Below are 144,179 nucleotides of genomic sequence, written 5' to 3' on the forward strand. Positions count from 1 at the left end.
TGACAATGTGGGGAGTATGATGGGGATTAAAGAAAAATGACAAAGTTTTGTAGAGCTCATGATATCTTACTCTAGCTTCTGGAAATTTTCTGGCAGAGTTTCATATGCTGCCTCAGCACACACAAGGTACTTTGGTTGGTGCTATATAGATGAGTGACTTCCAACATTGCACAGTTCTCAAAATGGGCTATGGCTCATGGTAGGACATCCAGCAAAGACTTTTGTTACTGGAGTCTCCTCAGAGAATTGCAGTGCTCTGGAGCAAGTTCCCATATAGGTGGGTCTCCAATCCCGCTCCTTAGCACGTACACATACAATCTAGCCACTCTAGGAGTGCAAGTTGATCATAGTTCCAACATCAGAGACAGATGCAACTATCTTCTCACCTTCAGATTTTCACTGAAGAGTGCAAGACACCAGTCCCCATGCTGTTGAAAGACCAAGGGACTCAGATAAGGACCAAGTAAGTCTCTTGAAATCAGTTGACTTGAACAGGTTGTGGGCAAGAGGAGTGGAAGAAGCACAGCACATAGACAACTCCCTTAAAATAATTCTCTAATATTTCCCTCCTCACATTGGTCTCCTGCTTTTCCCTATATATCACCCTGTGTGGAAATAAACTAAATTTCCATTCCTGCAGCAAGGTTTGTGTTTGACATTCGGGGAATATTTGTAACTTCTTCTTAAGTTTGGATTCTCATCCAAATGTAGACAATAGGAAGTTTATTTAACATCCAATTATAGTTCTAAGGATCATTTCTTAGGCATTTAAATCAGGAAGTGGTGAGGATGACAAAGTATGAGGTATTTAAAAAGCAGAATCTACGGATATGTGTGGTTTAAGAGTGGCATAAAAGTGAATCAGATGGAAGGATTATTGTTTTCAGGTAAAATTAACTGATTTAATTATTGACAGACAACCTGAAAATTCAGAGGCATATTTAATTTTAATTGATTTATTGGAAGAAAAATGCTTTATGAACTACAATTTTAAAAAGACAGGGAAGAGACTATTAAATTTCAACAGAGCATTCACTTTGAATATTTGTGCTTAATATTTAATATTAACAGAGCTCGTTACCAAATAGTGTTATTAAAATAAGTGGCTATATACATTGTTCAAATATTTGGTATTAATAACATTGTCCTTCTTAGTGGTGTTTAAGAAATAAAATATCCTTAAAACTCTATGAAACAATGGTTCTAATTAAAATGTCCTTTGTATGCAAGAAAATAATGTGCTCTTTCAAAGACAGAACGTTGGCATTTAACAACCAGTGAAACTGTATAAGATACTGTATTTCTGATACCCAATAACATGCACAGCTTGATATTTTAGAAGTGGCACAGCATCAGTTCATCATCCAGCAAAAACTATTCATGATATCTTACTCTAGCTTCTGGAAATTTTCTGGCAGAGTATTTAAGTATTTCATGTTTCATGCTTTGGAAAACTGTATCTTTGGTAGCTAATGGCACTGTGTAATGAGAGCTCCATTTCACCTTCAAATCTAGATTATCTCATTTATAGTAAAAAGTAGAAATTTTACTCTACAAATATGTCCAAATCAGAAGTGAAATAAGAAGAAATATGGGGACAAGTGATCTAGTGCAGCTTAAATACAGTCTAATAATAACACAGCAGAATTAAAAGGAAAGATAAATATAATTATGGAGAAAACCCAAAACCTCATTTAAATTCTCTTTTTAAAAGTATTATACACATGTGTTCCTTAAAACTTTATCACATGCAAAGTGAAAGAGCAAATGAGGTTACCTGGGTAATATATAGGAAATATAAGTATTCTCAAAAAGAAGCATTATCAATATTATCTATAATAGGCAACACCAAAACCATTCATGACTAGTTTTTATTTTATCTTATTTTATTTTTCACAGCTATAGATTAACTTACTAATTTTTGATGGAACCATTCATCATTTACAAAGTAGACAAATAATTCCGAGACTGCCAGTTTTTAGATTGCTAAGCAATTGCCTTTAGGCTTAATTTCCAAGTTTGTGAGAGGGAAAGGAGGAAAAATGTTTAAAAATATTTTTAGGGACTTGGAAATTTCTGAAGGGTTAATTTAAATTGATCATTGATTTTTATATATTTTTTATATTCATAAGACTATGCCAGATCTTATGGATTAGGAGGAAGATATTTGACTTGATGACCTCAGAATATTTCCAGTCTTTGCATTGTTAGTTGTATCAGTATCTGGTCTCACCCATGATCACTAAATCATCTTCAATTGTAAATCCCTGATATTTGATAGGCAGCTGTATTCTCATCACTTTATCTCATGGAGGGATGTGCTTATTGCAGATAATAGTCTAGTCTGATATATACTTAATTGAAAATTAAGCTCTGGACCTCAAATTTCCTTTATATATCCTTCAGTACTGCACTAAACTGGGCAAAAACATGCGTTTCTAGCAATGATTATCAACACTTATCCCAAGAGCTCAATAAAACAGGCCTAAGAATATTTCTCCATTTTTGATCAGGGCCCTGTCCTTATCTTGATCCTGTTTGACTTTTCCAAGTTTTAGGGAATAAATTGCCTCCCAAATTAGAGTCTCCATTCCAAGAAGGATACAAGAGAAATAATACAAATAAGATAAATAGATGATGTCCTGTTCAGTTGTTTTGCAGATTAAAATTCCAGTACCTAGGACAGTGGACTAACTACATGTCACAGAAGACATCATTTTGTTGCTGATTCATAGCAGAAGGCTTCCCCTAGCATTGGGATAGGACAGGGGGGTCTGTGAGATTTCTATAGAGCACTGATTCTTATACTTCTTTTGGATAACATTCTGTTCTAATGAAAACCACAAACTCACTCTGATGTAAAAGCCAAGAACACAATCTCTGTAAAAAGTCACAAATACGTATATCCATACAACAGAATTCTACTTAATAATAAACAGGAAATAATTATTGATACGATATAACTGAATCTCAGAAACTTTATGCTGAGTAAAAGAAGCTAGATATAAAAGAATACATAGTGTATGATTCTATTTCCATGCAAAAGGCAAAACTAAGCTATAATGACAGATTGTGATGACTACAAGGAAGTGAAGGAAACTTTCTGGAGTGATGAAAATGTTCTATATTTTGTTCATGGTGATAATTACACAGGTGTACTTCTTGTTTGGTCTAACCTCACATTAATATATGTGAATTAAAACTCAATAAATTTATTATAAAAATAGTCACATACCCCAAAATGGTGCACTCAGATATAGGGACTTCACAGACCCTATGGACTCCTTCAACAAATCTCCTAAATATCTTTGAATTCAAGTCTGGTTAATAAAATATAGTAAAAAGTAAAGTAATAAACAAATGGAACTAGATTTTGAAGGGCCACAGTAAGTTAATAATTGTTCTGAAAGAGAGTGAAGAGGCATAAACACTTCACACCCAATCCAAAATTTTTGTGCTTATTGCGTGTGTTGACTTGGGTCCAAATAAAAATAATTGTGGAGCTCCAAAAATTATAAGCTTAAAATGAGCAACAGATCTTTTGCATATATTCCCTAGTATTCTGATAAATCCTGAAAACTATATATGACATACACACATGCACATACAAACACATTTAAATAAATGAAAGCTGGGAGCAAACAAGTAGATTTAGATGTGTTCTTAAGAAATGTTGGAGTTGAGGGAAATAATCAGATCCACTGCTTTGCTCTGGAAACAAAGAGCTGGTGAACTCTATTGTTCAAGGAAGCAAACAGGGCAGAGTATAGAGAATGAGCTTGAGGAGATTGATAGAGGTTCACAGTAGGTGCTCCGGGAATTGGAGGAGAATGTTGGAAACAAATAAACAAACAAGTGAAGGAATGGTGTGCAGAGTGGCAAAGACAAGGCATTATTGGCTGGAAATCATGGATTTATGTTAGTATTAATCGAATAGGTTACATGTTTTTTTCTCTCCCAATGGGCTCAGTGGTCTAGATGGCGAGAAGACCTACAGCTGGATTGAGACAGAGAGGGTCAGTGTGTTAGAAGGATGAGAAGCTAGCACTGCTTTGGGAGTGGAATCAAGGCCTTGGACCTTGGGATCCATACTGAACAGGAAATGAGAGAACTCAGAAGAAGGGCATTGATAAACCATGGGAAAAAGAGATTGATCAAGGTGCAGGTGTCCTGAGGAGGCAAAAGCAGGTATGTAAGAGCTCTGGGGAGGAGAGGATGTTGCAGGCAAAGGGTGGTACAATTGGTCTTTAAAATTTCAGAGGTACACCAATATGCTCTTAGAGAGCTGGGCTTTATCTTCTTCCGATGCACAGAGTGAGCCTTGGGGCTTTCAACTGAATCAGAAATGGAATTGGAGGAAGTGACCTACTTACTAACTCACCAGGCAGAGATATGGAACTTGATAGAAAAAAAAAACAAAAAAAACCTCACCTAGAGAATTGTTTTTCAAGATTAACTAAGAATAGAGCATAAGAGATCAAAAAGGCAGGGAAAGTAGTGGAGAAAGCACCAGAGTGAGCAAAGATTCATTGTGCTTTGCTTTGGGGGACATCTAATTTACAATCTCTTTGTCATTTCTATTCAAAATTCTAACTACTTCCGTCTCTATCACACAGTGCAAGGAAAGTGGGCCTGCTCCCAACTGGCTGATTAATTCACTGCCTTAAGTAAAGTTATTTTGCTGCCTAAATCCACATACTGGTTGTGATATAGGGATTTTCTCAGTGAAAACTCTGAGCAGATTTCCCACCACTTTGTGATTCAGGAGTGAAGGTGTGTGATTTTTTTTAATAACTGAAGAGAATCTGCTCATTGTAGTACTGATTCACCTGGTTAGGTTTATCTCATGAACACCAGTATTGGCCAAAGAAAAGGAGAAAACAGGCTAGAGGTACTTCTTCACAGCCAGTTTCCTGGAGGTTCAAGGATTTTATTTTTGTGTTACACAACTTACAATCCCCAAATAAAATGTTTTTATGGATGTAAGTATCTAGTTCAAAGAGTTTTCATTTGAGTTATTAAAAATAAATAAATAAATCATTAATGAAATGCACTCAGCCTGCAAAGTGCATTTTCATATATATCAATCAAACTCTGCTCACAATTCCAGGGAAAGTTCAGTGTGGGACATACAATACACAAACTATTATAACACAAGTTTTCACAGTAGTTTACCCAAAAAGTGCTTTCTAGCTCCTGAGTTGATCCTAGCTAAATCTTCTGAGGTAAGTATAATAGTATCATTTTCATTTTATCAGTAAAATAGAGAAAACTCAGTTTGTGTTATATGACATGTTAAAAGTCACAAAGGCACTAAATTTTGGAGAATGGATTATACACTAAAGTATGGTATTTTTTGGGAAAATTTCTGAACCCAAGTTGACAAAAACCAAGTTGTGAAGGACAAGAACCTAGTTATGGAAAAATGTATTTTGTCCCTTAAACATTTCGCTATTGAACATCTGTGGGGTGTAGGGACTGCTTGAAGAACCGGGATTGCAAAGTCAATAAGACAGCTTTTGCCTTCATAAAGCTCTCATTGCAGTAATATTTACATATTAAAGCAGTCTGAGTTATATAAATACATTTTAAAGGGAAATTAGAAAAAGATAAGCAGAGTAAGTTGTGAAGTAAATGATTTGGACTTCAGAAGAGATGTGTCCATTTTAGACAGGAATGGTCATATAGGATATATGGCAAAGGTGATTCTGAGCAGTCATCCCAATGAACAGGAGAGGCAGAGCCAAGTGAGCCCTAGAGTTTGATGGTGATTTTCCCTGGTTACTTCCTAGAAGTCAGGAGAATTAAAAGACAGAGTATGACAAGGAAATTGACAAAGCTGAGGCATGAGGTTAGGTCTCTGAGGGGCAATACAGTCTAATGCAGGATCTAAAACTGTAGGACCCCACAGCATCCAGATAGATCTGACTGTATCTGAAGGCTGGTCAAAGGAACTTATGGCACATTGGAAAGCATGTAAGCTACCTAGATAAATGATCACTACTAAGCCTGATTTTTAATATCTGAGAGGGTGAGTATTCTCATATATTTAATTATTCAAGAGTACATTGGAGGAAGCCATGGAGAGGACATGACCACCCACTGATCTGGGCAGTAGAAGGCTTCTCACCCCCTTCCTTGTCGTTGGGATATATGTTCTGCCCACAGTTTCCATAGCCAAGCCATTATCAATCTTGAGAGAACCCATCTGAACTGGGTGAGGAGGGAGACCTACTCATCTGTGGTCACCCAAGATAAGCCTCTTGCTTATTAAACCTGCCACCTACCAGTCTGTAATGATCTGCCTCTTTCTTCCATCTCTCCTTATCCTCTGTGTTCAGGGGCTAATTTCAGATTTTGTCAGTGGAACTCCCAAACTTTTAAACCAACAGAGAGGCATGTAATTAAAATTTTAAGTGAAATCTGTGAATTGGTAAATGTGTCACATAATTTAAAAGTGTGGACTAAAGCTGTGTGAGCCAGAGAAATGCCTGCAGGCCAGATAACAGCCTAAAGGTGTCTGGTTTGTGTTCTCTAGTCTGAAGGAAAGCACAGTCACTGGATTAGGTATTTGAAGGCTCAGGACCTCCCCTGGTTGCCTCTGTCCTGCTATGTAATGTAAAGCAATAACTTCAAAGCTATTTGCTTCTGTTGTCAAACCCAAATTTGTGTGCCTGATACACAATGAGGCCAAACAAACTGAAATTTTGGAGTTTGGAAAGGAGAAAACTTTATTGTGAGGCCAAGCAAGGAAAAAGGGTGGCTTACGCTCAAAAGAGTCAAACTCCTGGATGGGTTTCATGGAAGAGTTTTTAAAGACAAATTTGGGGGCAAAGCTGCCTGGTGTGTGACTTTCTTCTGATTGGCTGGTGGTGGGGTAAGGAAGCCTAATCCAGCTTCTGTGCCCTGGCACCAAATTAAATCTCGGAGAAAGAGTTTTTGGTGAAGTAGAAAAGGATAGTTTTATTGCTTTGTTAGGCAAAGGGGGCCACAGCAGGCTAGTGTCCTCAAAACCATGTGTCCCAAACTGGATGGGGTAGTGAGGAGTCTTATATTCATGGTTCAAAGAAGGCGTGTTCAGCTCATGGACATTCTTCTGATTGGTTGGTGGGGAGGTAAGAGGGAGTTGGCATCATCAATCTTCTGGTTCCAACTGCTCTGGGGTCTACATGCCTGTGGGCAGCATACTGTTAATTTATCCCACTTGATGGGGGTTTCAGTATCTGCAAAACAGCTTAAAGACATTGTTATGTGTATCCCTTGAGAAGGAACCAGGATCCTGCCCCAAGGCTGCACTATTGTTTCTTGACTGTCCCTCCTTTGTCTCTGTATCCTCCCCTTCCCTAATTAACAACTGTTTGAACCTGCTCATTAGAACTCAGGTCATGGAAGTTGAATGAAACATATTTCCTGTAATCAAGAAATGGAGGACACACAAAGGCTTTTGTGCCCAGGAGCCCCACAGGGTCCTCTTTGGTTTCAGTAACGGAGCGGTGTTCCTAAACTCTCAATCTTCAGCCTTCTGATTCCAACCAGTCTGGGGTCCACCTGCTTATGCTCATCCTGAAGTTACCATCATCCACATGGGTGGGGACCTTAGTTTCTGCAGAAGAACTCAGAGGTATTGTTATGTATATTCCTTCAGGAGGAATTAGGACCCTGCTTAATGGCTGCACTATTGTTTCCTGACGGCTCCTCCCTTGTTTCTTCATTCCCTTCTTTCCTTGATTAGCAACTGTTTGAATCGACCCTTTGGAACTCAGGGAAGATCTAGGAGGCTTAAGCCTTTTTCTTACAAACAGGAGAGACAGAAAGGCTTTGGTACCCAGGAGGGCCCCACAGGGTCCTTCTTGGTTTCACTTTCATTTACTCAACAAAACAATGGGATGATATCTGACATCTTCTATCTTAGGTCTGCTAATATGGCCAAGTGAGATAATGTAGAATGGGATATGAAAGTTTCAAAATGTTATTGAGAAATACTTTTATTATTGACAAGGATGATTTATAAATCATTACAAAGATCTATTACTAGTCAACAAATAATCTATTGTTCCTGTGTTGTCAATTCTCTGTTCAGCCTGGGATATTTTTTGTTTACTGTCTTCAGAAGAAACTATTATCACTTTAAAATGTGTAAAATATCACCAGAAAGCACAATTTATCACTTGGTCAGACTCAGTAAGAAGTAGGTTAATGCATTTCTTTAACAAGTGTTATTTAGGCTCTAAAATTTGAAGGGATGTGGGTCCTCTGAGATTGGGGGTAATTTTGATATGACTGATTCTTTACTGGTCCTCTTCATTGTGACTTGTAACTAAACTGATTTTTTTTTGAAAATATCTTAATCACACCACAGTGCTATTAAATAAATGGACTTAGAAATGTGAGATGTTTAGACAATTTATATACCACCTAAGATCTTAATTTCATACCTTCTTGAAGAATTAAAATATCTGGGTATACTTACCTTTTTATAGCAATAATTAGTTGAACTGAGTAATGATTTTTCATTTAGGTAGATTATGTGCCTTCCAATTTGTGATGGGCCCATTAACCAGCCTTTCCCCCTTTCCTCAGTGGAATTTAAATTATCTAAACAATTTAAATGTGGAGAGGGGATGAAATTGGGACCAATGAATATGAATGTTGCCAAAACTGACTAGACTGTACCTGGTTCCCATGGGCAGCTGGAAATTTCAAACTCTGTGTCCAAAAAGATGTAGTAAACTTGAGCTTGGTTTGGGAAGTTGTATCAAATGGTAAACGTCCATAAGTAGCATCTGGGTGCAGAGAGAGTAGATTCTAAAAGCAGTGCCTATAAGTGACTAGAATGGAATCAGTTCAATGATTTCATTGTGACGCCGAAAACTCAGCCTCTGTACACCAGTGCTGAATCGAATCTCAGACACAGAGTTTTGGGTGAAATAAAAAATAGCTTTATTGCTTTACCAGGCAAAGGGGGACACAGAGAGCTCCTGTCCTCAAAAACTGTGTGTCTCAACTCAGGAGGATGTGATGAGGGGTTTTATAGCAATAGTTCAAGGGTGGGTTTGCTGACAAGATTAGGGTGTGTTCAGGGTCTCAGGTGGTCTCCTAATTTTGATGAGCTTCTCTGATCCCTTTAATCTTGCCTCAGGTAGTTTCTTGGCTGCTCCTCCCCTGATTAGCAAAGGTTTGAATCTGCCCTTTGGAACTCAGGGAATGTCATGGAGGCTGGAGTCTTGTCTACAAGAAACAGGGCACAAAAATTCTTCCGTGCCCAGGAGACCCACAGTGTCCTTCTTGGTTTCATATTCACATTGTTCAACATATCAAGAGTGCATTCCTTTCCATGGCAATGGTCTTCTCCCTCTTTCTTGATTGTTCAAAATTTTCATCAAAAATATGTGAAGTACAGCTTTATTGATTTTTTCTATTGTTAGTATTCTATTGTATTGATTTATTCTATCTTTATTATTTTCTTTCTTCTATTTATTTTGGATTGTATTAGAGAAAAAACAGAGCTGGACAGTAGTTAAAGTGGTAGAGATAGATCTTATTCAGGAATTATTGCAATAGAGGAAAATGACCTCAGTGTAGAATTGGGTTCAATCTCAATTTCCAAGACAGCATGGGCACATGGAGATTTATAGTCAAGGAGCAGGGCAGGGCCGGTGGATGGAGAAGTACTAAGAGGTAACATCTGGGATAAGGGGGGATTTTGGCTAAATTGCCTTCTCAGGATTCTTGCTGAAGGCAGGCCAGAGTGATCTGACCTCACCTGGGGGAATGTGGGGGAAGAGGAATTTCATATCAAGGTGAGATCATGCAGGTGGAGGATTTTCCATAAAATGACTTAGAAAAATTCGTAATAAATTGGGCAATGTAGGCCCAACAAGGATGAACAGGAAAGCCCAAGGTTGAAGCCTAGTTGAGAAGCAGCCTTAGAGCAGCCAGACTAAAGTTCGGTCAAGAAAACAGTCTTTGTCAGTTGAACTCACTATAATATTTGTTTCTTAAGATGTAAGTCCAAGTAATTTATTTTACAATTTCTTCTTTGCTAGTGTAACCATTTCAAGCCATAAATTTCCTTACTTTGGCAGCATTCCGCAAATTTTAATATGCTGTGTTTTCATTATCATTCAGTTTGAAATATTTTCTAACCTTCCTGGTGATGCCTTTTGTCTTCATGGGTTGTTTAGAAGTGTATTGATTTATTTTCAAATGTTTAGGGGAACTTCTCAGGTATTTTAAAAATTGATTTTCAGTTTAATACTATTGGGGTCCGATAAAGTGATTTGCATGATTTTAGTATTTTAGAGTGTGTTGAGATATATTTGTGATGTAGTATATAGTCTGTCATGGTTACTGTTGATATTCCCTGGTAATTAATGTGTATTTTGCAGTTATTGGCTATAGTGTTCCATAAAAATTAGATCAAGTTGGTTGATACTATTGTTCATTTATGTTATAGCCTTACTAATATTTGACTGATGTTTCAATCATAAAGATTGGTGTGCTAAAATTTCTGAATATGATTGTGGATTTGCCTATTTCTCTTGTTCTATCAATTTTTGCTTCCTGTATTTTGGATCAGTCTTATGAAATGAACACACATTAATTCACGCAGGATCAATCAATGCTTTTGTCATTAAGAAGAGCTCCTCTTTATCCTGGTAATACATTTTTTAAAGTCTACTATGACATTAACATGGTCATACCAGCTTTCTTATATTTAGGCTTTACCTGGTGTATTGTTTGCTCTGTCTGTTTACTTTAACTTGTCTATGTCTTTGTATTTAAAATCTATCTCTTATAAAATGCATCAAGTTGGACCTTGCTGTTGTATTAATCTGACAATCTTTGCCTTTTAATTCAAGCGTGTAGTCAATTTTAATTTCATGTAAGGATGGACATGCTGTTTGCCCCCTGTGTTTCTTCATTTCCTGTCTTGTTATAAATTATTTTTTACTATTCTATTTTTGTTTTCTATTGGACTACATGTTGGGGATGGTGTGTGTGTGTGTGTGTGTGTGTGTGTTTGTGTGTGTGTGTGTACCTTCTATTCAAATGCATCCTGAGCCTGCTTGACCATTTTTCTTCCTCCCAGCTCCAAGCAACCGTTCTCTCTGTTCTTCCACAGAATAATTGTATCTGTAGTAAATATCACTCTTATTGTAGGGAAAATAGTACATTTTGAGAGATCTTTGTTTTAGTTCAATTTTTAAACTTTTTTAATAGTCAATTGTTTAATGCAGCTAAATTATTCCTTACTTCTGTGGTTATATGTACTACAGCTGCTTATTAATGCCCGCAGGTCTATTTATTTTTCTATACTGCAGCTTTGAGACAGACTTACGTTTTTGGAAGGCAAACTATTTTTCATTTCTTAAAAGTCTTTTACTACATAGTTTCTTTGTGTCCCATTATAAACTAAAGCACAGGTGGTTTAAAATATATTTTGCTGCACCTTTGTGTTGTGTTATTTGTCAAATTCTAAGAGGATTCCAATATTTTTTTCTTCCTTCTTCCTGGTGTAGAATGAAGAATGAATTATAATCTAGAGCAAATAAAATGGTTCACTAGGAAGAGGGTTATTATCAGAGTTAAAAATATATTGTATGGACCATTCTTTCTACATGTACACATTTTAAAGTGTAATTATCTCCATTCTCATACATTTAATTTATTTGCTTCTGAGTCAGAAGGCTACAAGCTCCATTAGTCTCTAGCTCCTCATATTCCCCTTTCCACCCACTACTCTTCATAAAAACACTCCTTTGTTGGATTGTGTGTCTAACGGTCCTTTTTTTTTTTCTTTCTTTCTTCCTTCATTTCTCTTTCTTTCTTCCTCCCTTCCTTCCTACCTTCCTTCCTTCCTTTCTTCCTTCCTTCCTTCCTTTCTTTCTTCCTTCCTTCCTTCCTTCCTTCCTTCCTTCCTTCCTTCCTTCCTTCCTCCCTTTCTCTCTCTCTCTCTTTCTTTCTTCTGTTTTCAGTAGCAAATCTGTATTGAAGATTCATGTGACAGGGGAGGGACATAAACAAATATGCTCAGCTCCAAAAGATGAGTCATGATTACTCTAACCCAACTGGGGAAATCTCATTCCTTTATGCCAGTTTATGAGAGGCTATGATCCAAATCCAACCAACTAAATGTAAAAGGAAGCTTGCTGGGGGAGGCAGAGATGGAGAAGTTCTCCATCTCTAGTAAAAACAAGCACAAAAAGGAAAGGTTCCTTTTGCATCCATCATCTTTCTTGCTCCTTGGGGACTGATTCTATGAGGATGTGATGCTTCACATTGTGGGTACTACTATGATAAATATGCCCCAAACTTTAAAGAAAGAGGGAAGACCTTTGGTCTTTGATGACATAATTAAACCAATGATCCAAATATGGAATCAAATTTTTCAAGACTTTTTGTAGTGTAAGAAATAATATGACTTTCTAGATTATGACATTATTGTAAGGTTTCATAGAGAAGAGGGCATTCTAATTGAAAGAGTCCATAAGAAAGGCTAGGGTCAGCTCATTTATAAGAATTTTATAGAATACTATCTTTCTGTCTCTATTTCCTTGGGGTTAATGACCTTGACTTCATATCACTGAGGTAGTAAGCTTTCAGTTTTCAAAGTGGATTTAGGAAAAATAGCAGATATTGGCTTGGTTCAATTTGGGGAGTTAGACTGTCCCTAACCTAGTTAAATACACAGGCCTTATGGTCCATAGAGTCCAGATAAGTAGAGTACGATACTGAGGTTCTGAAAATTGGGTTCAGAGAGAAGCTTTGAGAGTTGACAATTACTCCTTTAAAATTGATTTTTATGTAAGTATGTATGTATTATATGTATGCATGTATGTAGTATCTGCCTATATCTATCTATCTAGCTGTCATCTATCTATCTATCTATCATCTACTTATCTATCTAATTTATCTATCCATCACTTGGAAATATAACTGAGATTGAGTTAGAGTTGGTTGTACTATTCCAGAAATAGAGTATTTCTAGGTCTCCTGAATAAATACCATCCTAACTCCTATACCTGTTTACAAATATTGGCATATACCAGTAATATAAATATAAGATATTCAACTTTATAACTCAAATTAAAAATAGTCCAGAGCATTACAGCCCAAATTGCAAACCTGTTTCAAATTTATTTTACTTTTTAAAGTGATTCAGTTATACATATACATATATCCATTCTTTTTCAGATTCTTTTCTCATATAGGTAACCATAAAATATGGAGTGGAGTTCCCTGTGCTATACAGTAAGTCATTGTTGATTATCTATTTTATATATACTATGTGTATATGTTAACCCCAAACTCCTAATTTATCCCTCACCCTCACTTTTCCCCTTTGGTAACACTAAGTTTCTTTTTGAAGTCTGTGAGTCTGTTTCTGTTTTGTACATAAGTTCATTTGTATCATTATTTTTCAGATTCCACATATAAGTGATATCATATTTGTCTTTGTCTGACTTACTTCACTTAGTATGATAATTTCTAGGTCCATCCATATTGCTGCAAATGGCATTATTTCATTCTTTTTTATGGCTGAGTAATATGCCATTGTATATATGTACCACATCTTCTTTATCTATATCTCTGTCAGTGAACATTTAGGTTGCTTCCATGTCTTGGCCATTGTAAATAGTGCTGTTTGAACATTGGGATGCATATATTTTTTTCAAATTACGATTTCCTCCAGATATATGCTCAGGAGTGGGATTGTTGTATCATATGGTAGTTCTATTTTTAATTTTTTAAGGAAGCTCCATACTGTTCTCCATAATGGTTGTACCAATTTATATTCCCACCAATAATGTAGGATGGTTCCCTTTTCTCCACAACGTCTCCAACATTTATTGTTTGTAGACTTTTTGATGATGGCCATTCTGACTACTCTGAGATAATACCTCATTGTAATTTTGATTTGCATTTCTCTAATGATTAGAAATGTTGAGCATATTTTCATGTGCTTTTTGGCCCCCTGTATGTCTTCTTGGGAGAAATGTTTATTTAGATCTTCTGCTCATTTTCTGACTGGGTTGTTTGTTTTTTATATATTGAACTTCATGTGCTGTTTATATATTTTGGAGGTTAATCCCTTGTCAGTTGCTTCACTTGGAGATATTTTCTCCCATCCTGAGGGTTGTCTTTTCATTTTGTTTATGGCTTCTTTTGTTGTGCAAAAGCTTTTAAGTTTAATTAGTTCTCATTTGTTTATTGTTGTTTTTATTTTCATTACTCTAGGAGGTGGATTCAAAAAGATATTGCTGTGATTTATGTCAAAGAGTGTTCTGCCATTTTTTTTTCTCTGAGAGTTTTATAGTGTCAAGTCTTACATTTAGGTCTTTAATCTATTTAGAGTTTATTTTTGTGTATAGTGTTAGAGGATGTTCTAATTTTATTCTTTTACATGTGTCTCTCTAGTTTTTCCAGCAAAACTTATTATTGAAGAAACTGTCTTTTCTCTATTGTATATTCTTGCACACTTTGTCATAGATTAGATGACCATAGGAGTGTGGATTTATTTCTGGACTTTCTATCTGGTTCCATTGATCGATAATTCTGTTTTTGTTCTAGTATGATACTCTTTTGATGACTGTAGCTTTGTAGTATAGTCTGAAGTCAGGGAGCCTGATTCCTCCAGCTCCGTTTTTCCTTTTTTCAGGATTGCTTTGGTTATTTTGGGTCTTTTGTGTTTCCATACACATTTTAAAATATTTTGCTCTAATCCTGTGAGAAATGCCTTTGGTAATTTGATAGGGATTGCATTGAATCTGTAGATTGCCTTGTGTAGTATAGACATTTTGACAATTCTGATTCTTCCAGTCCAAGAACATGATGTATCTTTCCATCTGTTTGTGTCATCTTTGATTTCTTTCATCAGTGTCTTATAGTTTTCTGCATACTGGTCTTTTGTCTCCTTAGGTAGGATTATTCCTAGGTATTTTATTCTTTTTGATGCAATGGTAAATTAGATTGTTTCCTTAATTTCTCTTTCTGATCTTTTGTTTTTAGTGTATAGAAATTCAACAGATTTCTGTGTATTAATTTTGTATCCCCCAACTTTATCAAATTCATTGATGGGCTCTAGTAGTTTTCTAGTGGCATCTTTAGGATTTTATATGTATAGTGTCATGTCATCTGCAGATAGTGACAGTTTTACTTCTTCTTTTCCAATTTGGATTCCTTTCATTTCTTTTTCTTCTCTGATTGCTGTGGCTAGGTCTTCAAATCTATGTTGAATAAAATTGGCAAGAGTGGACATCCTTGTCCTTTTCCTGATCTTAGAGGAAATGTTCTCAACTTTTCACCATTGAGTATGATGTTAGCTGTGGGTTTTGTCTTATATGGCCTCTATTATGTTGAGGTAGGTTCCATCTATGCCCACTTCCTGGAGAGTTTTTATTATAAATGGGTGTTGAATTTTGTCAAAAGCTTTTTCTGCTTCTGTTGGGGGTGATCATATGGTTTTTACTCTTCAATTTATTGTTGTGGTACATCACATTGATTGACTTGTGGATGTTGAAGAATCCTTGTATCCCTGGGATAAATCCCACTTGATCATTGCATATGGTCCTTTTAATGTATTGTTGGGTTCAGTTTGCTAGTATTTTGTTAAGGATTTTTGTGTCTATGCTCATCTGTGATATTGATCTTTAATTTTCTTTTTTGGTGGTATCATTGTCTTGTTTTGGTATCAGGGTGATAATGACTGCATAGAATGAGTTTGGGAGTGTTCTTTCCTCTGCAATTTTTTGGAATATTTTCAGAAGTGTAGGTGTTAACTCTTCTCTAAATGCTTGATAGAATTTGCCTGTGAAGCCATCTGGTCCTGCACTTTTGTTTGTTGGAAGTTTTTAAGTCACAGTTTCAATTTCAGTACTTGTGATTAGTCTGTTCATATTTTCTATTTCTTCCTGCTTAAGTCTCAGAAGATTATACCTTTCTAAGATTTTGAATTTTAAAGTTATTATGATTCTGCCAAGAAAGAACTCAATCTCTCTCTACAGAGGAACTCTCCATTCCTGTTCCCATTCTTAAACTACCTGAAAGGTTTAAGATTATTGCAGAGTGGTTCTGGGAACTTTATAGTGATAATGAAGATTGATAGTGATATGAAATTTGAACAGAGCTGAAAAACATTTGAGCAGAATAATAGTGATGAAACCTGGAATTGAATAAGATGGAAGGTGGTCCTTTTAAGAGCTCCTTTGTTTACCATAGAATCTGATAATGTTAAAATGACTTGGACAGAGAGAGGTGAGGTGGCAATACCAGAGAGATGAAACTTATTACTGCAAAGTTCTAGAATTTCTATATTTTAATATAAAACATGTATGCTCATTAAGTGACAACATTTATTTTTAAACATATTTCTAATAAAGATAGAAATTTGATGACATATTTCCATGCAACTAGTTACTAAGGTGTTTTAACATGACATTATTCCAGAAAAGCTGTTGATTACCTAAAAGCATAAATTATTTATTGATAGTAAATCCAAATAATTTAGTGTTGTCATCAGTACCATACCATATTCTATCAGTGTTTAAAATCTAAATTAAAAGATACTATAGCAGGCAATACATGAATTTTATTTCTTACTACCCAAAGTGATTTCTTTTCAAATTCTGACTTTTCCTTAGAGTAGGAACTTACTTTTCAATCTTTTTATTTTTTTTAAGTAAACTTCCCTTTGGTCTGTATGTTTTAGGAAAAGCAGAGGCACAATTAATGCCTGTGAATGCCTCAAGACACACACCATGTCCTATTTTTTGGCTAGATTTATGTCTTATTTAGGAAACAAATTGTTTTCCTTAAACTAGTAGCCTTTGGCATCTTAGGTTAATTGGAGCTTTCTGTCATGTCCTAATCACCCATCTGGGAAAATCCTGAGCTACCCTGGATAGAACTCTCTCTAAAACTGTACCCTGGCATCACAAGAAGAGGTCAATCTTTTCTTGCTTCTGGAACTAGGGAAAAGACATGTGAGAGACAACAGTCTTTCTTGAATCCCCCTGTTCTTTGCCAAGTGATGTTTGGACACTGATCTGGTCAGTCCTGCATGAATAAAAATTCTACTTCTACTCTTTTATGAAATATACATTCTAATACATTACATATGTTTAAAATAATATATTATTTTTCTTATGCATAAATTAAAAATGATTGGCCCTCATTGGAAAAGTCAAATAGATTCTAAAATATTGTAGAACTATTTTCTTTATAGAATAAAAGCTTTCAAGTTGAAAAAATTTAGTTATAAAACATTTCCTTATTAAGACATAGGGAAAAGTAGAGATACAGTTATTGTTCTAATCATTTAAAAATTTGCATTCTGCAAATAAGCAAATAAATTAATGCCCTCTATTTCCAGTATGCACCAAAAGATGAGTTTTAATATATAGAGGGTTGTCTTTATTTTTGTTTTTTTATGCCAATGAAAATATCATTATTAACAAATAATATATTTTAAAAGCTGTAACTAAAACTACCGCTTACTGTATATAAATTGGTTTGCCTTTTACATGGCTGAAGAATTGTAAATGGAGATAGGATTTAAATACCATCTTCTTCTAACTTCATTTGACTGAGAGAGGAATTAAATTGGCCCTGAGTAATGCTGATCATCTGGTATCTTTGACGTTTCCACATATCCTGCTTAGAGGAAGGGGAGAAGAAAAAAATGGAACAGGTAATGGGAACTGGCATACTATGACATTTGGTGTCTAAGTGAAGCACTATATTAAAAATAGTTTGATTTTAATTAAAAACAAAATAACTTACTATGATATCTCTTGTTACCAGATAAATAAGAATGTTATGTGTCTAACATACCTTTTAACTATATTTGGTGACTAGTCTTGCTTTATAAGATGTAATACACTGTACAGATAGTAAATTATTATACAAATCCTGTCACCACCACCCTCACCCTCTGTCTAGCACTCACAAGCCAAAATCTAATTCTGTGCCAATGAGTGGCATCAGCAACTTCTGGCTCTGTGCACCACAGATGTGGCCAGAGGACACCCATCAGATGAGAAAATAGATGATAGACCAGAGGACTAAACTTGAGGTAAAAAGAACCCTAAAACACCAAAGCCTGCATTGATGAAAAAGCTGCCTCACATAGAACCTGGAGGAGAACCTGCCTTTGCAAACCTAGTTTTATGGAATCCATTGATTTTTGTTTAGCCAGGGAGTGTCTTTTTCCCTTAATCTCATAATAGAACTACTTTTTCCAAATGAGAACTCATTTGCTCAATAAGAGGAGGCTTGAAATTGTGTCATTATAAACATGGGTCCTTGTCAGATTTGTGAATAAACTGGCCAAGACCTGGCTAATCAGGTCACTTTATGTTCCTGGCTGAAGTAATTGGTCCAGAGATGGGCACATGATTCAAACCAAGCCATGAGTGTCTTCCATATAACCTTAGAGTTGGGCTTCTCAGAGAGACAGTGTCTTCATACAGAAGTTGTGAAACAGAATGTGAGTTTGGATTTGGCTGAGACCATTTTTCCAGTGATAGGGAGAGCATGCCTGCCATCTAGACCAGGTATTGAAGTCATCTGGGTTACTCAGAACTTCAGGTAGTATTTGTGTTGAAGAACTTTTACTTTGTCAATGACTTTTGTGAATTATTATTGATATTATTGATTATATAACTAAGTGTAAAATTATATTCTCTCCACTCAGTTTAGTTCATGTTTACTACACTAGTAAACACATTGAGCAAACTTACTTCATACCACACTAAGGAGCTTCAATAAATCTGTTCAAAGTTATGGAAACAAGGAGCACAGGTAGATTACAGGGCAGGTTTCTGAGAATCCCACATCTACATAGATGTTTGAAAGTTTAATGTCTGGATTAATGAAATGTAGTTAATTTACATCATGGCTTTTATGTAATATTGAAAAATATATTACTCTTATTTTCAGCTTCTTCATTGTACATTACAGATAATAATGGTTTTGACCTTAATAGCAAGTATTAAGTGAAATGACATATGAAAAGCACTTAGCATCCTGTCTAAGCTATAGGAAGCACTCAATAAACATTACATTTTATAATCTTCTATTCTTTCTCCTTCTTCTCTTTCTAAGCCATCACAATTATCATCGGCAATAATGTTACACTGAAAATCATAATACAAATAATAGCATGTCTGTCACTTGCATTTGGTTGAGCATTACTGTCCTTATTCGCCTTTTCAGCATTCTATTTTCTATGACATATTTACTGCTTTCAGTTTGGGAGAGGTGCATATGGAAATATAAGGAAGAAAGAAGGGACAGTGGGGCTGATGTCTTTCATTCATCACAGCTCAAGAGAAAGCATTCTTATGAGCAGTGATGCACATGGCAGAGGACACACCAGCTCAGCCGACTGTATACTCTGATCTTAAAAAATTGAGGGCTTTCTAAGATAAATTTAAAAGTGTTAGAGTTTATATAAAAGATGTAGTGTGTGTGTCTGTTTGTCTGTCTGTCTGTCTGTCTGCTGGAATAGGAAAGTAATCCAGGCAGTATTATTTTAAATATTGCAGGCTTCTATAGCTGTGACTTCTTTACCATTGGATAACATTGTATGGCACCTTTATAATGCTTGCTTCCTATTTCCAGTCTATTCTGAAGTCAGATATTGTGAGAATGAACACTGATTATAGAGAGTTGGGAAAAAATTTCTGAGCCATTGAATCAGTAGCACAACTCCAGAGGTAAGGGATGAGGAAATTTAGAAACTGAGGTCAGGAAAATGTGAAGTATGTTGCCTTCTTCATCTTTTATTGTCCCTTTTACTACTTTAATATTTTATTTATTTCACCTTTTTAATTTTCTTATCTTCTTCTCCTTAGTTTCTCATAATATTCTTTTCTTTTGCAGTATTTATCTCCCCAACATTCGTCATTATTTTTCTTCTAATTCACTATCATTTCTGTCCTCTAATTTAATTTTTCGAGGAAAAATCAGAAAATTGAGTAAATTGTATAATCTAAAGTAAAAATGCATAGTATAGGCAGAGACCTCATGGTTTATTTTATTTTACTTTAGTTTTAGCATGTTATTTATCTGTAGGTTGTGTAAGATAGATCAGCAGTTAACAAATTATACTTTTGCTTAATGTCACTTACTTCCAATCTATTTGTAAGAAAACAAAAACCTATTTCATTTCATAGGTATCTGGAATGAACAAATAGGATATGCATATGTGTGTTCGTATGCAGAGAGAGAGAGAGATTTATTTTACAAAGTTAACTCAAATGATTCTGTGATTATGGGGCTGGCAAGTGTGAAATTTGAGGGAAGGCAGGTAGAATAGAGACCCAGGGAAGAGTTGAAATTGTAGTCCAAAAGACATATGGGGACAGAATTCCTTTTTTCTAGGGGAATCTATCTTTTTCTCTTAAGGCATTCAGTTGATTGGATGGAGCCCACCTTCGTCATGGAGGGTAATCTGCTATACTCAAAGTCTACTGATTTAAATGCTAATTACATGTAACAAAATACTTTCACAGCCACATTCTGACTGGCGTTTGATAAAACATTTGGGCCCCATAGCCTAGCCAAGCTGACACTTAAAATTAACCTCTACCCCTTGTCAAGTTGGCCCCCATACACGTCTTCTTAAACCAGACTTCAAATAAAGACAATAGTTAGGCAATCATTCTGCCCAACATAGTAAACCTATCTTGCATTCACTGAAAATACATTAATCCTTTTCCTGGAGGAAGATGCAAAGTGCTTGGATGATGTTCACTCTTCTACTTGATATCTTGTAACTGAACTACTACCATGTAAAATTAATAATATTTAAATATTATGAGGAGAAGTCATTTCATTTTATGTTTTTTGATAAGGGGATAAGAGAGAGAGAGAAAAACGTTTGATACACACATATATTCATAACAAAATTAAAAATAAATACTCATAACAGTAACCATACTCCTTTCTGTACTTTACAACATGTTCACAGCTGTTATATTTACCTTCTCCCACTACCCATTCCATATTTCCTTTGCTCTCTGCAAACACCTCAGCTGGTCATGGTGTTTCACCCTTTGGGGTGACCCAACCTTCATTCCTGAAGTGTCCGAATTTTTGTAGCCCTTCCTGAATTGAATTGTTATAGTTTTCCACTGATTTTCTTCACAGGACATAGTAACACTAAGAGGGATCCCCTGTATTCTAAATATACTCTTCTTTATATTTATTGTGAAGAATTGGTCCAACACTCTCTATAATCAGTGTTCATTCTCACAATACCTGACTTCTTGATCACGGTAATCAATATCAATCATCCTAGCCCCACAGTAACTCCCTTCTTTATTCATTCAGGGGAATAATTAGACCACAGTGGCAGGGTAGCAGTTTTACCTTCTAATTCAATGGAGTCATTGATATGTGTCTTGGTGGAAATATTCCTCATGTTTGAATTAAGACAAATATTAGATCAGCAGGACATAAGTTTGAAGTAACCAGATAACCTTTCTTTTTCCTTTTTTTTTTTTTTTTTTTTCTAGTGGATCACTAGCAGTAACAGTGAGTTGTGAGTGGTGCTTCTCCATTTTCCAACCTTTGATTCCCAGACCTGTCAGTCTGCCAGTGGAAGAAAGAGCACCACACATTTTATGATAATTTAGAGCATATACAGCCTCCTGGAGAAACTTGACCCATACATACATATTTGATTACGAGTATCTATTAGTTGTAATTTGCATATCTTTATTGTTACATAACGTCATGAACTATCAGTGTTTTCTTTACTACTAGAAATAGTCATTAGTGTCTTTAAATCTGATCAGAGTAGAGAACCCATTTCAGAAACCCGAGAACCAATTCAGAAAACTCATCCTTATGATTCTGTTCCTCTAGAACAGAATGGTACTTTGGTACAACTCTTGGTACCGAAGTCTGTATTAGTTAGGGTTCTCCAGAGCAACAGAACCAATAAGATAAATAAAAATGAAAGAAAGAAAGAAAGAAAGAAAGAAAGAAAGAAAGAAAGAAAGAAAGAAAGAAAGTTGATCCTTGAAAAATACAGGGGTTAAGGGTGTAAACACTCCATAGAGTCAAAAATTCACATATAACTTTTGATTTCCCCAAAAACTCAATAATTAATAGCCTGGCCCACAGACCAGAAGCCTTACTGATAACATAAACAGTCAATTAATAAATGTTTTGTGTGTTACATGTATTATATACTGTATTCTTACAATAAAGTAAGCTAGAGAGAAGAAAATGGTATTAAGAATATCATAAGGAAGAGAAAATACATTTACAGTGCTGTACTGTATTTATCAATACTGTAAATTTATGTTATCTATTTATAAGATGAATTGTCTATCAGTACCTACAACAGTATTGTCTAGTGTCAAACAAAACACTGTAGATGTTACATATATCACTAACACCTAGACACCGAAAATGAGAGGATGTGAAAAAGAAATTGTATTTATTTACAGTACACTAATTCATACATTTATAACAAAGAGGCAACAATATGATTGCTTTATGGTAGCCTATGGTAATTGATACTATTGCCTTATGGTAGCCTAGCCTATACAGCAATGAATAAATTGTTATAAAAATTTTATAGCATACTGTTTTATGGTCATATTCATAATACAGTATTGGAAAAATTGTTACAACTTACCTGTGATATTAGGCTGTTACTTAGTTTCTCCAATTATAAGAGAAAGGGGCATACCATACAATAAAGTAATTATTTGAAAGCAAAGTTAGAAAACTAACACACTATTAATTTTATATTAAATATAACTCACTTTATGCTTATGTAAAGGTAGGCTATCCATTTTGATACAAGTCTTGCACATGTTGTTCTACATGATGAATATTTAGGTCATGATGATAACACAAAAATGTCTATACAGTTCTTGCCATAGAGTTGCTAGACTTTCACACAGAGGCTCTCACACACATACAACAAATAAGTTTATCAACTGTACAGTATGATGATTATGTACTATCCATTAAGTTCTTCATCCTCCTTGTCTTCATGTTGAGTGGGATGAGGAGGGGGAGGGAGAGGAGGGGCTGGTCCTGCTGTCTCAGGGGTGGCACAGTGGGAGGAGCTGGGGAGGAGGAAGGGAAGGCAGGAGAGGCAGGCACACTCAGTGTAACTTTACTGAAATACATCATCAATTCTATCTGACTTTTTTGCTTTTTACTTTCTCTAATTTTTTTTCAATATGGTAGTATAAATCCTTCTTTCACCATTTGCTTTGCGCTCAGTGCCCATATCAGTGAAGGGTCCACATTGTAAAAGAAGTCAAAAGCAGTCTTGAATAAACAGAACCCTTCTGCCAGATTGTCTGATGTCACTTTGTTTTCTGGCACTGCTTCTTCTATGTCTTCCTCCTAATCGTCTGGAATTGGTTTAGAAACACTTTCCTCTGTCAGGTCATCTTCTGTTCATTCCTCTGATGTGGTGTCTATTAGCTCTTGAACTCCTCCAGGGTCCATGTCCTGGAACTCTGCACCCTCCACCTTTTTTTTTTTTTTGCCATAACCACAGTTTCTTACATAATTTCCTTGATTGGCTCTGTTCTAAATTCTGTGAAGTCACATACAACATCTGGACAGTTTTCTTCACAGGAATTTATTTTGGTGGGCTTGATGGCTTTCCCAGCTTTTTCTATAACAATAATAACATCTTCAATGGTATAGCTCTCCCAGACTTTCATGATGTTCTCTCTATCCGGGTTCTCTTGCATAACATTGGCAATGTTTTCTATAGAGCACCATGTGCAAGGACCCTTAAAGGTCTTTATGCCCCCCTGATCCAGAGGCTGAATTAGAGACATTGCATTTGGGGGCAAGTAGACCTACAGCATTAAACTCATGGAGTTCTGGGTCGCCAAGGGCTTTGCCCAATATCAAAGTAACTTTAAAATGCAGTCCCTTACTGGCAAGGTACTTTCTGACTTCAAGAACAAAGCGTCGATGGAACTAATCTAGAAAAAATGTTCTCCTTTTTCAAGCCTTCTTGTTGTACAACCAAAAGACTGGCAGCTGGTGTTTATATTTTCCCTCAAGGCTCAGGGTTGAGCAGCTTTATAGATAAGGGCAGTCCTGAACATAAACCAGGCAACATTTGCAAAAAACAGTAGAATTAGCCTATACCTTCCTGCCTTAAACCCTGGTGCTTGTTTCTCTTCCTTTCCTTGTCATAAAGGAAAAATGTCCCTTATGACACTTTTTCCCAGAATAGGGCACTTTCGTCTGTATTAAAAACTTATTCAAGCAGATGTCCTTTCTCCTCAATAAATTTTTCATGCTGTCTGGGAACTCATCTGCTGTCTGTTGGTCTGCAGAAGCTGCTTCTCCTATTCTCTTGACATTTTTTTTGGCCAAACCTCTTCCTAAAATTATCAAACCATCCTTTGCTGGCATTAAATTGCCTAGCTTAATATCCTTCACCTCCCTTTGGCTTTAAGTTGTTATATAATGACTTAAACTTTTTCTTGAATCATATTAGACCCTGTAGGAATGTTTTTGTTATAGCAATCCTCTACCAACATAAAAGGTGCATTTTCAATATGAGATAAAAAGGTATTTCCCAAAAAAGTGCAAGGTTTTCTCACCTGCTGGTATAGCTGCTGTGAGGGCTTCACGGACTGCCTTTTCTTTTTTACACTGGTCCTTATGCTTGGATTCATTTATCTTGAAAGGTGGGCAACTGCAGCTACAGACCTTAATCTATGGTAGATATCAAGCTATTCAACTTTTTCTTGTAATGTCATGACTTTGCTTCTTGAGAGCTCTTCCAGTATAACAGTGCCACTTCATATGGGTCCCATGGTGATATTTAAGGTTTACAGTATTGCACTAAATATGATGAAAATATGGGAGAGCTGTAGGAGATCACTTTTTGCTGTGATACACAATTTACTGGAGAAATATACTGCTTACACAGAGATAATTTGTGGCACAGGTCCTTTTAGTGTGTATGTGCAACATGAGCTCACCACGATAGCAACAGGAAGTGGCTATGAATTATTATAGTAGTATAGTGTGAACTACAGTAAATTTTATGCACTTATGATTTAATACTCCATCTTTACATTTGTTTATGTTTCTCTCAATTGTGAGTGGTACCATGCACAGTCTGTGTTTGTGTGTGTGAGTTTTGATAAATTTTAACTTTTTGTTATAGATTTGCGCACATTGTGTGGTCTTAAATGATAAAATAGACTAGTGTCTACATATAACTTATGGATTCATTACATACCTACATTTTTCTTAAGTTTTTTCAATACTTAAAGGCTGCATGGTTCATCTGTGAGTTTTTTTCAAATTGTTGCAAATCTCAAAAATTTTTTTCAGTGTATTTATTAAAAACAATCTCTGTATAAGTGGACCTGTGAAGTTTAAACCTGTGTTGCACAAAGGTCAATTGTGTGTGTGTGCATGTGTGTGTGTGTGTGTGTGTGTGTGTGTATATATATATATATATATATATATGAGAGAGAGAGAGATTTTAAGGAATTGACTCACACCATGGCCTAAAAATGGATGATCTACTGATTTAGCATGTTGGAAAATACATCATTAAAAAACTGCTTTGAACCTTGATAAAATGTTACTTGAAAGGTATTGTTAACTATCACTCAAACACTTAAATTAGCAATTAATACTTGGTTCCATATTTCACAATTAAAGTGAACTCACCTATCCAATAAGAATTGGAAAGAAGTGGAAATCTCTAGGTCTTTAACTTGGTCTCCAAAGAGGTCCTCCAGTTGGTTCATGGAGTTTTACTGCTTACCTGGAGGCTTAAAACAAGCAGACAACCATATGAAGTAGGCAGCTTCTACTTCTACTTTGGAACATAATTATTTTAGATGCTACAAACTAATTTACATAACTCTTGTTTGTTGTAATTTTGCTGGGCTTTTTATTCTTACTGGACTTCTTTTTATATTTACTGGTTTTATTTTTACTTTTTTATATTTATGGCTTACATATATTTGGCTTACATTAGTTTATCATGTCCATTTACCAATAATAAAGTGTTAGTCTATTCAAGACTTCCTAGAAGCAATCATTTTTTCTACCTATTTAATTGAGTTCTCCCAGCTATTAGTGGTGCAATTAATTTGAAAGTCTGTTGTGTATATCATATCTTGTCATATCCTGGTAAGTGCAAATAATAGCTGTACCTGAAATTAATGCTACTGAAGTGAATTTTGATTTTTGATATTCTAATGAATAAGTAAATAGCTTATGTGATATCAGAATGGTATTCATAATGAATATTTTTTTTAAACAGTATTGGATATTCTTAGTGGAATTTATTTATTTATTTGGCTGTGTCAGGTCTTAGTTGTGCTGTGTGGGCTTCTCTCTAGTTGTGCCTTTGGGCTCCAGAACATGTGGGTTAAGTAGTTGCAGCATGGAAGCTCTCTAGTTGTGGCATGAGGGCTCCAGGGCACGCAGGATCTAGAGTGCGTGGGCTTAACTGCTCCGCGACATGTGGGATCCTATTTCCCCCATCAGGGATCACATCCACATTCCCTGCATTGGAAGGCAGATTCTTAACAACTGGACCACCAGGGAAGTCCCATAATGAACGTTTAGGGCAAGGATGATACAACTATACTTACGTAACAATTGATGAACATCATCATATGCATTGGTTCATTTTGCAACCATACTTCCTATGTATCATTTGTACATGCAGCTTCTTTTAGTAATAATTCAAATCAAATACCAAAACGTTTTAAAAGACTAAACATTTAAAATGAGTTATTTCTGTAATTGAAATATATATATATATATACATACACATGTGTATATATATATGTATATATATACACGTGTATATATATACACACATGTATATATATGTACACGTGTGTGTGTGTGTGTGTGTGTATATATATATATGTGTATATATATATATATATATATATATATATATATATATATATATATATATATATATTAGGGGTTTACTAGTGCCTATTTTTTATTACAACCCCCAGAGACAATATATGGCTCCACTAAGTTTGCTTGATCACCTCTTCTATGGTTTTCGTTTGCTTCCTATGCAGGAAATCAGATTCTTCTACTCAGGGCTAATTGTTCTATGGAGATATTAGACCATTCCAAGTATATAAAATACCCACAATAGATAACTTTTCCTTTCAAACTTCCCAAGTGTATACATACAAACTGACAGAGCTGGCTTCTAGGGATATTGATAACATCAGTATGAGTTGGAGAAGTTTAGCTGACATCAAAATTCTGACATAATACATTGTATAGGCTGAGTACTGGGAGCACAACAAATTCCTTAGTACAAGTAGTTATAGACAATAGATCAACCTTACATTTAATTTTGGCAAACTGGGGAGGTGAGGATTTGCCTGATTGTTAACACTTCATGCTGTGCCTGATTCAACACTAGAGTTATGATATAATAATCTATTTTGAAGCTCAAAACTGAGTGATGTGTCTATCTAGAAGGACTTGGGGAGACTTTGGGACCCCTTTACTTATTCAAGCCTGGGAAATACTGACCATGTTTCCAGACTATTTTTCAGTCCCTTCTTATTATACTTCTAGGAATGCTTGTTGGTCTCATAGTTGCTCAGTGTCTGTGAATCAGAATTTTAAATGCTTCTGTATAGCACATCTTGATAGTAAAAAAAAAAAAAAAAAAATTAAAAGACAAAAATAAAATGGAATAATTACGATGGACACTGAAACAAAAAATTGAATTATTACAAATAAAACATGTTAAAGGAGAATCAACAAATATGATGAAGATATGGACAATCCTTAATAATATTTCTTGCAGTGTTTGTTGAGGGAAAAAAGGAACCAATAATAATAAAATAATACAAGTAATAAATCTCATACTCTTAAAGAAGAAATAGATTATTTTGTAGCCATGATAACAACTCTCACCAGACTTCTTTTAAATTCACAGAATGAATCAAGAAAAACGTCTCAGGAGAAATATTTCTCTAGTGAATCAATCAATATCAGCTCTTCATTTCTGAGACTAGGACAATCAGGAACATGCCCATTCCAGTACACATACTTCTGAGTGTTAATCAATCAGCAACAGTCTTACACAAATAAGCACACATTTACAAATGATGTCAAACCATGTACATCTTTGAAAGTCGGCCAAACCTATACTCTCCAAAATACTCATATTATATCAGCAGTCTACTCTTATTGTAGACACTGTACATGATCATCCTAACTCTCCCTAAAAATTAATTTCACTTTGCTATTTATTTTAATTTTTTCTTCAGATATTGAGGGTGACTTCACCATCTCCTGAAATTAGGGGAAAAAATCGAGGGGTGTGTGTGTGTACTCAAATATGCAAACTGGATCTTTGATAACTTAAATAACTTAAGTTTGATAACTTAACTTCTTTAAAAGTTATTTCCTTCGTTAATAAAATAAAGATGTTTAACTATATTATTTTTGTTTTATTAGATCTCAAGATCCTATACTCTTGTACATGCATATGCCATTGAATTTCAGGGTAATGAATAATTTAGAAATCAATGTCTTGCAATTTGCATATTAAATAAATTTAAATGAGTCATGTTTGTAGTTCAATTTACAGATTGGTATTAAAGAGAGGGGCCAACTTGAAGGACAGGATATTGACTGACAGCATTTATGAAAATTATTATTCTGGTAAGTATTTCATTTCCAAATTACTTAATAGTTTACTTTCCGGAAACTCTATTTGATGATATTAAAAAAATTACAAGCAGTATGAAAGAAGACTGAAGACTTTATGTGCATGTTTCAATCTCTATCATTACACCAGATAGTAGTCAAGAGAGCTGGAGTAGTATAAGGTTCAGATACATCTCTTTGAATCTTAGTTTTTACATTAATAAAAAAATGAAATGAAAATACTTCAAGTTATTTGGAGATTAAATGGGAGTACATATCTGTCTACAGACAGTACTTAAAAATATCTACTTCTGTCATTTTTTCTATAATCTCAAGATATGGATTTACACATTTGATATTCTCATTTTAGTTTATGTGTTTTCATCCATTCTTCAAATAGACCTTTCATCCAAATACCATGTTTATTTTTTCAATTCATTACAGGCCTAAACCAAGGAGGAACATGTTTGTTAAAGCCACTTTATTGAAATGAATCCACCCTGTGGGCAGTGAGGGCAGAAGGGCAGGAGCTGACTCACCCTCTTTGACTGACTGACCCCACAGCAAGGGGGGGTCACCTCCCCAGTGGTCCCACTTCCTGTGATCCTGACCTTCACATCCCTGTGTGGTCCTGTTACCTGGAGCTTGCAATACCTGCTTCAAAGAGTAAGTTCAAGATGGTAGCACAGGAAAATCCTGAACTTACATCTTCCCATGGACACAATAAATCTATAACAGTATATAGAACAATTCTCTCTGAAAGAGACTGCAAAACTGGATGAACAGAGCCTCCACAAAAAACAAACAAACAAAAAAAAAAAAAAGGTGAAAGGACAGCATTAACACAAATAGAAGAAACAGAGATATGGTTATGCCAAGGATAAAACTCCTTCTATTCTAAATGTTAATCTTACTGGGTAGACTATCATAGGTTGCAGGTTTTTCCCTTTCAGGACTTTGAATATATCATGCCACTCCCTACTGGCCCATAAAGTTTTTGCAGAGAAATCAGCTGATAGCCTTATGGAGGTTTCCCTTATGACTGACACTTTGTTTTTCTCTTGCTGCCTTTAGAATCCTCTATTTTTAACTTTTACCATTTTAATTATGATATGTCTTAGTGTGGGTCTGCTTGGCTTGATCTTGTTTTGGACTGTCTGTGCTTCCTGTACCTAGATATCTGTTTCCTTCTTTAGGTTTGGGACGTCCCTTAGGTTTGGGAGGTTTTCAGCCATAATTTCTTCAAATACATTTTTGATCTCTTTGTCTCTCTCTTCTCCTTCTGGAACACCTGTTGTGCATAGGTTGGCACACCTATTTGTAGAAATACAAATTTCTATGTGTTTAACTGTCTGCTGTTCCGATTGGGTGATTTCCATTATTCTATCTTCCAGACCACTTGTTTATTCTTCTGTGTCATTCAGTCTGCTAGTCATTGTTTCTAGATTGATTTTTATCTCAGCAATCAAATTCTCTATTTTTGATTGGTTCATCTTTATAGTTTCTAGCTCCCTGTTACAGTGATCTGCATTTCTATTGACAATCTTTCTTAAATTTGTTAGCATTTTTATTACCTCCTTTTTGAACTCAAGGTCTAGTAGACCAGCAAGGTCTCTTACATTATTTGTTCTTTCAGGGGACTTATCTTGTTCATTTATTTGGGAGTTGTTCCTCTGCCTTTGCATTTTACTTAACTTTCCTTGCTTCTAAATTTAGGAGAAACAGTTGTCTACTTTGGTCTTAAAGGTGCGTTTTTTTGTTTGTTTGTTTGTTTGTTTTTTATGTGGGAGTGTCCCTGTGTAGACTATGTGTCTAATATTTTTTGGTGTGAGGGCTGATTTTGGTATGGAAGCCAGCCACATCTTTCCTCAGGATGTGCTGGCCATTGTCCCCTTGATAGGCGTTGTGGTTGTTGTTATAGTATCTAGAACCTGTGCTGGATGTGAGGTGGGGACTCCTCTTTGTGTCTGGCACCACCCTGCGGGGACAGGGTCTGCTCCCCAGCTGTTGGAGTAGAAGCCCTGAGGTTCAGGTTTGGTCAGGCTCTATTGCCCTTGAGAGTGTGCCCTGCCCCAGTGGAGGTGATGATGGAAGCAAGTGAGGCCTGTGGTCACAGAACTTATGCACCACCTGTGTAGGTGTCTGCTGTTCCACTCAGAAGCAGCCCAGGGTCTCAGCCCTTTCTCTCTTATGTTCATCCAAGTTCTAGTGTAAGGCTGTGGTGTGGGTTAGGCTGCGCCTGGGCGTCAGGTCATTGTGGCTGCTGGAACTGAAGTAGCTGTGCTGCCACCTGAGATTTAGGCTGCCTTGTGGCTGACTTCTCCCAGGACATGTCAGCCCCATATTCAGATCTAAGCTGAAGTTGGAGTGGGTAGAACTGGGGTGCTCTTACTGGGAAATGAACCCCTGCATACTCTTACCCTGGGCCTGCCTGCCTCAGATTCAAAATGGCCTCTGCAGTTCCACCTGGATCACACACCAGGCACTTCTGTCTGTATCCGTGTATTCAGACCAAATCTTTGCCAAGATCTCGAGCCAGGATGTGGTGTAGATTGAGTGGGGTTAGGATGTCCATCCATTCAGATTGGGAAGTGAGGCAAGGCGGCAGCCACCAGTGCAAGGCTCTCTCTGCCCTGACTGTTTGCACACCAGTACATGCACACACTCCTCATGAGTGGAGTCTAGTCTTCTCCAGCCCTTCTCTCTGTCTCAGTAGGTTTCCCAGAAGTCATGGGGGCTCATCTCCTTTGTACAGTATCCCAGGACTGGGATGCCCAGACTGGCAAGACCCACTCACTCCCCTTTTCTTCTTTACAGATCCCTCCCAGGGACCAGGTCCTGAATCGATGCCTTTTTTTTTAATCAAACCTGCCTGCTTATTTGGAGATCTTTCTTGCAGCTTTGGTTGTATAGGAGGTTTACTTAGGTTATGTTAAGTTAGATTGTATAGGTTCTAGTTAGTTTTCTGTGAGAATTGTTCTGTGAAAATATGTTGTTGTTGTTGTGTTTGTGGGGGTAGGTGAGCTCCATGTCCTCTTATTCTGCCACCTTTTTTTTTTTTTTTTTTTGGTATGTGGGCCTCTCACTGTTGTGACCTCTCCCGTTGCAGAGCACAAGCTCCGGACACGCAGGCTCAGCGGTCATGGCTCACAGGCCCAGCCGCTCTGCGGCATGTGGGATCTTCCCGAACAGGGGCACAAACCTGTGTCCCCTGCAATCGGCAGGTGGACTCTCAACCAATGTGACACCAGGGAAGCCCTTATTCTGCCATCTTGATTCCCCTCTTCAAAAGTAATGTATCTTTGGTGGGGGGGCTTTCCTGGTGGTGCAGTGGTTGAGAGTCCGCCTGCCGATGCAGGGGACACGGGTTCGTGCCCCGGTCTGGGAAGATCCCACATTCCACGGAGCGGCTGGGCCCGTGAGCCATGGCCGCTGGGCCTGTGCATCCGGAGCCTGTGCTCCGCAACGGGAGAGGCCACAACAGTGAGAGGCCCACATACCGTAAAAAAAAAAAAAAAGAAAAAAAAAAGTAATGTATCTTTAACAAATGGTATTGCAAATTGAATAATCATTTGGAAAAGTAAGGGACTGTAACACACCAAACCATAGAATTATATTAACTTGAGAGAGATGACAGACCTAAGTGTAAAAACTAAAAATATGCAACTTCTAGAATAAAACATAAGAAAATATCTTTGTAATATTTGTTGGGAAAAGATTTCCTAGATCAAATGCAAAATCAGTAACAATAAAAGAAATTAATAATATGAACTTTATCAAAATTAAAAGCCCATCTCAAATCACCTAAAAAAAGGAAACTTTAGAAATGGCAAGAAAGCCACAGAATGAGAGAAATTATTTGCAAAAACAAATACTGAACAAGGAACTTATTTCCTGAATATTTTCAAAACATTAATGACACTTTAATAAAAAAAATTAAAAAAAAAAATAAACATGTAACCCAGTTTTAAAAAGAAATTTCACTCACTTCTGGCTTTGCCTCTGACATGTAAAGGATTGGAAATCATCATTCCTGTTCTTACAATAAAGTAAAAGCTAAAATAACTGAAAAATCAATAAATTCTTCTGGGACTTTTCAGAAACTTAAAGTCACAGGGCAAGTTGCCACCACCAAATCTGGAGAGATAGGTGTATATAGAGAAGCACAGCTGAAATGTGCTTCCCTGTAGGAGAAGCCACTGCAGCCATAAGCTGGTGGCATAAATGATGGAGGATGCCATTAGTCAATGCTGGAGCTGAAATGTAAATTAATGTGATTGTGAAACTCTTTGGTTCTCACAGTCTTGGGGAGCTCCCACACTTCTCTGTGTGTTGACTCCAAGAACCCCAGAAGTTTCTCACTGAGAAGAGTCAGAAAAACCCTATATGTTCCTATCAGGGGGTGGGGATAGATGACCATTTTGAAATATGTCCAAAGAGTTCTCCTTACAAGGGCCTCCTAAGCAAGGGAAAGAGCTTTCTGGATCCTTATCCTACAGGAGGAAGGGGAAATAACCTAACTCTATACACTCCTAGCTTTCCTGTTTCACCCAAGGGGGAAAAAAAAAGGCTGAGAAACACTCATGAAGTTCACAGCTAAAGGACACAGTCCCAAAAAAGGACTGAGATACAATCATAGGATTATATATTACTTCCACATCAGCAGAGCACGAATAGAATAACAGTGTATTATAGCTGAAAAATTTTAAGGCTCAGACTCTATTTAAGAAGATGTTTTCAGAGAAATTCAGACAAAAGGAAAAGGGAAAACAATAGAGGAAATTGAAGCCTCTGACATCTACAACTACGCAAACACTAAACACAGACCAATTCCTAGCCAGATTAAAATAAAAGCTCACACTAAAGGCCTATTTATGTGAGTTCCTATTATTTGACACATCATAACCAGTTTTCCAAAAAAATTACAAGGCATAATGGAAGGCAAGTAAAAACACAACCTGAAGAGATAAAGCAATCACAAAACCACACTCATAGATAGCAGAGCTTTTGAAATTACCAGACTAGGATAAAAAAAAAAAAAAAAAAAAAAAAAAAAAAACTACAAATAATATGTTAAAAGCTTTATTGGGAAAATTAGACAACATGTGCTAATAGATGGCTAATGCAAGTGAAGAGAAACTCAAAGGAAAAGTTAAACTAAAATGTTATAAATTAAATACTCTTTAATAGAAATAAAGAATGTCTTTGATTTATTCATCAGTATACTGGACATGTCAAAGGATAGTGTCAGGGAGCTTGAAAATGTATCAATAGAGATTTCACAAACTGAAACACAAAAAGAAAAAAAAAAGAATTTAACAACAGAACAGAATATGTAAAAATTGTGTGACAAGTGCAAAGATGTGATACATGCATTGTTGGAATATCAGAAGAGACAGGGAGCATAAGAAATGTCTGAAATAACAACAAACAAGAAATTTTCATAATTAATGACAGACACTATGCCTCAGATCCAGGAAGCTCAAAGAACACCAGGCAGGTTAAATACCAAAAACAAAACAAAACAAAAAAAGAAAAACAAAAAAAAAAAATCCAACAAAAAACTGCACATAATCATATCATATTCAAATGGTGGAATTCTAAGGATAAAGGGAAAATCTTGAAATCAGCTACAGAGAATGAAGAATGCTTTACTCATAGAGAAACAAGGATAAGGACTACATTGGTTCTACTCACCAGAAACCATGCAAGAAAGAGAGTGAGTGAAATACTTAAAGTATTAAAAAAAAATCATATTAGCTAGCAACACTGTAAAAGCATCCATTTGCTTATTAATTCAAATGCTGTACAATAATTAATTTGAAAAATCCCTGTTCATGAAAAAAAAGAAATGGAGAGCTCTTGCATTATCATCCAGTCACGAAGTAATGCATACTGTATGTTTTCTTTCATATAAAGTTAAAAACCGCTATGTTGTTAAAAATCAAGGTAGTGATTATAATTGGGAAGAAAGAGTGATTACTAAACGGAGGGTGGGGGGGTCTTCTGGGATGTTGGCAGTATTCTATTTCTTGACTTTGGTGGTTTTCATTGGTGTATTCACTTTTTGGTAACTCTTAGAGTTGCATATTTACTATTTGTAAATTTTTCTGAAAGCGTGTCATACGACAATTTAAAAACTTAAAGTTCTGAAAGTCATTTAAACAACCCAGCCATATATTCAGGCAAAATAAAATACATTCTGCCCTCACCCCCAATTGTGGCTTAGGACTTGTGGTCGAGCCAAAGTCATGTAAGTGAACTTGACCAGCCCGTATAACAGACGGTCTCCGGGTGCTGCTTCTCTGAAGATCTTGCAGGATTAGTTGGTGTTCACGCTGCTAAAGAATTATCCTCAAATCTCTAAATCAACATAAAGAATATTATAAAAATTATAGGAAGCTCTAGGTCCTAATAAACTACAATTTTATACCATGTTAATATTCCATTAGATATAACAGTATGGAGTCTTTCTTTTGAAATATAAGAATACTTTTTGATTTACATAAATATACAATAATTAGAACTTTCAGAGTTTAATTAAATATTCCAATTTTCTTCCATCTTCCATCATCCACTGTCAGTCGTGAACCAAGTGTGTAATTTTTGGATATTCATTAATGTTTAAACGTTGTTTCTTTAATAAGATTTTGACCTGAATGATCCATTCAACTCTGTAAACTATAATCAGTCGTGTAACAAAACAATTTTAATTATGACTCATTTAGCTCTATAAAAGGCCTTAACATTTGCAAATTCAAGGTGAATAGTCCATTTAAACCCTTTTTATTTCAGAGTCATTCTAATTTTCAACTCTGGAGTTTGATCTCTAGGTATGTCTATAGCTTCAAATGATACTTAGATTAAAAATCATGAGACACTGTAGCATTTATTGAATTCAAAAGATTAATCTTTCTGTTTCTTTGATATTTTTGCTCTTATGTTCAAGAAGATATTAACATATAAATTCTGGTTTATTTATCTATAGTAGCCTATGTGGTAAATGAGAGAAAATCTATAAGTTCAGTGGGTATATCTTTTTTTAAATATGTCAATATGTATAATATTCCTTCCTCCGTTTTTAATGTTTTTACAAAGCTGGGAAAGAATACTGCCAATCAAATTTCTTGAGATTTACATTCTTTGGACTAAGTTTGGGTTTCTGCTTTGGAGTACCCCTAACTGCATATTAAAAGTGAGTTTATTTTTGTTTTTTAAATCCTAAAATGAATTATTCTGCTTGAACAGGCCAAGCTGTTCTGAGTAGTCTACAGCTGACAGTGCTTAACTAAAATCAAGAAAGAGAAGATAAGGCTTCCTGGTATTGTTTGTTGAAATATTAATACCAATTTCAGCTGTAAAAATGATAAGTACTTTAATATAGATAGCTTGTTCCTCACCAAACTTTGCAGTACTCTTTATTCTATCCATGTAGGAATATTCCCAGCAGAGAGATTTAATCTCACAAAAGATATGGGTTACTAAAATGTGGCTATCTTATAAATGCCTCCAAAGATTTTACAGCCAAAGTTTGTAAGCTGCATTTCACATCCTTTAAAATCCCACATATCTTTTCCTAATAAGTAATAATTTTTAAAAGAAGTATATTGGGGTTTTAAGTTGTACTTCACATGTGTACCTTTTAGATCCTTATTTGTACATCATTTGTGTAGAAATTTTTTGTTTGTTTTGTTTCTGTTGTGTGTGTGTGTCCGTGCTTTTTTTTTTTTTTAATACATTCAAAAGAACTGCACAGAGTCAAGCAGCATAAATTATAGAGGATTACAGAGTTAAACTGTTGAACTGAACTTGGATGGGAGAAATATCTGGTGCTAATTTTTTTGGCAGAGAGTCTCTGTGCCATGTGCTGTGTGTATGCTGACAATAAAGCATTATATGGGGCCAATGCCACTTCAGTTTCATGATCTTTTTATGTGATATGGCACATCAAATCTGGAAGCACAAGCACAGGACCATCTGGAAAGTGTACCAGTCAGGAATTTGATTTTATTTGAAATAAAATAATGTAGGTCAATATTAGTTGTAATTAAAGGTCAAACAAAGATCCACAATGGAAACATATACAAATGCAATGTTTCCATGTATGGATCATAATTTGAATAGATCTATGTATTACTATTAATAATACAAATAACATGAATGAATTATATGGAAGCAAAATATAAGCACACTTGGAAAATCACTGAAGACAATTTTTAAGCCCCTAGTGATTCTGGGTCACCAATTAGTGGAAGGAAAAATTACTCAATAAATGATATTAAAGCAATTTTGAAAAAAGAAAGTAGAATTTTAGTTCATTTCAAACCAAAATAAACTGTGGATGTACTTAAAACTTAGAAAAATAAATCTTATAAGGTCTACATCATTTTATAGTAGGTAAATGTAGACAGTATTTTCACTGCCCTAAAAAATGCTATGCACTCTTCCTGTTTACCTTCTCCCCCAAACCCCACGAAACCACTGATGTTTTTATATCTCCATAGTTTTGCATTTTCCAGAATGTCGTATAGTTCGAATCATACAGTATGTAGCATTTCAGATTGGCTTCTTTCACTTTAGTGATACGTATTTAAGTCTCCTCCACGTCATGGCTTGGTAGCTCATTTCTTTTTAAAACTGCATAATATTCTTTTGTCTGGATGTAGCACAGTTCATCCATTCACCCATCAAAGGACATCTTAGTTGCTTCTAAGTTTTGGCATTTATAAGTAAAGCTGTTATAAACATTGTGTGTAAGTTTTTGTGTGAATGTAAGCTTTTAACTCCTTTGGGTAACTATCAAAAAGTGCCATGGCTGGATCGTAAGGTAAGAGTATGCTTATATGGTAAGAAACCACCAAACTATCTTTTAGAATGTTATAACATTTGTCTTGCCACCTTGCTTTTTGTTTTAGTGTCTTGGCAACCTTGCTATACAGAGTGTTTGTGTTTTCTAAATAAAACCCCTGTATTTGTCCACTAACAATCTCCCTTTTCTTAAGATAGTTGAAAGGATTTCTGTATGTCACTTTAAAATATTATTGATTACTTAGGAAATGCTTTACAGTATACATGCTTTGTGTTTTTTTTCTGTAGAATGATTAAACAGTATTTATATTCAATGTAAGTATTTTTTTAATGTACAACTGATTCATTTTGCAGAATTTTTATGGCATAGTTTTCTATGCTGTAGAGTGATGCTGGCTTAAAATTATATAAAAAAAGTATTGTGATTCTGGCTATTTGTAGAGTAAACTGTTGCTTTTTAAATCCTCACTGCTTTATCCGTCTTCTTCTTTGGCACCACAAAAGGAAATTATAGAATTTATCTGACTTGGAGGATTGATAAACACTAGCAGAGCCTTACCGAAAGAAGAGAGTGAAAATGACCAACATGTCCCAAACTTTAAGGATCCTAAGTATGTATTATTAACTAGAATTTCTTGGAATCTTACTGTAACCATAATTTATCTCATTCCTTTTGGCCTATTTTAGAAATAACAGACCATGTGATCTAATGTGTTCCAGAGAGGTTACATGACTGACACAGGGTCCTGGAGCTAGTAAGTGATAGAATATGGAGACCTGGTTTCCTGTGTAACTGCATGGGTTTATGGAAAGTAGAACTTCTAAGTTTTCACTGTGTCTTCCTTCAACTCAAAGCATAGTGGGGACATGGTGACAAATGGAAGTCAACACCTGGTTTATCTATGCAGCTAAGGATATATTCCCAGCTATTTCCAAATAACTCTTTCTGCAGTTAGAGTTCTTTGAGCCTTGCCTGAGGTTGCATCTTCTAACAGTAGATCTTATATTTCTTTCTTTTGATTTTCTCACTGCTCAGGTTTATGTTAATAAAATCTTTTCATCTTACATTAGCTCTGCACTAAGTGTAAATCTCTTGCATCAATATAATAGAATAGAATTCATTAATTTTAAAATGGATTAAAGTCATTTTAGACACTCTGGCCCGGAATTCATTCATACTTGTCAGACAATTGAGATAAAACTGATGATTCTTATCAAGAAAATGCTCTATGAGTAGTAGTACTTAAGGTTCAAATTATCTCAATCACACCATTTAATATATTGGTATTAATTCATTCATTAATACATGAAACAATAAATTGATATAATCACCCAAAACTTCACGGGATATTCATCAATATAGGTAGTTGTAATGTAAAATATGTCTGCTTTGGAGAAAAAGGTTGATGTATTTCTTACAAAGTAGAATTTGTCATATTGGTGTGTGGCATTATTTCAGCAAGCCTATTTCCATCTTGTTCTTAGCTCTGTAACTTCGGAAGATTTATTTTTTCAGTGATGATTAGGTAGAAATGGTAATATTTCCACAGAAAATGTAAAAGAGTATATTAGCTTATGTAAAGTAAGAGTTTGACAGAAAATTAGAGTTGCTTAAGAGAATGCCACTTCATTTTTCCAGGTTATTAAGGAAAGAAAAGTAAAGCAGTATGATTATTAGGTGATACAATCCTTTAGTATATGTATAATTTGGGGGGAGATCTATACCCTATTCTTTACATTTCATGTAAATGCTTCATAGCACATTAATTTTAGATGCATAAAAACAGCATGTTCTATTATAATGTTTCAGAAGTGTGAGCAGAACAGCAGTGTGACTCTCCCATGTGAAATTATGTTTGATGATAGAATGTAAATATGTTTTGAATATTGAAGTTTGTGTTGATAAAATGTATAACAGTATAGTGAAATCAAAATATCTTTCCTCCAGTGAGAAGTAAGTTCTTGTGTAAATTCCTTTTCTATGGAAAATAATGCAATAAAATGATGTTCAGAATATATTAAATGCATACAAATTTATAATATGCCATAAATAATTTGCCTTATACCTCTGGATAAGACATATGAGTCCTAAAGAAAATTAAAAGAAAATCTCATGTACTTTTTAAATTAACAAGTCATCATGATATTTGGTTTTCTAAATTCTTATCAGATTTTAGGCTACCATTTTGCTACTTAGAATGAGGCACATATATCTCAAATTTGAGAGTCCTTCAAAAATAACCAACGAATAGAATAAAGAATCAATAATGATAGGGAAATTAACATACTGAAACACACAATTGGGACCTTAATATATGTACATTTCTTACGCAGAGATGTACTGTGTAGTCAAATTTTGGTTATTTAGTTTTCTGTTAAAAATCTATAAAATGTTGATTTTCTTGTTGCTCTATTCAAAAGGTAGGGTATGAGAAGTAGGGTGTGTGTGCATGTGCATGTGTGTATGAATAAATAAATAAATAAATAAAATTATGTATCTATATAATTTTGTTAACATTATATTATAAAAAGCCCATGATGGTCTTCAAATCAATACCATGCTGAAAATGTGAGAAGAAGAAATATTCCTTTGTGAACAAAGACTTATTTGTATGTGTGATGGTTAATTCTATTCAGGGTGTATTTCTCAGGATGTTTTTGGATGAAATTAACATTTGAGTCTTTAGAGTAAGTAAAGCAGATTTTTCTCTAGGAGATTGCGGTGGCCCCCATATGATCAACTGGAAGTCTGAATACAATGAAAATGTCAACCCTCTCCTATGACTAAGGGAATTTCTTCTGTCTGATTATTTGAGCTAGGAAGTCAGCTTCTTCCTGTCTTTGGATTTGAATTAAATCATTTGTTCTTCTTGGTTGTCAAGCCTGCTGGCTTTCAGACTGGAACTACACCATCATCTCTCCTGGTCTCCAATCTCTCAACTGCTAATCTTGAGAATTCTCAACCTACATAAACTTAGGAAAAAATTCCTTATAATAAATCTCTCAATAGATAGATTGATTGATAGATAGACAGATATTGTTTGTTCTGTTTCTCTGAGAACCCTGACTAATAAACGATGAAATGGCAATATTTGTATAGATCCCCTTTTGCCAAGATGAGGTGTTGGAGAATGTTCACCTCTCTTAAAAATTTTCAAGAGTAAAAAGCAATCTACAGGTCTCATCTATCATACACATCATATATGGCCCATATTACTTCTCTCACAAAATAATTTCAAACTGAAAGAGGATGTAAAAGTAGGGAAGTGACTTATGAAGAAAGTAGTAAGGACATTCTGGGGAACTGATATACAAATTCTTCACCCTAGCCCTAGGTTGGCTGCTTAAATGAGTCTGAAAACCGGAGTCAAGGAGTTAGGGTAAAACCATGAGAGTGTGGCAGCACCAGCCCAATAAGGAAGGTTTCAAACATTAGTGCAACCAACTGTATGTGCTGAGTCTATGGGTACCTTACTGTTTTATAGGCATCCATTCATACAACAAGATATTGACTGAACATGTATTGTGTGTTAGGCAGGCACTGCTGTAAGTTTTGTGGGTAAACTTCCAAGAAGAAAAGACACAAATTCCTGCTCTTATGCAGCTTATCTTTCAAGAAGGAACACTGTCAATGAATAAAAAAAAAAAAAAAAAAAAAAAAACACTTTTACAAAAAACACCTCAAAATAAAAGGTAAGAACTGGAACTGTGACTTAAACACCCACTGTGATGTCATGGAACGTTGTGAGTGAAAGAATAGCTGGTACAGATGTCATTAGGCAGAACAATGATCCATGTGTATCCAGGCAAAAGAAGGCATGTGATTAAGCACGGGAGAGTGAGTGCCGTAGTTTGGGTTCCTGGGTGCAGTTTTTTTGCAAGATTTTTTGAGGAAGTTAAAAATAACTTCTAAAGGCAATGGTGAAGTAGAATAGGGAAGGGGAAACTCTGAGAAAGGATGTGGGCTCTGGAGCATGAACAGCAGGTGCAGGTTCATATCCCCTTGGAGCAACATGGCTAGTCAATTATGTCCAGTTTCAATTAGTCACTGATTGGGGGAACCATCCATCAGGAGGGCCTAACTTTCCTTCCCAGAAGGCTCCTGTCACCTGAGGGCAATTATATGAAGGAAGGGGGATCTGTAAATCCATAGCAGTGAACACTAACATGAGCTGGGGGAGAAGTGCACCAGCTGGGGAAAAGGGATCTGGGTGGGACACACAGCTTTGATTTTGGTGGGAGGAATTCATGAGGAAAGTGGAAAGGTGAAAGATATGTACAGCTTTAACGCAGAGTAAATAATTTAGGTCTTACTCCAAGAGCAGTAGAAACCTTTGGAGAGTATTAAATTTAAAAAAGGGCATGATCTGGTTTACATTTTTAAAAGTTCACAATGAATGGTGAGTGGAAAATGGGATTGGTAAGAATAAATGCATAGCTATAAATTATGAAGTAACTGCAGGATTCTTGTCAAGTGATGGTGTTGGCTTGAGTGATTGGTATTAGTGGAAATGGGAAAACATGTGCATAAGTTTCCTGTGATGAAGAACAGAGAAATGAGTCAATAAATGGATATGTGAAATCAAAGGATTTAAAAAAAATAATTGAATTATCAGAACATATTTATTTATGGTAATAGTCCAGATGTGAAGGATTTCTTTCTAGAGAAAGAAGGAATTATTTTGGAAGTCACTTCCTTGATAAGGCAAGAAAAAATGAAATGCAGAATACAAGTGGAAGTCATGAAATTTCAAATAGATCAGAGTTCTGTGCAGGTGAGTGATATAATAGACTTCTGAGTATGATTTCAAGGTCCAAAAAGTATTGTTCTTTTTTCATTCACACATAAAGTGCCATTTAAGTTCAGTTAATGGGTGAATGGATGGAAGAATGTCACATATTTATATATTTTTTAAAAATATTAAATGTAATTTATTGGAAACTAAGTTATCAATTATTTTACTTTGCTTGAAAGACGAACATCCCAAGTGCAAGTTTTAACCACAAAAAGATAAGATAACCATTTACTGATCACACCATTAGAAAACCAGGATTTGGAACTATAGAAACCAAAAGGACAACTTTGCTTTTAAGAGCTCTCAGTATAGAAGAAGAGAAAGACCAACATGATGGGGATTGCAATGGAGCAAGTACCATATTGGTGATAATATAGAACTCATTTGAAAGTTCTGTAATATGACCTAAGCATTAATGGTAAAGCCCAAGAAATAACATGAAGGTTTATGCTTAGAACTATAATTAGTTTGGTTTTGCCAGAACATGTAGTAGGCAATGAGGTGACAAAAGGTGGAGATAGAGAGGTAGGCAGGGACCAGGTCACAGTGAGCCCCATAAGCCATGCTTCGAGGTCTGACTTTAATGTGCCCAAGGAGAGTTTCTAATTGGAGAAAGCCATGGAAAAATGCCAGTAAATACCAAGAGATGGATTAAAGTGTGAAAATGTGGCACATTAGCTTTACCTAGGAGCTTCATAGTTTTGTTTATCCTACCAAAGGCGTTACCTTGCAAGGAGTGATGAATGGCTCTATTATTCCATGGGGAACATAGAAGAGTAGATGAAGGAAAGGAGGGCAGCCAATCCATAGCTGTAAGTATTTAACAATGAGCCTAGAGAGAAGATACTGAACAATACACATAAGGGCTATTGTGAAACCAGGGTTTCTTGTTTGCTAGTTCTTTTTATTACCTCAACTGCCTTCAGAACTATATTTCTCACTGTAAGTCATTACTTACAGCTATACAAAACCACTCTTTTCAATAAACTAATGAGTCAGAAAGATACAAAAACTTAACGAGATTCTTTATACATTTGGTGATTGAGAGAAAATTATAAAACTGATGTTTTGCATTAAGATGCATAATAAAAGGTGATCTAACATAACCTTTAAGATTTTACTATGAAAACAACAGCAATTTATTTACCAACCAAGCAAAGTATAGGCAGCAGACCAACACCTGGGAAAGAGGCTATAGCGAAGGAACGATTCTATACTCTAAACAGTACTAACCCAACTCATCCTAAATGTATTTATTTAGACAAGGTAGCTTTAATTCTCTAGGTGAAAGAAGATTGGCATTTGGAACCCTAAGAGGAACAAATGCTCTGCTAATGTGTACATCCAACATAATTGCTGGGCAAAGGCAAGTTAGATTAGAATTCAAAAGTTACACATGGTGGGAGAAGTGGTTTTGCAGTCCTCAGTGATCTATAAAATCAAATGCAGCAATAGATAAAGCAGAATCAAGGTTGCCTGAGAAATCTCAGCACAAGTACAAGTCATTACAAACCCTATTGAAAATCCCATTGGCGTGATGACTAGGCCTAAGCCCAGATTGAAAATTTAAAAATAATTGGCTCTGAGGGAGATGGGTGATCAACTGTGCACAAATTTTATATAAAACTCTTGCTGATGCAACAGTAGTTTACATGGGAACACTGGAGTGGAATTGTTTTCTAAAAGGGAGAGGATGTACTTTTCTGTTACCATGATACAAGAATTATATAATTTATATTTCAAATATGACTAGAAAATGTGGAGTGTCAAACATAGTAGGCCTTTGGCATTTCACATTCCATAAAAAGTTTTTCAATAATAAATGGAAATTAAATAGGAAAATCCCAATACCCCTTATATGTATACACAAACTACACACATTTTAGTTTATCCAAAATACTTTTACACCATGTATGTAGACCTTGAGTTTACATAAATTGCATGCATTCTAAGATAATCATCTAGTCATTCATGCATCTTCTTTCCTAGTTTAGCCAAAATATTTTTTTTATCTATCTATCTATCTGTCTATCTATTATCTATCCTCTTTAAAATGTAAGCTTCTTTAGGCAAAAATTGTTTCATTTTTCTTGCTTTTTTTTTTCTTTTGAAAGCCTTCAGTCATTTTACATTTTGACAACAATGAAAATGTTTGTGGGCTTAATGTTTGCTAGGTCAAAGCAAAAATGTAAGATCAAGATTACAGAGATATGATGAAAGAACAGAACTTGATTGAATGTATTACACACCTAAAGAAAAACATGAAACGTGCCAGTGACAAGATGGGTTAGGCAGTTTTAGGAAAATATAAAATTGAGGGTATGAAAGGCAAAACTTTGAGAGATCCACCAAAATTATTTAAATTAGGTTAAATTTAAATTACTTAAATTATTTAAATGTGATTACAGAAGATCACCCAACCTAAAGTGATTGTATTTTGAATCACAAAACTAGCACCTAGCACAGTTCCTGGCCCCTAGTTAACTAAATGAATTCAATGAATTTTCTGTTCTGCTTTGATGCTTATTTGATGAGTGTACCCTTAAGGGAGGGAATAAAGTGTGTATTCCAACATATTATTTTCCAATTAAACTCTAGTTATATTTTATTTTGAAGATTGAGAGGAGTTGAGTTTTTGGTTTTCTTCACTCAGACCCATGTTTCTGAGTGTTGTGATCTTAAAAGTTGCTACGCACAAACACCAAGCACAACCTCATTAATGGTTCACAGTATATTTGCTAATATTATAGTATTTAAGAGAGTAGTTTTCATAATTTTGAGAAACATTCTACATGAGAAAAACGATGTTGGAAAATTGTCATTTAAACAAAGCATCCCATAAGATTTCTCAGAGTCTTTAATGCACTTGTCGATACTTTGAATCTACAAGAGAAGGATGCAGTATATATACTGGAAAATGATGACTTGTAAACTGTAGTGGTGAAAAACAAGGAAAAGTCCTTAAGCCTGTAAATGTGTAATTTAAATGAAAAATAAGCACTCCTATAAGTAGAAATTGATAAATCAATCAAATCAGTATCATTAAATCTGTGCAGTACGACAAAGGGTCTTCCTACTGTTCCCTCTACTCAGAATTTACACTTATATTTAAGTAAAAGAACTTTAGTTTCAGAAAGAAGTGATGATTTTTTCCCTTTTCTAGTAAAATACGTTACTTATAACTAATATACATTCTTTCCAACAACACAATATATGTTACTTAATTTGGTATAAAAGAATTAGGAAAAAAATCCAAAAAGGTTATTACTGAATATGAGACATTCATATAATGAAAGGCTTGCCAGCATAAAATAATGTAATAGACATTTCAGTCATATTTTACATTATAAAAGACACTCATGGAAAGTGTTAATGACTCAAAATATTTCTAAGAGCTTTTTTTTTTAATTGGGGGAAATTTACATTAATACAAATTTCTAGACTATAGTAATGAATCATAAACTCTTCATATGCAGGAATTATCTACTAAACCTAAACCATATATCACATAGCTAGAAATAAACATGGTGTTTTAAATACTACATATGCACACTACTATATATAAACCAGATAACCAGCAAGGACCTACCATATAGCACAAGGAACTGTACTCAAAACTATACTCAGGCTTCCCTGGTGGAGCAGTGGTTGAGAGTCCGCCTGCTGATGCAGGGGACATGGGTTCGTGCCCTGGTCTGGGAAGATCCCACATGCCGCAGAGCGGCTAGGCCCATGAGCCATGGCCACTGGGCTTGTGCATCCAGAGCCTGTGCTCCAGAAAGGGAGAGGTCACAACAGTGAGAGGCCCGTGTACTGCAAAAAAACAAACAAACAAACAAAAGAAAACAAACAAACAAAAAGAAAACTATACTCAATGTTTTGTAATAACCTATAAGAGAAAAGAATCCATTAACTCATATATGTAGAATCTAGAAAAATGGTACAGATGAACCTATTTTCAGGGCAGTAATAGAGACGCAGACGTAGAGAACAGACTTGTGGACACGGTGGGGAGGGGCAGGGGGGTGGGAAAAATTGAGATATTGGGATTGACATATATACAATGTCATGTGTAAAACAGTCAGCTACTGGGAACCCGCTGTACAGCACAGGGAGCTCAGCTCTGTGCTCTGTGATGACCTGGATGGGTGCGATGTGGGGGGAGGAGGGAAGTCCAAGAGGGAGGGGATATACGTACACATATAGCTGATTTACTTTGTTCCCTTTGTCGTACAGCACAAACTAACATAACATTGTAAAGCAACTATACCCCAATTAAAAAAAAAATAAAAGAATCTTATATATATATATATATATATATATATATGTATATATATAACTGAATCACTGTGCTGTACACCTGAAACTAACATGGCATTGTAAATCAGCTATACATCAATAAATGTATGTATGTATGTATGTGTATATATATATATATATATATATATATATATATATATATATGCCAATTAGATTAGATTCTCATATCTGTTCTTCTGTTAAAAAAGTAAATAAGTAAATACTACTGGTATATATGTGGAAAGTGTATAAAACAATATCTTTTTAAAGATACAAGGAAATAATATTTTGATAAATAATTTAGAAAGTATTAAAATTATAAGATTAAATTGAGCAGATTTAGTTACATTATAACCGATTCTATTGTGCTGTATGTGTCTATTGCACATTAATTCTATTGCACTGTCTTCTTCCTACATAGTATACAGCACAGCGTTCAAATAAACTTGACATCATTTTTATACAGGTAGATAAGGTAGGTCAAGGTAACTATTTCACCAAAATTGATGCAAAATTACACATTTGAAAGTATTCCACAACTATTTTTCTGCATTCAGCCAGAGCACTTTTCACTGCATGTTTAGACTAAGCAACAAGAAAGGTTTATTTAAAACTGCTCTTTCAGGTGTTGTCATTGTCACATATATCAGTAAAATATGCAGTAAAATAATTTAAGATAATTATAATGCCTTATTTTCTTGTCTTAAAAGCCTGCAAAAGATTACCATTTTCAAAGGTGGGATGACCATTATCACTAAAGCCTACAAAACAACATCACTGAAGGAAATGTGATGCGGCCTCTCACCACTATTATTCATTTATCGACAACTGTGTTTGGTGTGTCAGAACCTGTGCCATCACTAGTTTCCAAAGAATAAATGATCCTCAATGACATAAAATGCTTTAGAGACCTGGAGAAATACATGATACATGTCATGTGGAGGACGATGCTATGGACTACCAGCACTTCAGAGGAAGCAGTGACTCGGGCTCTGCAGTTGGATGGAGGTGTAGATGAAGCCTGTGTCCACATTTCTGTATGTGCTTTGTTTGTCACAGGAGTTACTCTACCACCCGTCTCCCTGCATACCAGCCAGACAGGAGGACTGGGATTGTGAGGCCCAGGGCTCTTGTGCCCAAACCCAAGGTTGTGTTGATACGCTGAATGGCAAGTAGGTTAATGATGAGAGTGTACAGATATCTATCTGCAATATGGACGCATTGAACACAACTTTAATCAGAAAATGTTGTCCCGTGTTAACAATTGTTCAGTTTCAATCACGAAAACAAAAAAAGTTTCCTTTGGCCTTGTATATAAATGTTATGTCAATATATGTGTTATTGTTTTACCTCCGGTCTATTCTCTTCTATTAATGTACATTATATTACGTGAATCCATGGTGAGTTCCAAATGATGAGATGATATTTTGTGCAATATATTTCCTTGGACACAGCTGTATTTCATGCAGCTTCAGGACAGTTTAAATGACTCGACTCTACTAAAGTTTATCAGTTTCTAGAAGAGATATCCTTTAATCTTCTTTCTTCCCCACCTAATATTTTGCTGATTTATCCTTTTCAATTTTTAAACTCTAGCTTCAAATCTGTCATCATCTTTGCTGGTACTACTTTCTATTTTTGAAACCAAATAAACTTGGTTCAATAGTAACTCATTGAGAGCTTGCTTCAAGTGTGCACGTTGCTAACTGTTGGGGGCACATATGTAATACAGGAAGTAGTTTGTGGAGTAAAGTGCCAATAGTGCAGAAGATTAGCCTTCTTCAAGACAAAGGATAGCTTTTCCCTGAAGTCAGAGATAAGGAAATACAATAGGAAGTAGAAGGACAGAACAACAGAGAATTCATGCTTAAGGTTCTCTCCTTGCTCTATTAAGTCATGGAAACATCAGGTGCTGAAAATAAAAGGGTAGGGACTTTGAAGGAAATTTGAATAGAGTGAAAAAGTCATAGTTTGATTTGTTCATAGCCTTAGTCCTATTTTTACATCTAAAAGAAATTATTTTTGCTCCAATGTATAATTTTAATTTTTCAAATCAAAGTTCTCCCATGAATATCTTATGTAGATCAATATACATTTTAAATATAAATAGATTTCCTTAAAACCATCTATTTCAACTTCTCCTTTGAAAGCTTTCTTCTTGACTTCCTTTTTTTTTTATATATATTTGTCCAATTCCTGGGTGGCAATAGAATAAGAATGAGAAATAGATATTCCACTCTTTAATCATCTCCTATTATCTTAATTTTATATTTCTTACTACTCAAACAGGAATTTGCTAATCCTCCAAATGCTTCTGAAAATTTTCCCAGTTTTTGATACATTCATTTCTGCTATTATCATAACAAGAAAAGAAAGAATACAATCTTCATGTTAGATATGAACATTCAAATTTACGTTTGCTTTAGCCGAGTTGACAAGATATCCCTAAAGAAAGTCATTTTGCATTAAAACCCTGGCTTGGAGATTTTATTAGTATACATCATGCAAATTCGAATTTCAGATCTGCAGTGGGGCAGTGCAGTGGTGTGAATACCCAGAAGAGCCTGGCAGAGATGAACATCGTTTCTTACATGGCCCTGTATTGGTGGGCAGATTTTTTTCTAGGCCTATTTTTCACCCAATGTGTACCTTTTCTGGTCGAAGCCTTATGTGATGACTCATATTCCAATATCATTCTTCTGGTTCGCATGTGGCAATTAATATGCAATACTCTACTTCAGGTCAGTGCATGAGAGAAGACAGTTCACAATCACATTTACTTTCATCCCTTCAATGTTGGTGGCATCTTTTATTTTGGGGGTGCTCAGATTTGTTCTAAGCTAATTACCTATTGCCTGGAATTTCCAGGGGTTTTGTAGCAAGAAAATATAAACTAATTTGATCCAAGTCATATTCATTTCATAACTAAAGAAGAATCTGCACTCTATTGAATCATTGTTTTTTGAGATATTTCCCATCTACATTAAAAAATAAAAAAATATTATTATTGTTCTCATTCATGTACATACACCACCTCCCCTTACTCCACTTTAATTCCAACATACAAAAAATAACATTATTTATGGTTTATAGACCTATGCATTTGTTTCTTTTATAAAAAAGCAGGATTATACAAGAATGTTTATTCTCTGCTTTGCTTTTCTTTCCTAAAAGATGTATACTAGACAACTATTCAGCTCCATAGATATATATTAAACTCAACATTTTCCATGCCTGCAAAATATCACATAGCGTACACATGCCCAAATTATTTAACTATTTCCCTATTCCTGAACATTTAGATTGTTTCTGGCTTTTGCCACTATAGGCATGTGAGAATTAATATCTTGTTCACTCATTATTTTATAATCGTGCTTTTATGTGAATATATGAATTGAATAGCTAATACAGTAGTTTTGAAAGTAGTGTTTAATCTTATGACAAAGGAATGCCAGATTGCTTTCAAAAAAGTGCGTGCAACGTCTCACATTCCCACTAGTAATGTGTGATAATTTCTATTTTCTTACATTTTTATAAAGTTTGGATGGTGTTTAAATGTTTGCCAATCATAAAACTAAATATAAACTAAATGTCATTATAACTATAAACTAAATGTCATTTTTTGCTTCAGCTCACAGATACCTGACAACTACCAAAATTGAGCACCTGTCTTATGTTACTGTGGCACATTTCCTTTTTCGTGGCTTGCCTATTTTTAATATGTATTTTTGTGTTTGTTTTTATTATTAATAAGTTATATATTATCTATATAAGGAATATTCACATTTGTCTGAAGTAACTATTCCTCTTTTAAAAAACTATGTCTTTTCCTTGTTTTAAATTTATTGTCTTACTTATCAGTTTGGTGTTTAGATTAGATAATCTCTGTTCCAAAATTCTGTGGTTTAAATTATAAATTTCTGAATCAACCAAAAAAAAAAAAAAAACACTTTGGCCTGGTAATAACAGCTGTACTGATTGGGAGTGCATCGAGTGACTGGCAGGAATTCTCACAGAGCTGAGTAACAAGAAGTCCAGAAGGCCTCATCCTGAAAATTCCATCTCATTTTAAAGTTTCATAACAGCAATTCATTTCCTAGATGTTTTCAGGAATTATGATGAATTACCCTTTGCTTATGTTCCTTGATGATCATATTGTGGATTATAGTAGTAACTATAAAATTGAATTAGAAATACCATATTGATATTATTTAAATTATATCATCTAAAACAACTGATTTTTTTTTACATTTTAATTTCTCACACAATTTTTATACACACATACTCACACATATTTCATAAGCACCAGTACTCTGTCTATATAAAAAAGCAATTGAAGTGCAGTTATGTAAAATTGTCAAAATCTCACTTAATTTTCCCTAAGTTGCATGCATTACTATTCCATGATTTTGTTAATCAATTATCAATCTAATTAATAATAGTTATGGATATTTTTAAATTTGGTGGAAATTTTCTGATGTTAATAAATAAGTCATACTATAATAGTGAAATTGTTTCATTAGAGTTGTTTTAGATATTATAGAACATTTTAGCTAGAGGTTTTCTATAGGAAATGGTTGCATATAAGTTAAATGAATGTAAATGTTACCATCTTTATTATTTGCCATATCAAAGACAATTTTTCAATCAGATAAAAATAGAAAAAAGTATATAGCATTTTTTTCTATTCTATTTTTATATATGGATTTAAAATCTGCTTCAGGTTCTTAAAGTAAGGAAAAATTGAACACTGTTACAGAAATTTGGTAATATTTTAATGCTTGTATTTTATTTTGGCATTATGGCATATCTAGACATATAACAATTTTCATGCTTTCTTATTATTTTCTCTGCCCAGATGAAAGTAAACATAAAGAAATGTACTCTAGGACTTCCCTGGTGGTTCAGTGGTTAAGAATCCACCTGTCACTGCAGGGGACACAGGTTTGAGCCCTGGTCTGGGAAGATCACACATGCTGTGGAGCAACTAAGCCCACGAGCCACAACTACTGAAGTCCGTACACCACAACTACTGAAGTAAGTAACACTTACTTACTTCACGCCTAGAGCCCATGCTCCACAACAAGAGAAGCCACCACAATGAAAAGCCCACGCACCGAAACGAAGAGTAGCCCCTGCTCGCAGTAACTAGAGGAAGCCCACATGCAGCAACGAAGACTCAATGCAGCCAAGAATAAATGAAATAAATGAAATAAATAAATAAATAAAACTACATTGTTAAAAAAAGAAATGAACTCTAGCTTATAGTTTAGTGATATAAATTATTCTCTAAAAGATAGTTTTATATGCCTTTTTACTCTTCTGCTCTTTGTCTATAGAATAAGTTTGTTGAAAAATAATTGCTGAATCCAAGGTGAGAGGTTTATTTTTCAACGCTTTCGATACATATTTCTAAATTGTCATTCAAAATATCTACATCATTTTACAATTCCATCAGCAAATATGACTGTGTCTTTTCTGACTCACAGCACTGACTATTATCATTACCAAAATGAACCAAAAAAACACCTTATTGCCTATCAACATGTTACTTACTTTAGAAGCAATGAAAACACCCCATGGGAAAGTAACTAAATAATTTTGCAAACAGAATTTGACATATTTTACAAATAAAATATACAAATTTCCATTTACTGTCAATATGTTTAAAAAATGTTGACTTACATAAAGTTTCAAAACCATACATATATGTGATTTCACTTTTGTCTAGCATATACGTTTTTCTCATTTATATATGAGGCTCCAGTTTTATACAGCATAATCTAAGTGGAGGTTAATGACGGGTGATAAGCAGTGAGATTATAGGTAGCTTGTACTTAAAAGCTATATATTACTAATCTGTTCACTAATTTTTCCAACATGTTTATATATGATTTTGTAAGGACAGTAATAAAGGTGAAAAGAAAAAGAAATCCCTATTTGTAATGACACAATTGAAAAGCAACACAAACACATAAGCTGTTCATCATCCTGCCCTTGCATTCTAATAAGATTTGGAATAAGGGTCAATTCAATCTCTTAGTGCTTTAGTGGCAAGGTCATTGTGATGCACAGGGTAACCTCTAAGGCCTGGGAGAATTCAGGCTGGTCTTGGCTGCTAGGGAGGATTTTGGAATTTCATAGAAGGCACTGGCCACTGAGACCAAAGCAGGTCAAGATCTGCTTCTCAGTACAGAACTTCTCTTTGCTGATACTGCCAGTTCCAGTTGGTCTAAGCCACCAGAGGAGGCTGAGAAAATTTTGAGCAAGACACTCTAAAGCACTGGAAGACTTATCTTGAGGAGCCCTGAGAAGGACCTTGCTCATTCAGGTCTAAGGGGATTATGACATCATGTTCAGATATGCCTTCCCCGTTTTGTGCCCACTGAGTGGTTCTCAGAATAAGAGAGCTATGAAAAACTAATTGGTAAATTAAGAGGTTTTATTATACCATTATTGTTAGTCAAGATAGCATTTCTTTTCTAATTGTTATTATGTGAACTGTAACAGATTTCATCGAGCAGGATTTGTAGTAAATGGCATAAGAAAATCTGGTGTTTGTTAAGAATCTATTATGTGACAGATACTGTGGTGAATATGTTTTCCAGTTAAATCTCTCTTTCTCTCTCTCTTTCTCTCGCATCTGTAAAATTCGCTTCATTATGCAGACAAGGATGCTCTAAGTTTATAGAAGTCACATATCTCCCATAGCCTTAGAGTTTAATGGTCTCTATCTTAGTCTGTTTGGCATGATGTTACAAAATCCAATAGACTGTGTGACTTATAAACAACAGAAAATTATTTCTCACAGTTCTGGAGGCTGGGAAGTCCAAGATCTATGTGACAGCAGATTCGATGTCTGGTGAGAGGCTACTTCCCCGTTTATAGCTGTCTTCTCACCATGACCTTACAGGGCAGAAGGCACCAGGGAGTTTTTCAGGCCCCTTTTATAAGGGACTAATCTCATTCATCTCCATCTTGATCCCCTAAGCCCTCCCAAAGTCTCCACCCCCTAATAACATCACCTGGGAGACTAGGATTTCAACATGTGAATTGGGGGGAAGATAAACATTCAGACCATAGCAGTCTCATAGGTAGAAGTGAAAAATATATGATTATAATGCAGTTCTGTCTTTCCCTATACCAGTGGTTCTCCAAATTATGTGCACATCAAAATTACCTCGAGGACGTGTTAAAGCAGAGAAAGGTGGATCCAGAACCCAGAGATTCTTCCAGTAAGTCTAGGGTGAGGCCCAAAATTTACATTTCTAACAAGCTTCAAAATGATGCTTATACTGCTGGTATAAGAACAAGATTTTGAGAACCGTGGCTATATAGCTATAACCTTTTCCACATCTAACCTCACCCCAATCAACTTTTATTCTAGTTGGGAGTAAATGTTTTTGGAGATAAGAAGGCTTAAGTCAGGAACCATATAATATGTCATTTTTACCTCATATTGCATGATTGTATTTATTAGATTAGATGCAATGTGTATGTTGTACATATGGAATATCATGAGAGCATTAGAATTTGCAGTGGCAATACCTTATTACAGATAGAAAGAAGTGATAGTTATGCTATTAGATATAAGATTAAAAGAAGGTTGATTTTAATAAGTAGGATTTCACCAGGGATTAGTAGCATAAAATAAATGTCACTGGTTTATTTAAGATAGCAGTGTGTTCTATTAATAAAAGTGGATACAGAGTAATAGAACCCAAAGAGGAATGCTAGAAAATTAAAGAAGACATTAGCGAAAGAGAGAAATGGTATCTATTGCTGAAGTACCTGACTTTTGTCATTAATATAGTTGGTATGTACAATTTTCCAAACAAGAACTCAGGTGTAACTTTTAATGCTGCTTTAAACATAGAATCAAAACCGAGAAAATTAGCACATTTCAGAATACAGTAAAACAAATACAGAGACTTGAAGCTGCAGATAAAAATGAACTAGTTGGCTTTTGATCTTCATTCTCAGAGACCTATTTGTCAGTTGACTTTTGTGATTTTCCTCCATCACAAACTATTGTGTCTAAATCAAATCCCTAGCCACAGTGAAAACATTTGGATGCATTTATATGAAGTCAAAATTTTAAAAGTTTTCTCCAACTGCAAGAAAACTTATAGCCATAATATGTATTATAGAATTGATTAGAAATAAACCTACTTTGAACTGATGTATGACATACAGTACAGTCTCCAATTTTAATGACTTAACTTGGAATTTATAAGCAAAAAAAAAAAGGAGTAGGACTATTTATTATAATTCACACCCAATGTTTGACTGATGAGTGAAATGAGCCAGATCTCATTTAATTGAAATTAAAATTCTTTATTTTTTCTTTATTTTTTAAATACATCTTTATTGGAGTAAAATTGCTTCACAATACTGTGTTACTTTCTGTTGTACAACGAAGTGAATCAGCCATATGCATACATATACCCCCATATCCCCGCCCTGTTGAGCCTCCCTCCCACCCTCCCTACCCCACCCCTCTAGGTCTTTGCAAAGCACTGAGATGATCTCCCTGTGCTATGCTGCTTCTTCCCACTAGGGATCTATTTTACATTTGGTAGTGTATATATGTTGATGCCACTTTCACTTCTCCCCAGCTTCCACCAGCCCCCCACCGTGCCCTCCAGTCCATTCTCTAAGTCTACATCTTTATTCTTGCCCTGCTACTAGGTTCATCATTACCGTTTTTTTGTTGTTGTTGTTTGCTTGTTTGTTTTTGTTGTTTTGTTTTTTAGATTCCATATATATATGTTAGCATACAGTATTTGTTTTCTCTTACTAACTTACTTCACTCTGTATGATAGACTCTAGTTCCATCCACTTCACTACAAATAACTCAATTTTGTTTCTTTTTAAGGCTGAGCAATATTCCATTGTATATATGTGCCAAATCTTCTTTATCCACTCATCTGTTGATGGACATTTAGGTTGCTTCCATGTCCTGGTTATTGTAAATAGTGCTGCAACGAACACTGTGGTACATGTCTCTTTCTGAATTATAGTTTTCTCAGGGTATATACCCAGTAGTGAGATTGCTGGGTCATATGGTAGTTCTATTCTTAGTTTTTAAGGAACCTCCATACTGTTCTCTATAGTGGTTGTATCAATTTTCATTCCCACCAACAGTACCAGAGGGTTCCCTTCTCACCACACCCTTTCCAACATTAATTGTTTGTAGATGTTTTGATAATGGCCATTCTGACCAGTGTGAGGAGGTACCTCATTGTAGTTTTGATTTGCATTTCTCTAATAATTAGTGATGTTAAGCAGCTTTTGATGTGCTTCTTGGCCATCTGTATGTCTTCTTTGGTGAAATGTCTATTTAGGTCTTCTGCCCATTTTTTAATTTGCTTGTTTGTTTTTTTGATACTGAGCTCCATGAGCTGTTTGTATATTTTGGAGATTAATCCTTTGTCCATTGTTTCATTTGAAAATATTTTCTCCCATTCCAAGGGTTGTATTTTCATCTTGTTTATGGTTTCCTTTGTTTTGCAAAGCTTTTAAGTTTCATTGTGTCATTTTTTTAATTTTTGTTTCTATTTTCATTACTCTAGGAGGTGGGTCCAAAAAGATCTTTCTGTGGTTTATCTCAAAGAGTGGTCTTCCTATGTTTTCCTCTAAGAGCTTTATAGTGTCCTGTCTTATATTTTGGTCTCTAATCCATTTTGAGTTTATTTTTGTGTATGGTGTTAGGGAGTGTTCTAATTTCATTCTTTTACATGTAGCTGTCCAGTTTTCCCAGCACCAATTATTGAAAGGTTGTCTTTTCTCCATTGTATGTTCTTACCACCTTTGTTGTAAATTAGGTGATGATATGTGTGTGGGTTTATCTCTAGGCTTTCTATCCTATTCCACTGATCTATATTTCTGTTTTTGTTACAGTACCACACTGTCTTGATAAATGTAGCTTTGTAGTATAGTTTGAAGTCAGGGAGACATTTTCCTCCATCTCTGTTTTTCTTTCTCAAGATTGCTTTGGTTATTTGGAGTATTTTGTGTTTCCATATGAATAGTAATTTTTTTTGTTCTAGTTCTGTGACAAATGTCATTGGTAGTTTGATAGGGATTACATTAAATCTGTAGATTGCTTTGGGTAGTATAGTCATTTTCACAATATTGATTCTTCCAACCCAAGAACATGTTATATCTTGCCATCTGTTGGTATCATCTTTAATTTTTTCAACAGTGTCTTATAGTTTTCTGCATACAGGTCTTTTGTCCCCTTAGGTAGGTTTGTTCCTAGATATTGTATTCTTTTTGTTGCAATGGTAAATGGGAGTGTTTCCTTAATTTCTCTTTCAGGTTTTTCATCATTAGTGAATAGGAATGTAAGAGATTTCTGTGCATTAATTTTGTATCCTACAACTTTACCAAAATCATTGATTAGCTCTAGTAGTTTTCTGGTGACCTCTTTAGGATTCTCTGTGTATAGTATCATGTCATCTGCAAACAGTGACAGTTTTACTTCTTCTTTTCCAATTTGTATTCCTTTTATTTCTTTTTCTTCTCTGATTGCCATGACTAGACTTCCAAAACTATGTTGAATAACAGTGGTGAGAATGGACATCCTTGTCTTTTTCCTGATCTTAGAGGAAATGATTTCAGTTTTTCACCACTGAGAATGATGTTTGCTGTGGATTTGTCACATATGGTCTTTATTATGTTGAGGTAGGTTCCCTTTATGCCCATTTTCTGGAGAGTTTTTTATCATAAATCGGGGTTGAATGTTGTTAAATTTTTTTCTGCATCTATTGAGATGCTCATATGGTTTTTATTCCTTAGTTTGTTAATACGGTGTATCACATTGATTGATTTGCATATATTGAAAAATTTTTGCATCTCTGGGATATATCCCACTTGATCATGGTGTATGATATTTTTACTGTGTTGTTGGAATATGCTTGCTAGTATTTTGTTGAGGATTTTTGCATCTATGTTCATCAGTGATATTGATCTATAATTTTCTTTTTCTGTGTTATCTTTTTCTGGTTTTGGTATCAGGGTGATGGTGGCTTCATAGAATGAATTTGGGAGTGCTCCTCCCTCTGCAATTTTTTCGAAGAGTTTGAGAAGGGTTGGTGTTAACTCTTCTCTAAATGTTTGATAGAATTCACCTGTGAAGCTATCTGGTCCTGGACTTTTGTTTGTTGGAAGATTTTTAGTTACAGTTTCAATTTCATTACTTGTGATAGGTCTGTTTATATTTTCTAATTCTTCCTGGTTCAGTCTTGGAAAATTGTACCTTTCCAAGAATCTGCCCATTTCTTCATGGTTGTCCATTTTATTGGCATATAGTCATTTCTAGTAGCCTCTTATAATCCTTTGTGTTTCTGCAGTGTCAGTTGTGATTTCTCCTTTTTCATTTCTAATTTTATTGATTTGTGTCCTCTTCCTTCTTTTCTTGAACAATCTGGCTAAAGGTTTATCAATTTTGTTTATCTTCTCAAAAAAACATCTTTTATTTTTATTGATCTTTGCTATTGTTTTCCTAATTTCTATTTCATTTATTTCTGCTCTGATTTTATGATTTCTTTCTTTCTACTGCCTTTGGGTTTTCTTTGTTCTTTCTCTAGTTGCTTTAGGTGTAATGTTAGACTGTTTATTTGAGATTTTTCTTGTTTCTTGAGGTGAGATTGAATTGCTAAAAACATCCCTCTTAAAACTGCTTTTGCTGTAACCCATAGGTTTTGGGTAGTCATGTTTTTGTTGTCTTTTGTTTCTATGTATTTTTTTTTAAATTTCTTCTTTGATTTCTTCAGTGATCTCTTGCTTATTTAGTAGCACAGTTTAGCCTCCATGTATTTGAGTTTTTTACAGTCTTTTTCCTGTAATTGATTTCCAATCTCATAGTGTTGTGTTCAGCAAAGATGCTTGATATGATTTCAGTTTTCTTAAATCTTCTGAGGCTTGATTTGTGATGCAAGATGTGATCTATCCTGGAGAATGTTCCATGTGCACTTGAGAAGAAAGTATATTCTGCCACTTTTCAGTGGAATGTTCTATAATATCAATTGTCCATCTTGTTTAATGTATCATTTAAAGCTTGTGTTTCCTTACTTATTTTCTGTTAGGGTGATCTGTCCATTGGTGTAAGTGGGGTTTTAAAGTCTCCTACTACTATTTTGTTACTGTCAATTAACCCTTTCATAGTTGTTAGCATTTGCCTTATGAATTGAGGTGCCCCTATTTTGGGTGCATAAACATTTATAATTTTTGTATCTTCTTCTTGGATTGATCCCTTGATCATTATGTAGTGTCCTTCCTTATCTCTCTCTCTTTTTTTTTTTTTTTTTTTTTTTGCGGTACACGGGCCTCTCACTGCTGTGGCCTCTCCCATTGTGGAGTACAGGCTCCGAATGCACAGCCTCAGCAGCCATGGCTCACAGGCCCAGGCGCTCTGTGGCATGTGGGATATTCCCGGACCAGGGCATGAACCAGTGTCCCCTGTTTTTACAGGCAGACTCTCAACCACTGAGCCACCAGAGAAGCCCTTTCCTTTTCTCTTGTAGCATTCGTTATTTTAAATTCCATTTTATCTGATATGAGTATTGCTACTCCAGCTTTTTTTTTATGTTTTTTTCCAAATAAGTCACTAAGTCACTATTGTGTTCTATGAGGCTGGCAGCCTGAAACCATTAAGGGAGGTAAATATTCTATTTAATGCCCTTTTCAAGAGTCCAGCCTTGTGTATTTTGAGAAAAGAAAGGGATACTTTAGCTGCTCTTAATAATATCTGAAATTCAAAAGGAGGACAAGATGTATACGGTTGAGTATCTCATATTATGGCTTTAGCATATACAGAAAGATGTGTGACCTAGATTTATATGTTGTGAATCTGAAGCAAGGATTTCTCAGTGTTTATTATCCCCTAAGAGACAACCTTGGATAAAACATTGTTGCTGCCATTGGCTGCATTAGACAGCCAGAGTACTGACAGTGGCCCAAGAATGTGTAAAGTGTACAGAAGGGGCAGCTTGCGGGCCAGATCCAGTGCTAAGATGGCTGCCAAATGTTGCCCAGTTGTGCTGTCCTTTGTTTTCTTTTCTTTATCAGGGACTTCCTATAACTTTCCACTGAATTCTACTATTCATGACAATGGAGATGCATCCATGGAGTGTACAAATGCCCTTTCTTGTTGACTCAGTTATTCCCAAGCCATCTCCACCCCCATCTCTTCCCTGCCTGCAGGAGCTAATGTATTTGAATGCTGTTAATATCTTGCCTGAGAAGATAGTACCCAATGGCAGGGCTGTGGAGGCAACCCTATATAGGTTGTCAGATGAAGTTATGCTCTGTGCACGTGAATGTGAAGGCCAGCTGGCTGTTTATACAGACAGTAAACAGAACATATTAGCTAAATATGTGACTGAAAAGTACTAAACAGTTGTTGATTGGATGAAGTCTGTAACATAAATAACATTGGGTTTGAGGGACCTTAATTGATAGAATACACCTGTGAATACATACAGGCTATTGATCATATTATAGTTCTTGACATGATAATTGTTTTCATGAATTTATATTATATTTAAGCTTCATAACTAATATAAATATTGCATATAGAATTTTAATATATCAAATATTACATTGAAAATAGATTATAGTAACACAATAATATCTCTCAAAACCTGGTAAATGGTTATCTTCTCCTTGTAGTTCAATTGATTTCCCCTTTATATGTTTTGAAACGATGTTATACACAAATGTACAATTGTAACTTTCTTGTAAATTAAAGCTCTTTTCTTCAAGTATCACATAATGATTCTTTCCTTAAATTTGTTTTTTAGTAGTATAGCTGCATCAGCTTCTTGGTGATATATCTAAGTTCTAAGAAAAGTAATATCCAATACTCCAGAGATGTATTTAAATGGCAAACTCATAAAAGAAATAGGAGGAAATGTAGATTAACAGGTAACTGACCTGCATGGATGGTAATGTCCAATACACACAAACGGTCCTAAAATTATGTACACTTTTCTGTACAATTCATTTCTACCATTTTATTCTAAGAAAATAATCATCATGAATAAAATTACAGTTATTACATTTTTCAGCAGGTAGAGAATAGAAGGATCCATGGTGGGTCTGAAACAGGATTTAAGGTTGTGGTGAAATTCAAGGTGGGTGAGGATTGGTGAAATGTGTGCATATTACATGTTTATCCTAGAAGACTATAAGGCAGTAGTCAGTATTTAACATCACAGAATAAGACTCTATGGCAACATGTTCTATTAAAATAGCCAGTGTTCTCAAAATGATAAGATCAAAAACATTGTGTTCTTACTTCAGTGTTCTTGTTTGGTAGATTTCCTTCCCAGTGGGATTTGACTCAGAGACCTATGCCAACAGTTCTGCATTTGGGGGACTCTGTGGATCTGATGGGAGAACTTGAGGGGAGACAAAGCAATGGGTAATGACTTAGTTGTTTTGTAGTCGGCTTTTGGAAACCCATGAAAGAAAGCACACTTATCACTAGCAAATTTCTTCTTAATTGCTACTGCCTATTGCTTTTCATTGTTTTAGGTCTCCAACAAGAAAACATGAAATCCTTATTCTTTATCCTCGAATCATACTAAAATGCCTAAGGTAGTATTCAGAAATAATTTGCACAATATAGGTGACACTTAGTCCAACACAAATGTAAACAAGTTTGTTTCTCTAAGAAAATAAAATATCTGTGTTTTCAACTAAAGCAGACTGAATAAGCAAAATTATTATTATTTTATTTATTTATTTATTTATTTATTTTGTGGTATGCAGGCCTTTCACTGCTGTGGCCTCTCCCATTGCGGAGCACAGTCTCCGGACGTGCAGGCCTAGTGGCCATGGCTCACGGGTCCAGCCGCTCCATGGCATGTGGGATCTTCCCGGACCGGAGCACGAACCCGTGTCCCCTGCATCAGCAGGCGGACTCCCAACCACTGCACCACCAGGGAAGCCCAGCAAAATTATTTAAAAAGACCAATTCCTCATAACGTGTACAGTATCAAACTGTGGATAGATAATATTTATATGTCATATACCCATTTTCCACTGGGCTATCATTTTTTAAGAAGTTACAAACATAATTTGAAGATGTTGAGACTTTTAGGTATTATCAAAAGGATTTAAGATAAAAAATAAATCTAAACAGCTAATGATCTGAGGACAAAAAGTTCAAAATCATCATAGATAAAAAGAAGAGCTTGTCACAAATTGTAATGTATTATATTAAGTAGGCTTATGGAATACGTCACAGTGAATCTTTAGGTCTTTCTGCTTTTGTAGATGTGGTATCTAAATTCACGATTCAACTAAAAATATCTTATAAATTCATCCTAACTCAGTCATGTCTTAATCTTCCAACCACTTATTTCCTGCTACAATGCTCTTTCTTCTCAGTCTAAACACAAGAGACACATATCATTTAATCATCTTTAATTCTTGTGGGAGAGCTTTTTTTTTTTTTTTCTAGAAAAGACATTATCTGTAATCCTTTTAGAAAACGTTCTTTTGGGTTTGTTTGAACCAGTGGATTGAATGGAAATTTGGTCAATATTCTGGCTATTCAGTTCAAAATTCAAAACAGAAATAGATATTTATTGTGTATCTGTTACATACTAGGGTCTGTGCTAGTTCTAAAGGTTCAAAGAAAGAAGGCTTTATTCGATTTGTTTGCTCAGAGCTTATTATAAGAAACAGACAACCAAACAAAGAAATAAAATAAAGCATGATGTGAAGTGGCAGTGAGTTTGGTGGATGCTCTGTGTTTTCTGGTGAGGAAGAATATCAGTGGATCTTAATAGAGGTTTTGATGGCTGAACTAAATTTTGAAGGATGATTAGGAATTTGCCTGTCAGTCCAGTAGGGAAGGAGATTACAAGCAAATAACATATTGTGTATCAAATGTAGCAGGAATAAAATAGCATAGTTTGTTCAGAATACCAAATAATTTAACATTGCTTTTTATTATCAGACACTGCTGGTTGCTTTTTGCAATGCAATCCCTCCTTCATAGCTGGCAGAAGTGTATTTACTTATGCTTTTTTTTTTTTTTTCTAGTGTTCTTTTTCTAAGTAGCTCTCTTCTCAGAAAGGGGAGTCCTGTCCATCTCAGCTGGTCCATAGACAAACACTATGTGTTCATTAAATAGTTTCCCTTTCTTTTTGACTACTAAGACAATCATATTTCCCAGAGCTTTTGCAGTTAGGTGGTGACGGAATAAGGAAGAACAAATATGACTTCATATTAGTTTATTTTACTGTAACCTTTGTTTTCTGTTGCTTTTGCTACAAGTTAAGAATGTTGCCTATAGGCTGAAATATACATGACAGCGCATTCTCAAAGCTCTGACCTTTAAAGGTATAGCACTTTTCCATCCATATAGAGATAAAAAGTTTCAGAGAATAACATTTGTCTTGGAGGTTTACAGGAACATCATGACCTAACCAACCTGGACAGCTGCAAGGGCAAAGGATTCTGACACCAGGAAGTTTGCAACAATCAACCACAGCCGCTCCACTTTTTGTATAAAAGAAGCCAGAATTCTAACCCGGGTACAATGGTTGTTTGGAAAAATAGTCCACCATCCTCTCAGTCTGCTGATTTTTATGGTAGTCTCCATTTTGTATTACCTGTGGTCACCCGAGAGGAACAGCTTATAGGATGCAGATTTCAATTTAGTTCCCAGAGTAAGTCACATTTGTAGGCAGGGCAATCCTTCAGTCAAATTGTAAGTTAGATGAGGTCTGAGATTTATTTTTAGCAGTTACGTAGACTACTTTTTTAAAATCTCCTTCAACTTGATGTCCATCTTTAATCATCTAGAGAGTTCAGATGATACCCTCTGGCTATCCTTTTTTCACAGTAACCCATCCCACTGACGTTTCTTTACTGCTCAAGGAAATTCTTATTGATTTCTTCTTGTCGTGGGTGGAGTCTCACTCTAGACAGTAAGTACCCATGAAATGGGAAGAATGTTTCCTGTTCTGAGATGTCGACAACTACTCTGGGAAGTCAGAAAGAACCTGAGGTTATCACCACTACCAAAATCAACAACCATAAATGCAAAACTAAAGGGAAGGGCTAGAAAGAGGAAGCATTGTTGGTCTTTACTCAGTGCTTGGTACAGAACCAAGTACTTATAATACATCTATGTTTTTGAAAATCCAGAGATAATGGAAAGGCTAGTGCTGATTATTTGAACACACATTACTTAATTTTTATAAAAACTTCAGAGGTAGAAAATATTACTGTTAAATTTTTACAGAAAAATGACATGAAGTTTATTCAGTACTATTAAATAACTTTACCAAGTCATGCTTGTGAAGAAATTTCTAAAATAATTTAATATAATACTATATTGCTAAAGAGAAAACATTGAAAGTATTCACTGGAGAGGGAACAACTGGGTTTCATATGTTCTTCCTTTAGAAAAGATAATACTCTGTGATTTCTGTACTGCTTTCCCTTTTTACGCATGGCCTTCTTATACATGATCTCATTTAATAATTGCAAACATCTTGAAGTCGATGATATCTTCATGGTATTGATGAGAAAGCTATGACTTATAAATTCCACATCATACAGGTAGTGAGACACACAGAAAGAGAATCTAGGACATTCTGATTATACATCCCATGCACATTCTCTTAGCCCACTCCGTGCTTAGTATGAATTGTTGAATTTTTTGTATTAAGTACCAACACATTTGGGTTTTAGTCTCGTCTCTCCCTCAATATTGTATAATTGAAAAAAAAAAAGACTCAACTTTTCTGTACTGCAGTTTTGTTATCGCTAACAATCCCTTCCACCCCACACATCTCTGTTTCTAATTCAAGCTTAGATACTAGGGACTGATAATGTCTCAAATAATTAGCTCTCTCTTCTATCACTTGCACTTAAACTTCATTTCCCTAATCCAAGTTGAATATTCACGTGGCAGTTTTAGACAGGGTCAATGAGGGAGCTATTTTGATAGTAGAAGTTGTTTGGGAGTCACACAAATCATATTCTCTCCCTCAGTAAAACCAGCTCTGCTTGTGGAAAATAACACATAAAAGATGTTTGTTGATTCCTATTTTACAAGATTTGAGAACTGTGGTGTTCTTTTTTAATGTGCCTATGATGCAACAACTCAGTGAGCAGAAGTAGCTGTCACCGCTATGATCATTTATTAGCCTCCTTTCTTGGACAAGAAGGATGATGAGCTAATATGGGAACAGGAGGAATTCTGCCAGGTCATTGCCCTGCACCTGGGGCTCAGCCTGTCCCTAGTCCCCATAGAATTTGCTCAGTAATAAACCTATACTGATTAATTAATTAGGCTGTCCATTGCTCCTCTCCTCCATGAGCAAATGGATAAAATAAAATGCTCTGAAATTCACAGTTCCCCAGACAGCAAACTAACATCCATTTGCACTTAGATTTGTCTCTCAACTTTCATTCAACTTTCATTTCGTTTACTGGATGCATTCTATGTCACAGGCAAAATGTTCTTTGGTAGGAATACACAGGTAAATAATATCTGACCTCTGAATACCTTCCTCTTAGTGAAAAGAAAAACGAAGAAACACATCGTTGTAGCACATTGAGGAAAGGATTAATGGAGTGTGAAGTGGTACGGGGTGTTTCCTTGTGGAAGTACAAAGGAAAAACTAGCTGTAACTTTGTCTAATTTGAGGACACTAATGATAATGGGATGCATAAAAATGGGACAATAAGGATTGTAAATATGGGTTAGAGCTTATTGATTCAGCACATGTCACATGAGAACGTCTTTCTCTGAATGCCACTGGGATAGAACATTAGCTGTGCTGGGAGGCTGCACATCTCACATCTTTTAGGTAAGTCTTTGAGATGCAGGACAGCTGACCAGCAACATCGGAGTCCTTAGGAAGCTTCCGTTCATGAATTCGTTCATTTATTCACAGGCCTCTAGAATAAAATGGACCATATCACAAGTGCTAAAAAATATCCATAGTCATAATAAATCATATCTGTAAGTTTTACTTATTTCCAATAAGAACCATAAGAAGCAGGATTGATGGAGAGAAAAGACAGACTTGACATCCGTGTGAGAGAAAGGAAACACTCATCCTTTCACTCCCATTCCAAATTGAAGTGGTGTTTCTTCCAGACTGTATTAGCCGGCTGAGGAAGGAGCTGGCTAAACAGTTCCATCTCTGATCAGCACACCCACTTTGTACATTAAGCTGGTGCTTTAACCAAGCCGTTGCCTCTGCTACAAGAATTCAGCTCAGGTTGTGGCCGGTTCACCCTGCAGAGAGCCCATTTCTTCTGCTCAAATTGAACTCCGCTCTCCTATTGCGGATCACCGCCTCTTAACGGTTCTCTCAGCTAATGCTATTCCCGAGCTCTGCCTTAACAGAGCTTTCACTCAAACTCTTTTATCTGACAACCTTGTAGACTACAGAAAAAAAAAAAAAAAAAAAGAAGAAGTTTTCAGTATACTTTAATGGTGTCATATCTCCCGCCCTTCTGAGCTCTCCACCCTGGAATACATCCTCACCAGTCGGAGGGCTTTGGCTGTGGGCACACACTGCAAAGGGGTTCAGCAATCCTTTTTACATGGAAGTGGAGGCGGGGGCTGCCTAGTGAGTCCTTCATTCCTACCAACATTTGGATGATCTTCTGTAATACAATGCGTCTTAGCAAAGCCCTGCTGGGGGATCACACGGCCATTCTCCTTCTGCTGAGGGTTTCTGTGCCAGGTTCATGGCGGCAAGTCAGACATGCCTAGAGCGGGTTGATACTTGACGTTGGCCTCACTCAAAGAAGAGCTCGGCGTCACTTGTAAAACAATCCAACGCCAGCTGCGCTCCCTCCTGAGCGCGAGCCTCCAGGGCTGCAGTGTCAGCGTGTAATAACTCCCGGATGACTGTTTCAAAGCCTGTCCCCGGGCTTCACTTTCCGGATGAGCACACGTTCATCTTCCTAGAAGGGCTCAGATTCCTTTGGGCTTCAGCTCTGTAAGCTTGTTTGATGGGAGAACTGTGATGGGAGAAGAAATGAAGAGAACTCTCAGTGCCTTTAATCTGAGCAGACGCCAAAACCCCTACAAACATGGAAGAGTTGGAATGTGCTCGTTTCCAACGGGGGAAGGCACCACACTGCCGACTCTGCTCTCACATTCGCTGTGAGCATCCTTTATGTTTGAGGATCTGTTGGCACTACTGCTGATACGCTACTTAATATCAATACTTCACATGTGAAAGAGAGCAGGCTCTGCCTCTCAGACTGCAGGGGGTTCTTTTGGTTTTTCTTTTTCTTTTTTTTTTTTGGAGGTGCTGCCATTTTAACGGCTGCTGCTACTATCTACAAGCACACCTGTACGCTTTTTAACCCAGTCTGGCTTTTTAATCTCTTCCTTTAATGAGTAGAGACTTTCCAGAAAAGTTAGCTATAAGGGACATCTTATGTTCTCACTGGATTCTGTTATATAACTAGGGATGTATTTGTACAAAATACAAAGAAAGAATGTCTTTCAGAAAGAAGGAGTTAAGACCTTGCCTGTTCTCTTGACCTTCTTGGCATTACAGCCTGCGGGCAGCAATATGTGAGAAGGGAATTGGAACCTAAAATACATATTTTGTCTTTTTTCCCCCACTTTTATTCTTTTTGTTAGAACTTTCCTAACTCTGAATCTTTACTATGAAATTGGCTCTCCTCAACAGGGATTTCTATACCTGTGAAGTATAAGGCTTTTTTTTTTTTAACTTTAATACTGCTCACTTTAAACACAATCTTAAATTTTCTTCTCACAATTTTTGGAATGCACAGTTTTGTTGTATTTGAGTCACTATATCTTTTACAATATCCAGAGTTTTACTGAACTCAAGATTTCTTGTTTTTTTGCTTCATCATCTAAAAAGTAAGTTTTGATGCCATAACTGGGTATACAGTGAGTCATCATGGCTTATAGTTACAAGCTATTTCTCATGAGGCTCAAGTGTGATAAGATGTATAATTCACACACCCACATTAAGATGTAGTCCAAATAAACATGGCCTTGTTTGGCTTAAACTGGGAAGTCCCAAGCTGCTTGAGCCATAGGACATTTCTGATAAATTGAGAAAGAGATACTTTTAATGACCGATGATGCTGAGGACACTATTTTAGTGAGCATCTCAACTTCATTTTCTTAAATCTCCAAGCATATATACCTCTTTTCACACTTATCTTGCAATCACTCAAAGAAGCCATTTGTGATGAAAGGCTCCACCATGGGACTTTATCAGTAATTGATGAAATATACAGATCTGTGCAGAAATTTCTAGGAAAGTGGGTATCTAGAGCTTTAGAAATAAAGGGTGAACTCTCTGAACTAAAGTAACAAATATGTGGGTTAGGAAATAAAAGTTTCTCTCAGTAGTAAAGCAGTCCTAACCAAAAGACATTATCATTCCACCATAGACAGTTTGTGGGTATGGAGCATAGCAGCAAGGAAGCAAGACTTGTAGAAGAGGGTACAACCAGAATGATGGAAGTGGATATTCTAGAAAAGTCCAAATCAAAGATTACTTTGAATCACTGGATTTACTAATGAACAGTGATTGTATCAACATAAAAACTGCATCCACTTGGATGTTTACATATGTTCATATTCCATTAAAATCTTGAGAAATGTGTTACTATGCAATACATTGTATAAGACTCTGTGTTCATTCAAAAGTGCCTAATTACATTTTTTTCATAAATGATTGAATTGTCCAAAGCACAGCAGATAAAAATTGTTATGACTTTATTTTATAACTATGTTTAAACACGACTTTATTTGGTTCTGTATTTTATATTACAAAAGCATCTGGTTACTGTAATTTAATAAGCGATTTAAGAAATTTACTTAAAAGGGCCACCTGTATGACTCTTAATATAAACATTAGGTTTTATTTCAAATGTATGCCAGCTAAAATATATGACCATTTCTACTTACATGTTCTGATAATTGATACTTGAACATAAGAATACTTTCCAGCATATGAAAAAGTAATTGTTGTAGCATACATGGCAATATAATAGATTTCAAATTTTATATTTCAGAATGATTGAGCATAATTAGTTATTGACTTATGTTTAAGTTTTATTAACTCCTTTTGTTAAATGAAATTTAAAATAATACAATTTGAACTCCCTAAATTCAGACTTGAGAATAAAATGTTTTATAAATAGCCTGCACAGTCAAGTATTAAAAAGAAAACTGATACTCAGCTTTTAGAAGTGGAAAATTTATTGAGTAAAAAGAATCCTATTGTCCTACCAAAGTGTATAAATTATTCCAGAGTAAGGACACACCAAACTCCTCGATTTACAGTGATAAACATGCCAAATGCTACCATTTGTCTTGAGTAATCTATATTAAAGTTAATGAGAACACAACATATGAAAACCAACATTTGTCATTTTATACAAATGTCTAGCAAATATTCATTATTCTGAATCATCATGCTGTTAGCTTACAGGATTTTCTTTTTCTTTCCAGTTTACTAGTCAGATAAATGAGGGAGGATTACCTCTACTGGAAATTTAACTGAGAATGATTTGGTTCCCTGATATTACTGAATAACAGCCTGCAAGAAGTTAATACTCTTCTGAAACCCATAGTGGTGAGAAATTATACCTATAAATTCAGTATAAAAATTGTACAAAAGAAATGAGTCTCTGATTATGAAGCTACGTGTAAATGTGCAATATAATTCAAACAGAGAAAAAAAGAAGCACATACATTTAATAGTAGCCTCTGCTTTATCTTCAGGTGACTCACTATTCATATATATGGCATATGAAACTTAATTCTGAAAATTAAATAGAAATCTGAAATACACTTTTTTCAATATGAATTGCCCCAGCATGATTATCACTATGAGGCATGAATCTATATCAGCTTTTACCAGAATGAGCAACTTGGTTTTAGTTGAGGTCATTCACAACCTTGAAAAGGAAATTTAAAATGTTAGACTGGTCATTACTTAATTTTTAATTTTTCTAAAATAAATTAAATGTCACACCACTATACTACATGAAGGGTCAGGGTTAATTTCTGTGGCACAATTATATAATGTTTTTTCTCAACAACAACTAAAAAACTATGTGTCTAGATTCCACTTCAGACATATTGTATTAGGGAAGGAGGAGGTGGATCCCAAGGATTTATATTTTTAAAAGCACTATTAGACTATGGAAGATTAGGTTGCCTTCCACAAATCTACATCCTTTTTTCTAGAGTTGCTGCTGTTTTTCATGTGAGATTTAGTTGTAACTTCTCAGGTTCTGGGGCCTCCATGTCTTGCATGATCATAAGCCAAATGCTAGCTGAGGGGCTCCCTGCCACCTGAGATCTTAGTGAAACTACATATAAATATGCATTCAAGAGTCTGCAGAATTTTGAAGCCTTCAGAGGTGTTTACTAATCATCAGAGGTCTTATAGTCTCTGAGGCTTCCATTACCCTGGACCCATGTTTCTCAATGGTTGTCCCTGTGTCCTTAATGTAACAGCTCTTCCTCATCTTCCACATCACCAGGCCACCTCAACCCTATCCAGCAGGGCACTCACACAGAGTGTATATGAATTCAGCTCTGTAAGCCAAGAGGGTTGATGACTCTGGGAATTGGCCACATTCAATGCAAGTCTACATCCATCTTGTATCTGCTTCCTTTCTCTCTTCTCTCCTGTAACTGCTACCCTAATCTTTATGATAGTCTTCTATAGCTTTGGTACATTATAATATCACATCCTGAAAAGGGAGGAGATAGTAAATTGTACCTTCTGAAACAACTACTTTTCAAAATGTGGTTTCATGAGATATAATTCTTCCTGAGGAAACATGGTGCTAGCTATGAAGGTGATTTCATTTTCTTGTTGCTCTTTGCAAGTTAAACCACCATTACTAGGTTTTTTTTTTGCTTACAGTAAGCACACAATACTCATGAAAAATCAAGGATTGCTTAAAAATTATGGGAAAAATGTAAAAGCTAAATCTTAATTGCCTGTATTCTTTCAGTATATATTATTACTATCATGAATGAAAACAATTTTAGTCTTTCTAGATAGAAAACGACTGTTTTCAAATGACTCAGCCTTTGCTAATTCACTGAACAAGGGTTTCAGAGTACCTAGTATGTGGCTGGTATTATTTCAGACCTTGGAGATATGGCAACAAAAATAAAGAGACACAAAAGTGGGGATGAAAGACAAAAAGTGAAATAACAAATGATATGTTAAGTTTCATGGTAAAACAAGGGGAAAAAAAACAAGCTTAGAAGGTCATATGATGGGATAAAATTAGAGGAGGGATGCAACTTTAAATAGGGTGGTCAGGAAGAGCCTCAATCAATGTGGATGAAGATAAAGAAAAATTCTCTACTCTTACCACAGGGTTAGAAGCAACACAAGTCTGCTTCTGGGGGATGAGAAGATTGTGTAGACCCTCCCCCTCCATCAGCCAAACAGGAATCACTGAAAGCTGAGGATTAAAGACAAAGGACAAACCCCTTTTATGCCTCAATACTGTCCTAATCAGAAGACAGCAGTATTCCACTACTAGAAGAATTTAAAGACTATGCTGTCCTGAAGGTATAGACGTCAGCAAGAAAACCCAAACCCAGCTCAACTACTTACTAGATTGACACAAGGCTGAATGACAAAAGAAACCTGTATCTTTCCAGACTTAAATACTCTTCACTTCAGTGTCTACTGTTCATCCTACAATGCCGACTTTAATTTTTTTTAAATGTAAATGCAAAACGTAAGACTACCTGAACAGTCAATTGAATCAGACTCAGAGGTATGTAGATTTTGGAACTATCAAACAGAAGAATGTAAAACAACATGGGGAATATAACCAATATTTTTTTAATAACTGTAAATGGAAAGTAACCTTTGAAAATTATATAAAAATTATTTTAAAAACTATGATTATATGTTTAGAAATTTAATGGTAGAGGTAGACGACATGCATGAAGATTTGGGGGGTTTCATTAGAAATGATGAAGCTATAAGAAACCCAAATGAAAATTCTAGAAACAAAAAAATACTATATAAAGTAATGAAAATTTCCTTCAGTGAGTTCAACAGCAGAACAAATTGGTAGACATGGAGATAGGTCAGTAGAAATTGTTGAAAACTGAAACATTCATAGAAGAGAAAAAACAAGCAAACTAATATTGCCACCACAATAAAAGACCAACACATACAAAAAATCCTATAACCTAACAGAAGGGAAAATATAAAACAGTTTAACAAGTGGATTATTCAAGCCCAAAAAAGAGAAAAGAGAGCTAGAGAAAAAGGTAGACATAATATTGGATCAGAGAATAGTGAGAATTTTGCCAAAAAGAATGAAGGGCACCAAACTACAGATTCAAGAAACTACAGATTCATCTTGCCTGTGTTATTCTAATAACAACCAGGTGAATATCCCCCCAAATTATAATTTGATGTATTACAGTCAAGCTGTTGAAAATCAGAGATGAAAAATATATTTAAAGGCAAGAAAAAAATAAAGAGAAAAGGCATTTTACATACAAAAGAATAAAGATAAGAATTACATCAGTTTTCTTTTCAGAAAGTACACAAAACTTATTAGTGTGATATCTTTAATGTATCAAAAGCAGGGAAAATTTGTCAACCCAGCAAATATATATATTTAAAATATGAAGGCCAAATAAAGACATTTTCAAACAAAAAATCTGAGAGAATTCATAGCCAGGATTATCAAGAATTGTTAAACCAACTTCTTCAGAGAGAAGGACTGTTGTAACAGACAAACATTTGAATCTACACAAAGAAATAGAGAGCTCTGGAAATGAAAACAAAAATTAGACATTATTATTTTTTTTATTTTATTCACTCTGTTTTTGGTAGGTATATGGCAGATTTTTATTCCCTTTTTTTCACTTTCTTTTTGTTGTCAAATGATCTACAATGAATCAGATTACTTTCATAATAATTAATATATATTTAAATTATTTTTATTCACTCTTAATGATAATTGACTATTTAAAACAAAAATGGTAGCAATATATCATGTGGGGCTTTTAACATATAAAAATAAAATGGATGACAACAACAACACAAGTGTATGGAGGGAAGAATTAAAAAATGTGATTCTAAGATGAACTGTGCTTCATTATATTTTGCCTCTACTACTTTTGAAATACACTTAACGTTGTAGGAATAAAGTGACTCTACTAGTTAAAATAATGGGCTGTAGTGAAGGAACTGAGAAACCCTTAATCCTTAGTGACTTTGTAACTTAGAGTTGAGTCTTTTCCGATGAGAATTGGGCAGCTCTTCAGGGTTGCTTGCTTTCATGCTATGATTCAGTGCCCCATGGGTTTCCTCTCATCTCACTCTGTGTCCAGAAAAGCAATTTTCCTTTTCCCTCTCTTCAAAAGTGATTAATAACAATTTAAGAATAAATGAAATAACACATAACTTTAAAGAAAAACATTTAGATGTTTTCCATCCACTGCCTTCTGAAGGCGATGTTTTTTCATATTTATCCATAATATTCTAGGTTTGTCTCTTATACTTTTTGTTCTTAAAATACAGATATTCTTCACTTATATATATTTTTTCCATCCTAGACATGACAGATGATTGTGGTTGTGTTTGTGCATGTGGGTATCTTACAATTTTTATTTCCAAGGCCATGCCCATGGGAATGAGATATGGTCAACTGGTACCATGTATGTTTGCATTTATTTATTATTAATCAAAAGCTGAGCAGGCTTTACTGATGTATAAATTATACATAGTGGAGCAATGTTGCAGAAATTTCTAAGAAGTTAACTAACTGGGTTCACTACATTGGAAACTGTTTAACATATTCTAACCAATAAGTTATTATGGAAGGTTTAGTTTTAAGCTTTGCAGATGCTTTTGGAGAAATATGCTAAATTTCAAATTTTTTAAAAAGGAAAAGACTTCCCTTTGGTCATATAGTATTTAGAAAAAATGGAGGAAAACTTGTATTGTCATAGATAACTTTGAGGAAAGAATGTTCAACAGAAGATTGTTGGAAGAATTAATAAAAATATGGTGAATTTAATTAAGAATCATGGAATAAATTTAGTTAGTATTTCTCTCATTGATAGTTTTTAACCAATTCAAAAGTTTCTAAAGATTTGCAATTCTCTTTAACACAGTAGAAATAAATTTCCAGACATTTAGATGAAACTTGGAACATAATGACTATCTTCATTTAAATATCACTGCCCATGGGATTCTCATTTGCCACTGTATGGATGTCTGGCAGAACAAGTAATTTTCATGAATTTATAATAACAGGGTAAAAGTCAGAAATCATTTCAATGGCAAAAACACATGTTTCATGCTTAGAAATCATCCTTTTTCAAGCATACTATAATTTACAGTAATTTGACAATTAGTATTACCTTTTGCTGGTATAGATTTCTTCACTAATTGTGCGATCATGCTTTTTAAGTGTCAGAAAAACCTAACACCACATTTTTCAGGCAAACATTAAGATATTCTCTCATGTTCCATGAATGAATTTGCAAAAACAAAAACAACAAAAAAAGCATTTTTATCAGGTTTCTTAAAAACTGTAATAATGGCAATTATTATAAGGTATTTACTGATGGTCACCATGAGTAAAGCAGTATGAGAGCAGTCATTGCTTTAGCTCTCATCATTTAAAGCTTATTAACCACTGCTAAGTTCATTGATAAGTAAGCATCATGTGGCAAGAGATCACTGTCTACGACATGATGTTTTCCGTGATGGAAAATTACATCAGATAGAGTGAGAGTTAGTTTGTATATGAAATGAACTGAAAATATAAGAACTGTTGTGTTCCTATCTCTTGAGTTTTAAATGTCATTTTAAAATATGCCTGTATTTTATTCCCTTCAACTGCCAGGATTGGGGGAGCATCTCGTGATTCCATTTTTACCAATGAGAAAAAGGCTGAAACAGGTAAAATGATCAAAGAGTGCATGATTAGTAAATTAGAGTGTCCAAAATAAACCAAAAGCATTCTGTTCTACATTTAGATTCAGAGCCACTTTCTCTATTTTTTATCCCACACACCCCCAATTTATGTTAGATAAATATGCACCAGGTAAAATATATGACATCTGGTTAAATTTGAAGCTCAGATTAACAAACTTTTTTATAATATAAGTATGTTCTGAACACTGCATGGAATATATATATATATATATATATATATATATATATATATATATATATATATACACGTTCTTTGTTTATCTGAAATGAAAATTTAATTGAGCATTCTGTTTTTTTTTTTCTTTGTTTGTTTGGTTTGGCTACATCTGTTAACCCTAACTGAGTAGAAATACATAAAAGACTTAATGCTATTAAGTTGAGCAAGGGGCATTGACTTTACAGGCAAAATGAAAACATTTCTAGGAGTGGTAGAGATCTACTATATATCTCTGATATACTCAAATCACTCTCAACTTGATTAAGAACCAGTGAAATGAATAACAAAGCAAATTAGGCTACCTCCATCAAACATTGACCCACAAAACCAAAGGTCCATATTTATTTGATTGATTTCCACTTTTCTCCAAGTAATATTAGTTCATTAGTTCATTTGTGATTTTTGTTCTTTTGCTCTGCAGTAACTCAGTCCTGTGCTCAGCACTAGACACGTTACACTCAGTGTGTGACCCTATGGTCCTCTGGACACTGGAGACTCAGAGACACAGAGGTAGCTGGTTTAAGTGTCAGCAGTGGAGAGCAAGGTGCAGATTGAGATTTGTGGACACAAGTTTAAGAGGCCAGACTCTGAAACCAGATGTGATAGATTCAAATCTTGACTCTGACACTTATAGCTGTGTACCCATAGGCAAGTTATTAGCCTCTTTTTTAGGATTCTCTATTTACCAACTGTGGTTAATATTATACTAGTCTTATGGAGTTTTTGTAAAGAGCAGTGACCTAATGTATGTAAAGTGCTTACAACGGTAAGCATTACATATGCATTCATTGTTATTTTATTATTATTGATATTATTAATTATTTGGTATTTTAATCTATGTTCTCTATGGAGACAAAACTGGCAATTAGTAAAATAATTTTATGATAAAACTAATATAACCATAGAGCTAGCCATAATATGTACTCCTGAAGATATGTACTCTTAATCACAAAAATAAGTAGGTTTATATGTGGATTGATTTTGGTCGTTCAATAATTTTTATAATTTTCTAAAAAAGAGTTCCAAATAACTGCTTCTGAATAGAGACAGAGAGGAAAGATATAAGTAATATATGAATTGAACCAGACGACTCCACACTAGAATGCTGTTTGAAGCTTTTTTCTGATTCTTAAAGTTTCACACACAGGTTTCTACATGAGAGGTACTAGCTAGTCTTTTCTGATACATCACCCTCTTATTCAGCTTATTCCTTCTTAAAGAATATTTTGATCAATATTAAAAGATCAATATTAAAAGTAGAAGAAGAGAATTAATATATTAGGCAGGTGATACAAGTATTGCTGCTGTGATGCAACACAAATAGTCCTGGCTTTGCCTAATTCGGATATGCATGGAGTTCAGTTTTTAGTTCAATAACTATTCTCTAACAACTCAGTTCAAATGTTAATAATTCTTATATATTAACTGTGAGGAATTGCATAAAGTACACACTTTCCTGCTTCAGTCTATTAAATATTACATAAATAACAGATGCATCTCATGATCAGTGGTCATTTCTTTCCAATTTTGTCAGTGATTGGCCACTGAGCATCAGTTATTCAGTTCACAGATAGACAAACTCACATGATATTTTACAAAAAATGGATCATTGGAAGATGGACTTGCCCAACAATTCTGAAAGTGCAACGGAGAAACAAAAAGTAATAACGCTGGAAGTGAAATTCATATCAAACATAAATGCAGTTACAAGAGAAAGAGCTGGTGGTAGAAAAGTTGACATTGTCTCCATTTGGAGAGACCCTAGGTGTGCAATGCATAAACCTGGAGAAGGCGAATTTACAGACAAATGAAGAAAGCAGTCATGACAGAAATGATGAAAATGCCCAGAAGAAGTTGTACTGGGAAAAAAATATCACCTTGAGGGACAACTTGGAGTAATTTCACATCGTTGAAAGCTCAAAAGATAAATTGCTGGAAATTAATCCAAATAAGAAAAGGAGTATGACAATTTCACAAGCCATAGATAGAAATGATGCTTTCTCCATATGTTATAGTACAAGAGGAAGACAGGCATTGTTCAAACTTATTTTTAATAAAGGAATAAACACTTTAACTCTCCCTGAACGAGTATACAATGGCATTCATCTGACTTTCATTAAAAGTGTGCTAAATAATAAAAACCAATTAATAATAAAGACCAGTTTTACTATTTTTTCACTTCCTTACACACTTAATTAACGGTAAATGTTTTAAAAATAGTGACAAAACTTTTTTTAAAGGTCATGGAGCAATTATAACTTTCTCCATTGATTATTAAGTTGGTTTTGCAAGATTTCAGCATGCATGGCCTTTCTTTTTTTTTAAGCATGGCAATTTCTTTTCTTTCTTTCTTTCTTTATTTTCTTTCTTTCTTTCTTTCTATTCAGTCCTGCTGTAGAAACATCAGGAGCACATCTAATTGACTGCCTCCTTGGAATTAAAAGGTTGATGTTCTCCTTGGGGTTTTCTTACAGATAATTACTACTTTTGTTTTTACTTTTTAAAGAACAATCATGTTCTTATCTGATATTCTCTCACATTTAATATAAATACATTTTCTTTCTGGAGAGCTTGAATAACTCACATGAATAATGTTACTATGAATTCAGCCTTTGAATCGTTTAGACATCTTGATCTTCTGTGACAGGTCCAACATGGTTTTCAATCTTAACTTTTAAAGAAAATGTACACTCTCTATTATTATGAACATTTTGTTAACATGTATTTGGTTTTATTCTTTTTGAAGCAAAATACTTGGTGAATTATTAAGCTTTAAAGTTTAGAGTTTTTAAATTATTAACTAAGTCCTACACAAAATAAAATGCTGTAGAAAAATACATTTAATGCAAATTGTGTTGAATTTTGGGGGGTAGATTTATTTAAAGCATGTTTATAATCTGATACAAAATCCAGGCTCTCGATGGGAGCATGTTATTTATTATTAGGTAGAAAACTTATTCAGAGAATTATGGTTTAAACTCCTGTTTTTCAGATGGAATTTCACAATAACCCTTACTTAACACCACTGGACACCACTATTAAATCTCTTCTGAAACTCCTGTAGTCAAAGCCAATGAAACTGGCACATGTCCCTCTGTAAAGGAACCTGGGAGTTCTAATCCTATGAACCTCTCTCTAGCAATCTTTCTGAAAGTGAGAAAACACTGCAAATAATGCTCAAGATGTAATACAATGAATGCAAGTCTTATAGAAGTAATGTAGCTATTTTGGAGCAGAGAAAATGATTACTCTGATAATTCTCTGACTGCTGAATACAAAGGGAGTCGTTCATGCTTAAAAGTATTTTATCTACTGCTGCAAATTACGAAAAGAGTCATAGCAGCACAAACAACAAAAAGAAATCAAGTGTATCTATGGGAAAAAAATGAAATCTGGAAAAATTTGTGCGGCAGCACTGTCACAAAAAAGTAACTAAAAAAGGAAGTTGAAAATAATTGTACTAATATATTGTATTTTATGTGATACATTCAAAATACTACCATTTCTACATGTAATCCATATTTATAAAATATTAATGAAGTATTTATATATTTTTCTACTAAATCTTTGTAATCTGGTGTGTAAAATATATCTCAGTTTAGGTTAGCTACCTTTAAAGTGCTCAAGAGCCATATGTGGCTAGGGACAGCCATATTCGACAGCATAGATTTAGGGATTTATTCTCTTCTCAGTGTAGGTAAGTATATGTGGAGATAATCTCCTCTTTGGTGTATATGGAAAAAATAGGCATACTATTTTCTCGTTTCCCCAATTGTTTCACACATATCCCTAACCAACAGGACACAAAAGGCTTCATTCAGCAACTGACCATGCATCTGTCTCCAATTTGTACCACACAGAAATATTTATTTCCTTCTACATTGGAACAATGGTAAAGCAATCCTTTGTGTAAAATATTTATTTTTATTAGTTTCTGCTTTATAACAAAGTGAATCAGTCATACATATACATCTGTTCCCATATCCCTTCCCTCTTGCATCTCCCTCCATCGCACCCTCCCTATCCCACCCCTGCAGGCGGTCACAATGCACTGAGCTGATCTCCCGGTGCTATGCGGCTGCTTTCCACTATCTATCTACATTATGTTTGGTAGTGTATATATGACCATACCTCTCTCTCGCTGTGGCACAGCTTAACACTTCCAACTCCCCATATCCTCAAGTCCATTCTCAAGTAGGACTGTGTCTTTATTCTTGTTTTACCCCTAGGTTCTCCATGACATTTTTTCCCCTTAACTTCCATATATATCTGTTAGCATACGGTTTTTGTCATTCTCTTTATGACTTACTTCACTCTGTATGACACACTCTAGGTCTATCCACCTCATTACAAATAGCTCAATTTCGTTTCTTTTTATGGCTGAGTAATATTCCATTGTATATATGTGCCACATCTTCTTTATCCATTCATCCAATGATGGACACTTAGGTTGTTTCCATCTCTGGGCTATTGTGAATAGAGCTGCAATGAATATTTTGGTACATGTCTGTTTATGAATTATGGTTTTCTCAGGGTATATGCCTAGTAGTGGGATTGCTGGGTCATATGGTAGTTCTATTTTTAGTCTTTTAAGGAACCTCCATACTGTCCTCCATAGCAGCTGTACCAATTCACATTCCCACTAGCAGTGCAAGGGTGTTCCCTTTTCTCCACACCCTCTCCAGCATTTATTGTTTCCAGATTTTTTGATGATGGCCATTCTGACTGGTGTGAGATGATATCTCATTGTAGTTTTGATTTGCATTTCTCTAATGATTAATGATGTTGAGCATTCTTTCATGTGTTTGTTGGCAGTCTGTATATCTTCTATGGAGAAATGCCTATTTAAGTCTTCTGCCCATTTTTGGATTGGGTTGTTTGTTTTTTTGCTACTGAGCTGCATGAGCTGCTTATAAATTTTGGAGTTCCTTTGTCAGTTGCTTCATTTGCAAATATTTTCTCCCATTCTGAGGGTTGTCTTTTGGTCTTGTTTATGGTTTCCTTTGCTGTGCAAAAGCTTTGAAGTTTCATTAGGTCCCATGTGTTTATTTTTGTTTTTATTTCCTTTTCGCTAGGAGGTGGGTCCAAAAGGATCTTGCTGTGATTTATGTCATAGAGTGTTCTACCTATGTTTTCCTCTAAGAGTTTGATAGTTTCTGGCCTTACATTTAGGTCTTTAACCCATGTTGAGCTTATTTTTCTGTATGATGTTAGAGAATGATCTAATCTCATACTTTTACATGTCCCTGTCCAGTTTTCCCAGCACCACTTATTGAAGAGGCTGTCCTTTCTCCACTGTACATTCCTGCCTCCTTTATCAAAGATAAGGTGACCATATATGCGTGGGTTTATCTCTGGGCTTTCTATCCTGTTCCACTGATCTATCTTTCTGTTTTTGTGCCAGTACCACACTGTCTTGATTACTGTAGCTTTGTAGAATAGTCTGAAGTCAGGGAGCCTGATTCCTCCAGCTCCGTTTTTCGTTCTCAAGATTGCTTTGGCAATTCGGGGTCTTTTGTGTTTCCAAACAAATTTTGAAAATTTTTGTTCTAGTTCTGTGAAAAATGCCAGTGGTAGTTTGATAGGGATTGCATTGAATCTGTAGATTGCTTTGGGTAGTAGAGTTATTTTCACAATATTGATTCTTCCAATCCAGCATCATGGTATATCTCTCCATCTATTTGTATCATCTTTAATTTCTTTCATCAGTGTCTTATAATTTTCTGTATACAGGTCTTTTGTCTTCTTAGGTAGGTTTATTCCTAGATATTTTATTCTTTTTTTGCAATGGTAAATGAGAGTGTTTTCTTGATTTCACTTTCAGATTTTTCGTCATTAGTGTACAGGTATGCCAGAGATTTCTGTGCATTAATTTTGTATCCTGCTACTTTACCAAATTCATTGATTAGCTCTAGTAGTTTTCTGGTAGAGTCTTTAGGATTCTCTATATATAGTATCATGTCATATGCAAACAGTGACAGCTTTACTTCTTCTTTTCCAATTTGGATTCCTTTTATTTCCAAAACTATGTTGAATAAGAGTTGTGAGAGTAGGCAGCGTTGTCTTGTTCCTGATCTTAGTGGAAATGGATTCAGTTTTTCACCATTGATGACAATGTTGGCTGTGGGTTTGTCATATATGGCCTTTATTATGTTGAGGAAAGTTCTCTCTATGACTACTTTCTGCAGGGTTTTTGTCATAAATCGGTGTTGAATTTTGTCTAAAGCTTTCTCTGCATCTATTGAGATGATCATATGCTTTTTCTCCTTCAATTTGTTAATATGGTGTATCACATTGATTGATTTGCATATATTGAAGAATCCTTGCATTCCTGGAATACCCCACTTGATCATGGTGTATGATCCTTTTAATGTGCTGTTGGATTCTGTTTGCTAGTATTTAGTTGAGAAATTTTGCATCTATTTTCATCAGTGATATTGGCCTGTAGTTTTCTTTTTTGTGACATCCTTACCTGGTTTCAGTATCAAGGTGATGGTGGCCTCGTAGAGTGAGTTTGGGAGTGTTCCTTCCTCTGCTATATTTTTGAAGCGTTTGAGAAGGATAGGTGTTAGCTCTTCTCTAAATGTTTGGTAGAATTCGCCTGTGAAGCCATGTGGTCCTGGGCTTTTTTTTTTGCTGGAAGATTTTTAATCACAGTTTCAATTTCAGTGCTTGTGATTGGTCTATTCATGTTTTGTATTTCTTCCTGATTCAGTCTTGGCCAGTTCTGCATTTTTAAGAATTTGTCCATTTCTTCCAGTTTGTCCATTTTATTAGCATAGGATTGCTTGTAGTAATCTCTCATAATCTTTTGTATTTCTTCAGTGTCAGTTGTTACTTCTCCTTTTTCATTTCTAATTCTATTGATTTGAGTCTTCTCCCTTCTTTTCTTGATGAGTCTGGCTAATGGTTTGTCAATTTTGTTTATCTTCTCAAAGAACCAGCTTTTAGTTTGGTTGATCTTTGCTATCGTTTCCTTCATTTCTTTTTCATTTATTTCTGATCTGATCTTTATGATTTCTTTCCTTCTGCTAACTTTGGGGGTTTTTTTCTTCTTCTTTCTCTAATTGCTTTAGGTGCAGGGTCAGGTTATTTACTCGAGATGTTTCCTGTTTCTTAAGGTGGGATTGTATTGCTATAAACTTCCCCCTTAGAAATGCTTTTTTTTGCGTCCCATAGGTTTTGGGCTATCGTGTCTCCATTGTCACTTGTTTCTAGGAATTTTTTTATTTCCTCTTTGATTTCTTCAGTGATCACTTCGTTATTGAGTAGTGTATTGTTTAGCCTTCATATGTTTGTAGTTTTCACAGATCTTTTCCTGTAATTGATGTGTAGTCTCATAGCATTGTGGTTGGAAAAGATACTTGATACAATTTCAATTTTCTTAAATTTACCAAGGCTTGATTTGTGACCCAAGATATGATCTATCCTGGAGAATGTTCCATGAGCACTTGAGAAAAATGTGTATTCTGTTGTTTTTGGATGGAATGTCCTATAAATACCAGTTAAGTCCAACTTGTTCAATGTATCATTTAAAGCTTGTGTTTCCTTATTTATTTTCATTTTGGGTGATCTGTCCATTAGTGAAAGTGGGGTGTTAAAATCCCCTACTATGAGTGTGATACTGTCGATTTCCCCTTATGGCTGTTAGTTTTGCCTTATGTATTGAGGTGCTCCTATTTTGGATGCATAAATATTTTCAATTGTTATATCTTCTTCTTGGATCGATCCTTTGGTCATTATGTAGTGTCCTTCTTTGTCTCTTCTAATAGTCTTTATTTTAAAATCTATTTTGTCTGATATATGAATTGCTACTCCAGCTTTCTTTTGATTTCCATTTGCATGGAATATCTTTTTCCATCCCCTTACTTTCAATCTGTATGTGTCTCTAGGTCTGAAGTGGGTCTCTTGTAGACAGCATGTATATCGTCCTTGTTTTTGTATGCATTCATACAATCTGTGTCTTTTGGTGGGAGCCTTTAGTCCATTTACATTTAAGGTAATTATTGATATGTATGTTCCTATTCCCATTTCCTTAATTGTTTTGGGTTCGTTATTGTAAGTCTTTTCCTTCTGTTGTGTTTCTTGCCTAGAGATGTTCCTTTAGCATTTGTTGTAAAGCTGGTTTGGTGGTGCTGAACTCTCTCAGCTTTTCCTTGTCTGTAAAATTTTTAATTTTTCCATCAAATCTGAATGAGATCCTTGCTGGGTCGAGTAATCTTGGTTGCAGGTTTTTCTCCTTCATCACTTTAAATATGTCCTGCTACTCCCTTCTGGCTTGTAGAGTTTCTGCTGAGAGATCAGCTGTTAACCTCATGGGGATTCCCTTGTGTGCTATTTGTTGTTTTTCCCTTGCTGCTTTTAATATGTTTTCTCTGTGTTTAATTTTTGACAGTTTGATTAATATGTGTCTTGGCGTGTTTCTCCTTGGATTTATTCTGTATGGGACTCTCTGTGCCTCCTGGACTTGATTAACTATTTCCTTTCCCATAATAGGGAAATTTTCACCTATAATCACTTCAAATATTTTCTCAGTCACTTTCTCTTTCTCTTCTTCTTCTGGAACCCCTATAATTCGAATGTTGGTGCGTTTAATGTTGTCCCAGAGGTCTCTGAGACTGTCCTCAGTTCTTTTCATTCTGTTTTCTTTATTCTGCTCTGCAGCAGTTATTTCCACTATTTTATCTTCCACGGCACTTATCCGTTCTTCTGCCACAGCTATTCTGCTATTGATCACATCTAGAGTATTTTTCATCTCATTTATTGTGTTTTTAATCATTGCTTGATTCATCTTTAGTTATTCTAGGTCCTTGTTAACTGTTTCTTTCTTTTTTGTCTATTCTATTTCCAAGATTTTGGATCATCTTTACTATCATTATTCTGAATTCTTTTTCAGGTAGACTGCCTGTTTCCTCTTCATTTGTTAGGTCTTGTGGGTTTTTATCATGCTCCTTCACCTGCTGTGTGTTTTTCTGTCTTCTCATTTTGCTTATCTTACTGTGTTTGGGTTCTCCTTTCTGCTGTCTGCACGTTTGTAGTTCCCATTGTTTTTCTTGTCTGTCCCCTGTGTCTAAGGTTGTTTCAGTGGGTTGTGTAGGCTTCTTGGTGTAGGGGACTAGTGCCTGTGTTCTGGTGGATGAGGCTTGATCTTGTCTTTCTGGTGGACAGGTCCATGTCTGGTGGTGTGTTTTGGGGTGTCTGTGGCCTTATTATGTTTTTAGGCAGCCTCTCTGGTAATGGGTGGTGTTGTGTTCCTGTCTTGCTAGTTGCTTGTCATAGCGTGACCAGCACTGTAGCTTGCTGGTCGTTGAGTGAAGCTGGGTACTGGTGTTGAGATGATGATCTCTGGGAGATTTTCACTATTTGGTATTATGTGGAGCTTGGAGGTCTCTTGTGGACCAGTGTCCTGAAGTTGGCTCTCCCACTTCAGAGACACAGCACTGACTCCTGGATGCAGCACCAAGCACATTTCATCCACCCGCTCAGAATAAAAGGGAGAAAATTTAGAATGAAAGAATTAGTAGAAGAAAGAAAAAGAGAAAGAAAGAAAGAAAGAATGAAAGAAAGAAAGAAAGGAGGGAGGTATGGAGGGAGGGATTAAGGAAAGAAAGAAAGGAGGGAAGGAGGGAGGAAACAAAGAAAGAAAGAAACCAAGGAGGGTGGAGGGAGGGAGGGAGGAATGAGGGAAGGTAGGAAAAAGAGAGAGAAGGTAAAGTAAAATAGAATAAAGTATGATATAATATAATAGCGTTAATAAAATAAAAAGGTAATTATTAAAATAAATTAAAAAAAAGAGGATGAATAGAACCCAGGGACATATGGTGGAAGCAAAGCTATACAGAGAAAATCTCACACAGAAGCATACACATACACATTCACAAAAAGAGAATAAGGGGAAAAAATCGTAAATCTTTCTCTCAAAGTCCACCTCCTCAATTTGGGATAATTCATTGTAAAAGAGGAAAAGGGAAAAAAATCTTAAATCTTGTTCTCAAAGTCCATCTCCTCAATTTGGGATGATTCATTGTCCATTAATGTATTCCACAGATTCAGGGTACATCAAGTTGACTGTGGAGCTTTAATCCGGTGCTTCTGAGGCTGCTGGGAGAGATTTCCCTTTCTCTTCTTTATTCTCATGGCTCCCGGGTCTCAGCTTTGGATTTGACTCCACCTCTGTGTGTAGGTCGCCAGAGGGCATCTGTTCTTCGCTCAGACAGGACAGGATTAAAGGAGCAGCTGCTTCGGGGGCTATGGTTCACTCAGGCCTGGGGGAGGGAGGGGCACGGAAGTGGGACGAGCTTGCGGCAGAGGCCGGTGTGACCTTGCACCAGCCCGAGGCGTGCCCTGCGCTCTCCCAGGGAAGCTGTCCCTCGATCCCGGGACCCCAGCCATGGCAGGCAGCACAGGCTCCCTGGAAGGGGGGTGTGGACAGTGACCTGCACTCGCACACAGGCCTCTTGGCAGTGGTAGCAGCAGCCCCAGTGTCTCACGCCTGTCTCTGGGGTCCGGGCTTTTAGCCGTGGCTCGTGCCCATCTCTGGAGCTCCTTTAAGCAGCGCTCTTAATCCCTTCTAATCATGCACCAGGAAAGAAAGAGGGAAGAAAAAGTTTCTTGCCTCTTAGTCAGGTCCATACTTTTCCCCGGACTCCCTCCCTGCCAGCTGTGGTGCACTAACCCCTTCAGGCTCTCTTGCTGCCACCAACCCCAGTCCTCTCCCTGCGCTCTGACTGAAACCTGAAACCCGAGCCTCAGCTCCCAGCCCCGCCCACCCCGGCACAGGAGCAGACAAGCCTCTCGGGCTGGTGAGTGCCGGTCCGCCCCGGTCCTCTGTGCGGGAAACTCTCCGCTTTGCCCTCCGCACCCCTGTGGCTGCACTCTCCTCCACATCTCCGAAGCTTTCTCCCTCTGCCACCTGCAGTCTCTACCCGCGAAGGGGCTTCCTAGTGTGTGGAAACCTTTCCTCCTTCACGGCTCCTTCCCACTGGTGCAGGTCCTGTCCCTATCCTTTTGTCTCTGTTTTTTCTTTTTTCTTTTGCCCTACCACGGTACGTGGGGACTTTCTTGCCTTTTGGTAAGTCTGTGGTCTTCTGTCAGCATTCAGCAGGTGTTCTGTAGGGGTTGTTCCACGTGTAGATGAATTTCTGATGTATCTGTGAGGAGGAAGGTGATCTCCGCATCTTACTCTTCCGCCATCTTCCCCCAGCTCTGTGTAAAATATTTCTGACCATGCATTTTGAGAGGTTTCTTTTAGAGTGATGATTCATGCAAAGGATTTGTTTTCAAGAAATTTTAAATAATTAAATAATTTAAATATAAATTATCACACTTAAATTCCATCTTACTTTATTAAAAGACAGTGATAGATTGGAAATGTTTCAGCTTTAGGCACAGACAAATAGACATGTGTTTGAATCCCAGCAAGAAAAATTATATGACTGTGACTGTGTCACTAAATTTTTTTCCCCTAGGTCTCAGTTTCCTAATTTATAAAATTTGATATATAATTATATTGAATAATTTGTCCAAAGTCACACATTGGTAGTAATTGGTTAAGTTGATTTTTGAATCTGTAAAAAGAAGTCATACATATGAATAGTTTAAGAATTAATCAGTAATATAAGTAAACATTTTATCAGATATCACCTGTCATGTTATGGTTTAATGAAAAATGACCAGCATAATGCTATATTTTCAGACAAGGATAATGACAAGTTGAGTAGGAATATTCAGAAAGACATCATAGTAAAGGTCATATATTTGCTTGGGAGAACAGCAGTGAAATAATGTGCTATCCAAATCATGAAAGAATTTGAATAAATGCATTCAGTCAGGAAATCATATGATAACTTTAGGAAAAAAAAATAACTGAACTTTTGGGCAGCAGGATTAATACTCTCTGGACAGGAAAGGAAGCCATACTGTGGACACCAATAACAGATTACTTATTTTAGATTAGTGGCAAGACACTAATAATGAAAGAGTTCATTAGGGAAGTGATTCTAGAAGTGATGTCCGTATTAGTTCTAAAATACTTGCTTTTGTGTGTGTCTTGCTTTCCCATGTTGACCGTGATTGTTACTTAGCATATCATAAGATAGAGTATTTATTTTCTATCCCTGCTAGAATCAGGGTCTAAAAATCAGCTTTAGAATCACTAAAACCAAAGGAGTATATATGTAGTAGGTCTAATTCTAACAATAATACTGTAAGATACATATTGTTATACCATTTAATATATTAGGAAAACAAGGCATGGACAGGTTTACAAATTCTCAAATTCACACACTTCATGTCTGATGAAGCTAAAAGACAAACAAGTCAACTTGATGACAGAGTTACTGTCTCCCATCCTATCTTGCCAGATGTGTCTGTATGTTTTGGGCACATATCATGTGTCTTTACCTTTCTTGGTAAAACTCATATATTTCTATTCTTAATAACTGCTAATATACCAATTAAAAAGGAAACAGCATGATTCAGTGAATTATCACATTTTACTCACTATTCAGTTAAAAAAGAAAGAGAACGGTGATTTTTCTCACCTCTCCAGGAAAGTAACTCTTCCAAAAAGAACCCCACATCCGCATACCCACTTCTTGCAAAATGTTCATGTTTTAATTATTTACTTCATACTAGCTTACTACCTTTAAAAAACAGTCATTTTTATTTATTTATTTTTTTGTGGTACATGGGGCCTCTCACTGTTGGGGCCTCTCCCGTTGCAGAGCACAGGTTCCGGACCCACAGGCTCAGCGGCCATGGCTCACAGGCCTAGCCGCTCCATGTCATATGGGATCTTCCCTGACCGGGGCACGAACCCGTGTCCCCTGTATCAGCAGGGGGGCTCTCAACCACTGTGCCACCAGAGAAGCACAAAAACAGTCATTTTTAAATAGAGGCTTTCAATTATCTGATCTTAATTATTTCTTCCAGCTGTTAGTTCTTGTATTCAGATAAAAACAAAAAACAAAAACAGCCTAATCTTCTATTTGCATTTTAAAATAAGATGATAGCAAGATGGCAAAATCGCACATATTGTGTGAAAGACGATTACATGTTGGCTCTTTTTATCAGGGTCTGTTTGTGCAGACTGGTTGGGAAAAGATGAGTGGGATATGAGCAAAAAGTGAAAGATTTAGTCTTCTCAATTAATGATTGCAGTTTTCTACCCAGCCTCCAAAGGAAAAAAGAAAGAACGTTCTGGGTGTTTATTTTGGCTAAATTGTTCACTGCATTTGCTGTTTTATAAGACGTAATAAAGTGGTCTTCATCATAAATGCACATTTTAGATATAGTCATGTGTATGTGCATAAATTGACTGGTTCTGAAAAGAAAATACAAATTATTACCTTATTCAGCATAATGGAAAGTGAGTCATTCTTTTCTTCCAAACTTTGTTCTCCTCCTTTTTCCATATTTTAGTTAACTGCAACCTCCTTGTCCTAGCCTTTCAGCTTAGAAAACATAGAATTATTATGCCACTATATTCTATATCCTTCAGTCTATATCTTACATGGTTTACTGAACCCTTGGTGGACTTTCATATCTTTGCACCTCTTTTTGTGTATGTGCTATTTCCTCAGCCCAGAATTTTTTACTTTCCTTAATTCAATATATCTGTGTTCTCTGTCCTCTGCAGGGAATCGATCAGAAGATTGTTCCTCATATATCTTCCCTGACAGTTTACAAAGCAAGAATCTCTTCCTCTTTTGCAGTTTGCAGATCTAGATCAGTTTCTTTAAAGACCTGTAACATTTTCTAGTTTGTTTTATGTAATAACTTAGTATGTCTATCTCTCCTTCTGTAGTTTCAGATGCCTGAAAAAGTTGAACGGGCATCTTAAAAACTCAATAACAGCTCATCGACTGAGTATTTGAGTGTGTTCTTCCAAAGTAGAAAAAAATGTGGGAGTGAATTATACAGCTTTTGGAGGTTGCATGGCTTTTTTTTTTTTAACTCTGTTGTTTTTTTTTTTAATAAAACTTACTATAACATCTCTAAATAGCTTCTGTACCACAAAGGATAATAAAAGTTCAGTGAGATTTGGTTCTAAATAAAGGCATATTTATCAGTATACTTCTGTCATATTTAATATTACATATTGAGACAGTCACTAGTTAATAAGATTGTATTTTAAATGATTTTTGTAGAGCTTACCCAAAGTCATATTTTGTAGTGTGTGTCTTTAATCTTTCATTTTTTCCCTAAGGTTAAAAACTACAATTAGAGAATAACCAAGTGATGACTTGGTTAGTCTTATGCTCAAAAATCTTTTAAGAGAAGCAAATTTCAAGCTGAAATGGCAATGACCTATAAAATGGAAAATAACTGACAATTTGGGAAAGCAAAATATCAACCTGAAAAGTAAAATATATTTCTAAAAAAATAAACTTTCAATGAAGAATATAGAAAATATTGCCTTTTAAACACAAGTAGCAGATGAAAAAAAATCTTCTATCCTGTTAAAAAAAACTGAGATATAAATTTCACAATATCTAATATAAATTTGAGCTTCCAATTGCTAAAAATACAAAAAAAAAAAAAACCAGAATACAACAGCTCTACTTTTTTTTTTTTTTTTTTTTTTTTTTACATATAGCTTCAGCTACCCAGCAGATGTTGTGTCCTGGGCAAGAAGTGTCCTTAGGAGAAGACACTTCTCCTTGTTCAGACTTTGTACTGTCACTTGAGGCCACACTCCAAAGGCTGTGACCTCAGAGTCCATGTAGGTAACATCTGCTGATGTTTTTCTTGAATGTTCTAAGGTGGCAATAAAACATAATAGAGTAGTTTTCTGTTTTGATTTTTTATTTAAGAATATAGCATCTATTGAAAATGTTATACATATAGCACAACAAATGAGTTGAGTACATTCCCTAAGAGGAAATAAAAGACAGTACCATAACTTTCATCTGTAAGATAAATAAGACCTGAGGACCTAATACATAACATGGTGACTATGTCGATAACACTATTGTATAATTGAAATATGATAAGATAGTAGAACTTCAATATTCTCACAAAAAATGATAAATACCTGAGGTGATGGGTGTGTTAACAAGATAAGAATCCTTTTATAATTTATACATATATCAAATCATCACCATGTACATTTTAGATATCTTTCAATTTTATTTTGTGGTTATACCTCAATGCAGCTGAAATAATCACTGTATTTCAGAAATATAAATTTTTGTATCATTTTTCTTTTTCATTTTAATTACTGAATGTACACGATTCTTTAAGTCCTATGAGTGTTTTCATATGAAATATTTCAATAACACATGCCTGGCATTGGGAAAAATAAAAATAGCTTTGCAAAGCACCAACTCATCCTTGTAAAGTGAAAAGTATGGAAATAAACTAAATTCTCATAATTTGAAATAGTTTTTGCTTCAGTAGAGTGCCTAGTTTCCTCAAATCAGGCAAACATAACATCAGTCCAGGGTGCAGTGTCTCCACTTTTACAACTAAATGTGTGGTCTGTGGACAAAGTCCATTGACATCACAGGGGAATCCGTGAGAAATTCAGAATCTCAGATCTCATTCTAGAATGAGTGAATAAAGGTCTGCTGTTTGCAGGATCCCCCTGGTTCATATGTACGCTCATTAAAATCTGAGGCAAGTGAAAGTGGATAGGAAGGGGCGGAGCACTACAAAGATCCCTTGCTGACCAACTGAAAGGAGTTAAAGTATCCTAGGTCCCATGCCAAGCTTTAAGTAGAAACGAACTAAGGATACGAATTTGCTGAACACGAAAGAAGAACAGAGAAATCCAAAGGTCATCTCATGAAACACATCAGAGGAACCAGCTAATATCCCTTGCCACCAAAATTTCTGTAGTTTTCCAGAGGCAGGAGTTGACCAGCTATTGAATTTTAATTTTTCCAACATTTTAATCAAGAAGATAAATTTTCTGAAATTTGAGGGGATATCCTTATTGTTTGGGAGACATCTCATCAGACCCCAAATTATATTTACATTATGATTTCCTTGGGTCAGTGATCGGCAAAACATAATAACTAAGCTTTTGGGATCAGTTTAGAGGAGAGAACGTGGCATCACATTTGTTCATTTTACTTCAGAAAATATACAAACACTAGGAATTTTGCTATAATAATGTTCCACTCTTAGAATAAGAGGAAGGAAAGGAAATAAAACACTGTGTCATCCTATTTGACCTTTCCATACTAAAGAGACTGCCATAGTGTTCCTTGGTGTTGTATTTAATGCAAATTTGGCATTAGCTTAACACTGAACAAAAGCATAAATGAATGAATAGGGGAGAACAGCCAATAAAACAACAAATTAGGGAAGATTAAATTAAAAGTTCTTGTAGGGGCAATTATTAAATTCTGTAAGGAATGAGGTAGAATCCATTGTTAGATTTCTTGAAAAGCCAAAACTGGGGAAATTGTGGGTCTAGGACAAGCCTGGTGATGACACAAGGAAGCCAAAGTCCCAGACACATCAATTCTAGTGCGTATGTCCTGACACCTCTTTCACCAAATCTACACTTATTTGAAATATGTGTGCTAACAATTAAGGCCAGGTCTACCTATACATGCACTAGTGGGAACTGTATGGTAGTTGAATTCATAAAACTTGGAATCAATATTCAACTCAATGGATTATCTGACTTAAGCAGACAATTGGGAACACTTCAGATTCTTTTATAAATGCCAATGTATTTCTAGTTTAAAAATATTTTATTTAGTAAATCTTATAAAATTTTTCCTTAATGATGGCGTATATAAAATTCCTTCATTAGGAACACTTTGCCAATAAATATTAATAAATCCCTATTATAGACAAGGTTACTACATATATGTCCTTTATTTATAATCCATATCACATTGCACTCTTATTATACATGGAAAACTGAGATGTTAGTTTTATTCTTTGATATTAGAGTGATAGTTACATTTTATCATACCTATCATGAGACAAGGATATTCATAATTATAATAACTTATCAGTTCCCTTAACTGTTTTCTTTTAATGTTTCATCCTGGAACCTTTAACATCAATCTGTATGTTCAGCCCCGAAGCCCCAACAAACACTTAAACAACATATATATATATTCAACATATTTATGTATCAGTGGTTTGGTATGGTGAACCTTGATGCTCTGGTTTTAGTATCTTCAAAATTGTAGTATTTGATTCCTTCTTCCTAAACTATCAATCTGCCATTTAATGCTGCTCTTCCCTGTACTGTACCCTAGGTGGTAGGTTTCTCCTTCCATGTACTTGGCTTTGAGTCCCCTCTGTAACTGGGTCTCCTGTAAAACTTTGTTAATGACTAAGTCATACATACCTCCACTAGATCTCCTTGATACCAAGGAAAAATAATGAAAATTATAATAATATATAAATATATTATAATTAAAAATTTTATATATGTATATATATTTATATAAGTGTATACACCACACACACATGTATTTTATAGTATGGATTTTGTATAATCACATAGCAATACAATGTTGTATGTATTGCTATTTCCATTTTATACATTTTGTAATTGAAGAATCTGTGTCTTAAACGGCTGAGGTAAATTCTCCACTGTTAACCAGCAGGTGAAAGAAGCTTCTCAGCCACTTTACCACTCGACCACCAGGGAAGTCCCCCTCTCAGGCACTTTCTAAGCATAGCTTTGTCCAGTGTCAAGACCTATCCCATCAGTATCATCTACACTAATTGACAATTTACCTGCCCGCCTGTTTCACTTGTCTCCACCACTAGATTGGCGACGGCAAAGATGTTTCACCTTCGACACAACTGTAGTCAATTGGTAGAAACTACCTAGCATTTGTGGTCACAAATATTTTTTTTTCATACTTGTATTTCTTATTTTGAGAAAATTATAGATTCTCAAGTAGTTGTAAGAAAAACTACAGAGAAATCTAATGACTCTTTATCCAATTTTCCAGTGGTAATGTCTTATGCAACTGAATAGTAAAATATCATTATTGTACTAGAACAGGAAACTGAAATTAATATAATCCACCATCTTCTTCTGATTTAATCAGCTTTACATGAACCTGGTGTACGTGTATTTATTTCTATGTAATTTTGTTACATGTATAAACTTACACCACCATTGTCACAGTCCGGTTATGGAGAAGTCTGATCACAAGAACCTGGCCTGCTGCCCTGTTAGAGCCGCAGCTGTCTCATTCTGTTCCCACCTCCCTAACACCTGGCAACCCTTCATCTTGTCTCCATCTCTACAGTTTTGTAATTTCAAAAATATGATTTAAACATAACCTTCTGAAATTGGCTTTTTAAAGTCATCATAATCATAATTCCCTTGAGATCCATCGAAATTGTTATGTGCACCAATAGTTCATTCTTTTTATTGTTCAGTAATGCTGCCAGGCATGGATGTATCAGCATTTGTTTTCTCCCACTGAAGTACATATTGGGTTATTTCCAGTTTTTTTTTTCTTTAACATTTTTCTTCTTTTTTCTTATGCATCAGATACAAATACATGAGAAATTATAATTAGAATCAAAACAATTTCTGTTAAAGTTAAATGTGTAGAAAGCAGACATTAAAATATTATTAGGAGTGATTTTTCTCTTCAGTATAGAATACATAGAAATTTGGTTTTCAGTTATTTTTTAAATTAATATTTGGATTTTTATAGAAAATTTAAAATTAATTTTTGATTAGATATTGAGGTAAAAGTTGAAAAAAGATGCTTATATATTACATATATTTGGCAGGGTATGAAAAGGACAAGTTAGCATGGAAATTTTCCCAAGAAGTCTTAATCCATAGGTAATTCTTAAAGTACATTTGTTTTTAAGGGTAGATACATGTTAGAGGATTTAGTCATCTCCAAGATCATTTAAATTACAGAGCAAGAATATTACTCCTAAGAGATGTTTTATTCATTTTAAATTGAAAGAGAGGAGATTAATGAAATTGTGCTTTTTTAGCTAGTTTACTAGCAGATTTCATGCAAAATTCTTCACTATATAATGTTCAAAATAATAATTAGCAACATAACACATGCAAAATATTTTACAAAAGTCTGTTTGATATAACTGCAGACACATTGCATAAAGAGCATTTTAAATCACCTCTATATGACTACAGGTTAGATTTCCATCATCTTAAACCCTTTGGAAGACAGTGAAACACATGAAAGTGTATAAGGCATCTGAACAATGCAGAAAGAACTACAGAACTCCTGAAATTAAGGCAGTCCACTCAGGTTTATTGGCCTTTAAATCTTTAAAAGCTAGGCTATATATTTTCCTAGCTTATTTCAGATTAGAAGTTGCAGTTAGATTAGAAGCAACAAACTAGATGTGGGAGGCTGTAGTGGGGCGTGTTGGTTAAAGGCATCTGACAGCAGTGAGAAGTTACAGCTGACAGCCTAGCCTGACAATGAAGAAAGCAGACTCTCCCAGGCATATGCAGAAATGTGTTGTGTGTTTAGCACAGAACGAGAATGGAGGTACATAATGATGGTGATGAGTCATTAAGGAAAGTACTACATTACATTACGTTCTGTATCCTCTGCTAAGACAGGAAGTGAAATGTACTCTCTGCCTTTTGGAAGCATTTCTACAAAAAAAATAAAATAAAATAAATCACTGGCACCTGATGGCACAAACTTTGTTCACTTACATAAAATATGGTTTCATGATAAAAATTCCACCCAGCCTTCCTGCTTCTCCTAGGATTTCATTCTAAAACAAGTTGGAATTATAAAAATACACAGGTCCTGATGTACTAAAATTTGCATATGAATACCAGTTCAATCCCTTAAAGTGTGTGACTTTGGACAATGGAGTCTCTTTGAGGTTATAGTCACATCTGTAAACTCCAGTTTTACTTACATCACTAGGTTTCAGTACAGATCAAACAAGAGTAAGTGACAGTGAAGTCAGATTGACTTGTTCTGTGATTGACTTGTTACTGATATTAATGCCAGGCTTCCTCCTTTGGTAACAGAGAATTTGAAATACTGGAGCAATATTTTTAAAAGATCAGTGTTTCAGAAGCTTGCTGACTTGGAGGAGATTTTTTAGGCTCTTATTTGGATATCATGTATGGAAAGCATGGATTGGAGTGCAGGTCAGATGTCTATCATCTCAAACCTTCTGGAAGATGGTAGGATATGTGAAAGAGTATAAAGCATTCAAATAATTTAGAACCTCAGAAGTGATTAAGAGGATCTCACTCTTAGCTCCATTTGCACTGTAAATCATAAAAAGTAAGGGTATCTATTTTTCCAGTTTATTGCAGATTAGAAGCAAAAAATTCAATGTGGGAGGAATTAGGGGAGGTGGTGGTTAAACGCATTCTGACAGCATTAAGATGTTAAAGCTGACAGATTGACATTGGGCAGTACAGAAACTGCTCCAAACTCACTCCTTACTAGTTGGTGGAGATGAAAAAGGATTAGGACACAAAATAATTTCCAAAGATATACCCGTTCATCTTGTTCTTTACTGTGACTTCCTAGGGACATTTTCTAGTGTTTGACCTTGAGGCACTTTAATGGGGATAGGGAATTGGGTGAGAAATGGCACTTCCCTCTCTCTGCTTCATGCAGAAGCAAGATAATGACAAATAGGAACAGAAGATATGCTTACAGATCATGGGAAGAAGAATTCTGTGGCCAGTGTACAAAGGTGGGTCATGCCAGCTTTGGGTAAGAAAGTTGGGAGATTGGCAGGACATTCTGAAATTTCTCTGGAAGAGCACATACATATAACGGTAGACTGCATAAGTAGTTGGAAGGAGGCACTTCAATAAGTGAATCTCACGGCACCTGGAAGCTTGTAGTTATCTTTGCCATTTGTTTTGTTTTTTTCCCATTTTGGGAGAAAGGATATATATATATATTTTTTTTCTTTTTTTAATTTACTAAAAAGGATGGTAAATTAAGTCTGAGAATAACAGTGTACTGAGATTCCAGTACAAAGAGAGGGTGTACCCTCCACATTCTCATTTAACTGATATCTGCTCTGTTCAACAGAAGAGTGGGCGATGAAGGGGTGCTTTGTAATCTGTGCTGTCCATCTGGTAGTCACTAGCCTCAAGTAGTTACTAAGCATTTCAGAAGTGGCTACTGTGACCAAGGAACCAATTTTTAAATTGTATTTCATTTTGTTGGACTTAAATTTAACTTACGTGGCCAAATGTAGCTTGTGTTTATGGCATTGGGCAATACAGATCATTGTATGATTTTTTAAGTATCAAAGTAGTTGAAATTAATGGAAAGGTTTTATAGTCCAGAAGGTGTAAGAAAGTCTTTTTCATGTAATCTTACTTAAAGAACTCAGGAAAATCTGAGAGTATCTTTATTGCAGCTAAATATAAGAAAAATGGCAAAGTTGTTATTTTATTCTGAGGCTTGCCTTGAAACTGAGTAATATTATCAGGGCAACATAACAATCACCGAGGCATCAGTTGTTAACATTTACTCAGGAAGAAGATTCATTAAGGGATTTAGAATGAAACATTTTTTTTCTCAAGATTAAGGCAGTGCAGAAAAAACTTTGAGTAAATAAGTTATCTCAGGGAATATTTATTTTATTAATAATCTCTGTTATACAGTCAGTATAGCTGATATTGGAACAAGATAGAAAAGAATTCCTTTTAGATACAAAATTAGGGGCTCATAACCCCATTAGTCCCTGTAGAATAGAATTGAGCAGAAAAATTGATGTTTAATTACTTTAAAATAATGACTTTTTAATGAATAAAACTATAAGAAAATATTAGATCAAACACATTATTTACACATTTTCTTATAAATATATACATCTATATATTTATGAAATGTATATATATAATCATAATTATTTATAATTTTATTATAATTTGCTTTGTTCACTGATATTCAAATTAGATAATTTGAAGATAGCTTCAAAGTGAATGCTATTAAGACAGACAAAAGCACATTGAGTAATACATGCAATGCATTGAAAGTAAACCAGGAGAGGTGTAGCTGATTCTAATGAAACATGGTTTTCTAGATTAAAAAAAAAACATTTTCTTACTAAGAATTTCTTCTCACCCTTGTCTGTCTCCTAATTTTCAAAACTAGTTTATCATATAATTAATGACTAGCACAAGTCTGCCCCTATTTTCAAAGAACATATGTGTGGGACTAATGATTCAACTTAGTTACCATATGTTTAATCACGGCAAATTTTTTTCTTCAATGGCAAAGCCGCTGGATCAGGTAATAGAGTCAACATCATTTCACTGATCAATTTAATTTATTTTGATTCTTTGTTTCTTGGTTCTAATTAATATCAAAATATATTCTTTGTGTCTCTTAAGAGTACCTAAATAAATCAAAGCCTCTAATTATAAAAATAATTGCTAAAAGTAGAATGAGAAGACATCAATTATATTTACTATATGATATTGGATTATCTTATATAATGGATATGGCAAAAATGGAAACATTTAGAAGAAAATAATATTTTATTTTTTTAATCTTCATCTCTGAAATGAGAATATATTTTACAGAATGTAAAACATTTATGAAACTGTGGTTTAAGGTGATAATATAGCCAGTTACATATTTGCTTGTGGTGGGTGGCATTCGGTGGTGGTATGCACTGCTTCTGCATGCCATAAAACACTGTTCTTTCCTCCATAGGCACAGAAAAGTTTCACTCCCTCAAGTAGCTTTACCATTTGTGAGTACTAACTTCTTTAAAAGACATTTTATTATATTTTCAGAGTGTGTGCTCTCTACTCATCACCCCACCCACCATTTTTTTAGTTTGTTTAGGCAAAATCATTGCTAAAGGGGAAATAATATTTTTTATTCTAAATATTGTCAACCTAAGAAATTGAAGTACCTTAACAGAGTCAAGATATCTATCATTTATTGAAGCATGAAATCATATATAAAAAGAATGGTTAACACTTTCCTAGTTTTCCCCACTAAGAAATTTTTTTAGAATTCCCTGAGTTTTTAATATCGAACACTGAATGTTATTGTAACATGGAATGTAAAAGGATTCTTAATAGGACTGAGTGGAAATATAAAAACATTTATTGTCTTTAAATGAGCAATAATTGGTTGACTACACTGCCCGCTGCATCCTGATAGGGGCTTCAGATATGTCAAATGAAGAAAACACAGTGGCAATCCACCAAGATTTGGGAATGCTGCAGATGCCACAGTCAGCTAAGCAATCAAACATTACCTGAGCTGGTATGAAATTCATGCCATAGTAAAAGGTAGGTCAGAATAGTGTGTGAGCATGTTCATACAGAGCGAGTAATGTGATTAATTTGATTTGTAATAAATAATGCTTAATTTAATTTGGAGTAAATAATGTTTAATCCCAAAAGAAAACAGAACTTCTAACCTGGATAGTAAAGACGTATAATTCTAGGAAAAGTAGAGGATGAAGAGCATCACACACTGAGGAAAATAATCAACCTTGGATTCCTACACAGTCATGAATTTTAGTAGAAAAAGGAAAACTAAATGTGGTGTGAGGTGCATGTGAATATGACATTGAAAATGAGTTTGGAAGGTAGATTGGAAAGCTCAACTGAAATGTTTTTACATAATTTGTAAGTAATACAGTATAATAATGATATTTTTCTCCACCAGAAAAGAAGCAGCGATTTACGTTGTGTTTTAAAATTTAATTACTGATTTTGATTGAAGAGATGGTTGGAAAAACGAGAACTGTGCGCACAGAGAGGTCTGTTAACTTCTTACAATTGTCAGGCAAGACAAAATGGCAGCCGGAACCCTGTCAGCATCAGTAGGGTTGCAAAGGAAATGTGTTCAAATGACACTACACATTTAGAAATTTGAGAAAACAAACAAATCATGCTGAGTGATTGGGGTTACATTATGCCCTCAATACCAGCAACAACAAAAATAACTGAGCAGAAAGTCTATGAAAAATGCAAAAATATTCTACTTCCTTTACATCTTTTCAACTGTAATATATATGATATGAGGTAAAATCTAGATAACATTTGCTTCAAATATATTTTTCTCGTTTTCTTTAATCTTGATTGAAGTATAACTGATGTACAGAAAGCTGCATATATTTAATATATAAATATATTAACTTCTATTTCTGATAAAAATGTTAGAAGAGAAAAGGAGAGCTAAGAGAAGTTTTAGGAAAACACTGGCTCTACTTGCTTTAGGTGTTAACCCATTTGCAGATAATGATTAATTAAAGTTCCGGTTTTGATCATTTTAACATTTTATCATATTATATTCAGAAACTAAATATCATGTATTTACTTTTTTAGTTAGATGATTTGAAGATGAAATCTATAAACAATTACAATTGTTTTTGTGTTACATATTGTGTCTAAATAAAATTAAAGAATTATATCAATTTTTTAAAATCCCACAATCACCATGTGTATGGAAAATGTCTTGCAATACTTACATTCTAGAAGTTCCATTGTTTCTTTCAATAAGAAAAAAAGTCTGTTAAATTGGAAAGCCTCAACGAAGAAAATTATAAAGGATCCTGTTTATGTGATTTAGCAATTTTATATTGTTTTTCACTCCCAAGTTAGATAATTTATTTCTTCTTTGTCCCCATTGTTCTTTGATTCAAATTCTGCTTTCTTCCTTTTCTATCTGCATAATATTTTATTAAATTATCTCCTGGAATATTCATGTTATATGTGAAATGGTTTTAAAATATCATTGTTCCTTTTTTCAGATGCCAAAAATTTAGAATTGCATATATTACAAGAATTTCTCTCCCATGGTGAGTTTTATGTCTTTCATGACCCTTATGGGGAAAATTTTCCATTGGTCAATGGCAAATTAGATGAACAATTTCCATTATTTTTAATAGACACAGTGGTGTGATTGCATTCATATCACATAAAAAATTACCCTTTTTTATGAGGAAATGCTTCAGGGAAAGAAGATGGAATTCATATATTTAATTTTCCTCTTGCATTGAATAACCATAATAAAAATTTTAAAGCTTGATTAATCAAATGATAAATGGAATTTATAAACTTATAGATTTTTCACTTCTCAATTATATGAACTCTTCACTCCCCATTTTACAGTACTTATTTCACATTAATACAATGAATAAACAGGAGAAACAAAAGGAGTCTATTTCAAAACAAGAGACTGACATAGGTCAGATTAAACTACAATGCTCTATATTTTATAATCCTGACAATGCACTTGCTTTCTTAGTGCCTTATATCATTCTCAGAGCAAATATCTTGTTTTACTTTTTGAAGAAAAAACATGTCAACTAAAAATAATTATTACTTAGAGAATAATACAAAATTCAGTACAGCAATCAAAGTGAAATATAATTTAATATTTCAGTTGAGTACTTTTCCCTACCATTTGTATGAAGTATTTAGTCATTAATAGTATTGTTTATAATATGCTTACCTTACTTTGCTTAGTGTACTTAATTTGATTAACAGTAATCTCAATAAGTAAAATATTAGTTTATTTAGACTTGCAAACTTTGTCTAGATACTATGCTCTATCTCTATTTAGTCCCTGCCCCCAAAGTGTAGCCCTGCAGCCTTCCCCTCAAGGAGTGTAATATGGTTACTAGAAATCCTCCTTCTTCACAGACCTTGAACAATAGTATTTCCCCCTAGTTATTTAAGACTGATGAACGGTCTACTGAGCTCAACAGCCCCTGTTTTCTTGTCTTCTTTGCCTCTTTCACATAATAGCTTAAAAAAACCTCCAGGGCTTCCCTGGTGGTGCAGTGGTTGAGAGTCTGCCTGCCAATGCAGGGGACACGGGTTCGTGCCCTGGTCCAGGAGGATCCCACGTGACGCGGGGTGGCTGGGTCCGTGAGCCATGGCTGCTGAGCCTGTGCATCCGGAGCCTGTGCTCTGCAACAGGAGAGACCACAACAGTGAGAAGCCCGTGTACGGCAAAAGAAAAAAAAAAAAAAGAAAAAAAACCCTTCAATGTCTCAAGTGGAAAAGTGGAGGCAGATTGTCATGCTCTCCTCAGTACTCTTACTTTCGCTCCAAAATCATGACCCCTAAACTGAAGTGAACTTCAAATTTTGTCTGGTCATATTTATGACATAATTAAAATTTTCTCTGGCTACTCTGATTCTCAGGGATACCCTTTGACCGGCTTTGCAGCAGAGAACTCAGGTCTTGGAAAATAATCTTGCATCATTTGAATCTAACCTTAATGAACTGTAGAGATATTTTTTTCCAGAATATCAAATATATCCCAGAAAATTAAACATATCAATTGGCACATAACGTCATTGCTCTCTCAGATACTATTTATTATAACAAACCCTTTTTTGTTCTTTATTGTCATTGTTCTTTTTACAAGATTGATATGGTAAAAGCTTCTACATCATAGCATTGCTATACAATTAAATATTTGGAAGTGTCACACTTAAATGTAAAGTGACCAGTAAATAAAGAATAGCATACCACTAGTAATCTCTGGGGTTGCGATTTGAGCAACTGGTTAGATAGTTGGTTCTATTTACCAAGTTGTGATATGCTTACATGGAAGCTCTTATGAGGTCAGAAATAAATAACTCTGTCTTGGGAATGTAAATTTTGAAATGCCTTTTATACATCCAGGTGGAGAGGATCTGTGAGCAATTTGACCTATCAATCTGGTTCATTTTTAAATTTAACAATTAAGTGTCCACCATATGCTCGATATTACTCTCATGGCAATATATTGTCATACAGACACATTTGATTTAAAGGCATTAAAATATAGTAAAAGACATTAAAATAATTCTATGTCTTCCAAATAATGATACTTTCAAAAAGTTTATATAACTTATAATACAAATCTACTATATGGAATTTTTGTTATTATATTCTGATTGAATATTAGTATTGAATATTTCTTTATTAAATGTTGGTTCATGACTTCATAGAACTTTTTTGTTTCTCTGAATTATATGCAGTAATAATAGTTAGGTTCAATAATGGTTTCCAATAAGTGTTTAAAGACATTTTGAGAAATTTCCATGAAAAAATACTGAAATAACAAGACCAGGATGTACTGGTTGTTCAATTATACCTCTCCAGCATAACTTGTTCTACTCAGCACAAAGTGTGGTCTGCAATGAAATTTAGTTACCTTAAGCATGTACTTATTTCCTGACTTGACATTAGTTCTCAAGGTTTACATTCTCTACATGTTAGAAAGTGAATCAATTAAACTAATTAACATGTTTTCATTTTTTATCATGTAATTACATATATATATACTTTTTAGATGGAGGAGGGTCAGGGAGATAAGGAGACAAAAGATAAAAAGATAAAAAAGAGGAGAATTCCAAGTATTGAATGTTTATCTGCCCACACTATCTATTATAAAAATTCCAAGTTTGTAAGGGAATTACTACTTTCATATGTGTATATTTGTTAAAAATTAAAGGAAGCAAGTTAAAATGTTAGCAAGTTGTCAACTTTTATAAATTTAGTAAGTCATAGATTAAAGTTTTATAAAAGAAAGAAAAGAAGACCACACATAGATAGTTAAGACAGGATATGGCAAGTAGGGAGAAGAATCAGGGTCTGACTGCCACTTATATAAACATTATAAGTAATTGAAAATGACACATATAATTTATATATAATTTTTCTTAAGTCACATTAGGCTTTTATTATCCTATTTTCCATTAACTACTCTTAAAGCTTAGAAAATAGATACTTTTAAGAAAAAGCTATATCTTTTAAATAACTCATAAATCTGTTATTTTGTTTCCATTCAAATTTCCAAACTTCACCCTGCCAGTAGTATAATAGCTGCCTTATTAGTCTCTCTTCCAATTGTTTCTTTTTAACTCATCACTCATGCTACATGAGATGTTGTGAGTAAATTATATGTGGTCATATAAATTAGCTACTTATGTGTATGTGTGTGTGTGTGTGTGTGTGTGTGTAAAATACATATATAATATATATAAAATAAAATACACACACACAAAATCCCTGAGTGCCAGCCAGGACAATTGAAAACACCTAAGAGGTATAAAGCGGTGGTTGTCAAAAGTTAAACTACGTGAGGCTCTTCTGGAGGATTTCTTAAATTACAGCTTGATGGACCCTACCTTTAGCGTTTGATTCAGTCACCTGAAGTGTTGCCCAAGAAGTTGTAGTTCTAAAGATTTCTCAGGTGATTCTGGTGCTTTTGATCTATGGACTACACTCAGAAAACCAGTGCTCTTGAATACAAGTGTCAAAATGTATTTATTTCTAAAAATCACAATTTTAACCCTGTCAAGCATTCAATTTTCCTTTGGCTAGCAATTTATGCCAAAGAAGTTAGCCAGAATCTGTTCCTAATGTTGTGTTATAATTTACAAGGCTTTACTTGTTCACTTTAAAGCAGAAACTACAGAATTATGAGACATGTTAAAAGCTGGAAATACTCAGTTTCGTATTTAACCCTCTTACACATGATGAAATGTGCTATTAATAGAGGTTTTTTCACTTCTCACTTTACTAGGAGAAGTAAAGACTGAAATAACAAGAATGCATACTGAATTTGGTGCACAATCAACAATTCCTTTTTAAAAGGATTTATTTATGCAGCAATTTGAATTTTGGATGAAGTATTTTGTTTCTTTCCCTTTGAGAAGTCAAGATATTATAATCCTCTGAGGTTATGGGGAATTTGTTGAATGAAAGACAAATGTGTTTATGTTCTTTTAGGCTTATCACTAAATATATGATCAATTCACGCAATAAGATTGTCTCTGTATCTATTAGACATTATGTATAGAAAAAAACTACTCAAATTAAAATGTATTTTATTTTATGTAAATGTGATCCCATACCTATTTCAAAGAGAAAGGGCTACTGATTTTAAAAATATTATAAAATGTCTAAAAATAATTATATCTATTTGCCACTCTTCTGAAAAAAGCTTTTTTTTTTTTTTTTTTTGCTGTACACAGGCATCTCACTGTTGTGGCCTCTCCCGTTGCAGAGCACAGGCTCCGGACGCACAGGTTCAGTGGCCATGGCTCACGGGCCCAGCCGCTGCGCAGCATGTGGGATCTTCCCAGACCGTGGCACGAACCCATGTCCCTTGCATTGGCAGGTGGACTCTCAACAACTGCGCCAACAGGGAAGCCCCTGAAAAAACTTTGATACCACTAGGATGACATATTGTAGCTACAAAAAGATAAAACAATAAAGAAAATATTATAAAGAAAAAATGAGTAAAATTTATAGACAGGGTAGACAAAAGAAGAAACATACATAAATGGTCAATAAACATGTGAAAATACATATTCCCACACAGATTATTTGAGAAAGAGAAAATAAACACTTGACTTTGAATGTGTGTAAAGTACAAGGGGAAAATATTTCTCCACCTTTCAAGTGGTCAACAATTAGAAACAAACCAAAAACATTTTAAATACTTCCAGCTCCAATTATTATAGGGAATAATAAAATATTTTAAAAGGATAATCTGGCAAGATTGATTCAAATTACATTTTAAATGCCTCTGTGTCATTTTATTCCTAGTTTAAGCTTTTGTAAATCTATCTAACAGCAATGTAGACACCAGCAGAATCAATATGAATGCCAGGACATTCATGACAGATTAATCTGTAAAGGGAAAAGCAAAACTAAAAGAACTGAAAACAAACTGAATGCCCATCAAATCGGAAAGATTGAATGCATTAAGCTCTAACTGTTAGATACCATGGAAAATAACTATGTATCTGATATACCTATCAGATATATATATATATATATATATATATATATATATATATATGTGATGCATACATATATACACAGGCATATATGCACATACATACATAAATCATGCTAGAGCGTGGTAGAGGGAGAGAATGAAAGACTGTTAGTTCTAGTCTTCCAACTTCCAATATTCTAATATTGATTATAATATTATTGTATCTCCTGTGTATATTTTGCAAGACTCTACGAACTGAGAACTTTTCTAGAGCTTGTACTCAAAACACCTTTTTTTTTTTTTTTTTTTTTTTTTTGCAAGACTTATGTTCTTTCTCATGTTTATCCTATTCTGTCAGCTCATTTAATGATTATTTATCTTTATAAGCATTTTTTAAAAATTTGCATGCTCTCTTTTATGGAAATAATTTCTAAAACCTTCTTTTTTATAACAAACGGATCTTGGATTATGGATATCAAATCCAGCTGTCCTATAGCATTATCTGGATCCTCCTTTACATTTTTGGATTTCTTAAAATGTCCTGTATTTCTTGGTTGTTCCTTCATAATACAAATAAAAACATATCTCAATGGACTTAAATAGTAGCAGGAGATTTTCTCCTTTATAGCATCTGTCGTGAGAGGGCTGTGCCTTCGGTTAGATGTTCATAAAGAGGACACGGCTTGCTGATGAATGGCTTCAACAGAGAGTAGATGGGGACTCTGAAAACCCCGTACTGTTAGTAGAACTTTTCTCTAGGAATTGTGAAGTACAGTGTATTTGCTGTTGAAGAGAGTTGCATTATTTTTTCTTATTTTCTTTTACTCCATGATTTTTTGTGGAGAACCATGTTGTTATCAAATAGAAATTCAGTTCCTAGATGAATTATTCTGATGATACCTTAATGTACAATCTTGTCTTTCTTTACAGTGAATGATCTCTCACTTAGTACAGCTTTAGTGCTCCCTTAGGAAAAAATATTACTTGTCTCTGGAGAATTTTCCCCTGCCTTTATTTCTTTATCAATGTGATCCCACAAGATGTTGAAATGTGAAGTTTCTTAAAAGGTCTCATCCTCTCATGGCTTTTCTTCCAGTTTTTAGCATTTCAACTGGACATTCCATGTGTTTGTCTGAGGCTGCCAACAACACCCCAGGCCCACTCACCAGGCACCACAGCTTTCTCTACAAGTTATGACCTTCACTCTGAAGTGCTCTTCTTTACCTGTTTATCTTACAATTCTCAGGCTAATTCTCACTTTTCTAGCTCTTGACTTTGATTGCTCCTCTGTTTATAGCCTTGTCTCTATATTCCATGTCATGATCTTCCATTTTTATCTGGTCAACCCTGATTGAATCTCTTTCTACTGTTTCCCTATATAAAATGCTTCCGATTGCCTTTGGCCACAGAATCTTAGTGCCAACCCTTTATGACTGATGTTTTGTTCAAGTTAATCCCTATCCTGAAAGCTGGAACTGTTCAGTGGTGCTGATTGCACCCCTCTGGGGGAAGCCTGTCTTGTGTCTTTGTTCAGAAGTGTCCTGAGGTATGATAATTGCCAAAATAGTATTTATCCAGGGGCACTTAATTTTAGTGACAATGTTGAGAAATATATTTTTCATGCTATTTTCGTAAGTGCTCTCTTCACTTAGAAAATCATTAAGGCATGATTTGACATTTATTGGATTTGAGTTGCCAGTGCACAATTATAAATTTTGTTGCCAATGTTGAAAGACATTTCTAATCCTACCTGGAAGTCAGAAGTCACTGAGCACTTCAATTTTACTGGAGAAGTAAAAGGCTTAGAAGAGCTTGTTTGTGGGGAGATAATATCACAGAAAACTCACAAAGATGGTATAGTTATTGACAGCTTCTGAAGCTCCTAAGGGAGAGTAGTATCTTAAAATGAGAAAGTTTGCTAAGGGAACTGATGAAATAGATGTTTGATTTGTGAAATGAAGGAAAATAACCCTACTGAAAGAAAATGTAATATAAATGGGAAGAAAGGACTGACCAGAGTAGAGAGCTGCAAGCTACTCAATATATTATGAATACAATTGAACTTATTATATTTGTGTACACTCAGAGGCAGAATTAACCTTATTTTTCTATGATTTCTATTTTGCAGTTTGAAATTTGTGTGACTTTTGAAACATTTTTTTAAAATATATAATCAAATTAAATAGTCACTGTCCATGACTATAGTCAGCTGGACTTCAGTCTGTATTGCACTTACTTAAGGATGATCAACCTAATCCCATAATTCCATTTCTTAACCTTTACCAATTAATTCCCACACACTGACTACAAATCAAGCGTTTCTGATTTTAAATTTTCTTGCCTTGATTTTTCCACTCTTTTGTGTGGTGTACTCTCAGCCACAAGCAGAGAAGGGGGCATGCTCTGTTAGAATTTGCAAATTTCCCAGAGGTGACCCTAAATCATCGTGATCTGCCCTTACAGGGAGTGGTAGAATGATCTTTTTGGTGGTGATAAAAGTGCGGTGGCATATTCAACTGTATGCATGAGTTTAATCATTTCATAATGTACCAGAATTATCTTCCAAGATGAATTTTTTTTTTCCTTCTGCAGAAAAAAGCTTTAGTTTGGCAAAAATTCACTTTGAAGAACTTTGGACTTTTTCCCAGATCTGCTCTTTCTCCTTTTTTGCAACATAGTGACATCAGCATTTCATATTTCAATATTTAATCTGAGGGAAAAAAGTAATTTTCAAAGGTAAACACTCAATGATATCATTAAATTGGCAATATCGGGGAAACAACAAAAACTTCTGTATATACTTTATGTTCTTTTAAAATCGTAGGCTGTAGAGAGAAAAAAAGATGGCTTTAATATCAAAACTAGGTTATAAAGCTGATAACATATAAAAGGCTTTTCTTAAGCTAGAAAATATGCATGTTCTTGCCTCTCATCTTTCAAATGTGACTTGTTGAATATCACAAAATAAATCTACTTCATATTTAAGGAAAATGCTCTACACTTAATATTTGAGGAAATATACTTTGTTGAGAGTTTATATAACAAATGTTACTGAAGGGGGTAGGAAATGACACACTGTTTAGTTCAAATATGTTGACATAGAAAACTACTAAGCTTATTTCTTATGGGATGTTAGATTCATTACAAGTGATTGGACCTTTAAGTTAGTTTTTGAGATGACTTAGCTTGGTAAATAAAGACTGAAAATGTGAAAGCATTTTTAAACTTAATAAATTTTAAGTCCATTTCTTGTATCTGTGATAAATTAAGCAAGTGCAAAAATAAATATTTATTGTATACAAATGTCCCTTGGGCTCTAACAAGATGCATAGAATTGATTCCTTATTAAGGAGTTAGTGATATTGATAGAAAAGGAAAAATTGTAAAATTAAATGGCAGTTTATATGAATAGTTCATGGGGATATTTGTTACATGAGACATACAAATGGAGGTCCTCTAGAAGAAAGGATGCATTTTAAAGACTCTGGTCAGTACCTGTGTTCTATCAATCATTCTGAATCAAAGTCAACCCCTTCTAATTAATGAAGTTTCAGCCTGAATCAGATCCCCTCCAATAAGTCTTCCCTGACCACAAATGATTGACAATGACAATCTTTTTCACTTCTGAATTTCTAAATCACTTAGTCATCAAATAATTTATGTATATTTATACATACATATATGTATACACACGTATGCATATGCAATTTAAATGTAATATTTTATGCCACTATCCATGATTTTATAGATATATTCAGTCTGCCCAATTTCACTGTATTTTTCTCACACTAGAGACCTTTTTATATTATACCTTTTGTTTACCCATCACTCAGCAGAGAGTATTATATGTAAAAGGCACTCAGTAAATGCTTTCTGATCAAACAAAATAAGCTTGTATTGTAATAGATATCATTTTTGGCATGGGCCCTGCCCGAAGAAGCTTTAAGAGGCAGTCCTACATACCGCAGAAACACTCCAGACACAGATGATTAGACCTAGATTTCTGGCAAATGATCTTTAGGTATTCAAATAATTGGTGACATGCAACCAGCAGATTCTATCTATTGATAATTTAAAATAAGCAACAGAGAGAGGATTGCCGTCAGTGGTGAGCTGTGGATGGACTAAATAAATCATAATGAAGAAGCAGGATGGGCTATATTGCACCAAAACAGAGGGAGCTGTCTGAGAGAAAAAGGAAGAAGAGACACGTGAAAGAGCAAGAAGACCCAAAGAAATGCCCTTGGGGCCCTGAAAGCTTTCTAGAGAACAGTTTTAGTTTGCAAAGATTAACCTGTGTTTCATTTTCTGCCTAAGGGAGTGGAAGATAGATCAGAATATTCTATGAAGAATCTGAAGGAAAAAAAAAACCCTCAAGTTATTTTGATCAGTTCATCTCAGATGTCTCACCCACTATTTGAGAATCACTGCTAAAACAGACAAGAATTAATGTGATTTCCTAGATTTCATTTCTTAATTCACCAGAACAGGTAAATAAGGTAAAATAACTTCCTTCCTTACTGCAAACATAGTGCAGAAATTAAAAATAGGCATATCCAAACACTTCCTTTGCTTATCTATTTTAGTTTGATAAATGTTCATTTAAACCTAAATCAAATTCTAAAAAGTCATTTCAACAAATAAGAATAAAATAAATTTAAATGCACAGTCACACATTGTGGTTTCATTGTCATTGGCTATCCTCTACTAATATCTGAATAATCAAATCATCACATATGCTTCACATAGCTCTTGAAGTGCAGTTTGAACTCTGAATACTCAAAATTAAAAGCATAAGATCCACTAACATTCTAAGTGTTTAGTATTTTTTGTTTGTTTGTTTTTTTGCCTGCTTGTTTAAGAATGGGTTTATTTTATTTGGCTTGACAGCATTCTAACAACTGCTCAGTTACTCTGTGATTGAGTTTGATGCCAAACCAGGGTATTCCAGATTCAACAGCATTTAGAAAATAAATGTTAAAAGTTATAAATTGGATTGCTTATAAATAGTTAAAATTCTAAGAAATTATCTAAATATATTGAATTTAGTTTGTATGAAATGACATTTCCAACATTTATGTTGAAGGTAATGTTCAGTTTTTTGAACTTAACTTCTTGCCAGAATGTGTCAAGAAGAGTCATTTAAAGAGATAAAATGTACTATTTAATTCTGCAAATATTTATTGGACAATTACAATGTGCATGCCATGGCACTAGACTCAGTTAAGAAAACTATATGAAGAAGACAAGATTTCTGTCCTACATTCTGTCAAGAAACTGTAAGCAACTGTATGAGCATGTAGTTGTTATCTTCAGAATTAGCTATATACATCTTCCCTGAATTGTTATTACAGTTTTCAAGGTATAAACCACATTTTCCCAAGCTGTGATTGTCTATTGCTTCCCCCCAAAAGTAAACCATAGGAACTGATTCAATAAGCTCATTTGATTTTTTTTTTGTTGTTGTTGTTAAAGCAAACAAATCCATGAAAGAGTTGTAATAAAAAAGCCAACTCTTGAAGCCAGGGATTCTCATTAAAGTTTTTATATCCTCCCCGTCATATTTTCCTTTTCTCTGAATTATTAGTTTGAGAAATAAAAAGTCCATGTCTTAGCAGAATGGAGAAGATGTTAAGAAGAACAGCTACCAGAGAAGAGGATTCAATATGATGGTGTAGGAAGATCTTAGTCTCATGCCATACAGAATACTTTACATGCATTGTTGCATTTAATCATCAGAAATTTTTGTATGAAATATTATTACCCTCGTTTCAAAGATGAGAGAACTGAAGCTTGACAAGTATAAGTGATTTGCCCCAAATCTCACAACTATTAACTGACTAAGTCAGAATGCAAACCAAAGCAATCCGACTCCAGTGATTGGCACACCATTGTTGAACTGGATGCAATACACCACCAGTGAATTTGAACTTGCTATTAATCTCATAACTAATTTTAGATGACGCACTGATTTGAATAGTTTAGACATGGGATATGAGGAAATTTAGGGGAGATGAAGTGAAAGATATGCAACATTTGAAATAATTCTAGGCCTGCTGAGAAGACTGAAGCAATTCATAATACACAACCATAAAAGATGATCATAAGAGAATATAGAAGAAGATTTTATTGATCTCTCTTTGTTTTATTGAGGTAATTGGCATATAACATCATGTAAGTTTAAGGTGCATGATGTGTTGTCTTGATATATTTATATATTACATTATGATTATCACCCCAGTTCACTTAACACCTCCATCCCTTCACATAAATATCATGTCTCTCTTGTGGTGGGAACAATTAAAATCTAGTTTGTTTTGTTTTGTTTTGTGTTTTGGGGGGCATGCTGTGTGGCATGTGGGATCTTTGAACCCATGCACCTGGCAGTGGAAGTGTGGAATTCTAACCACTGGACAGCCAGGGAAATCCAAGATCTGATTTCTTAGCAGCTTTGAAGTTTATAGTGTAGTACTGCTGACTATAATCTCTATGCTGTGCATTTGATCTTCACTACTTATGTATCTACTAGTTGCAAATTTGTAGCCTTTAACAACATCTCCCTAACTCCCCCCGCCACTTCACAGCTCCTGGTAACTCCATCCTACTCTCTGTTTTCCTAAGTATGACTTTTTTAGATTCCACATATAAGTGAGATCATACAGTATTTGTTTTTCTCTGATTTATCTCACTTAGAACAATGTCCTCAAGTTCCATCCATGTTGGAAAAAATGGCTGGATTTCCTTCTTTCTCATGACTGAATAATATCCCATTGTGTATGTAGGTATCTATGTATATCCATCTATCTATCTTTCTATCTATCTATCTATCCATCTATCTACATAAGCAATATAGATGATAGATAGATAGATAGATAGATAGATTCACACCTTTATCCATTCATCCCTTAAAGGACTGTTTGTTTTTAAAAGGATGGATAGTAAGATATGGTTTTACGCTTTTAGGCATAAACATGACAAAGCCAGTGTCCATTTTTAATTCCTTATTTTCTGTGGAAGAATTGGATTTTCAAGTATCCACATTAAAGCATCAAATTCTTCTGTAAAATTATTTATCTCACAGATTCCTTCTGGCAGATTTTACAGAAAGAAAATGTTGATTAGTCAATCACCCCTGAGGGGGGGGTATATTCTTGATTTTCAAGAGTGAACAAGAGACATTTTTTAGAGAGGAGACAATAGACTACTCTAGTAATAGCATTATTTGTGGATTACATAAATATACTGAAAACATTGGAAATATCTGCTGTTCTAATTTCCTGCCTCATAGAAGCATGAGGATGAAAAGTTGAGCCTGATGTGTGTGTAAATAAATGTTGGTAAGGGCTAGAGAGCAGTGTCTACTCTCCAGACTGTTGAGGGGATTCAGCATGTCCCTTTTTTGGTGCTAAAAAACGGGGAAGTGGAGACGTTTCAAGTTTACAGAGTTCCCCAGTCTGAAGCAGTTCAAGTGTATTTTGAAGCGTGAATTCTATGCAACAGATAATTGTTTTGCTCTTGCCTCAGTGCATATGTCACTATTACCACAAAACAACTATGAAAAGTAATCCCACAAACTATTTCAGTAAGAAGTTAATTCCATGAAGAACAAAATATATCACTTTCAGTGACTCCCATTTTATTTAAAAACATAGCAGCAACAATAGCAAAATTATTAATATCCTTCTCCACACTGCCTGGTGGTAACTTTTGTCATTATTGGCAACAAAGGGGCAATAGTGTTTTATTTCTTAATTAATGACAGTCAAATATTTTATGTAGCACTTAGTGTACTTGTGGTATTCAGTAATAGCCATAGTATTATAAATGTAATCCTTCTCAAACTAAATTCAAAGCCTATCAGAAAGAAATCAAGGAAATTGAAATCATGTGCAATGAGAGTAAAAGTATTTAAAGTTATGTAACTTGGAACGAGGTGCTTGACAACGGATGTTTAAATCGAATGGATTGCACAAATGTAAAATCTACCCAGTAGAGAATTGCAATAATAAAGTTACATATAGTCCTTAAAGTTAAGAGTAGAGTTCTAATCTTATTATATATTTATTTCTATTGCTGTTTTGGTTGATTAGTTTGGTTTGGTGTAAAATGTTCCACCTAGATGATAAAAAAGCTGTTATTCTTTAACCTATTATTATTATGTGGCAACCCAAAGTAGAGCTATCTTAATGTAATAATTTTGGTTATATAAAATTTAAAGAGAAGGAATAATGTTTTTGTAGACTGAGAATTTATTTAAAATCAGGAAATGAAATTTAAAATTTTAATCTCAATGACAAGTCAAACTTTCAGAATGTTTAAATCTAATTTTGGCAGTTTTATTACGTTTCTAATTATCACTGGAACTCAAAAAGGTAAGACTAAAGTTTCCATAATACTCATCTTTCTTTTCTTATCTTTCTCTTTCTTTTTTTTTTTCCATTGGAGGAGTTATTGTGTTTCATTACATTTAATTAGATACTTTGCTCTATTTTAACTTTTTAAAGATTTTTTTTGATGTGGACAATTTTTAAAGTCTTTATTGAATTTGTTACAGTATTGCTTCTGTTTTATGTTTTGTTTTTTTGTCCCCAAGTCATGTGGGATCAAACTCACATGCCCTGCACTGGAAGGTGAAGTCTTAACTACTGGACAATGAGGGAAGTCCCTGGATATTTCACTTTAATCACTTACTTGGTGTCTTTCTTCTACTCTTGAATATAAGATATATCTGGAAGAAAGGATTTAGTTCTTAGTTCACTAGCATTTCCTGTATCTGAAACAATACAGGCTTGTTAAATAGAGAATGAATAAACAGAACAATAGATAATATCAGGTAAGGATAATCAAAGATTCTCTTAAGAAAATTTCTGAGGGGAATTATACCAAGGACATAGGAGAAACAAAAGAGAAAAATATACAACACATATTAATGTAATACAATCACATAAGTACTTTTTTGACTTTAGGTCTGTGAAACTCACAATATTTGAAGAGTTAAGTATATATTTTTTAAATAAAATCAGTATTGAAAATCAAAATCCTTCATGAAGGAAGATGTCAAGAAGTTGTATGGCTGAGTCTTCTTAGGTTTATGAAGAAAGAGACTTTTCAGTTTAGACACTGAAAATTTTCATAAATCATCCAAAGATCCACTTAAACACACTGTTATATTAAGTGAGAGAAGAACACGGAAAACATCTTTTCACACTGTACATCTCCTGAAATAATTTTATAAAATATGTACCAATTACTTAAGAAGGATATTTGCATCATAATTATTAATTAATAAGCTAGAGAGGTCCAGCAAGAGTTCAATTCTGACTCAGTACAAATGGAGATCCAGGTAAAATGGCCTGAACTTTGTTTTATTTTAATAATGTCTCATGTTTGAATTTCATTAGTAAACTCAAAAAAAAAATATGCAGGTCACTGAGCTGACAAGTTACAAACCTGGCTTAAATGACTTATTGAAATTAAGAATGTGAATTGACTTGCATATAATCTTTTGGGATAGAGTGGGAAGGTGCTTTTGGCTTTGGGTATTAGCCCTACAATGATGATGAACAGACACCTTTACTCTCATGGAAGTCATATTCTCAACTGGAACATACATAAGTTCCCAAATTAACACTGTATAATATAAGGAAAGCACACAATGCTCTCAGAGTGCCTAAACTAAGAGTTTTAACTCTGAGACAGAATCGCTTTAATTAATCTGTAAGAAAATCTGCTGTAGAAGTATTGCAAATAAAGGGTACATCATGCAACAAGAATCCCAAACAAATATGATCATGGCACACTAGAAAAATAAAAGGAGATCAATATGCCTAAAGATGAATTGTCACAAGTATACAGAAATCAGCACATTAATTGCCTCAAAAGCCCTGTAAAGGAGATTTGGTTTTATCTCTAGAGAAAAATCAGGAAGCCATTAAATAACTTATCTTTAAGCAGGTGAGTAAAGTGACTTGAATGCTAATACATTTTTTATACTATCTACAGAATAGTTTGAAGGAGACAAGATGATGGAGTGGAGACAAGATTTTCATATATCCTATGGAGGATGGTGACTTGAGCATGAGTACTACCAGATAGAATTAGCAAACTCAAAGGATAGTTTGAACATAAAAATTTGTAGGAGGAAGGGGAAATTGTGCTTAAATGGAAATTTATACTATTAAAAGCATGCATTAGATGAAGAAACATCTAAAGTTGATAATCTAAAATTTCACTTTAGGAAACTATGAAAGAAAAACAAGTAAAACCTAGTACAAACAGAAGGAGAAAATAATACTAATAAAAATAGAGCAGAAATCAATAGAATCAAAAATAGAAGACCAATAGGAATATCAAAATAATCAAAAGCAGCTTCCTTCAACAGATTAATAGTTTGGTACATCTCTAAGCAAGCTAAGTAAGAAAAAAGAAAGAAGACACAAATTACCAATGTTAAAAGTGAGACAAGCCTCTTAGATAACCTCATCCACCAGAGGGCAGAGAGTAGAAGCAAGAAGAACGACACTTCTGCAGCCTGTGGAAGGGAAACCACATTCACAGATATATAGACAAAATGAAAAGGCAGAGGAAGTTTTACCAGATGAAGGAACAAGATAAGATGCCAGAAAAACAACTAAATAAAGTGGAGATAGGCAACCTTCCAGAAAAAGAATTCAGAATAATGATAGTGAAGATGATCCAGGACCTCGGCTAAAGAATGGAGGCAAAGATCAAGAAGATGCAAGAAATATTTAATAAAGACCTAGAAGAATTAAAGAACAAACACCTAGAAGAATTAAAGAACAAACAAACAGAGATGAACAATACAATAACTGAAATGAAAAATACCCTAGAAGGAATCAACAGCAGAATAACTGAGGCAGAAGAACGGATAAGTGACCTGGAAGACAGAATGTTGGAATTAACTGCTGCAGAACAGAATAAAGAAAAAAGAATGAAAAGAAATGAAAACAGCATAAGAGACCTCTGGGACAACATTAAATGCAACAACATTTGCATTATGCAGGTCCCAGAAGGAGAAGAGAGAGAGAAAGGACCCAAGAAAATATGTGAAGAGATTATAGTCGAAAAATTCCCTAACATGGGAAAGGAAATAGCCACCCAAGGGCAGGAAATATGGAGAGTCCCAGGCTAGGTAAACCCAAGGAGAAACACACTGAGACACATAGTAATCATATTGATAAAAATTAAAGACAAAGAAATATTATTGAAAGAATCAAGGGGAAAATGACAAATAACATATAAGGGAACAGCCATAAGATTTAACAGCTGATTTCTAAGCAGAAATTCTACAAGCCAGAAGGGAGTGGCATGTTATATTTAGAGTGATGAAAGGGAAGAATCTACAACCAAGATTATACTACACAGCAAGGATCTCATTCAGATTTGGTGAAGAAATCAAAAGCTTTACAGACAAGCAAAATATAAGAATATTCATAAGCACCAAACCAGTTCTACAACAAATGCTAAAGGAACTTCTGTAAGTGGGAAACACAAGAGAAGAAAAGGACCTACAAATAAAATAAAATAAAAACAATAACAATAAAGAAAATGGTAATAGGTACACACATATCATTAATTAACTTAAATATGGATGGATTAAATGCTCCAACCAAAAGACACAGACTCACTGAACGAATGCAAAAAGAAGACCCATATATATATGCTGTCTACAAGAGACCCACTTCAGACCTAGGGACACATGCAGACTGAAAATGAGGGGATGGAAAAAGATATTCCATGCAAAAGGAAATAAAAAGGAAGCTGGGGCAGCAATACTCATATCAGATAAAATCAACTTTAAAATAAAGGATGTTACAAGAGACAAGGAAGGACAGTACATAATGATCAAGGGGTCAATCTGAGAAGAAGATATAACACTTATAAATATATATGCGCCCAACATAGGAGTACATCAATACATAAGGCAACTGCTAACAGCTATAAAAGAGGAAATTAACAGCAATACAATAATAGAGGGGACTTTAACACTGCCCATACACCAATGGATAGATCAACCAGACAGAAAATTAATAAGAAAACACAAGCTTTAAATGACACAGTAGACCACATATATTTAATTGATATTTATAAGACATTTCATCCAAAAACAGCAGATTACACTTTCCTCTCAAGTGCACACAGAACATTCTCCAGGATAGATCACATCTTGGGTCACAAATCAAGCATCACTAAATTTAAGAAAATTGAAATCATATCAAGTACCTTTACCAACCACAACACTCTGAGATTAGAAATAAATTACAGGGGAAAAAACATAAAAAAACCCCACAAACACATGGATGCAAAACCATAAGTTACTAAATAACCAAGAGATCACTGAAGAAATCAAAGAGGGAATCAAAAAATACCTAGACGCTAATTACAATGAAAACACAATGATCCAAAACCTATGGGATGCAGCAAAAGCAGTTCTAAGACGGAAGTTTATGGCAATACAAGCCTACCTCAAGAAACAAGAAAAATCTCAAATAAACAATCTAACCTTACACCTAAAGGAACTAGAAAAAGAAAAACAAATAAAACCCAGAGTTAGTTGAAGGAAAGATACCATAAAGATCAGAGCAGAAATAAATGAAATAGAAACAAAGAAAACAATGGCAAAGATCAATAAAACTAAAAGCTGGTTCTTTGAGAAGAGAAGAAAAATGGATAAACTTTTAGCCTGACTCATCAAGAAAAAGAGGGAGCAGAGTCAAATAAATAAAATTAGAAATGAAAAAGGAGAAGTAACAGACAATGCAGAAATACAAAGCATCATAAGAGACTACTACAAGCAACTCTATGCCAATAAAACGGAGAACTTGGAAGAAATGAACAAATTCTTAGAAAGGTATAACCTCCCAAGATTGAACCAGAAAGAAATAGAAAATATGAACAGACCAATCACAAGTAATGAAATTGAAACTGTAATTTAAAATCTTTCAACAAACAAAAGTCCAGGACCAGATGTCTTCAGAGGTGAATTCTATCAAACATTTAGAGAAGAGTTAACACCCATCCTTCTCAAACTCTTCCAAAAATAATTGCAGAAGAAGGAACACTCCCAAACCCATTCTATGAGGACACCATCACCCTGATACCAAAAACAGACAAAGATACTAAAAAAAAAAAAAAAAAAAAAATTACAGACCAGTATCACAGATGAACATAGATGCAAAAATCCTCAACAAAATACTAGCAAACAGAAACCAGCAGCATATTAAAAGGATCATACATTATGATCAAATGTGGTTTATCCCAGGAATGCAAGGATTCTTCAATATACACAAATAAATCAATGTGATACACCATATTAACAAATTGAAGAATAAAAACCATATGATCATCTCAAGATTCAGACAAATTTTTTGACAAAATTCAACACCCATTTATGATCAAAACTCTCCAGAAAGTAGGCATAGAGTGAATCTACTTCAATATAATAAAGGCCATATATGACAAACCCACAGCAAACATCATTCTCCGTGGTGAAACCTGAAAGTATTTCATCTAAGATCAGGAACAAGATTAGGAGGTCCACTCTTGCCACTATTACTCAACAAAGTTTTGGATGTCCTAGCCATGGCAATCAGAGAAGAAAAATAAATAAAAGGAATGCAAATAGGAAAAGAAGTAAAACTGTCACTGCTTGCAGATGACATGATATTATACATAGAAGATCCTAAAGAAGCCAACAAAAAACTCCTAGAGCTAATCAATGAATTTGGTAAAGTTGCAGGATAAAACTTTACTGCACAGAAATCACTTGCATTCCTATACAATAACAATGAAAGATCAGAAAGAGAAATTAGGAAACAATCTCATTCAACATTATGACAAAGAGAATAAAATACCTAGGAATAAACCTACCTAAGGAGGTAAAAAAAAACCTGTCCTCAGAAAACTATGACACTGATGAAAGAAATCAAAGATGACACAGACAGATGGAGAGATATACCATTCTCTTTGATTGGAAGAATCAATATTGTGAAAATGACTATACTACCCAAAGCAATCTACAGATTCAGTGCAATCCCTTTCAAATTACCAGAGGCATTTTTTGCAGAAATAAAACAAAAATTCTTAATATTTGTATGGAGGCACAAAAGACCCCAAATAGCCGAAGCAGTCTTGAGGGAAAAAAGTGGAGCTGGAGGAATCAGACTCCCTGATGACAGACTATACTACAAAGCTACAGTAATCAAAACAATATAGTACTGGCACAAAAAGAGAAATATAGATCAATGGAACAGGATAGAAAGCTCAGAGATAAACCCACAACGTATGGTCAACTAACATAAAGCTACATGTAAAATGTAAAAGCTACATGTAAAAAATGAAAATAGAACACTCCTTAACACCATACACAAACATTAACTCAAAATGGATAAGATACCTAAATGTAAAAACAGACACTATAAAACTCTTAGAGGAAAACATAAGAAGAACACTCTTTGATATACATCACAGCAAGATCTTTTTTGACCACCTCCTAGAGTAATGGAAATAAAAACAAAAATAAACAAGTGGGACCTAATGAAACTTAAAAGCTTTTGCAAAGCCAACTGCAAACAAGACAAAAGGACAACCCTCAGAATGGGAGAAAATATTTGCAAAGGAATCAATGGGCAAAGGATTAATCTCTGAAATCTACAAACAGCTCATGCAGCTCAATATTAAAAAAAAGAAGCAACCCAATCCAAAAATTGGCAGAAGACCTAAATAGACATTTCTCCAATGAAGACATACAGATGGCCAAGAAGCACATGAAAAGCTGCTCAACATCACTAATTATTAGAGAAATGCAAGTCAAAACTACAATGAGTTATCATGTTACATCAGTTAGAATGGGCATCTTCAGAAGATCTACAAACAACAAATGCTGGAGAGGGTGTGGAGATAAGGGAACACTCTTGCACTCTTTGTGGCAATGTAAATTGATACAGCCACTATGGAGAACAGTATGGATGTTCCATAAAATGCTAAAAATAGAATTACCATATGACCCAGCAATCCCACTACTGAGCATATACACAGATAAAACCACAATTCAAAAAGACACATGCACCCCAATGTTCACTGCAGCACTATTTACAATAGCCTGGTCATGGAAACAACCTAAATGCCCATCAACAGATGAATGGATAAAGAAGATGTGGTACATATATACAACGGAATATTACTCAGCCATAAAAAGGAATGTAATTGGGTCATTTGTAGAGACGTGGTTGTATCTGGAGACTGTCACACAGAGTGAAGTTAAGTCAGAAAGAGAAAAACTAATATCATATATTAACACATATATGTGGAACCTAGAAATATTGTACAGATGAACCTGTTTGGAGGACAGAAATAGAGACACAGATGTAGAGAACAAATGTATGGACACCAAGGGGGGAAAGTTGTGGGGTGGTGGTGGTGGATGAATTGTGAGATTGGGATTGACATGTATACAGTAATATGTATAAAATAGATAACTAATAAGGAAAAGAAAAAAAAAAGCAGAGTTCGTGTGGCCCTTCCCTTGTGGTCCAGTGGTTAAGACACTGGGCTTCCACTGCAGGGGACATGGGTTCAGTCCCTGGTCAGGGAACTAAAATTCTGCATGCTGTGTGGCATGACCAAAAATAAATAAATAATAAAAAATAAAATAGAAAGTTCAGGCTACTCAGATTAAGAAAAAAAAAAAATGTGAAAGAAGATCACCACTATGGTTCCCATAAAAATTCAAAAGAAAATAAAGAAATTGTATAAACAATTCTATGCTTTAAAATTCAATAAGTTAGTTGAAAAATAGACCAATTGCTTGAAAGACACAAGCTACTACAAGTCACACAATGAAAAATAACTAATTTGAATAAGTCATAGGCATTCAATAAGTAAAGCCATTGAATCAATAATCAAGAGCCTTCCAAAAAAAGACATAACATGTAACTGATGGTTTCATTGATGGATTTTGCCAAACATTTAAAGAAGAAATGATACCAATCCTTTATAATCTCTTGGAAAATAGAAAAAAAGGACCATATTCTATGTTATTCAATGTGGCCATAATAGCTCTAAGACCAAAACCAGAAAAAGACTTACGATATAGAAAAACTGCAGACCCAAATCTCTCATGTATATAGATGCCAAAGCCTTAACAAAATATTAGCAAATCAATTCCATTATGTATATAAAGAAATATATACCATGATCAAGGAGGATATATTTCAGATATGCAAGGCAGTTTCAACAATTGAAATCAGTCAATCTAATCCATTATATCAACAAACTACAGAAAAAATTCACACACTTCTGTCAGTTGTTGCAGAATCAGCATTTGACAAAATCTAACACAAGAAAAACAGGAAACAAGGGAATTTCCTCAAATGGTCAGAGAACATCCACATAACATCACACTTAATGATGAGAAGCAGGATATTTTTCACCCAAAACAGGAAAAAGGCAAGGATGTCCCTTCTCAGCATTGTTATTCAACATCATACCAAAAGGTCCACCTAGTACATGAAGGAATTAAAGGTATAGAGACTGAATAAGGAAAATTAAAACTCTTATTCTTCACAGATGACATTATTATCTATGTAGACAATCCTAAAAGTTGAAAAATAAATAAACTTCTGAATTAAAGAGCAATTACTACAGGGTGCAAAATTAATTTCTTTCCAAAATACAAGCAATGAATAATTAGAATTAAAATTTTAAAACAGTACAATTTATTTTAGGAACAAAAAATGAGAGATATGTTTATATATAAATATAACAAAATATGCACAGAGCTGAATGAGAAAAACTATAAAACTCTAATGAAAAAAATCAGTGAAGATGTAAATAAATGCAGACATATTCTATGTTTATGGATAGGAAGACTCAATATTGAGAAGATATCAGTTCTTACCAACCTGATCTATGCAATCTCAATTAAAATCCCAATGAGTTATTGTGAATCTAAAATTTAGATAAAAATGCAAAAGACAAAGAATAGGCAAAACAATACCAAAGAGGAACAAAGTCAGAGAACTCACACTACCCAAATTCAACATTGTAAAGCTACCATTGGTGAAAGAATAGCTGGGCTGATCAGTAGAACAGAATAGAGAGTCGAAGAACAGACCCACATACATATAGTCAACTGGCTTTTGAAATGAAGTAGAATCACTTCAAAGGAGAAAGGATAGTTTTGTCAACAAATGATTTTAGAGCAGCCTGATGTTGATATGCAAAAAAAAAATGAGCCTAAACACAAACTTTACACCTTTAACAAAAATAACTCAAAATGGAACATAGACTTACCTGTAAAACACAAAAAGATATAATTTGTACAAGAAAATAAAAGAGATTCTCATTGACCTTGCATTCAGTGATGTCTTTAGATACAATGCCATAATTACAATCTATAAAAAAGTTAGACTTTATTAAACATTTAAATATTCTGCTCTGTGAATGATGTTTAACATAAAAAGATAAGCCAGCGTCTTGGAAAAATTAAGTGCAAAAAAAACCAGGTTAAAGACTTGTATCCATAATCCATAAAGAATTCTTAAAATTCAACAATATAAAAACAAATAGCTAAATTTTAAAAATGCCAAAAGGTAACTGACAAAAATTATTTACAGATAACAAGTAAGCATAAGGAAAGATGCTCAACATCATTTGTCATTAGGGACTTACAAGTAAAAATAATAGTGAAGTATCACTACACACCTATTAGAATGGCTAAAATCCAAAAATTGATAATTCCAAATGTTGGCATAGTTTTAGAAAAAACAGAAAATATCATTCATATATAGAGGGAATAAAAATGGGAGAGATTTTTGGAAGAAAAATTTGCAAACTTTTACAAAGCTTCACATAGATTTATCACATCATCCAACAATCACACTTCTAAATCTTTAACCAATTGATTTGAAAAATGCTTTCATACAAAACCCTGCATGTGAATGTTTATTGAAGCTTTATTCATAATCATGAAAGCTGGAAGTAACCAAGGTGTCCTTCAATAGGTGATTTGATGAAAAAATTGGGGTAAATCCATAAAAGGAACTTAATTCAGCAATTAAAAAAATGAGAATTCAAACCACAAAAAAATCATGGATTAACCTAACATGCATACTGATGAGAGATGGAAGCCAGTGAAAAGGCTACATACAATGATTCCAATTATCTGATACTGTGGAGAAAGCAAAACCACAAAGATAATAAAAACCATAAATATAATACAGAAATGAATGTTTCTTGAAGATTTATGGAAATGGGGAGAATGTAGAATAGGTAAAATACAGGGCTCTGAGATAATTCAACATGATACCATAATGGTGGATACATAGTATTATGCATTCGTCAAAACGCATAGAACTTTACAGCACAAAGAAGGAACCATAATATATACAAATTAATATAAAATCAGTTAGGAGTTTGGGGGATGCCAATCTAGAATGCAGACTATGGCAAAAACATCTAACTGTATTTCAAATTTATGAAATAAACTTTGAAGGGAGTTGTGAAGAACAGTTGCTAACTAAGTAACTTAGAAAATGAGTGGAACCTTTCAGATCATAGGCAAAATGACCTGCATGTAAACACTATTCTATTTGATAATGTTTTCCATGGGGCTTGGGTTAAAATATTCAATATTACAATTTGTGAATAATAAAATTGAATAATTAAGTAAATGGAAGGCAGTGGTCAGGAGCCTGATTTCTCACTTCTGGAGTGTGAATTTACAGATAAGCTAGGAGATAATCTAGAATGATCCATCTGGTAATGGATTACAGTTGAAGAGGCCAGTATGAACTCATGATTACCAAAAATTAGATACATATAGAAATATTTGTGTATATTCACAAGTTAATATAGACATACATGTCTCCATGCTCTGTGAGAAGGGGTCCAGAATACATGATATCTCAATTGAAACAAGCATGCCTAGTTCCCAGATCTTGGTTTCTGATACCATTCTCTAATAAAAGGAACCAACCGTCTTTAGAAAAATGGTTTATTTTAGGTCTGTGGAAGAAAATACAAAACATAAGTGTGGAACATGTTGTGTTACAGAAAGTAAGGAAGAAAAAGTAAGGAAAAAGGGAGGGATAGAGAGAGAGAGAGAGAAAGTGTGAGAGAGAGAGAGGAAGAAAAAGAGAAAGCACATATTGATGAAGGAATGTCAAAAAAAAAAAAAAAAAACAAGGAGAAGAGCCAACTGAAAGATTTTCTAATGGTTAAAGTTGAAACAATTCATGCAACAAAATTTAAAAACAAAAATGAAGCATTGAGCTATAACCCAAAGTATACAATTAATATCCATGAATCTATAGGATTTAAATGAATGAATGAATGAATGAATGAATGTAATAAATAAGGGAGGAGAGAGAAGCAGATGAATTACAAATAGTTTTTGTAGATACTCTGCCCTCATGGTAAGGGAGGATCACTCCCCACTCCTTCAGTATATGTTGCATGTATTTATATCTTTCCAAAGAGTATAGTATGGAAAGGTGGCAAAGAGTAACTTGATAGTGGATAAACCTGATAAACACTTCCTCAGGCAGGTGATCAAGGCCAACATAAATAATGTTGACAATATGTACCCTTGATACAATGTGAAGAAAATGGCACTTTACAGTTGTGGTCTTCCTTCCAATAATGCATAGCCTTAGTTTAATCATGAGAATAACATCATACAAATTCCCATTGAAGGGCATACTCCAAGCTACCTAACTGGCACTTCTTAAAACTCTCAAAGTTAACAGAAAAATTTAAAAAAAGTCTGAGAAACTGTCACAGATAAGCACAACCTAGCAAAAAAAAAAAAAAAAAAGACATTGGGTTAAAAACTGTGAAAATCAAAATAAATTCTGGATTTCTGTTAAAAATAATGTATTAATTTGGTTTATGAAATGATTATGAACAACATACCATATTTATAGAAGATGTTTACAGTAGAAGAAACTGGATGTACAGTAAATGAGAACTTTCCATACTCTTTTCTCAATTTTTCATAAAATTAAAAAAAAAAGTCTTAAGAAAAAAGAAAGAGAAGGAGAGAGAGAAAGCATGCCCTGTGTCTATGTAGAATCAGAGTCACATGGGCTACTACCAGTTGTTCTGCTTGCAATGGCCAGAATGTGAACCTCTAAAAGTCATTTATTAAAGTTTATTTTTTCAAAAGTAAAATTCTGATAATTAAGCTTACCTCTGTTGATAAGGAAAACAAATAGGGATTTTTATATTGATGCTGGGATGATAATTTTACAATATCTATTAAAATTTTATATGTATATATTCAAAAACCTTTAAACATATATCTGAGAGAAACATTTGAACTATTGCACCATAAGACATACATCTGGGTGTTTACTGAAAAATTTTATACTATAGTGTAAAATTGGAATCAAAGTAACAGTTTATCCAAAAATGTAGTGAAATATATATTTTGTGCATATTAAGAAATATCAAGTAGTTAAAACAATTGAGTTATATGTTTGGATAAAAATAATTAAAAACACTGAATAAAAAAGCAAATCACATAAAATATCTAAAGTGTTATTTTGAAAAAGAACAAAGAATAAAAAGTAATTTTTGTATACATCCATGTATATTTTTTAAAAAGTTTTATTGAGTATAGTTGACTTAAAATGCTGTTAGTCTCTGCTGTACAGCAAAGTGAATCAGTTATAAGAGGACCTTCAAGATGGTGGAGGAGTAAAACGTGGAGATTAAATTCCTCACCACAAATACATCAGAAATACATCTACACAAGGAACAACTCCTACAGAACACCTACTGAAGTCTGGCAGAAGACCTCAGACTTCCCAAAAGGCAAGAAACTCCCAATGTACCTGGGTAGGGCAAAAGAAAAAAGAAAGAAAGAAAAAAAAAACATAGACAAAACAATAGGGACGGGGCCTGCACCTCAGGGAGGGAGCTGTGAAGGAGGAAAAGTTTCCACATATTAGGAAGCCCCTTCATTGGCGGAGATAGGTGATGGTTGGGTGGGAAGCTTCAGAGACATGGAAGAGCGTGCAGCAACAAAGGTGCAGAGGGCAAAGTGGAGAGATTCTCACACAGAGTATCGGTTCTGACAAGCACTCACCAGCCTGAGATGTTTGTCTGCTCACCCACCAGGGCGGATGGGGGCTGGGAGCTAAGGCTTGGGCTTTGGAGGTCAGATCTCAGGAAGAGGACTGGGGTTGGATGCATGCACAAAGCCGGAAGGGGGCTAGTGTGACATGGCTGACTGGGGGGGAGTGCAGGAAAATGTCTGGAACTGCCTAAGATTCAAGAGACCATTGTTTCTGGGTGTGTGAGGAGAGGGAATTCAGAGCATCAACTAAATGAGTATCAGAGATGAGTGTGAGTCACGGCTATCAGCATGGACACCAGAGACAGGCATGAAATGCTAAGGCTGCTGCTGCAGCCACCAAGAAGCGTGTATGCAAGCACAGGTCACTATCCACACCACCTTTCCTGGGATCCTGTGAAGCCCACTACTGCCAGGGTCCCATTATCCAGGGACAACTTCCCCAGGAGAACACACGGCATGCCTCAGGCTGTTGCAATGTCACACCAGCCTCTAACACCCTCCCTCTCCCCAGCCTGAGTGAGCCAGAGCCCCCTAATCAGCTGCCCCTTTAACCCCGTCCTGTCTGAGCGACGAACAGAGAGCAGAGGGCAACCTACATGCAGAGGCAGGGCCAAAGCCCAAGCTGAGCCCCGGGAGCTGTGCGAATAAAGAAGAGAAAGGGAAATTTCTCCATGCAGCATCAGGAGCAGTGTATTAAATCTCCACAATCAACTGATGTACCGGGATCTGTGGAAGCTCTGAATAGAAAATAAATCATCCCAAAATTGAGGCTGTGAAATTTGGCAGCAAGTGTAGACTTGGGGTTTGCTGCATGTGACAGACTAGTTATGGATTTTTATGTTTATCTTAGTAGAGTTTGTAGTGCTTGTTATCATTGGTGGATTTGGCTCTTGGTTTGGTTGCTCTCTTCTTTTTTTATTACTTTAATTTTTTTTATTTTAAAGATATAATTTTACTTTTCATTTTTTATTTTAATAACTTTTTATTTTATTTTTTTCTCTAATTTCTTCTTCCCTTTTCTTCTAAGCCTTGTGGCTGGCAGGGTCTTGGAGCTCCAGCTGAGTGTCAGGCCTGAGACTCAGAGGTTGTAGAGCTGAGTTCAGGACATAGGACAACAAGAGACAACCTGGGCCCACATAATATGAATCAGCAGAAGCTCTCTCAGAGATCTCCGTTTCACTGTTAAGACCCAGCTCCACTCAACAGCCAAAAAGCTCCACTACTGGGCACCCCATGCCAAACAACTATCAAGACAGGAGCACACCACACCCATTAGCAGAGAGGCTGCCTAAAATCATAATAAGTTCACAGAAACCCTAGAACACACCACCAGATGTGGTCCTGCCCACAAGAAAGACAAGATCCAACCTTTCCCACTAGAAAAACAAGATCCAACCTCATCCACCAGAACACAGGCACTAGTCTCCTCCACCAGGAAGCCTACACAACCCTACGAAAAAACCTTACCCAATGGGGGAAGACACACAAAACAGCAGGAACTACGAACCTGAAGACAGCAAAATGGAAACCCCAAACACAGTAATTTAAGCAAAGTGAGAAGACAGAGAAATACAGAGAGATGAAGGAGCAAAGTAAAATACCACCAGACAAAACAAATGAAGAGGAAATAGGCTGTCTACCTGAAAAAGAATTCAGAGTAATGATAGTAAACATGATCCAAAACCTTGGAAATAAAATGGAGAAGATACAAGAAACATTTTAAAAGGATTTAGAAGGACTAAACAGCAAACAGACAATGATGAACAACACAATAAATGAAATTTAAAAATTTCTGGAAGGAATCAATAGCAGAATAACTGAGGCAGAAGAATGGATAAGTGACATGGAAGATAAAATAATGGAAATAACTACCACAGAGCAGAATAAAAAACAAAGACTGAAAGAATTAAGGACAGTCTCAGAGACCTCTGGGACAACATTAAATGCAACAAAATTTGAATAATAGGTGTCGCAGAAGAAGAAGAGAAAAAAAAAAACAGGGTATGATAAAATATTTGAAGAGATTATATTTTAAAACTTCCCTAATATGGGAAAGGAAATAAATAATCAATCAAGTCTAGGAAGTGCAGAGAATCCCATACAGGCTAAATCCAAGGAGAAACATGCCAAGTCACATATTAATCAAACTATCAAAAATTAAATACAAAGAAAATATATTAAAAGCAGCAAGGGAGAAGCAACAAATAACATAAAAGGGAATCACCATAACTCTTTCATAACTCTGCAAGCCAGAGGGAAGTAGCAGGACTTTTTAAAGTGATGAAAGAAAAAAAACTATTTTCACTCTACCCAGCAAGAATCTCTTCCACATTCGGTGGAGAAATTAAAACCTTTACAGGCAAGCAAATCTAAGAGAGTTCAGCCACACCAAACCAACTTTACAACAAATGCTAAGGAACTTCTCTAGGCAGGAAACACTAGAGAAGGGAAAGACCTACAAATGCAAACCCAAACAATTAAGAAAATGATAATAGGAACACACATATCGATAATTACCTCAAATGTAACTGGATTAAATGGTCCAACCAAAAGACATACACTGGCTGAATGGGTTCAAAAACAAGGCCTATATATATGCTGTCTACAAGAGACCCACTTCAGAAGTAAGGACACACACAGACTGAAAGTGAAGGGATGGAAAAAGAGATTCCATGCAAATGGAAATCAAAAGAAAGCTGGAGTAGCAATTCTTATATCAGACAAAATAGACTTTAAAATAAAGACTATTAGAAGAGACAAAGAAGGACATACATAATGATCAAGGGATCAATAACAAGAAGATATAACAATTGTAAATATTTATGCACCCAACATAGGAGCACCTCAATACATAAGGCAAATACTAACAGCCATAAAAGGGGAAATCAACAGTGACAAAATAATATTACGGGACATTAACACCCCACTTTCACCAATGGACAGATCATCCAAAATGAAAATAAATAAGGAAACACAAGCTTTAAATGACACATTAAACAAGAGGGGCTTAATTGATATTTATAGGACATTCCATTCAAAAACAACAGAATACACCTTATTCTCAAATGCTCCTGGAAATTCTTAAGGATAGACCATATCTTGGGTCAAAAATCAAGCCTTGGTAAATTTAAGAAAACTTAAATCATATGAAATATCATTTCCAACCACAGCGCTATGAGACAAGATATCAATTACAGGAAAAAAAATCTGTAAAAACTACCAATAAATGGAGCCTAAACAATATACTACTAAATAAGCAAGAGATCACTGAAGAAATCAAAGAGGAAAGCAAATAATACCTAGAAAAAAATGACAATGTAAACACGACAACCCAAAACCTATGGGATGCAACAAAAGGAGTTCCAAGAGGGAAGTTTAAAGCTATACAATCCTACCTTAAGAAACATGAAACATCTCAAAGCAACAACCTAACCTTACAACTAAAACAATTAGAGAAAGAAGAAGAACAACAACAAGAAAAACAAAGTTAGGTCTTCCCTGGTGGTGCAGTGGTTGAGAGTCCACCTGCCGATGCAGGGGACATGGGTTCGTGCCCCAGTCCAGGAGTATCCCACATGCCATGGAGCAGCAGGGTCCATGAGTCATGGCCACTGGGCCTGTGCATCTGGAGCCTGTGCTCCACAAGAGGAGAGGCCACAACAGTGAGAGGCCCGCATACTGCAGAAAAAAAAATGTTGCAGAAGAAAGAAATCATAAATATCAGATCAGAAATAAATGAAAAGGAAATGAAGGAAACAATAGCAAAGATCAATAAAACTAAAACCTGGTTCTTTGAGAAGGTAAAGAAAATCGATAAACCATTAGCCAGACTCACCCTGAAAAAAAGGGAGAAGATTCAAACAACAGAATTAGAAATGTAAAAGGAGAAGTAACAACTGACACTGCAGAAATACAAAGGATTAGGAGAGATTACTACCAGCAATTATATGCCAATAAAATAGACCACTTGGAAGAAATGGGCAATTCTTAGAAAGGCCTCCTTCCAAGACTGAACCAGGAAGAAATAGAAAATATAAACAGACCAATCACAAACACTGAAATTGAAACTGTGTTTAAAAATCTTACCACACACAAAAGAACATGACTACATAACTTCACTGGAAAATTCTATCAAACATTTAGAAAAGAGCTAAGACCTATCCTTCTCAAACTCTTCCAAAATATAACAAAGGGAGGAATTCTCCTAAACCCATTCTATGAGGCCACCATCACCCTGATACCAAAACCAGACAAAGACGTCACAAAATAAGATAACTACAGGCCAATATCACTGATGAACATAGATGCAAAATTCCTCAACTAAATACTAGCAAACATAATCCAACAGCACATTAAAAGGATCATACACCATGATCAAGTGGGTTTTATACCAGGAATGCAAGGATTCTTCAATATACACAAATCAATCAATGTGATACACCATAGTAAAACATTGAAGGATAAAAAACATATGATAATCTCAGTAGATGTGGAAAAAGCTTGTGACAAAACTCCACACCAATTTATGATAAAAATCCTCCAGAAAGTAGGCATAGAGGGAACTTACCTCAACATAATAAAAGCCATATAGGAAAAAAACCTCAGCCAACATCATTCTCAATGGTGAAAAACTGAAACCATTTCCACTAAGATCAGGAGCAAGACAAGGTGGCCCACTCTCACCACTATTATTCAACATAGTTTTGGAACTTTTAGCCACAGCAATCAGAGAAGAAAAAGAAATAAAAGGTATCCAAATTGGAAAAGAAGAAGTAAAACTGTCACTGTTTGCAGGTAACATGATACTATACATAGAAAATTCCCAAGATGCTACCAGAAAACTACTAGAGCTAATCAATGAATTGATATAGTAGCAGGATACAAAATAAATGAACAGAAATCTCTTGCATTTCTATACACTAATGTTGAAAAATATGAAAGAAAAATTAAGGAAACACTCCCATTTACCATTGCAACAAAAAGAATAAAATACCTAGGAATAAACCTACCTAAGGAGACAAAAGACCTGTATGCAGGATAATATAAGACGGATGAAAGAAATTAGAGCTCATACAAGCAGATGGAGAGATATACCGTGTTCTTGGACTGGAAGAATGAACATTGTGAAAATAACTCTATTACCCAAGGTAATCTACAGATTGAATTCAACCCCTATCAAACTACCAGTGACGTTTTTCACAGAACTGGAAAAGAAAACAAAACATCGCAATTTGTATGGAAACAAAAAGACCCCGAATAGCCAAAGCAACCCTTGAGAAAGAAAAATGGAGCTGTAGGAATCAGGCTCCCTGACTTCAGACTATACCACAAAGCTAAAGTAATCAAGTCGGTATGGTACCTGTACAAAAACAGAAATATAGATCAATGGAACAGGATAGAAAGCCCAGAGATAAACTGATGCCTTTATGCTCACCTTATCTTTGATAAAGGAGGAAATAATATACAATGGAGAAAAGACAGCCTGTTCAATAATGGTGCTGGGAAAACTGGACAGCTGCATGTAAAAGAATGATATTAGAACACTCACGAACACCATACACAAAAATAAACTCAAAGTGGATTAAACACCTAAATTTAAGGCCAGCCACTATAAAACCCTTAGAGAAAAACATAGGCAGAACACTCTATGACAGAAATCACAGCAAGATCCTTTTTGATTAACTTCCTAGAGAAATGGAAATAAAAACAAAAATAAACAAATGCAACATAATGAAACTTAAAAGCTTTTGCACAGCAAAGGAAAGCATAAACAAGACAAAAAGACAACACTCAGAATGGGAGAAAATATTTGCAAATGAAGCTACTGACAAAGCATTTATCTCCAAAATGTGCAAGCAGTCCATGCAGCTCAATATTAAAAAACAAACAACCTAATCCAAAAATGGACAGGAGGCCTAAATAGACATTTCGTCAAAGAAGATATACAGATTGCCAACAAACATATGAAAGGATGTGTAACATCACTAATCATTAGAGAAATGCAAATCAAAACTACAGTGAGGTATCACTTCACACTGGTCAGAAAGACCATCATCAAAAAATCTACAAACAATAAATGTTTTAAAGGGTTTGGAGGAAAGGGAACCCCCTTGCACTGTTGGTGGGAATGTAAATTGATACAGCCACCATGGAGAACAGTATGGAAGGTCCTCAATAAACTAAAAATAGAACTACCATGTGACCCAGCAATCCCACTACTGAGCATATTCCCTGAGAAAACCGTAATTCAAAAAGAGTCATGTACCACAATGTTCATTGCTGCACTATTTACAATAACCAAGGCATGGAAGCAACCTAAGTGTCTGTCAACAGATGTTCCCCTTTTCTACACACCCTCTCCAGCATACATCGTTTCTAGAGTTTTTGATGATGGCCATTCTAACCAGTGTCAGGTGATACCTCATTGTAATTTTGATTTACGTTTCTCTAATAATTAGTGATGTTGAGCATCTTTTCTTATGCCTTTTAGCCATCTGTATGTCTTCTCTGGAGACATGCTTATTTAGATATTTTGCCCATTTTTTTAAATTGAGTTTGTTTGTTTATTTGATATTGAGTTGCCTGAGCCATTTGTATATCTTAGAGATAAGCCATTGTTACTTTCTTTATTTTCATATATTTTCTCCCATTCTGTGGGTTGTTTTTTAGAAATATAGATCAATGGAACAGGACAGAAAGTGCATAAGTAAACCCAGGGGCTATTGGTCAACTAATCTATGACAAAGGAGGCAAAAGTATACCTTGGAGAAAAGACCATCTCTTTAATAAGTGGTGCTGAGAAAACTAGACAGCTACATGTAAAAGAATTAAATTAGAATACCCTCTAACACCATACACAAAAATACTCAAAATGGATTAAAGACTTAAATGTAGGGCCAGGCACTGTAAAACTCTCAGAGGAAAATATAGGAAGAACACCCTGTGACGTAAATCACAGCAATGCCTTTTTTGATCAACCTCCTAGAATAATAAAAATTAAAAAAAAAACAAATGGGACCTAATTAAACTTAAAATATTCTTCAAAGCAAAGGAAACCATAAACAAAATGAAAAGACAACCCATAGAATGTCCATGTATATTTTATATTTTCTCTGTAGATGACCAGAAATTCTTATTTGTGTTTATCTCTGGAGAGGAAATGGACTTGGAGTGATGATGACAGGGGAATTAAGATTTATTTGTAAAATATATGTTTTCAATTATTTACATAATAAGATTTAAAAACTAACTATGCATCCCCTTTGGCCTCTGTTTCTCATATACTGTCTTATAATTATTTAGGTATTATGTCAAGATGTTCTAAAATATATTAAAATTTTGGATGGAGTCAAGTTAAATATATAATTATTATGTTTGCAATAATAAATTATCATATTCAAGTGTTTATCTGTCTACTTTAAAGTTTTATTTCAATTTTCCTAATATTGCAACTTTCTTTCAATATATCTTATTCATTATTTTTAAACTCAATTCTTATATAAATTTGTTACAATAAATAAAATATAAAGTTTCCTAAATTTCCTTTTTGACCATGCACTTAATCTAAAGCTCCTTACACTATTTTTAATAATTTATCATTGGCTCCTTTTAGTTATCCAAAATAGAAAAACATACTATACTTAAAAATAATAGTTTTGTATTTCAATAACTCATTTTTTAATTTTTTTTTTTTTTTTTTTTTTTTTTTTTTTTTGCATTACGTGGGCTTCTCACTGCTGTGGCCTCTCCCGTTGCGGAGCACAGGCTCTGGACGCACAGGCTCAGCAGCCATGGCTCACGGGCCTAGCCGCTCCGCGGCATGTGGGATCTTCCCAGACCGGGGCACAAACCCGTGTCCCCTGCATCGGCAGGCGGACTCTCAACCACTGCGCCACCAGGGAAGCCCCTAATTTTTTTTTAAAAATTAATCTTTTTTAAAATTGAAGTACAGTTAATTTACAATGTTGAGTTAGTTTCAGGTGTGCAGCAAAGTGATTCAGTTATATATATATTCAGATTATTTTCCATTATACGTTAATACATGATATTGAATATAGTTCCCTGTGCTATATAGTAGGTCCTTGTTTTTCATCTATTTTATATATAGTAGTGTGTATATGTTAATCCCGAACTTCTAATTTATCTCTCCCCTCCATCCACCTTGTTAACCATAAGTTTGTTTTCTATGTCTGTGAGTCTATTTCTGTTTTGTAAATAAGTTTATTTATTTCATTTTTTTAGATTCCACATATAAGTGATATCATATGGTATTTGTCTTTCTCTGTCTGACTAACTTCACTTAGCATGATAATCTCTAGGTCCATCCATGTTACCGCAAATGGCATTATTTCATTCTTTTTCATGGCTGAGTAATATTCCCTTGTATATATACCACCTCTTCTTTATCCATTCACCTGTTGACGGACACATAGGTTGCTTCCATGTCTTAGTTGTTATGAATAGTGCTGCAATGGACATTGGGGTTCATGTGTCTTTTTGAATTAGAGTTCTCTGTATATATGCCTAGGAGTGGGATTGCTAGATCACATGGTAACTCTATTTTTAGTGTTTTAAAAAGCCACCATACTGTTTTCCATTGGTGCAATTTACATTCGCACCTACAGAGTAGGAGGGTTCCTTTTTCTCCACAGGTTCTCCAGGATTTATTATTTGTAGACTTTTGAATTATGGCCATTCTGACTGGTATGAGATGACACTTCATTGTAATTTTTATTTGCATAACTGTTTGATATTTTTTTTTTTTTTTTTTTTTTTTGCAGTACGCAGGCCTCTCACTCTTGTGGCCTCTCCCCTTGCGGAGCACAGGCTCCAGATGTGCAGGCTCAGCAGCCATGGCTCACGGGCCCAGCCACTCCATGGCATGTGGGATCTTCCTGGACTGGGGCACAAACCCGTGTCCCCTGCATCGGCAGGCAGACTCTCAACCACTGTGCCACCAGGGAAGCCCCTTGATATTATTTTTTGAATTGTGTTTTTATGATCTGTTATTTCTTTATGGATAGAAAACCTACCATTTTGACTAGGATGGAAACAAAAAAGAAAATTGTAATTCATCAGCTGCTTATTATGGTTTATTAACTAAGATATGAAGCAGATTTAGATTTGAATCCCTGCCCATCACTTACTAGTTGCTTGACTATAAGTCATGTCTTTACATTATTAGGCTTGATTTCTTTATAAGTAGAATGAAAATAATTTTACCTTTATCACAGGGATTTTATGCTAATTTTAAAAAGGAAATTATAGGTAAAAATGTACATATTTAGTTTTATTATGATCAAGATGATTGTACCAACTCTAATATTCATGAAGGCAAATTAATGTTTGAAAATTTAAGTATGTAATTTAAACCAAATCATAAATGAACTTGAATCCAAATGAAAGGAATTGTGGGAGATAATTTAAAAAAGAATATATATAAAACATCAACATTAAATGTATAACACAAATAGGTAAACATTCAATCTTTGGTATTCAATAAACATTGAGAGAAAATGTTATTTTTAAAAGTAATCATATATATTTACAATAATTATAATTGAGTGGGTAGTAGCTTTGATAATTAAATAAATATTTTCCTTTTGTATTTACAAAAGAGGATAAGGACAGATGCTCAGAACCTACTTACAATTCCCAAGAGCAGAAGAAGAACCGAAGGTTCAGAAAAGACAGCTGGTCAAGTAATTAAAATATTTGAATCTCAAAAATCTCTAGGGTCCAATATAATTCCTGTAAGAATTCAGTAATCAAAGCACATTGATTTGGAGTAATCTTTTCTTTGAGACTGAGAAATATCTTTAAAGCTGATAGATATAAAGAATTAAAATGTTCTTTTAGAAAAAAACAAAGCAAATGAGAAATATGGTAGATATGTAAAGTTGTAGCATTATATTTATAAGACAACAGATATGTTAGCTAATAATATAAAATATAAACTTAAAATTATCATGACATTGTCTTGGTTTTCATTTTGTGCTATAAACAGCAATTGCTTCTAAGTGCCAGAGTATATTGGTGCTCTTTGCACTTCCATGCATTCACTGAACAATTTACACATTAAAGCAGATAAACCTGATTTATTGTGTATCACCTAACTTTTTCAACTTACAAACTGAGTAAATCAAGGCTCAAGTGACTTAGAAAATGGACTTGAATCAAAGAGAACAAGAGAACAATGTTGATTAATAGTTACAAGGAGGGAAAACACATTTATAATTTACAAAGCTCAACTCAAAATCTTTAATAGAACATTAAACATTATGCATTCTAGGACTAGAGAAGCAAAGATAATTGACCTCTATGTTGTTCAAACTTATTTAGTAATGGAATGGACAAAAACACTGTACTGTTTTTAATATAGAAAATAATGTCTTGTAGTACCTTCACTGTGTGAATTAAATATACAAATTGGAAATAGAAAATACAATTTGAAATAAATACAAAATATAAAATATGTGAATTTGTTAAATATTATTCAGTACAACTGTATTCCTATAAAATATTGCCAATAAATAATTTATACTTTTAAGATATATATGTGTTCCTGAAGACTTGTAATTATTCATATACAGTTGACACTTGACTAATCCAAGGGGTAGGTGAGTCCACCCCACCTCACAGTAGAAAATCCATGTACAACTTGACAGTCAGCCCTTTTCAACCATGGTTCTGCATCCATTAATTCAACTACCATCAGATCAGGTAGTGCTGCAGTACTTCTTTGTTGAAAAGAAATATTTTCTGAATTTAAAACACCATTTTTACCTAGAGCATTTAGCCTGCCTTGTATCTCCAAAGAGACAGAAGGAGGTGCCACCTATTGCATATATGAAAACTGGACCAAATCAACAGCTTTTATTTCTTCACAAATGGAATCACCATCCTGTTTCCCTGAGAGATCATTACACTTCCTATAGCTTCTACTCTGCTCTGGACTAAATTGTGTTCCTGCAAAGTTCATGTGTTGAAGCCATAACGTCCCAGTGGGACTGTTTTTGGACACAGAGGACACCATGATGTAACTAGGGTTAAGTGAGGTCTAGGGTGGAGCCTTGACCCAAAGGATCAGTGTAGTTATAAGAGGAGCCAGTGGAGACCTTGCTTTCCCTTTCTACAGTCACATGAAGTCATGTGACAGAAAGACGGTGGCCATCTGCAAGGCAGGAAGAGCACTTGCACCAGAAACCGAATTGGCTGACATCTTCATCCTGAACTTCCCAGCCTCCAGAAATGTGGCAAAATAAATTTATGTTGTTTAAGCCAAAAAATAGTGATAATAAATTTTTGTTTCGAAGAATATCTTACGGCTTAGAGAGAAATCTACAGTATAGTCTTTTGAACTATCAAAATGTATCTGGTTAATAATAGATAAATACGTTTATTTGAGGTCAACTGTTAACCTCTATCTGCTGAATATAAAACTGAATTGGAGTGTAGGGTAAAAAATAGACCTGGGAGTAAAAAACAAGCTTGTGTACTTAATATCCAGAGACCTCTGAACTTTAGTATTTTAACTATAAATAGGATGTAGAGTAGGCAAAAATATTATAGAATAAATATACAATGGGAGATGATCTCCAAGTATCAGGGAATAGATGCACTGGATGCATTGTAACAAGACAACTAGTTTGTTCAGCTTTCTAGTTTTTGTTTGTTTTCCAGTAGGCTATATAACATGTTTTAAGAGGTTTGCCCACTTTCTTTCCTAGATAGTGAGAATTCAATCTCTGGGTAAGACTGTCATTTGTAGTACTGGATCTCGGAATAAGTGGTGGCAGAACCACATTTGGATAAACTAGAAAGTCAAGGATAACTAGATTCTGAATCCTGGACTAAGGCTTTCTAAGAACATAAGGAAGTTAGATATAATGAACCTGAACGAGCAGACTCATATCAAGTTCCAGATCCAAACAGACATAGAAGCAGTGAGCAAGCAAAAATCTTTAGCAAGTGGCTAGAGCTTGGAAGTAAATCTCATGAAATAATAAAACCCTGGTAAAGATGTTACTTCTGTGGAGTGCCAACTTCCAAAGTTTCTGGGGTCGTTTTTATGGGAATTATTCAATAAGAGTGTACTTGACAAGTATTAATTGAACATTAGCTATGTGCTGGGTACCAGGCCACATGTGTGATGTTCTCTACAGGAAGTTAGATATGGTCTCTGTTCTTGTAAATCATACAGTCTCCTGGAGGTGTCAGCTGATTAAATGGTAATATTATAATCTCACAAGCCCCTGATGGCATTACAGGGTGCTATGAGATACATAGCTGGAACATTTAACCTAGGATAAAATGATAGGACATCTCAGATGATGGAACAATGAGGATTTGTAGGAGTTATTCAGGGAAAGAAGAGGGACTCCAGGTATTTAGTCAGAAGAAAAAGAAGAGGCGTGAACATTCATTCAATATGGCTGAAAATAAAGTATAAGAATGAGAGCTAAAATGAAGACTGAAAAGTTAAAAAAACAGGGGACGCATCATGATGCACTTTACAAACTCTGTGTATTAGTTGTAGCTTGACTTTTGGCAAGAGTTACTGGATATTTCTGTGTTTCAGGGAAATTTTGCTTCGTAGAAATAACATTGTGGCTGCAAATTTATGAATGACTGAGCAAAGGAGATGGTTTCAGTTATCTAAGGGAGAGAGGACTGACCTAGATTAGGAAAAAGGTATATGAAATAGAAAGCTATAGACTTAATGTGTGTGTGTGTGTGTGTGTGTGTGTGTGTTTGTTTTTTCCAAGATAGAGTAATTGGTGAGGAGTAAAGGAAAAAAAAATAAAGATAACTGAAATATTTTTAGTTAATATTTATTAAGAGCTAACATATTTCCAGGGATTATGCTAAGTGTTTTAATACATCTCTCTACAATCTCTGTCACTTTTTAATAACAAACTTACAAATGTTAAAACAGGCTAAAGTATTTAATAATCTTGCCAGCTGTTTCATTGTCAGTAAGTTGCAGAACAAGAGTAAAAATACTAATTTCCTTCATTCAGACACATGTATTATTTTCTACTATATTGTATCTTAAAGAGGAAACAGACATTTTAATACATGTCATATTCAGTTACCAATTATATGCATATATCATTTAATGAATAATCTGAGAGTGACATAAATTGAAATAAAGTCAGATATTTTGAATCTTTAAGAATTTTTAGATGTCAGGGACCTAGAGTTGAATGAATTTGAGAATGAAAGTACAGAAAGGCAAGTTGGCCTTCACAGCTTTAGTTTGTGTTCTGCATCTTAAGTTCCCTGTGTCTTTTTAAAAAAGTTTAAATGTTTTTCATAACTGTTGGTTTACCAGTTTTTTTCTTTCATGTTTCAGCATTATGTTAATAAGAAAGAAATATTTTCTTACACCAAGATTGAGAAGATATTCTTCAACACTTTCTATCAGATTTTTTTTAAGTTTAGCTTTTAAAATTTAGTCTATGAAAAATTTCAGTTAATTTTTGTGCCTGTTTTATTTCTCCTAGTAATATATTTAGCTCATTGATATGAAGTGTTTACACATATTTGGTACATGTGACCCTATTTATTTCATGTATGCTGTTATGAATTGCTTGTTATGTTTAACTTTTTAATTGTTTTTATTTCTAAATATACAGAAAAACAATTGATGCACGAATACTGACCTTTTATTCTCTGACCTTGATAAATCAGGTCTTAGTTCTTGCAGCTTTTTTTAGTAAATTACTTCATATTATCTATCTATAGAATCATTACCCTATGAGCTATGATTTTTCACTACTTTCACTACTGCATAAATATTTACAATTGTTATATCTTTTTCTTGGATCGATCCCTTGATCATTATGTAGTGTCCTTCTTTGTCTCTTAAATAGACTTTATTTTAAAGTCTATTTTGTCTGATATGAGAATTGCTACTCCAGCTTTCTTTTGGTTTTAATTTGCATGGAATATCTTTTTCCATCCCTTTACTTTCAGGCTATATGTGTCTTTAGGTCTGAAGTGGGTGTCTTTTAGACAGCATATATATGGATCTTGTTTTTGTATCCATTCAGCCAATCTGTGTCTTTTGGTGGGAGCATTTAGTCCATTTACATTTAAAGTAATTATCGATATGTATGTTCCTATTCCCATTTTCTTAATTGTTTTGGGTTCATTATTGTAGGTCTTTTCCTCCTGTTGTGTTTCTTGCCTAGAGAATTTCCTTTAGCATTTGTTGTAAAGCTGGGTGGTGGTGCTGAACTCTCTCTGCTTTTGCTTGTCTGTGAAGTTTTTAATTTCTCCATCAAATCTGAAAGAGATCCTTGCTGGATGGAGTAATCTTGGTTGTAGGTTTCTCTGCTTCATCACTTTAAATATGTCTTGCCACTCCCTTCAGGCTTGCAGAGTTTCTGCTGAAAAATCAGCTGTTAACCTTATGGGGATTCCCTTGTGTGTTATTTGTTGTTTTTCCCTTGCTGCTTTTAATATGATTTCTTTGTATTTAATTTTTGACAGTTTTATTAATATGTGTCTTGATGTATTTCTCCTTGGACTTATTCTATATGAGACTCTGTGAGCCTACTGGACTTGATTATCTATTTCCTTTCCCATATTAAGGAAGTTTTCAACTATAATCTCTTCAAATATTTTCTCAGTCCCTTTTTTTTTTCTCTCTTCTTCTTCTGGAACCCCTATAATTCGAATGTTGGTGCATTTAATGTTGTCCCAGAGGTTTCTGAGACTGTCCTCAGTTCTTTTCATTCTTTTTTCTTTATTCTGCTCTGCAGTAGTTATTTCCACAATTTTATCTTCCACATCACTTATCCGTTCTTCTGCCTCAGTTATTCTGCTATTGATCCCATCTAGAGTATTTTTTAATTTCAATTATTGTGTTGTTCATTGTTGCTTGTTTCATCTTTATTTCCTCTAAGTCCTTGTTAAATGTTTCTTGCATTTTGTCTATTCTATTTCCAAGATTTTGGATATCTTTACTATCATTATTCTGAATTCTTTTTCAGGTAGACTGCCTATTTCCTCTTCATTTGTTAGGTCTGGTGGGTTGTTATCTTGCTCCTTCACCTGCTGCGTGTTTTTCTGTCTTCTCATTTTGCTTGTCTTACTGTGTTTGGGGTCTCCTTTTTGCAGGCCGCAAGTTCATAGTTCCCATTGTTTTTGGTGTCTGTCTCCTGTGACTAAGTTGGTTCAGTGGGTTGTGTAAGCTTCCTGTTGGAGGGGACTAGTGCCCGTGTTCTGGTGTAAGAGGCTGGATCTTGTCTTTCTGGTGGGCAGGTCCACGTCTGGTGGTGTGTTTTGGGGTATCTGTGGACTTATTGTGATTTTAGGCAGCCTCTCTGTTAATGGGTGGAGTTGTGTTCCTGTCTTGCTAGTTGTTTGGCATAGGGTGTCCAGCACTGTAACTTGCTGGTCGTTGAGTGAAGCTGGGTGCTAGTGTTGAGATGATGATCTCTGGGAGATTTTCGCCATTTGATATTATGTAGAGCTGGGAGGTCTCTTGTGGACCAGTGTCCTGAAGTTGGCTCTCCCACCTCAGAGGCACAGCACTGACTCCTGGGTGCAGCACCAAGAGCCTTTCATCCACATGGCTCAGAGTAAAAGGGAGAAAAAGTAGAAAGAAAAAATTAGTAGAAGTAGAAAGAAATAAATAATTAAAGAAAGAAAGAAAGAAAAGAGGGAGGGAAGGAGGGAGGGAGGAAGGAGGGAACGAAGGAAGGAAGGAAGGACAAGAAGAAAGAAAGAAGATAAAGTAAAATGAAATAAAGTATGATAAATTATAATAAAGTTATTAAAATAAAAATATAATTATTAAGAATAAACAAACAAACAAACAAACAAATGGATGGATATAACCCTGGGACCAATGGTTGAAGCAAAGCTAGACAGACAAAATCTCGCACAGAAGCATACACGAACACACTCACAAAAAGAGGAAAAGGGGAAAAAATCATAAATCTTGCTCCCCACGTCCACCTCTTCAATTTGGGATGATTCGTTGTCTATTCATGTATTCCACACATGCAGGGTACATCAAGTTGATTGTGGAGCTTTAATCCGCTGCTTCTGAGGCTGCTAGGAGAGATTTCCCTTTCTCTTCTTTGTTCTCACAGCTCCCGGGTCTCAGCTTTGAATTTGGCCCGGCCTCTGCGTGTAGGTTGCCGGAGGGCGTCTCTTCTTTGCTCAGACAGGATGGAGTTAAAGGAGCAGCCGCTTAGGGGACTCTGGCTCACTCAGGCCGGGGGAAGGGAGGGGTACAGAGTGCGGGGTGAGCCTGCGGCAGCAGAGGCCAGCATGACGTTGCACCAGCCTCAGGCACACTGTGCGTTCTCCCGGGGAAGTTGTCCCTGGATCCCGGGACCCTCGCAGTGGCGGGTTGCACAGGCTCCCTGGGAGGGTAGGTGTGGATAGTGACCAGTGCTCGTACACAGGCCTCATGGAGGCAGCAGCAGCCGCCCCAGCATTGCACGCCCGTCTCTGGGGTCCGCACTTTTAGCCGCGCTCACACCCATCTCTGGAGCTCCTTTAAGCGGTGCTCTTAGTCCCCTCTCCTAGTGCACTAGGATACAAAGAGGGAAGAAAACGTCTCTTGCCTCTTCAGCAGGTCCAGACTTTTCCCCGGACTCCCTCCTGGACAGCCTTGGCGCACTAATCCCCTGCAGGCTGTGTTCACCCTGCCAACACCAGTCCTCTCCCTGTGCTCTGACCGAAGCCCGAGACTCAGCTCCCAGCCCTGCCCACCCTGGTGGGCGAGCAGACAAGCCTCTCGGGCTGGTGAGTGCTGCCGGTCGGCACTGATCCTGTGTGGGAATCTCTCCGCTTTGCCCTACCCAGGTACGTGGGGAAGTTTCTTGCCTTTTGGGGGGTATGAGGTCTTCTGCCAGTGTTCAGTAGGTGTTCTGTAGGAGTTTTTCCACGTGTAGATGTATTTCTGGTGTATCTGTGGGGAGGAAGGTGATCTCCACGTCTTACTCTTCCGCCATCTTCCCCGGAAGTCTCCAGTAAATTATTTTTAAGCAATGTCACTTTTGATCGTTATTGTATTTTTATTGCTGATTTAGTTCTATAATAACATTTAAATTTTCATTAACTCTTTTAAAATTTTAATTTGTTGTGTAAAATAATTATATTGTTTACTTTCTCCTACCTGGGATACTACATCAATATTCCTCTAGGAAACTACCCTTATTTCATTGCTTATAATTTTAACTTGAGGATCAAATAATGCTCCCCATTTTTTTCAGTCTAAAGAAATCAATGTCTCTTATAGGAATTTGACTTTGGTTAGAAGAATACAATGAAGAAATAATCCATTAATTACAACATCCCAGGAACTACACTCGTTTCTATTATTTCTGAGACAGAATTCTTTAGTTTTTTTTTTTCTTTCAGTGTGTGAGCTGCCCTATAGATTTATTGAATTTCTTTTATTGTACACATGTTACCCAATGACAATTGGTATTTTCTGCAATCACTATATAGAGAACAATATAGAATGGATAAACCCAAATTATGGGAACAAGTTTTAATTTGTTCTTGAGCTGAGATGGGACAAAATACAGTGGACATCTCATTGATTTTCTGGGATGTGAATGTAATAATCCATGGTAGCTAATTAAATCATCCCCTATAGAACTCTGCCTACTATAGGGAAAAGCTTTGTGTGATTGAATAGTCAAAGACTTCGACTGATTTGCAGAGAATGCAGAATTATGTAATCATGGGGGAAAAATTGTATGCTGATTAAATAAGAGAACAGAATAATCAGATCTGTAAATTCTCACTCTAATCACAGAAACTTTATCATTGTGATAAAAGAATGTTACACTTTTTGTAGCCACAGGATTGAAGTTACTGAAAGGAAAAGTGATTGCTAGATTTTTGATTTGATAAATTAGCTCATCAATTGAATTAAAATTCCTTTTAGCATTTGGACATGAAAGTTAAAGAAATCCAAATAATTATAATGAAAATATATGTGCAGATTCAGGAAGTACAGTAATGAATTCATATCAAAGACTTGATTGATGAGCCTGAACTCATGAATTCATTTCCAAGTAATTCCTATCCAACTTTTTTTTTTTTAATGCTAGAGTAGAAAAGAAATATATATATTTAAATGTTTGAAACACATCAAAGTGTTACAGTTATCATTATGTTGTGGCTGTAATTACATGTTGGCAGGACAGCAGACAGGTGTTTCCCATGAGTCACTTCCCACGTTACCCCATCACACACGTAAGCACTTTTTAACTTGGTTGTGTTCTCCATTTGACTGTAAGCTCCTTGGGTGTGGAAGGGAGAATTGTATCCACCTCCTACCAAGAGTACCAAGTTTACAGCACATAGGAGCACTCAGTAAATATTTATTGAATGACTGAAGTGTTGCATAGCTGAAAACTTCAAGAAAGAGACACATGCCAGGGCACACAGAGAAAGGGCACAAAGATGTCACAGGAAATTTAAGGTGATCCAGAAGCTTCTCCCCAGGGCAAGTCTTTCACAGGTTGTCGGTTGGGATTGTTCACCTGCTAGAAGCCATGGGGTTGGTAGGTCATTTGTCATCAAAACTGTGAGATAAATAATAGTATCCTCCTGTGCTTC

Source organism: Hyperoodon ampullatus (genome assembly GCF_949752795.1).
Source record: "Hyperoodon ampullatus genome assembly, chromosome: 12".
Classification (NCBI taxonomy): domain Eukaryota; kingdom Metazoa; phylum Chordata; class Mammalia; order Artiodactyla; family Ziphiidae; genus Hyperoodon; species Hyperoodon ampullatus.